This window comes from Myxocyprinus asiaticus, chromosome 32 (genome assembly GCF_019703515.2).
Source record: "Myxocyprinus asiaticus isolate MX2 ecotype Aquarium Trade chromosome 32, UBuf_Myxa_2, whole genome shotgun sequence".
Taxonomy (NCBI): domain Eukaryota; kingdom Metazoa; phylum Chordata; class Actinopteri; order Cypriniformes; family Catostomidae; genus Myxocyprinus; species Myxocyprinus asiaticus.
In genome coordinates, this window is record NC_059375.1 from 14,051,106 (window position 1) to 14,166,106 (window position 115,001).

The following is a 115,001-nucleotide window of genomic DNA, read 5'->3' on the forward strand; positions in this document are numbered from 1 at the left end:
AGGCTGTTTTGATCACGCAGACTGGGAGATGTTCCGGACCGCCTCTGATAACAACATTGAGCTTTACGCTGATAGCGTAACGTGTTTCATCAGAAAGTGCGTAGAGGATGTTGTTCCGACCAAAACAATACAGATCTACCCCAACCAGAAACCTTGGATTAATAGCAATGTTCGCGTGCCACTTGATGCGCGGACCTCCGCTTTTAATTCCAGGAACGCAGAGGAGCATAAACAAGCCAGTTATGCCCTCCGCAAAACTATCAGAGCAGCAAAACACCAGTACAGGAACAAGATTGAAGGACAGTTTAACACCACCAACTCTAGAAGCATGTGGCAGGGAATTAATATCATCACGGACTTTAAAGGGAATAAAAACTCCGCCGTGAACACCGCTGCCTCTCTCCCGGATGAGCTAAATACTTTTTATGCTCGTTTCGAGGGAAATAACACCGCCATCGCGGAGAGAGCTCTTACAGCCGAAGCTACAGAGGTTAGTTCAATCTACGTCTCTGTAGCAGATGTAACCCGATCCTTCCATCGGATGAATATCCGTAAAGCCGCGGGTCCAGACAGCATTCCAGGCCGCGTTATCAGAGCTTGCGCGAACCAACTGGCTGGTGTTTTTATGGACATTTTCAAACTTTCCCTCTCCTTGTCTGTAGTCCCCACATGCTTCAAAACATCCAACACTGTGCCTGTACCAAAGCAATCCAAAATCACTTGCTTAAATGACTGGCGTCCTGTTGCTCTGACCCCCATCATCAGCAAATGCTTTGAGAGACTAATCAGAGATTACATCTGCTCTGTGCTGCCTCCCTCACTGGACCCATTGCAGTTTGCTTACCGCAACAACCACTCCACTGATGATGCCATTGCATCTACAATACACACTGCTCTCTCCCACCTGGAAAAAAAGAACTCTTATGTGAGAATGCTGTTTGTAGACTACAGCTCAGCATTCAACACCATAGTGCCCTCCAAGCTTTATGTGAAACTCCGGTCTCTGGGCTTAAACAGCTCGCTGTGCAGCTAGATCCTGGACCTTCTGTCAAGCAGATGCCAGGTGGTTAGAATGGGCAGCAACATCTCATCAGTGACTCTCAACACTGGAGCCCCGCAGGGCTGTGTTCTCAGCCCACTCCTGTATTCCCTGTACACACATGACTGTTTGGCAACACATAGCTCCAATGCCATCATTAAGTTTGCTGATGATATGAAGGTGATAGGTCTGATCACTGACAATGATGAAACAGCCTACAGAGAGGAGGTGCACGCTCTGACACGCTGGTGTCAGGAGCACAACCTCTCCCTCAACGTCAGCAAGACAAAGAGCTTGTGGTGGACTTCAGGAGAAGAGAAAGAGAACACAGCCCCATCACCATCAATGGAGCACCAGATGGAGAGAGTCAGCAGCTTCAAGTTCCTCGATGTCCACATCACAGAGGAACTCACATGGTCTGTCCACACTGAGGCCATTGTGAAGAAGGCTCATCAGCGCCTCTTCTTCCTGAGACGGCTGAGGAAGTTTGGAATGAACCGCCACATCCTCACATGGTTCTACACCTGCACTGTAGAGAGCATCCTGACTGGCTGCATCTCCGCCTGGTACGGCAATAGCACCGCCCACAACTGCTCTCACTGCTACCATTAGGCAGGCAGTATCGCAGCATCAGGACCCGCACCAGCCGACTTCATGACAGCTTCTTCCCCCAAGCAATCAGACTTTTGAACTCTTGATCTCTCACGATCAATATACATCAGCACTGCACTTTATTAATCTTATTATCTCACACTGGACTGTCATAAATTATATTCTCTCTTAACAACACACTGGCAACTGACTATCAACCGACAGCCTGAATGTCTGTACAGTACATACAACCTACTGTACATTTATATATACTATATATACTATTTTTATTGTAAATTGGTATATGTCTCATCACTGTCATGACTGCTATGTTGCTCGGAACTGCACCCAAGACTTTCACACACTACTGCACTTGTGTATATGGTTGTGTGACAATAAAAGTGATGTGATTTGATAGTATTTTACACACACACATACACACAAATTTCTCAATACACACATACAAAACACACTGACACCCATACCAACACACCCACACAATTTTAGCTGCATCATTTATTCAATTGGCCTGCAGTGCTCTATAAAACAGCAAACAGAAAATAGGAAAAAAGCATGTACTTGCTCCATAGGCTACACATAAGAAAAATGGTGCCATCTGGTGGAAAATGTAATAAATATTAAATTTTGAAGCCAGGGCTCCGGAATGAAAGCATAATATCATAGAATTCATAATTTTATGCTTTAATGGCACTGGGATCAAATATTGTAGTTTTAATGGGTTTCAATGGGGACATTTTTGTCCTTAAAGGTGCTATACGTAAGATTTGCAACAAGCGTTTGAAATGGGTATTGCAGTCCAAATTCAAAATATTGGAGAGTTGTCTTCCCCGCCCCAGACTAGAAGCTCTTGCAGGTTGCCAGAATGAGGACATGCAACACGAGCACTCAAATGTTGATTTTACTCAAAATGTCCATCCCTACTTGTAGCCAAGATAAATTGTATAGCTAATTTTAGGTGACGCTCAATGCTTACCTGTTAAGGAGAAAATTTGCCAACTCAGCATCTGTTTTAAAGGTTTTCTGGGCTTTAAGCTGTCTCCATCTTCTAAAGGCATCTCCAATATTTATCCTTGATTTACTATGCCTCTGATCATGGTGGTTTTTAGATGGATGGCGAGGCTTTTTAGGTCGGGTGGAATCTGTTACCTCTAATCCAGTTAGTTTGCTGGCTTCCATGGCTGCAGCACGCAGTGTTGTTTGCCTGCAAACTTGTTCAAATCTGGCAACCCTGCGGTGTCGAAATACTATTGGTGAGTGGGCAGTGGGCGGGATCACACAGGCCAAAACATAAACAGAAATTGGAATGGAAACTTCAAAGTAGAATATACTGGCTGTAGCATTGTTATCAGAGAAGCCAGTATTTCAACTTAGCACGTTTCCTAATTCTCTAATGACATATTATGGTCATTTTACGATTTAGTACAGTAACAAATATTGCATATAGCACCTTTAAGGTCCTGAGTGTATCTATATTGTGTACACAGTGTATTATAGATTCTCCCCAAAATACACACCTTTGGCAAAATGTATGCCATTGGCATTAACACAAGCAAAAACAAAAATGTCCTGAAGGTCGCACAAGGGTTAAGAAATGAGCTACACACTGTATCAGTTAGGGTTAAAAGAATTGTTGCCCGCTGAAACATATTAATCACTGCAATAATGATCCAATCATAGGCTCTTAATTATCTGCTAATTTAAATCCACTTGCCAGGCAGTGTAGATATGGACTAAAAGCAGCAAAACTTTCATTTTGATTTAACGGGGTCTTTAAATCAACTGTGCGTAGTGTTACATCACATCAGCCAGAGGGCGCTGATGTTCAATGCACGCGTCTTTGGCCTCGGCTGGAAAGGACAATGTAGTTGAAAATATGTGTTGGCACGGCGCGGTCCGAGGGGTCATTAAAAACAACACAACACTCCAGCAACGATTCATAGCTGAGTAACAGAGTATTGACTGAGATGATATAGACGGCTCCATGGGAGTAACTTTACAATGAATGAGCCACAGTGATAAGTTTGTGCTTCGGGAAGCTTAAAGCGAGAAAATAATGAGATGGATACGAATGACTCATGCTGACGAAGAGGAAATAGAACTTTAACAGGATCGCTGTATAAGTATTATTTATTTTACTTTAGCCTGGCATGATCGACAGTGTGTTTATTCGTTTAAATGCCCCGAGGATGACGAGCTCCCTCACACGAAGCACCTCCGATCTGATCACTCTCGGTAAGAAACTGTTCGTATTTGGTGTTACCAAATACGAACTGTTCGCAATCACAAGCGATTACCTCTGCATTTCACATTTTGCTAATCGTACGAACTTTTGCGTTCATTTGGGGAAGTTTACCGCTGGCTGCATTTTTGGTCATCGCAGGCGCGTGTTATTTGCGCATTATTCTGAAATCTTTTGTCCAGGTCACTTTAGTCCGGCAGTTTCCACTGGCGTCAAATCAAAGAAAACTACGTGTTACACTAAACAAAAGAACCATGATATTACCACTAACATGGTTATATAATCATTGTGTAGACATGTGAAGTACCTTATAGTAAATACCATGATGCATGAATATGGTAATCATTCTAATATCATGGTGCGTATGAAAGTTTATATTGTAATGATCAAACATGATGTTTCAGAGCAGGGATTGATATACATGTGAACATATCAAGCTTTAGATGTATTCCAGTGGTGGACATGACTGCGTGTTGGCTTTGTTTAGTGTCGGTTTGCATTGATGAAGCAGTACTGTGCCTCATTTAGGAGAGTTTTCAGCTGGGGATGAATATGAATATGATTTCATGCTGACACGGCAGCCTTCAGCCTCCACATCAGGTATCATTTTAACTCTGAAAATAGAAGACAGGAAATGGCTAACTTTGATGGCTAAGGCTGTTATTAGGGTTGCCAAGGCCTGCTGACATATGACTGTGCCAAAATGAAACTGAACGCATATGCATTCATTGGATTGCACAAGGAGGGATTTCAAGAAAAAGTCTTTGAAAATTTTAGTTATGTTGATGAATAGTTGTTGATTATGTGGCTGTGATGTAAACCTGCTACACAAAAGAAAAAAATAGGCAGAATGTTAGTCTCAGTCACCATTGACTTTCATTGCATCTTTTTTCCAGACAATAAAAGTGAATGGTGACTGAGTTTCTACAACATGAGGGTAAGCAAATGGTGGCAGAGTTTTATTTTTGGGTGAACAGTACTTTTAAAGTTAAAATGAAAATTCTCTCATCACTTACTCACTCTCATGCCATCCTATTTGTGTATGACTTTCTTCTGCTGAACACAAATGAAATTTTTTAGAAGAATGTCTCAGATCTGTAGGTCCTTACAATGCAAGTGAATGATGGCCAGAACTTTGAAGGTTCAAAAAAACATCTTAAGTTGTTATAAAAGTAATCCACACATCGAGTCCAGTGGTTAAATATATATATATATCTACAGAAACAATATGATATGTGTGGGGATCAATATTTAATTAGGTGGCAATATGCCCAAAGAATTCAAATCACCAAAAAACAAAAGAAGAAAGTGAAAGTGGAGATTTATAGTATTAAAAAAAGGGGGGGGGGGGCTAAATATTGATGTGTTTCTCACCCCACACCTATCATATTGCTTCTGAAGACATGGATTAAACCACTGTAGTCTTATTGATTACTTTTATGCTGCCTTTATGTGCTTTTTGGTGCTTCAAAATTCTGGCCATCATTCACTTTCATTGTATGGACCTACAGAGCTGAGACATTCTTCTAAAAATCTTCATTTTTGTTCAGCAGAAGAAAGAAAGTCATACACATCTAGGATAGGATTTTCATTTTTGGGTGAACTATCCCTTTAAGTGAACTTTTCATTAATGTATTTTAAGTCTCTAATTTTTATTGTCTTAAATTGTAATTTTCCCCTCCCCCTCATTTCTTCTTTTTTAATTAATTTTACGCTTTTGTCATTCTTGTGTTTTTTAATCTTTTTATTTGTTTGTTTATTGTTTTTATGCTTTTCCTCAATGCTTTTGTACTCTTCAATTGTATACAGTTACAGAATCTTATATGCTGTAGTGTGCATGTTATGTATGCAAATATTATGAATATTTATTGGTATGCATGTGTGGTTTTGTTTACGCAGGGTTCTCTGTGATGCAGTAAAGATGGGCGCTATAGTGGAAAGTCAGGCAGGTGCGACCGGTTGAGCTGGCATTGAGTAGAGGAAGAATGCACTTATCCAATGTTGGCAGCAACAAAATCTGCTTCCTGCTCTCCTTAGCATTCTGCGCCCTGCTGGTGCTGCTTATTCCCTCCTTACAACCTCCGCAGCGGCAGGGGGATCTGCCCCAACCCCGGCCACATGCCAAAACCTCCAGAGTCGGATGGACACATGGCCTCCACAGGAACTCTGTATCAGCTGTACGCCAAGGAAATGATGATGCCAAGGATGATAGTTTCACCCACCTGCTTCCTCTCGGGGGACGACCCCGAGACCTGCAGAGGGTGTTAGAGGGGGCCCCTGCACATGCCAACTCCCCCGGGTCACGTTCCAAAAACTCTTTGGACTTGAGAGACATTTTTATTGCCATAAAGACAACTAGGAAATACCACAAGTCCAGACTGCAGCTCCTGTCCCAGACATGGGTTTCCAAAGCAAAGGAACAGGTATTGTGTACAAGTAATTAAATAGTTCACCCAAAAATGAAAATACTCTCATCATTTACTCACCCTCATGCTATCCCAGATGTGTATGATTTTCTTTCTTCTGCAGAACACAAAGATTTTTAGAAGAATATCTCTGTAGGTCCATACAATGCAAGTAAATGGTGGCCAGAACTTTGAAGCGCCAAAAAGCAAATAAAGGCAGCATAAAAGTCATCCATAAGACTCCAGTGATTTAATCTATATCTTCAGAAGCATTATGATAGGTGTGGGTGAGAAACAGATCAATATTTATTTTATTTTTGCTACATTTGTTTTTAGCAATTCACTTTATTCGTGCATATCGCCACCCAGTGTGCAGGGAGGAGAATTTAAAGTAAAATTTTATCTTGTAAATATTAATCTGTTTCTCACAAAAAAAAAAAAAAAAAGAAAACAAAAAGCTTTAAAGTATCCATTAAAGTATCAGAAAGGATCATAATATCGAAAATGTAAGGCGTTCATTGTTGAAAATCTACCCCATGGCCCTAGCTCCAAATCACATTCATGTTTACTCACATTTAAACCTAGCTTGTCACAATGGGTCACGAGACATACAAGAACCAATGGCATTTGAAGTCATTATGTCATCCTTGGGCCATCAAATTCAATATGTTCCTCACACAAAGCTATCATAAGGTTATTATAAGACTTGAAATATAGCACACAAGTCATGTAGACTACTTTTATGGTGCTTTTTTCGTATATTTTATCCCTTTTTAAAGCTTTCGGTAAAAAGAAAATTGTACAGACTTCAAACGAAATGAAGGTGAATAAATGTTAACATCATTTTCATTTTAAGTGAATTATCCCTTTAATACACTTTATGCACCTTTAGTGCTATTATTTTACAGTGGAAGTCTAGAGGTAGTGATATGTTTTAGAGGTGTTAATATATGCAGTTGTCAGCGTAAAGTGTGGCAGCTGCTCTGTGGCGCTGTGCCTGGTGCTTTTAACAGTGTGGGTGGTTGGGGGGGGGGGTGGGTGGTCTTGTCTTGGAGGCCCTTGGGGCCCCTGGAAGAGGAAGTTCCTCAGCAACCTGAGACCCACAGACACAAGACGCCGTGTGTTTGCTCTCAACCAAGTACATTCACTTGACTGCCAAAGGTACCAGGAAAATAGGCATTGCAATACCATTGTTTTGCTGTTGCACACAACAGGGCCAAGATGTCCAGGAGGAATTTTTAAGTGCTCTGTCTGTTTCCATTCGTCGCTCAAAAAACTAGATTTTGAAACCAAGCGTTTATAAAACAACTATGGAAGTCCATTTGTGCCACAAAGAAAAAAATTGTGCTTTGGTAAATCAAAATTATGAGATAAAAAAAAAAAAAAAAAATCATAATTTTGAGATACTAAATCATAATTATGTGATTAATTTTTATCCCAAAATTTTGACTTTTTAATCTAATAATTGATTTAGCATCTCATAATTATGATTTAGTATTTTAAAATGTTACATTTTTAATCTCAAAATTTTGACCATCTCCAAATTTGACTTTTTATCTCATAATTGTTACTTTTTCTCAAAGTTTTGACTTAGTATCTCATAATTTTGATTTACGAAAGCATATTTTTATTTTATTTTATTTTTATGTGGCAGAAATGTGCTTCCATAAACAACAGCTCAGTATTAATGACCAGTCCATGCCTGCGGAAATATTCTTTCCCAATTGGCAATGTTTAAACTTTGGCTCAAAGTCCAACTCTGGACATTTTTAATGAGTAAAAAAGGAACCATCCTTCAATTGCCCCGATTGAATTTCGAAAAAAGAAATGTACAGGTGGAAATATCTATACAGAGGTCACGGAAGAGTTCTTTTTTTTTTTTTTTTTAGAAAAGTTGTGTTCAGTGGAAAGCTTTTACTAGAAGTCTAATCCTCTTAAGATTAGCAAAAACAGACTTTCTCAAAGAGGCTTTGTTTGGTTAAGATTTCCGAAAAGCATCTTAAAATGTATCAAGTCTGCATGCAAGCCAATTACCTTAAGTTTAGAAAAATGTCAAGGATCCCTTAATTTTGAATGTTCTAACGTGACAACAGTAGTGGGAATTATACAAAGGACATTTAAGGGGTAGTGGGAATTATACAAAGGACCTTAAAGGGATAGTTAAGAGGGCTGGGTAATAGGACGATATAATCAGACATCGATGATATATGACAACTATCCTGATGCCGATTGCGACAGTCATTGACGGACAATAATCAACAATATCGGGAAATGACAACACCATGGAGCTGGGAAGTCACCAAATATATTAAATAGTAGCCCAATAGTTATCATGCACTTAAGTTTTTAGATACTAATAATTTTTTTAAAACATTATAAGCATTACGGATTAAAGAGGCTAGTTGTGTCCATGTTCACTGCTGACATGTTCACTGAATGGCATGAAACATTTTCCAGTTATAACCTCTCTTGATTCAGACATGACTTTGTTGGCTTGTAACAAATAATATGTTATGGCTTAGCATCTGTAAAGTTGGCTGGTGCTGGCAATGACAAAGATGATGATGTGTGATGAACCCAAGTGCAGTTTTATTCCAAAACATGAAATTCAAAAAACCCTAACTACAAATGTGAACAAAAAAACATGAACTTGACTTTAACTTGACTTGACATAAAGACAAGGCGTGGAGCATGGGATCAGGGTAACGTCTGTGGAAGGTGAAGCCATGAGAGTCTCGAGGGGCGGAGCCATGGAAGGCGGAGCCGTGAGAGACTTGAAGGGCGACACCAGGGAACTTGGTACCCGGAGAGTAGCCGACGGCTCGAAGGACCAAGGCGGTGCCGGAGGTTTGGATGAGCAAGGTGGAGCTGGGGGATCAGAAGTCTGAGGCGGAGACGGTGGGGCTGAGGACCAAGGCGGAGCCGTAGGGTTGGAGGTCCCCGGTGGAGCTGATGGATCGGAGAGATGAGGCGTAGCCAGAGGATCGGAGAGCCAAGGCAGAGCCAGGTGACCGACAGACCAAGGAGGAGCTGGAGGGACAAGGGACCCCGGTAAAGTCGACAGGCTGAAGGACCGCAGTGGAGCCGAGGGAACGTAGAGCCGAGGTGATGTCAGGGATCGACAGGCCAAGGCGGAGTCCAGGGCTCGGAGGGTCTAGGCGGGGTCGGAGGGTCGAAAGTTCCCCTTGCCCGATTAGGAGAACTAAGGGTGGGCAAAAGGGCGGCAACCAGTTCCAGCTCAAATAGCCCAGTGAAAGATGGCTCTGGAACGAACAAGGCCTGCAATGCTGGTTCGTTGGCCAGAGATGAGCCTGAGACCTTGCATGGAGCAGACTGAAGCTTGGCTGTGATGTGGCATGGAGCAGACTCTGGCATGGCTGTGACGTGGCATGGGGCAGGCTCAGGCATGGCTGTGACGTGGCATGGGGCAGGCTCAGGCATGGCTGTGACGTGGCATGGGGCAGGCTCAGGCGTGGCTGTGACATGGCATGGGGCAGGCACAGGATCTGGAGCAAAATATGGCATTAGCTCAGCGACCATGACGAGGAACTCTGGCTCGGCGGCCATGACGAGGAACTCTGGCTCGGCGGCCATGACGAGGAACTCTGGCTCGGCGGCCATGACGAGGAACTCCGGCTCGGCATCCGCCTCCCCCACAGTGAACGCAGAACCAATAATCTGCAGGGCAAGGTCGATATACTGAGCCAGGCTGTGGGTACTCTGACCGCCTGGCATCAGAGAAGAGATTGGCTCATTAAGTCCAAAACAGAAAATGTCTTTGAGGCCGACCTCATTAAAGTCCACTCGGCAGGCCAGAGCGCAGAAGTCCTCCACATAATCCTCCAGGGGACGATCCCCCTGACATAGGTGTAGGAGTTGGATTGCTGGGTTCATTTGGTAGGTCAGGTATTCTGTAACATTGGCTGGCACTGGCAAAGACGATGAAGACGATGATGTGTGATGAACCCAAGTGCAGTTTTATTCCAAAACGTGAAATCCAAAAACTGTAACTACAAACGTTAACAAAAAAACATGAACTTGACTTGAACTTGACATAAAATTGACTTGACTAATCCAACAAGGTTACATACACACACAACGGCAAACATGAGGGTTAAATACTTGGACATGGGAGAACACAAGACAAAGATAACCAATGACATAACAGAACTGATAACAAGATAACTAGACAATAAACCAATGAAACCAAGACACATGAACATGGAGGGAAACATGAAATCACGTGACCAGATCACATGACAAGGAACAAATGAACAAACACATTAAACATTACAGTAACTTGATTAATGTATTCAAAATTTCATTATTAAAGAAATGCAGCCTTTCGGCATAAGAAATTATTATGAAATGTCATATAAGCAAGCAAAAATAATGAGAGTGACGAAACATTGCGGTCTTTATGAAAAGTTTTTTTAAATGTATAAAAGTTATTTAAAACGCATTGCTTTGTGACATCAACTTGTATTCATCATCCACTGCATAAAGAAAAGTTTCTTAATTTGCAGGCCATGAAATTAAACTAAGGTTTTCTTTTTAAATAAAATTACGGCATGCGAAGGCCCTTTTAAACTACCTTACGATTTGCTTAGGTGAAAGTGCAGTTTAAGAAACAAAAATGAAAATGATTAAATCATAAAATTATACAAAAACCTTGAACCTCAAATTGAGTTCGATTTAATTTTCTTTAGGCAGTAACTGCATTAACAAAACACAATACAAACACAAATTGGATGAGAACACAGTGGAGAACTGGTGTTTTCTATTAGTTAACACAGATTAAGTGAAGAAAACAAACTGTTGTAGCCGTTTTATGAAAGTAGAAATTATGTGGGTTGTGTTGAACTTTCCAGAGGTAATGGTTTATTTACAGTTGAAGTTAGAAGTTTACATACACTTAGGTTGAAGTCATTAAAACTCATTTTTTAACCACTCCACAGATTTCATATGGCAAACTATAATTTTCGTTTAGGACATCTACTTTGTGCATGACATGAGTCATTTTTCCAACAATTGTTTACAGACAGATTGTTTCACTTTTAATTGACTATATCACAATTCTAGTGGGTCAGAAGTTTATGTTCACCAAGTTAACTGTGCCTTTAAGCAGCTTGGAAAATTCCAGAAAATGATGTCAAGCCTTTAGGCAATCAGCTTCTGATTGGCTAATTGGAGTCAATTGGAGGTGTACCTGTGGATGTATTTTAAGGCCTACCTTCAAACTCAGTGCCTCTTTGCTTGACATTATGGGAAAATCAAAGAAATCAGCCAAGACCTCAGAAAAAAATTGTGGACTTCCACAAGTCTGGTTCATCCTTACGAGCAATTTCCAAACGCCTTAAGGTACCACGTTCATCATTTCAAACAATAGTACGCAAGTATAAACATCATGGGACAACGCAGCCATACCACTCAGGAATTCTGTCTCCTAGAGATGAACGTAGTTTGGTGCAAAAAGTGCAAATCAATCCCAGAACAACAGCAAAGGACCTTGTGAAGATGCTGGAGGAAAAAGGTAGACAAGTATCTAAATCCACAGTAAAACGAGTACTATATCAACATAACCTGAAAGGCTGCTCAGCAAGGAAGAAGCTACTGCTCCAAAACTGCTATAAAAAAGCCAGACTACAGTTTGTAAGTGCACATGGGGACAAATATCTTACATTTAAACAAATTTCCTCTGGTCTGATGAAACAAAAATTGAACTTTTTGGCCATAATGACCATCGTTATGTTTGGAGGAATAAGGGTGAGGCTTACAAACCGAAGAACACCATCCCAACCGTGAAGCATGGGGGTGGCAGCATCATGTTGTGGGGGTGCTTTGCTGCAGGAGGGACTGGTGCACTTCACAAAATAGATGACATCCTGAAGAAGGAAAATGATGTGGCTATATTGAAGCAAGACATCAAGACATCGGCCAGGAAGTTAAAGCTCGTCGCAGATGGGTCTTCAAATGGACAATGACCCCAAGCATACCTCCAACATTGTGGCAAAATGGCTTAAGGACAACAAAGTCAAGGTATTGGAGTGGCCATCACAAAGCCCTGAACTAAATCTGATAGAAAATTTGTGGGTAGAACTGAAAAAGCGTGTGCGAGCAAGGAGGCCTACAAACCTGACTCAGTTACTCCAGTTCTGTTTGGAGGAATGGGCCAAAATTCCAGCAACTTATTGTGAGAAGCTTGTGGAAGGCTACCCAAAATGTTTGACCCAGGTTAAACAATTTAAAGGCAATGCTACCAAATACTAACAAAGTGTATGTAAACTTGTGAACCTCTGGGAATGTGATGAAAGAAATAAAAGCTGCAATAAATCATTCCCTCTACTATTATTCTGACATTTCACATTCTTAAAGTAGTGAACCTAACTGACCTAATACAGGGAATGTTTTGTACGATTAAATGTCAGGAATTGTGAAAAACTGAGTTTAAATGTATTTGGCTAAGATGTAAACTTCTGACTTCAACTGTATATTTATATTGTTATTGTTGTTTTCATTATTATGTTTATATATATAATTGTCTTTAGATCTTAATTTGTGTTGGTAATGTTTAACCTCTTGTCGTAGACGGATACTTGCGTGTAGGGATGCACCGATCCGATACCTGGATTGGTATCGGCTCCGATACTGAAGTTTTTAAACGGATCGGGTATCGGTCCGACGAGCCCGATCCAAATCTGATACTGTGTGTTAGTCTTGTTCGTTACTGTCAATCTAAAAAAAATGACATAAAAGAACCATTAAAACACAATTAAAGTAGTTCATATGACTCGTGCATTTTATTCAAAGCCACTTCAAGACGTGCGATAGCTCTGTGAATCACAAAAGGCTGTGTTTTATAAGTAAATATATAAAATGCACACGCAGCTCTAGCGTATTATTGAATGGCGCTGCTCTGTTTACACACACTCGGCTATTTTTAGCCTTCACAGCGGTGCGCAATATTTGAGCGCTACTCGCGAACAACATCTCAGATGTAGATGCTCAATAGTTTGGTTCACTTATAATATGCATTTAGAAAAGCACCGGAGGAGCATTTTCACCAGAATTGGAATAAGGAGCTAATTAAACTACTGTGAACTTTCCTACAGACAGACACATACAGGACTTCCTGGAGAGTTTAGAATGTCAAAATAAAAGCTTGAGGGTTTAAAAGTTAAAGGTGTCACGGAGAGACTCACGGAGGCAGAGATATGAACTCAGTAGCAGGGTTTATTGAACAGATGATTGAAACAGTGATGTAAACATTGTAAGTAAATCCAGTTGAGCAGAGTGGCAAACAGCAGGTGAGTAATATCTAGACAGGGTAAAGACACGATGAACAGATAACTCACAACAGTCTTATGATACTTGCAGGCAATAATGAAGACACAGGTATGTTTGACATAGTAGAAAGGTCTGGAGTCTCAGAGATACTATCGATGAGAACAGACAAAGAGTGTGTGTGAAAGCGGGGTTTACATGCTGTCCTTGATTAGCCACTAATGATATGCAGGTGCGTGTAATCAGAACTCAGGGGAGAGTGAGGAAGAAAGAGAGAGAGGTGCACGATTGAGATATATTACTATTATAATATATTATTATTATTATTATCATTTGTTTACAAATTATAATAATATTTAAGTTGAATGGGTTCCAAAAAATAACTATGTGAATGAAAAGTGAGCTGATATCTTACAACTAAATTGAACAAAAAAGAGATCTGATAGAAGATATTCTAAACTGATTATGCAAAAAAACAACACTGGTATCGGATCGGGATTGGTATCAGCCGATACTGAGATTTCCGATATCGGAATCGGAACGGAAGAGAAAAAGTGGCAAAGTGGAAAAGTGGCTGGTGATATGTATTGCAAGACAGTAAATGTTTGGATTTGGGCAGGTGGTTATGAGATTTTTTTAAAACTTCATTATGTTAATTGCTTTTTTGTTTTCGTTTGAAATGCAATATGAATTTAGAAATATCTTTGGTTTAAGTTTTTCATGTTTCAAAAAATGATTAAAATTTTTAAAACAAAATCGATTGGTGGAAGTGAAATGCGTGCAAAATATTTACCTATGCCTCGGAAGTGGGGGCATGGGTGGTGACAATGTAATCGGAGAACGCGATTATTTAAATATTTATATATATATATATATATATATAGTGATTTGTACAAAATATTGTGAAAATATTTCTTGCACATCGCCCAGCCCTAGTAACAAATGTAAAATTCTCTTATCATTTATTCTCCCTCATTCTGTCCCAAACTCGTATTACTTTCTTCTCACCCAAAGCTATTGTATTGCTTCAGAAGACCACTCAAGTCTTATGGATTATTTTTCTGCTGTCTTTATGCCCTTTTTGGAGCTTGAAAGTTTTAGACCCCATTGACTTACATTGTATGGACAAAAACACCTCATACATTCTTTAAAAAATCTTTGTTTTTGTTCCTCACAACAACAGAAGTTATACAAGTTTGAGATGGCATGAGGGTGGGTAATGATAAGAGAATTATAATTTTTGGGTGAACGTTTCCTTTAAAACAAGAAAATTCTGCTAGAAAATGGCTGTGACTAATGCAATGTTCTAGATCAGGGGTTCTCACCCCCCCCCACCAGGGGAAGTTCAAAGGATGCCAGAGGGTGCTGAGAGCAGATTAGTTGGGGGGGGGGGGCGTTTATCAGTCATAATAATCAAATCTATCATTAAGTTCCTCTTTGAATTAAAACGTTTATCTAGACTTGAGTATATCAGTTTGTTCTCAATTATACGGGTTGGTATGCATTTGTACCATGGTTCATCTGATTTTGAAGACTAGCAATGCATCTGAAGTATCTGGTTTATCAGCGGCAAATACACCGGCAAGGCACAACCTCGGCTAATGCACCTGTATGGCTCTGTAGATGGACATGGCTCAATGGACAGAGCAGCATTAGCGCAAAGAAGGTGCATTTTTACTTGCAGACTGGTCTTGAGCTCTTAAACTCACAGCTTTGCGAGAATCAGTGAGAAACACGGCTCGAGAAGCGGAAACCATTTGATTTCAGGGCAGAATTCTACATCACCCTTGAATTTACTATAGTGACACTAACTGTACTTTAGGGAGAAGTAGATTGATAATAAATATTATCTTATCACTACTTCAGCTCTATTAAATTTGTCATAGGCTACATTAGGGGAGTAAGGGAATATAATTCATTTTTATTACAACTTATAAATATTAATATTGTGTATTTATTGTGTTTAGAGTAGGTCTGCTAGGGAATGAAATAGGGGGGCATTCATCAAAAAAGGTTGAGAACCACTGGTCCATAAAGATAAAAAATTCTGTTACCAAAAAGCAAATTACTTTTATTGGCCCTTTCTTCTTTTAAGGTGTTTTGTGCTACCCTTACTGTAGTTTAAAACAGGAATGCAAACTCCTTACCAGAGGTGGGTAGTAATGCGCTACATTTACTCTGTAAATTAATAAAAAAATCTGAGATGCTATTCTACTGACTACAGTTGTACAGAGTGGTTATTTGAGTTACCGTAGACTTTCTGTCAGCTTGAACCGGTCTGGCCATTCTCTGTTGACCTCTCTCATCAATAAGGCGTTTCCGTTTGCAGAACTGCCGCTCACTGGATGTTTTTTGTTTTTGGCACCATTCTGAGTAAACTCTAGAGACTGTTGTGTGTGAAAATCCCAGGAGATCAGCAGTTACAGAAATATTCAAACCAGCCCATCTGGCACCAACAATTATGCCATGGTCTAAATCACTGAGATAAAATTTTTCCCCATTCTGATGGTCGATGTGAACATTAACTGAAGCTCCTGACCCATATCTGCATGATTTTATGCATTGCACTGCTGCCACATGATTGGCTGATTAGATAGTCGCATGAAAATTCCCAACGGCACTTTTGCACATGAAGGGCACTGCTGAAAGGGGACGCCAACCGAAGGGTTGTTTGTTCCAAACAAAAGTGAGAAAATAAATCCTTTCTCGAAGGGCCCTTCCACAATACTGATAGTGAAGGGTACACTCATACAGTAATGCAATGTTCCCTTTAGGGTACCCACTTCAAAGGCTCTGCCCTTTGGAGTAAGTAGGGCATTGGGATAATCATTTTCGATTGGAATTTGCATCGATCTGCTGTTGCTCGCACTGTTAAGGGCACCTCCACTTAATTTTCTTTAATGCTTCTGCGATTTACAAGAAAATCTTACATTGACACATTATTACTGTTATTGTGAGAAGTTAAAAATTAATAATTTATTTGATCATTTTGTTTATCATCAAAATTTCTCCCCTTTTTCTGCCCGACCAGAAAGGCACCTTTATATTTGTGAACGAAAGGGGCTGGCGCCCTGCTTTCCCCCTTCTGTGCACACCACTGGCAATGAGAACATGAAGATTTATCATCGTATTGATATTTTGATTGCTGCCCTTATGAGTGATACTTCAAATTGGTGATCAGATTTATGATTTTCACTCAGTGGGCGATTAAAACAGGCAAATAAATTGGTAACACTTTACAATAAGGTTCCATTTGTTAACATTAGTTAACATATATTATTGTTCATTGTAATATATTGTTATATATATATAAAATATATTTATTGGCCCTTAAAAATATATTGTTCATTGTTAGTTCAAGATACCTAATGCATTAACTCATGTTAACGAATGGAACCTTATTGTAAAGCGTTACTAATAAATCCATAGATTTTAACTGAAGGAAAAACCCAAGCCATTTCTATAGACCAAAATTTCACTTGGGCTAGTACCTACCAGAACACCTTAGCAACAACATAGCAACACCCTGGTAACCACTAATGACACCCTAGCATCATTGCAGTACTGCACAGGCAATTGCCATTCAAGTTTCAATGTTGTTTTTTTCCCCATGTTGTTCTGCAATTTTTTGTGTTTATTGATTTTTATTTTTTCTTTCTCTCTGACCCTTTGTTTTTTGCCTGAAATAGTCAACCTTACAAGACTTTACAGCTTTACTTCTTTGCAGTGCTTGGTCACTGTATCTCTGGCTTTCACACTGAGCAGATTGTTTTGTGAAAGCAACTTGATCACCGACTGCATTCTCTCTTTCAGACGTTTATCTTCACTGATGGGGAGGATAAGGAGCTCAGGCAGAGAGCAGGTAACACATGGTACTTTCATATGGATGGTAGAACTTATAGAGTTAAAGGGATAGTTCACCCAAAAATGAAAATTCATCATTTACTCACCCTTATGCCATCCTAGATGTGTATGACACTTTCTTCTGCTGAACAAAAAAGATTTTTAGAAGAAAATTTCAGCTCTGTAGGTCCATACAATGGAAGTGAATGGTGATCAGAACTTTGAAGGTCCAAAAAAAAGCTCATAAAGGAAGCATAAAAGTAATCCACAAGACTCCAGTGGTTTAATCCATGTCTTCAGAAGCAATATGATAGGTGTGGGTGAGAAACAGATCAGTATTTAAGTCTGTTGTTTACTATAAATCTTTACTCTTACTTCCACATTCTTCTTTTTTGGCGATTTGTATTCTTTGGGCATATCGCCACCTACTGGGCAGTTAGGAGAATATATATATAAAAAAGGAGTTAAATATTGATCTGTTTCTCACCCACAACTATCATATCACTCTTGAAGACATTGATTTAACCACTGGAGTCGTATCGATTACTTTTATGCTGCCTTTATGTGCTTTTTGAAACTTCAAAGTTCTGGCCACCATTCACTTGCATTGTATGGACCTACATAGCTGAGATATTCTTCTAAAAATCTTCATTTTTGGTCAGCAGAAGAAGGTCAAACACGTCTGGGATGGCATGAAGTTGAGTAAATGATGAGAGAATTTCAACTTTTGGGTGAACTATCCCTTAAATATTAGAACATTTGAAAAATATGAACAACATTCTCCTATTCATGCTTCACTGCATTACGGCATGGACTGTGTTTTCTGAAACTAGCCTTGCCTGTAATTAAGTCAAACTGTCCATCTAGTCATCGTGATTTCATATTAATCAGAAATTGATTAGTGATCTGTCATTGTCATGTTTTCTCAAGGGCTCAACATCATCAACACCAACTGCTCCGCGGCTCACACTCGCCAAGCCCTGTGCTGTAAGATGTCTGTAGAATATGACAAGTTCATCGAGTCACAGAAAAAGTTGAGTTCGTCTTCAGGCCACGTTTGCCACTTTGCCGACATCTTTTTCACATCACAGAGATCACAACCTGTCATTTAAGTCTTCTTATCAGCAGATGTTTCATTGTGTTTCAGTCATTCTAATCTGGCTGAAGTTTTTAAACTGGCTCTACATTCTGATTGGAATCCGCTATTAATGACTATAAATGCTCAAATGTGATCGCACATTCTATATTAAAGCGCTAAGTCAGCTACAAACGACCTACGGTTGGGATAAAGTTTTATTACTTGGTGGAAGAATTGTTTATTCTAATAATTATTAATAAGAAATGTAACTGTGTATTGAACAGTAGTGTCATTTATAATATTGTGCATAAGAACACACCTTACCCAGGGTAAAATCGCTGTAAGGCACAGCCTCTTATGGATCATTATTTTACTAGGCCTTTTTAAGGGTGCCTTGAAAACATCAGATCTTAAGTCAATGATCATTTAAAGTAACGTGTCTAAAGATAGTCCGTTTCAAGCTTTTGTGATGCGCCGTTGTAGCTTTACTTTCTATTTAAAAGTGGAGGAGATGCAGTGGTTTCATTGCTTTCTCTCTTTGCCATGTGTTATGCAGGTGGTTCTGTCATGTAGATGATGATAACTACGTGATACTTCCCAGTTTGCTGGAGTTGCTCTCCTTGTATTCTCATACACAGGATGTGTATCTTGGCAGACCCAGTCTGGACCACCCCATAGAGGCAGCCGAGAGAGTCAAGAGTGATGGATCGGTGAGCTTATCATGTCCTTGGACAGGAAAGAAAGTGTTATTGAGTACTAAACTCCAAGTGATAGGAGTTTGATTATTTCAGATTATGTTTAGCCACAGTTTTGTTGTCTTTTTAATCAGATCAAATCAATTTATTGTCATGACACCATTGGAACAGTGGGTGAAAATCTTAGGAGCATCGTCCACCAACATTGCAGTCATATAGTGATAGTATAACAATATGCAAGATGTACCAAAGATGCATTATGCACACAATAATACACAATTATTGTTGACTATACACATACAGTATACACATACTGCACAGTGTACAAAATGTACTTTGAACTATTTCTGTTGGAGTGGCAATTGCAGAATGCTGATTGTAATATTACTTCTTTAGAGTAGACCAAACCATTGAATCTTGTATATCTTCTGCAGGTGTCGGTGAAGTTCTGGTTTGCCACTGGAGGAGCTGGCTTCTGCATCAGCCGCGGTTTAGCACTCAAAATGAGTCCTTGGGCAAGGTAAAATTGGTCTTTTACACTTAAAGGAATATTTTGGGTTCAGTACAAGTGAAGCTCAATTGACAGCAATCGTGGCATAATGTTGATTACCACAAAAAGAAAATTTGACTTTCTTTAAAAAAAGAAGCGGAAATTAAGGTTATAGTGAGGCGAATTTTTTGAAGGTTTAAAGACAAAAATGTAAAATCACTTACATTAATTCTTCTGTTAAAACTTGTTTATTGGGGGCCTGGGTAGCTCAGTGGTAAAAGACGCTGGCTACCACCCCTGGAGTTGGCTAGTTCGAATCCCAGGGCGTGCTGAGTGACTCCAGTCAGGTCTCCTGAGCAACCAAATTGGCCCGGTTGCTTGGAAGGGTGGAGTCACATGGGGAAACCTCCTCGTGGTCGCTATAATGTGGTTCATTCTTGGTGGGGCGCGTGGTGAGTTGAGCGTGGATGCCGCGGTGGATGGCGTGAAGCCTCCACACGCGCTACGTCTCCGTGGCAACGCGCTCAACAAGCCACGTTATAAGATGCGTGGGTTGGCGGTCTCAGACACGGAGGCAGCTGGGATTCGTCCTCCGCCACCCGGATTGAGGCGAATCACTACGCGACCACAAGGACTTAAAAAGTGCATTGGGAATTGGGCATTCCAAATTGGGTGAAAAGGGGGAAAAAGCAAAAAAAAAAAGAACTTGTGTATTATTTGAGCTGTAAATTTGTTAAAATCGTCATCATCATACAGTCATTTTAGGGTTTACAAAAATGTAAATTGCATATAATTTTACATAGAAAAGATGTATGTTAATACACATATAGTTTGCTTTTTTAATTTTTATGAAAAGGTGGGACAAGCTGAAATTTATTTTTGTGGTAATGCTGTTGATTGAGCTTAACTTGTATTGAACCCGAAATGTTCCTTTAACACTTTTTTACTCATTTACACAGATTATGCTTAAAGGTATAGTTCACCCAAAAAAAGAAAATTCCCTCATCATTTACTCACTCTCATGCCATTCCAGATGTGATTTTTTTTTTTTTTTTTTTTTTCACACAAACTAATATTTTTAGAAGAATATTTGGTTACATTTTCTATGAAGCATTGAAGCATTGTAACGGCATTGCAAATGCATTATACTGCATTCATAATGTCTCATAATGCACCTTTATAATAAGTTATAACTTCACATAAATAATTATAACTACAGTTATAATACATTATAAGACTTCCCCTATACATAGTTATACTTAAGAGTATAATGCATTATAACACAAGCAACATCCAGTTTTAACGCAGTAGAAGTTAATGAAGTTAATCGTAGAAGTGCTCTCATGCAAAAGCAGCATAGAGTAAACAGTCAAAAGGCTTTATGACATGATCATATTATAAGATGTCTTTGCCTGCTTTAAGTAAATTTCGAAAGGAATATCTTATAAACGCAATAACATAAACTTGTGACATACATTACAAGTCAAACTTGTCTAATGGAAGTTATTTATAAAATAAGTCTCCAAATAAGATGCATAAACATTAAAGTCCAGTAACAGACATTGCTTTTGTCACTTTACTTAAGTCATTTTATGTACAGTATATTACAGTTATACAGTATATAATACATTATAACTTCTGCAGATAAAATTAAATGTTGTTTGTGTTATAATGCATTATACTCTAAGGAATAACTATGAATAGGTAATTTTGGTTACAAGTTATAACATATTATTAGGTGTATTATGAGACATTACTAATGCATTATAATGCCTTTACAATGCATTATAAATATGGCTTCTTAGAAAGTGTTATCGAATATTTCAGCTCTGCAGGTCCATACAATGCAAGTGAATGGCGACCAGAACTTTGAAGGTCCAAAAATCACAAAGGCAGCATAAAAGTAATCCATACGACTCTAGTGGTTAAATCAATATCTTCAGAAGCTATACGATAGGTGTGGGCGAGAAACAGATCAATATTTAAGTCCCTTTTTACTATAAATTCTCATCCCTGCCCAGTAGGTGGCGATATGCACAAAGTGAATTGCTAGAAACAAAAGAAGGTAAAAGTGGAGATATAAAGTAAAAAAGGACTTAAATATTGATCTGTTTCTCACCCACACCTATCATATCGCTTCTGATGACATGGATTTAACCACTGGAGTTACAAGGATTACTTTTATGCTGCCTTTTTATGCTTTTTGGACCTTAAAATTTCTGTTCGCCATTCACTTGCATTGTATGGACCTGCAGAGCTGAGATATTCTTCTAAAAATCTTAGTTTGTGTCCAGAAGAAGAAAGAAGTCATACACATCTGGGATGGCATGAGGGTGAGTAAATCGTGAGAAATCTTTCATTTTATGTGTAAGGTTAATGTAAATGCCATAACCAGTATTCTTTTATTGGTGAAAGGTCACACATAGTTTAAGCAAAAGCTGTTTCAAACTTTGCATGTAAACACGTTTGTCGCCATACTGAAACTTCAGAGTGCATGCAGTATCGAACTATGTAACAGTTTATACGTTAAGATTAGAGCAAACCCAAAATCTTACGTAAAGAGTTGTTTACTGATTTGCGTATAAAACTCTTAAACAGATTTACATGCAAATCAGTGAGTTGATATTTGATAGTTATCTGCATTTTGATGTACATGTAGTTTTCAGTTTTGCATTATTTAAAGTCCTCATGTCTGATTTGTTTTTTAGCATGCATGAATTGCCATTTGAAACATAAATTCTTTTTTCTTTCTATCTCTCACAGTCTTGGAAACTTCATAACAACTGCAGAGAAGATCCGTCTCCCTGACGACTGCACAATCGGTTACATCATCGAGGCTCTTTTGGAGGTTCCTCTGACACACACGGGCCTGTTCCACTCACACCTAGAAAATCTGCAGAGACTTCCCACAGACAGCATACTCAAACAGGTCAGGGTCCCTAATGAGTGCGCTTACATGCATGATCCTTCAGTGATTCTTCTCGGGTCATGTTAACAGCATAATGTTCCTTTATCGAAGAAACAGCTTACAGAGAACCTGATTGACACACCTAGATTGTTTGCTTCGCATAAAACACCTCTATTGGCATTCTGTTAGCTTATTCAGTGTCTTGTGTGCATACCTGTTTATTTTGATGTTAAGAGTGGAGAAAAATATTCTTATGTTGTTTAGTTTAGTTTATTGATTTGCATGTAAACCATTAAAATAGTGTTCAGCATTTTGTTGTGCATTATGTAAATTCACAAACTTCTCAAATACGTGATTTTACTAAAATGTGATGTAGAATAGAACTGCTCCAGGTTTGTATTGAACAGTTTAAACCAGCCTAAGATGGTTTGCTGGTCTTAGCTGGTCTCTCAACCTGGTCAGGCTGGTCTTTTGACTGGGTTTTGGGAACCTTTCAGCTGGTCAGTCTGGAAGACCATTGTAAACCAGCTAGGACCAGAAAGCCAGTTTAAGCTGGTTAAAGTTGTTTGTTTCCTGCTGGGTACAATTAACTTCATTGTCTGAGCAGTGTTCTTCTGCAGGAAAAGTTAACATTGATCCCAGACTTTTCCCACCCACCTGTTTTGTCCCATCTATATAGCCCTCTTACGTAATACCTGCCTACTCCAACCGCATGATTCCTGTAATGTTTGAGATCTGTCAAAGCAGCTAAGTCTCAGCTAACACTTGCTATTCCCAATCATCTGCCCTCCTTATACCTAACCTAGTTTTTGTCTCCATAGGTGACCCTCAGTTATGGTGGATTCGAGAACAGGAGGAATGTTGTCAGTGTTGGGGGAGCTTTCTCATTGGCTGAAGACCCTTCACGGTACACACACACACATACAGACAAATACTGTATATACAGTGGGGTCCAGAAGTCTGAAATAAAAAAATTGTGCTTTGGTAAATCATAATTATGAGATAATAAATCATAATAATGAGTTACTAAGTCATAATTTTGAGGTACTAAATTATAATTATGAGATTACTTTTTATCTAAAAATTTTGACTTTTGAATCCCATAATTCTTATTTAGTATCTCATAATGATGACTTTTTATCTCATAATTTTGATTTAACAAAGCACGATTTTTATTATTATTATTATTATTATTTGGCAGAAACGGGCTACCATAGTTACAAGTATATGTATACATGCTATAAAGTCTTAAATGCTGTAATTACAAGTTGGGCAAAATCTTCTGCCGTTTTCCAGTGGACTTTTTTAATAATAGGATCAAATTGCCAGATTCAAGCTTTATTGCAAGAAACTTTAGTGTACATTTTCAATGCATTATTAGACACTATTCTGTACATACAGATATAAAATAAACAGAAATTTTAATTTAACAGCAGCTTGCCCATATCTCTCCTACACCTGGCTCACCGCTTACAGGTGAAGTGTACATTCTCTGCACAGTAAATCCGCTCCTGTGTAAACTGTCTGGGACATGCGTCGCGTGTAATGAATAAGCGTGCACTGGTCCACACAACTGGTTTATGTGCTAGGATGTGCAGTCAGGTCGAGCGTGTACCTCCTGGAAATTTATATACGCTGATGAGCCAAAACATTATGACCACCTACCTAATATGCTGTTGGTCCTACGCATGCCGCCAAAACTGCACCAACCCGCTGAGGCATGAACTCTACAAGACCCCTGAAGATGTTCTATGGTATCTGGCACCAAGATATTAGCAGCAGATCCTTCAAGTCCTGTAAGTTGCGAGATGGAGCCGCCGTGGATCGGACTTGTTGGTCCAGCACATCCCACAGATGCACAATCGGATTGAGATCTGGGGAATTTGGAGGCCAGGACAACACCATAAACTTTACATTATGGTTCCTCAAACTATTCCCGGACAAAGTGTGCAGTGTGGCAGGGCGCATTATCCTGCTGAAAGAGACCACTGCCATCAGGGAATACCATTGCCATGAAGGGGTGTACTTGGTCTGCAACAATGTTTAGGTAGGTGGCACATGTCAAATTGACATCCACATGAATGGCCAGACCCAGGGTTTCCCAGCAGAACATTGCGCAGAGAATCACATTGCCTCCGCCGGCTTGTCGTCTTCCCACAGTGCATCCTGGTGCCATCACTTCCTCGGGTAAACGGCGCACACGTACATGGTCGTCCACGTGATGTAAAAAGAAAACGGGACTCATCAGACCTTCTACTGCTCCAAGGTCCAGTTCCGACGCTCGCATGCCCATTGTGGGCGCTTGCAACGGTGGACAGGGGTCATCATGGGCACTCTGACCGGTCTGCGGCTATGCAGCACCATACGTAGCAGGGTGTGATGCACTGTGTGTTGTGACGCATCCCTCCCGTAACCATCATTAACATTTTCTGTGATTTGTGCCACAGTAGACCATCTGTCGGTTTAGACCAAATGGGATAGCCTTGGGATAGCCAGATGGGTTTGTTACTGGACCCAACACCCTGTCGCCGGTTAGTGGTTTGTCCCTCCTCAGACCACTCTCAGTAGGTACTCACCGCTGCTGACCGGGAGCACCCCACACGCCTTGCCATTTCAGAGATACTCTGACCCAGTCATCTGACCATAACAATTTGGTCCTTGTCAAAGTCGCTCTGGTCTTTTTACTCCTGCCCATTTCTCCTGCATTCAACACATTGACTATGAGAACTGATTGTTTGATCTATCCAGACCTTGACATGGGGCCTTGTTAGGAGATGATCAACGTTATTCACTTCGCCTGTGAGTGGTCATGATATTTTGGCTCATCTGTGTAATACCAGTTCTAGCCACAGGAAGTGAGGAAAAACATTAGCGAATTTCAGGAAGTGAAAAAAATGGATACTGCATTTATCACGTAATTTTAAAAAAAGATTAGTAAATTATTAATTGCAGAAATTAACACATTACATTTCCCAGCTGTAATATATACACAATTTTAGTGCCACCTTAGGCATAACCTGCTTTTTCTACTGTTAGTTGCTGGTTTTCATCTAGTAACCACTGTCTCTTTAGGTTTAAAACGGTCCACTGCCTTCTCTACCCAAATACTGAGTGGTGTCCACGCAAGACTCATCACTGACTGGGATACAAATGCCTCTCATCTTGCCATAAAACTCTTATCTGAAGATGATGCTCTGAATAACTGAAGTGGCTGTCTGTGTGGAAGGGCAATTAACCACATGTTTTCTCACATGAACGGACTCAAGCTGTGGTTCAGCTGGTTAATAATATCTTTGTTTGGTACTTTGTACGTTTATATGGTAAAACAGGGTGACTAATTTATTTTAAAGTTGTTGTTTTTTTTGTCCTGAAAAAGTGAGCATTGCCAAGAGTTCCTGTTGTAAGAGGATTTTGAAAGGAGTAAGTTATCTCAGATTTATTGGGGGATTTTTCATTTAAATGATGCAAACTGCATTTTTGTGGTTTTGACATCATCTTTATAGATTCATCTTTTTTCTAGGGTCGTAAATATGCCCACTTCTTGCGTGCAAGATGATCTCATCAATGTCTCTAAGGAAGAGCAACAGTATTGATATAGTTTTATAGTATTTTGTTTTCAAGATTTATGCAACCCTGTTCAGCCATTGCCAATGCTTTTTCAGCTTGTGTTCGGGTTGTCTGTATTGGTCCATCTCTGTTGTTTGTGAAAAAGACAATATGTACTCCGTACAGTTTTTGGCATGCAGACAGACATGTTTGCCTGGAGTCGAGGAGAATACCCTGAAAAAATACAGACCAAAAAACAATATTTGTTTTTATTCAGTGCTAATTTATCTATCATTGCCATTGACGTTATGTATACGTTCATTTTTTGAGTTACAGTATTTCTCAAATGTTTTCATTAAAACATCAGTGAGTGTGCTGATAAGAAAACATGACCTTTTAAAGTCTTATGATCAGCGTTCAACATATTTCTGTTTCAAGTGCTGTCCAAATGTTTCCTCTGATTTTTGCACAAACATGTTCCTCACTGCAAGCCATTGGTTTGCGTAAACCTACCAAAACTACACGTTGGTTTTACTTTCCTTAAAGTGTCAAATGTTTTGTTCACCTGAAAGATTTCCTTTGTGACATCTCTTAACACTACCACATGTTTTTTAACTGTTAACTGTTTATCGATGTGTTTGCACTTGTTTTGTGTGCGCGTGTTTTTTTTTATCTGATAAAATTGATACTGTTGCCAAGTATGGATTCCATTTGAATAAACATATTTATTATGCATGTACAGCGATTGCATGATTCATGATTTAAAACTACCCAGTGTCTGTCGCTGCAATTAAACTGTCCAGTGTTCATTGGCAATTCAGTGACATAATTTTGCAGATGTTCTTCCATCTTCATGGAAAAGTAGGTGATGTATTGTTCTATGAAATATTTTACACTTTAAGAGACCACAGGGTTGATGATGTTTTCATTAATTGTCTTAATCTTAAGTGCATACACTGTAACAGCCCAAAATGAAAATGAAGTCATCCAGATGTTACATGTGACATTGTTTACCCAACTTATGTGTACATAAAGTCATGTAGGCATATGAATAGGCTTGGCATTTCATGCACATTCTTCTATAGCTAACATTGCCAGTCACAAGTTATTTGGTCTTATTTCCAAATTTGTACAAATTTAATATTTGAAAGTAGGGTTGCACCGATATGAGAATTTTTGGCAAATACCGATACCAATTTTAACAAAAAAAACTACAGGTTGATAACAATAATGGTACATCAGATAACTGTTTTACTAAGGAATGCTTAAAAATGTAGTGGTACAAAGGCTTTTTTTTTTATTGTTCTTACAATAAATAATTTCCAAAATATCAAATTTCCAATCTAAAAAAATTCTGATATCTCAAGTCAAGGTCTGCTGGTTTCAAAGCCTTTTGAAAGTTTTCCCTCATCATGTAGCCTGTAAGTAAGTGCTTTCACAACTGTCACGTCCGTTTATGGCCTGATTATTATTTTTTTTCTGCAGTAATGTGAGAATGAGAAAAAACTATTAAATATTACATGTTCTCAGGAGTGCCAACCCTCCTACATATTGTGGCAATTACAATTTTTATAAAAAAAAAAGTGTGTTACAAATTAATTATAAATAAGCCTTCATGTTTTCATGCTTATTACCGATATGCAGATGGTTTTAATTTGGTCAGTAATTGGCTGGTAAATATCAGCAGCAGATAGATACATCGGTGCATCCCTATTTAAAAAGAAACCACCAAACCCCCCTGAGAGTTCACTTCGTGTTGAGCTCAATCAGTAGCATTAGAGGAATAATGTTGAATACCAGAAAATATAATTTCCATTCATCATTCATTTTCTTTTAAAAAAGCAAAACTCAAGGTTACAGTGAGGCACTTACAATGGAAGTGAATGGGGACAATTTTTGGAGGGTTAAACGGCAGAAATGTGAAACTTATAATTTTATAAAAGCACTCACATTAATTCTTCTGTTGAAACTTGTGTATTATTTGAGCTGTAATTTTTACAGCCACTTTTTTGGGTTTATGGTGTTACGTCGTCATGACAACGAAATTGTAAAATTGGATTCAACTTTACACAGAAAAGCTTAATAAGCCATTTATCACAATAAAATCATGTTAACACGCATATTGTTTATGTCTTGTGGCTATATTTTGAAACAGTGGGTATTTATTTATATTTTTTTCCCCCCTTTTCTCCCCAATTTGGAATGCTCAATTCCCAATGTGCTCTAAGTCCTCGTGGTGGCGTAGTGACTCGCCTCAAGATGAATCTCAGTTGCCTCCACGCCTGAGATGCACACTTTTTATTATCACGTGGCTTGTTGAGTGTGTTACCACGGAGAGGCAGGAGGCTTCACGCATCCATGCACAACGCACCATGCGCCGAGAACGAGAAACACATTATAGTGACCACAAGGAGGTTACCCCATGTGACTCTACCCTCCCTAGCAACTGGGCCAACTTGGTTGCTTAGGAGACTTGGCTGGAGTCACTCAGCACACCCTGGATTCGAACTCACGACTCCAGGGGTGGTAGTCAGCATCAATACTCGCTGAGCTACCCAGGCCCCATGAAACAGTGGGTATTTTAACGTTTATGAATTGGCCCCTCCAGCCCTTGGTTTTTAGGTATGGTTTGATGGAGAAAAATGGTGTGTTCATATCATGTCGGAACGATTGTATTTATGATTTGAACACACATGAACGCCACCACAAAATCATAATTATGAGTTGGAAACTCTGAATTTCCTTTGAGCCCCAATTTTCTGACTGGGGCCATGCCGATTCAAGAATCGTGACAGAAACAAATTGTTATTGAAAATAATTCTGTTTTATTTGTAGATTGTTGACTGTGCAGTTTAGTTTATGTGCATTTTTTGTCATATGTCATATGTGGACGCACTAGAATGATAAAATCGATAGATAAATCAACTACACACCTAATGCAATGCTTTTCATTTTCTTGCTTTGGTGCTAAAAAAAAAAAAAGCTAAAGAGAGAAAGAAATATGAAATTGCAAAACGGGTACATTCTTTCAAACTACAATCACTTGAATACGAATCATATAATATTTACAAACTTCAGTACGGACTTCAAAACGCATCAAAAGACAGTGAAAACGGAAATAAAAATAGTATCCATACTAAGTATGGTTAGTATGTGAACTGAGATGCCACCCCGATATGTCTCACACACATTTTAGACCTTATATCATTTAAAACACCCCCAGTCTTTAAAAAACAAACTTACACTTACAGTATTTGAGCTGATCATGTGATAGGTGATGCCATCTTATAAAACACAGCATTTCATTCACGATATCACTTTTACAGTTTGTTGACATGTGGTGTTGTCAACTTCGCGACACTTCGGTGAACTTCCTTCAGTTCACTGACTTGTCATGTAAACATCAGACTGAGACTGAGGAACTGAAGAACAATAAATGTGTCTTTCATGAGAGATTTGTGCGCTCTTTTAGCACATTCGTTTCGCCTTTTACAAGCAACGTGACATGACACTACAAACTAAAACGCTCTTATTATAAAAACGCGATCTACAACGCAATGCAAGCAAAGTCGTTCGCTTGCAGTGTAGAAGCAACGAAGCATTGCGTTGAGCGTGTTCTAGTGTCGCGTTGTGTCACATGCTTGGGCCATACAGCATGGCGTATTCAATAACTGCACATAAATGATTGAAAACAGATTTCTTTTCCTTTTCATTTGCAGTAGAGTAGTTTAAAGCTGATTGTGTTGCCGACCTTTGCGTAAAATACAATATGGAGATAACATTTACTGTAAAGTGAGCTTTAGTTACTGGAGCTGGCAAAGCTAAACTTTAACACTTAAAACAACAACAGCCTTAAGACATGCATTCCTTTTAACTATAGTGTCTCAGCATGCTTCCCTGATATTCAGTGGAATGATGCTGAATACTGCAGATTAAATGTGCATAATAAGTGTGCATATACTTTCCAAATTAGACACCCTTGTTGAATATGATGATTTGCCAGATCTTTTGACTTTTCCTCAATGGCTTCTCGGGATTGGACGGTCCACCGCACTGGCTCTGGCACGTTGTGAGGCAGAGGTCACGGCTGTCACATGCACTAAAGCTGACCTGGATAGCCTAGTGCAGGAGGTAATGACCCCTTGGTCATGCTCCAACTCATCCCCAAGACAACACCCCCTGTGGATCTATTGTCTCCAAGTGGGCATCCATTCCAAGCATCTGCATTCCTCCATATCTCAAGAGAGCCTGCTGCTCCTTTATAGTTCTCATTCAGCCAGACTGTGACAATTGAAATCTCTTTGTAATATCTGATGCTGTTGATCCCCAGTTGCCCTCCATTAAACCGATATGCGTGGACCTGTCGGACTAGGATGCCACAGAGCGGGCGCTGAGAGATGTTGGTCCAGTGGATCTGCTGGTGAACAATGCAGCCTGTGCTAAACTCAGCCCTTTTTGGAGGTCACGCCAGATCAATTTGACATGTGGGGCATTGAAATATCACTCATACTCTTATAATTTAATTGTTTTCTTTTATTATTTGTTGAACTGCTTGTCTGATTTAAGCTAAAAACGTGATGCTTTTGCAAGTCTTTCAATGTCAACGTGAAAGCTGCACTTCATGTTGATCAAGTAAGAAAAAAATAAGACATTATGATTTCAGAATGAGTTTTAATAATGCAACACACAATCATAATGATGGTGTGAATTCGTTGTAGATTGTAGCTCGAGGTATGAAGGCCAGAGGAAGTGGAGGCTCCGTTGTGAACATCTCTAGCCAGGCTTCCAAGTCTGCTCTTAAAGACCATGCCGTATGGGCCTGGGTAGCTCAGCGAGTATTGATGCTGACTACCACCCCTGAAGTCGCGAGTTCGAATCCAGGGTGTGCTGAGTGACTCCAGCCAGGTCTCCTAAGCAACCAATTGGCCCGGTTGCTAGGGAGGGTAGAGTCACATGGGGTAACCTCCTCGTGGTCACTATAATGTGGTTCTCGCCCTCGGTGGGGCGCATAGTGAGTTGTGCGTGGATGCCACGGAGAATAGCATGAAGCCTCCACATGCGCTATGTCTCCGCGGTAACGCGCTCAACAAGCCACGTGATAAAATACTGAATTGACGGTCTCAGACGTGGAGGCAACAGAGATTCGTCCTCCGCCACCTGGATTGAGGCGAGTCACTATGCCACCATGAGGACTTTGGGAATTGGACATTCCAAACTGGGGAGAAAGGGGGAGAAAATAAAAATAAATAAATAAAAAAGACCATGCCGTATACTGTGAGTGAAATGTTTCAATGTTTTATTTATCAAATGTAAATTGTTTTGTTTAAAATCTTTAAAGGAATAGTTCAGCCAAAAATCATTTACTCACCCTCATCCTTTTATACTATAAATCTCCACTTTCAAACAGACCTCTTATTTGCTCCTAAGAGTTCTTCTTCTTTTGTTCTTCGCAATATGAAATTTTTTTTTGTGCATATCGCCACCTACTGGGCAGGGATGAGAATTTATAGTAAAAAAGGTCTTAAATATTGATCTGTTTCTCACCCACACCTATCATTTCGCTTCTGAAGACATGGATTTAACCACTGGAGTCGTATGAATTACTTTTTTGCTGCCTTTGTGCTTTTTTGAGCTTCAAAGTTTTGGTACCCATTCACTTGCATTGTATGGACCTGCAGAGATGAAGTATTCTTCTAGAAATCTTTGTGTTCAGCAGAAGAAAGAAAGTCCTACACATCTGCGATGACATGAGGATGATGCCATCAGATCATGAGAGAATTTTCATTTTTGAGTGAACTATCCCTTCAAGGTGAAGTGTGCAACGTCTGCGCCACTAGTAACACCAAACAGAATTGTGACAAGTTTCCCTAAACACTACACCCTTCTGCCATTGGTTGCACAAACAGATAGTCCTAACCCAATCTCACACCATTGATTTAGCTATGGATGCTCAAAAAGAACAATGTTTCCACATTTTGTGCCAGAAAGTCACAGTGTTGGGAAAGGATAAGTATTTTGACAAAAAAATAAAAAATAAAAAAAATACACGCAAGTTTTTGTGACATTTGATCGGTCAACATCAGATTTCAAGCACTTTCAGTAATGAAGGGTGAACTTAATGTTTGTATGTCTGCTTATATTTTAAAGAGAACCAATTATTGTGATTTAGAACAGTATAAAATCTGACTTTCATGTTGGAGAATCATCTTAAAATAAAAGGAAGAACATCTTAAAACATCTTAAAAGAATGACCAAGTGTGAATGCTAGGCATTCTGTGATGATTTGGATGAATAACAACCTTATAAGTACAGTGGCAAGAAAACATATGTGAACCCTTTGGAATTAGCTGGTTTTCTGCATTAATTGGTCATACAATATAATCTCATCTTCATCAAAGTCACAAGTATAGACAAACACAATGTGCTTAAGCTAACAACACACAAAATTTATTTATAATCTTTCATGTCTTTATTGAACACATCTCGATTAAAAATTCACAGTGCTGTGGAAAAAGTAAGTGAACCCTTGGATTTAATAACTGGTTGCTCCTATTTGGCAACAATAATCTCAACCAAATGTTTCCGGTAGTTGCGGATTAGACCTGCACATCGTTCAGAAGAAAACTTTTTTTCCTCACAGAACTGCTTCAGCTCACCCCTATTCTTAGGATGTCTGGTGTGAACGGCTCTCTTGATGTCATTTAACAGCATTTCTACTGGGTTAAGGTCTGACTGGGCCACTCCAAAATGTGGATTTTCTTTATTTTAAGCCATTCTGTAGTGGATTTACTTCGATGTTTAAGGTCATTGTCTTGTTGCATCATCCAACTTCTACTGAGCTTCAGCTGGTGCACAGCCACCTTGACATTATCCTGTAGGATATCTTGATAAACTTTCGAATTCATTTTTACCTCGATGATGGCAACCGGTCCAGGCTCCGAAGATGTAAAACAGACCCAAATCATAATGCTACCTCCACTGTACTTCACTGTTGGGATGATGTTTTTATGTTGGTATGTGGTGCCCTTTTAAAGCCACACGTAGTGCTGCGTGTTCTTTCCAAACAATTCAACCTTAGTTTCATCAGTCCAAAATACTTTCTCCCAGCAGTCTTGTCAAGGTGGCGTTTGGCAAAATTTAGGCATGCAGCAATGTTTCTGTTGGAAAGCAGTGGCTTCCTTCATGGTTCCTGCCATGGACACCATGCCTTTCCGTATAGTAGACTCATGAACAGAGATGTTAACCAGTTCCAATGAATCCTTCAATTCTTTAGCTGTCGCTCTAGGGTCCTTTTTTTTTTTTTTTTTTTTTTTTTTAACCTCACTGAGCATTCTGCTGTGTACCATCTGAGTCATCTTGGCTGGATGGCCACTTCTAGGGAGAGTAGCCACAGTACTAAATCGTCTCCATTTATAGACAGTTTGTCTAACTGTGGACAGATGAATATCTAAGCTCTTTGAGACAACTCTGTAAACCTTTCCAGCTTTATGCAAAGCAACAATTCTTGATTGTAGGTCTTCTGAGATAAATTTTTGGCGAGGCATATTCCACATCAGCAGACGCTTCTTGTGAATAGCAAACTCAAAATGTTTGAGTGCTTTTATATGTCAAAGTAGCTCTAACCCACACCTCCAATCTTGTTTCATTAATCAGATGTCAGGTTTGCCAAATCCTGACTCTAATTAGCTTTTATTGACGTCATTAGTCAAGTCAAGTCAACCTTTATTTATAGAGCACAACAGAAGTTGACCCAAAGTGCCTTACAGATCAAACAAACAAAATGACAGAGTGATATAAAAACAGATTGATTTACAGTTAAATATAAAATATAATAAAATAACCATAGAGGTTCACATACTGTTTCCAACCTACACTGTGAATGTTTGAATGATGTATTCAGTATGTACAAGAACAATACAGTAGTTTGTGTGTTGTTAGTTAAAACAGATTGTGTTTGTTCATTACTGTTACAGATGAAGATCAAACCAAATTTTAAGACAAATTTATACATAAATACAGGTATTCACATACTTTTTCTTGCCACTGTATATCTAATTTCCAGAAATGCTCATTTGATTCTGTAATGTATGTTCTTTGTTTTTACTCATGAAGGTGCCACATAAGGAGCTTTGGACATGCTGACCAAAGTGATGGCGCTGGAGTTGGGGCCATATCAGGCTAATCACTGACACTTCCTCATTAAATTGTAACTTAAAGTCGAGATTTTTGTCAGAACAAGTTCATGGCATGCCTATCATGTTTATGAAATTCATCAATCACTAAGCTCATTGTATAATCTTAAATTGTGGTGGATGGTCTTGCCAGGAGGCTCCCAGCCAATTAACAACCACACTCTTAAAATGATTCATTGGCTGTACTGTTGTGCTAAATCCAAATTGTCCCACACTATCTATTCAAATTGTGGGTGTGTTTCACTAACTGCACTGTAATTACTTGAAGAAGTGGATATAATTACTAACGGATGGTAATGCATATTTACAGATATACACTATATTGCCAAAAGTATTCGCTCATCTGCCTTTAGACACATATGAACTTAAGTGACATCCCATTCTTAATCCATAGGGTTTAATATGACGTCGGCCCACCCTTTGCAGCTATTACAGCTTCAACTCTTCTGGGAAGGCTTTCCACAAGGTTTAGGAGTGTGTTTATGGGAATTTTTGACCATTCTTCCAGAAGCGCATTTGTGAGGTCAGACACTGATGTTGGACGAGAAGGCCTGGCTCGCAGTCTCCGCTCTAATTCATCCCAAAGGTGCTCTATCGGGTTGAGGTCAGGACTCTGTGCAGGCCAGTCAAGTTCTTCCACACCAAACTCACTCATCCATGTCTTTATGGACCTTGCTTTGTGCACTGGTGCGCAGTCATGTTGGAACAGGAAGGGGCCATCCCCAAACTGTTCCCACAAAGTTGGGAGCATGGAATTGTCCAAAATCTCTTGGTATGCTGAAGCATTCAGAGTTCCTTTCACTGGAACTAAGGGGCCAAGCCCAGTTCCTGAAAAACAACCCCACACAAAAATCCCCCCTCCACCAAACTTCACAGTTGGCACAATGCAGTCAGACAAGTACCGTTCTCCTGGCAACCGCCAAACCCAGACTCGTCCATCAGATTGCCAGATGGAGAAGTGTGATTCGTCACTCCAGAGAACGCATCTCCACTGCTCTAGAGTCCAGTGGCGGCGTGCTTTACACCACTGCATCCGACGCTTTGCATTGCACTTGGTGATGTATGGCTTGGCTGCAGCTGCTCGGCCATGGAAACCCATTCCATGAAGCTCTCTACGCACTGTTCTTGAGCTAATCTGAAGGCCACATGAACTTTGGAGGTCTGTAGCGATTGACTCTGCAGAAAGTTGGCGACCTCTGCGCACTATGCACCTCAGCATCCGCTGACCCCGCTCTGTCATTTTACGTGGCCTACCACTTCGTGCCTGAATTGCTGTCATTCCCAATCGCTTCCACTTTGTTATAATACCACTGACAGTTGACAGTGGAATATTTAGTAGCGAGGAAATTTCACGACTGGACTTGTTGCACAGGTGGCATCCTATCACAGTACCACGCTGGAATTCACTGAGCTCCTGAGAGCGGCCCATTCTTTCACAAATGTTTGTAGAAGCAGTCTGCATGCCTAGGTGCTTCATTTTATACACCTGTGGCCATGGAAGTGATTGGAACACCTGAATTCAATTATTTGGATGGGTGAGCGAATACTTTTGGCAATATAGTGTATTTGTTTGTGCATTGTTCTTGCTGACTGAATAGAAAACAGAGTTCAGATTTTGTATGTAGACATTCTTGGAAAGCTACTAACACTTTAACATATCTGTGATCAAGACAAACTGGTTTGTTCAAGGAACAGCAAATTTATGGAAATCCACAACCACAAGTCATGATGCTTGCCATCTAATTCATGATGGAATTATATAATCAATCCATTTTTCCTCTTAAAGGAATAGTTCAACCAAAAATTAAAAGTCTGTTATTATTTACTCACCCTCATGTTGTTTCAAGCCTGAATTTAAAATTAATTTAAAAAATAATAATAATATTAACATAGCTTTTTCCATGCAACAACAGTACAAAGTGACCAATGTTTTCAAGCTCACAAAGGACCAAAAAAAAAAAAAAAAAAAAAAAAGTGCCTGCATGCATACAGTACGTGTGAGTTTAACATGTCTTACTGACTATAGTCTGACCTGGACAGATAAGAGTAAACGCAGTGAATCCAACCGTGGTGATGACAGATTTGGGTAAGATTGGATGGAGTGACCCAGTAAAGGCCAAAAGCATGACATCACGTATCCCACTGGGAAAATTTGCAAGTAAGCATGTTTCTTTTCAAATAAATGTGCTCACTAATGTAGTTCACCCAAAAATGAAAATTCTTCATTTCCTCACCCTCATGCCATCCCAGATGTGTATGACTTTCTTTCTTCTGCAGAACACAAATGAAGATTTTTAGACGAATATTCCAGCTCTGTAAATCCATACAATACTAGTGAATGGTGACCAAAACTTTGAAGCTCCAAAAAGCACATAAAGGCAGCATAAAAGTAATCCATACAACTCCAGTGGTTTAATCCATATTTTCTGAAACGATCAAATCGGTTTTAGAATGGACCAAAATGTAACTCCTTTTTCACTATAAATCTTGACATCAGCAATCTCCTTAATTCCAAGCTTGATTGCATTTCCTAGCGCCATCTAGCGATCTGCGCATGCGTCAAGCACTAGGAAGTGTAATCTAGCTTGATATAATGATCATGCCTAGAGACTGCAATGGCAAGATGTACAGTGAAATGTTTTCACATTTTGGTCTGTTCTCACCCAAATCTGATTGGATTGCTTCTGAAGACAAGGATTAAACTACTGGAGCCTTATGGATTTTGTTTGTGCTGCTTTTATGTGTTTTTTGGAGCTTCAAAGTTTTGGACCTCCTTCAGTTGCATTTATGGACCTACAGAGCTGAAATATACTTCTAAAATCTTCATTTGTATTCAGCAGAAGAAAGAAAGTCATACACATCTGTGATGGCATGAGGATGAGTAAATGAAGAGAGAATTTTAATAGACAATGTAATGTTCTTGTTAAGATGACAACCAGTTAAATATAGCATAATCTCATTGCTTCTTTTCACTCCACTTTATACTCACAAATGTAAACAAGGCTGTGAGGGATAGATATGATCTGTTCAATGGGTTGTACTATTTAATACTTTGGTGACCAGCGTTCAGCTGATGAAATGTGAAAAATATGTCATGCCAAAACATTCCAGTGAAGAAAAACTCTGGAAAATGTAGGTTTTGATAATTAGACATGAACTCACTGAACAGACTAGAAGTCAATCCCTCACAGCCAACTATTCTGACTAAAGACTATTGTTTTTATATTTAATGCTGTGCTCTCCACATTTGGGAGAGGAAGTGTTTGGGATTGTGATTTGAAGATTGTGCAAGCCAATTTTAATGGCATTAACTTTGTAGATTGTGAAAGATCAGAAGAATGTCAAAGTCTATCCACAACCAAATTATTTAATAATGATGATCTAGGCTTGTTTACTGAGTGGTTCATTTTGACAAACCCAGTAATGCTCAAATGCATTTTATTACTTATGTTCTTTAGAAGTGGAGGATGTGGTAAATTCCATCCTCTTCCTCCTCAGCGATAAGAGTGCCATGACCAATGGGGTGATGCTGCTAGTAGATGGGGGTTTTCTGGCCTGCTAAAACTGATCATGGTGTTTCATCATGTTGTTTGGAGATCATCCCTCTAAAGGCAGAATTAAAGTATGTTCTGAATTGTTTAAGTTGTGCACAGTTTAATCAACTGCATTGTACTTGTACCTGTTACATAACAATTCATATGCAGAACTTGTCTCTATGGAATGTGTCATCTTATAGGGATAGTTCACCCAAAAATAAAAAAGTCTGTCATTTGCTCACCAAGTCATTCCAAGCCTGAATGTTCACACTTTTTTCCAGACAGGGAAAGAATACAGTTACCAGGGACCATCATAGTTTCTTTGTATTGAAACCCCAGCATAATGAAATAAACATTTAAGCTGAAATTAAAGGGATAGTTCACACTCTTATTAGTAATTCTTACTAATTTTAATAAATTATCCTCCCTGCCCAGTAGATGGCGATATACACAAAGAATGCAAATCGCTAAAAACAAAAGAAGAACGTGGAAGTGAAAGTAGAGGTTATAGTAAAAAAGGATTGAAATATTGATCTGTTTCTCACCCACACCTATCATATCACTTCTGAAGATATAGATTTAACCACTGGAGTCTTATGGGTTACTTTTATGCTGCCTTTATGTGCTTTTTGGAGCTTGAAAAAATTCTGACCACCATTCACTTGCATTGTAGGGACCTACAGAGCTGAAATATTCTTCTAAAAATCTTTGTTTGTGTTTTGAAGAAAGAAAGCCATACACATCTGGGATGGCACGAAAGTAAGTAAATGGTGAGAGAATTTAAATTTTGGGGTGAACTATCCCTTTAACCATTCAACAGCAATTACTCTAATTACCTCATATCACTCTCACGAGACGTTTGATTTGCAGTGTTAAGGACTAACCTTCTAGTAAGTTCCAGTTGCCATGACAATACAGTACATTCCGCTATCTAGTCTCTCAGGTCCTGTAATTTAATGTACAACCAGGAGAGGTCACCTTTCACGCTCATGTCTGGATTGTTTATTCCAAAAAGTAGTGATTAAATACAGATTTTCCTAATCAAATGTTAAAATTAAGGACTTCTAATTACAAAACAGCTCAACCACTAATGAATAACATATTTATTGTGGACTATACACTATTTAGACAAAGCACTTGATTTTATGTGGCTACATAGACGTTACAATTTAAAAGTAATGCAAATTTCTGTATTAACATCATTAATATTTTTGGCAGAGAAGCCAAAATGTAAAATAAAATAGGCAGAGGGTCAAAATATGAGTAAAACATTAATAGATTTATTAATTAATGCATTCCTCAATCAAAACATTGTAAATATTCTATCTTACATCATGGAAATGTCTTTTGGCAGCAGTGAAGATTATCTTTCTTTTTTCCCCCCTCCATTTTGAGGGTTTATTTACAAAGAGAGGAAGTGCTGTAGCACCAATGCAGGATACTGTTTGTGACCATATAAATTTCAAAGCTCACTCAACAGCCAAACCACTGCACATCACATGCAGACACACAATAACAAGGTTTCCAAAGTGGGAAAAACAAAAAACAAATGCCCATGCACCTCCTTCAATTAAAGAGACATTCGGATTAGCAAAGCTTCTCGTTGTGGCATGCAAGACACTCGTACACACCCATTAATGGGCATTTGTTCAAATAAAGCTCAGATAGTTTTGGATAGTGAAGCTGTACCATAACACCCTTCATCACAAATTAGGGTAAATTTAGCTTTATTTGAGGTGAAAAAGGGAAACACTTTAAAATACATTTAAAAACTAGAAAAGAAAGAAAATTCAAAATTCATAAAATTGCTGATTCTTGTATCAACATGAAAGTAGAGACACAATGTTGCGGTTTCACAGTTACCTTCCCTAGTGTTTGTAATGACAGTTGTTTAAGAGTTTAAGAGTTGACAAGAAGAAAACATTTAATGTTCATAACTGCATGTGGGTTAAAGTAAACATGAAATCAAAAGTGTCCCTATTCACTTACTTTTTACGTGTTCCTGGTCTTATTTTGAACGGTTCATTGATGTGTTAATCCAAAAAAATTACATAAAATCTTTGTAATCTCTCAACAACATTTCTCCACCTCTGAAACTTCGATTCTTTTCAGCTGATGTCATCAAGGCCTTAATTTTTTAAACCCCTCCCCTCCAGTCGCCTGGCTTCATTCTGATATATAACACCCACTTTTCACAAACCAAACAATTTGCAATTGATAAAATCAAATCCCGGCCTATGTTTTTTTTTATTTTTTATTATTGAATATCCTGTTTCACTCGGAAATATGCCACAATATGGAAGTAAAATGGGTTGAGAATGTTGTTTCATGTGGACTTTAACACCACCAGGAATGCAAATACTGTAAATGGTTAGCTTAGTACAAGACTCTCTAAATCAACAGAAATTTCCCATTTCTTTGACACACTTCCTTTACAACACCAAGAAACACTTCCTTACAGTATGTCAACAATCACATTTTACCACTAAAACTTCTCATATAAACAATATGAAATGGAATATTACATCTTTGGACAGAGGTGTGAGGCTGCGAAAACAAAAGCCATCTACCACGAGGTTTCCCTCCAAATGGACAACACCTCTAAGTCTTGCCAATGGTTCATATACATGTAATTTGCATTCAGTGTATTAGAACTGCATGGACGGCTATCACCGAACCTGTGAGAGTAGTACAATATATTTCCAAAAGGCTGATTAAAAATATTGTATTTTTGTGTGGGCGTGCCAGGAGTTGTCATCGCTTTTGCTCAGAAGAGAGTGCACCTCTTGCCGCGTTTTTTGACGGGTGGAGGGCACAGGACAGCACGGATGGCCTCGTCAAATACAGTCTTTAGACCACGCTGAGTCAGAGCCGAGCATTCCAGGTACTTCACGGCACCTGCAGAATGAAACAGGAAAGTATACTTTTTAATTTTCAAAGAATACTTTTAATAAACTACATTCTTGGTGCTTGCAAGTGGCAGGGAGTTGTGGGTGGTCACCAGGGCATTGCTATACAATTGCTAGGGTGTTCTGCATGGTTACTAGGTGGTTACTACAAGTCAAAAGAGCCCACCCCTAAATCTCCCTGATATTCTTGTCCTTTTTGTTTTTTTAACAAAATTTTCTCCCCAATTTGGCATGCCCGATTCCCACTACTTACTAGGTCCTCGTGGTGGCGCAGTTACTCACCTCAATCCAGGTGGCGGAGGACAAGTCTCAGTTGCCTCTGCTTCAGTAGGCTGCTGTTTATGCATAATAGATTTGCGTATCATCACGGGAACACTTACTGAACCAATAATTAAAATATAAACAAAATCTGTCATCTATACAGGCAGATAAGTCTGAACTTTAAACCAAGCAGGGTCACAGAATTAACAACTTAATGGCGAATAACATGTTAAGGACAAATAATGATCGTGAGTAAATGCGCAGTACAGTATCGCCAACCTTTCCAAGTGTATTCTCCAAATATTCCACAATATGCATACTATATTGTAATTTGGGAAGAAAACAACCACAAATAACTTATTTTACTTATATGGACGTGCACAAATATGAATAATGAGGCGGGAATCCGACCTCGGTAGCATAAACTTTCAAATTTAAAAAGAGCGATTGTATCCTCAGTCACACCCTACGCGTCTGTTGCGAGAGTGCGCATGTAATCAGAGACTGCTTCTGTAACACATTGGGTATTATTAAATTCCGAAGTTGGTGGATCTAAGTTTCAGCATTATATTGATACATTTTAACCCCTATATACTATAATTAAGCATCAGAAAACCCGGCATTTCATTTGGGTGTGCAAGCTTAAATTTTGGGTGGCTTTTGCCAGCTTGATCTCATGAAATTTACGTGAAATAGTAACATTTTTGCAAACCAAAATTACGTGCTTCATTTCACGTTTGGTTTCAGTCTCCAAGTGAAATGTCCAGCGGGGGGCGCCAAAAGTGAGTGGAGTGATGTAATAAGACAAGGTGAATATTAGATTAATGTTTTAATGAGTAAAACGTACCTCTCTAACCTAAAACTTTAACCTAAACCTAACCAATAGTGTTTTAAAAGAAAATTCAACATGAAAAGCAAAGTTACTAAATCAACCAAAACAATTCGTGATGCTTCTATGGCACTTTCACTTCACTTTCACTTTCGTTTCAAGCGTGCTTGGCCAGGCTCGAGGCTCAAATTCCGAGTCCAATGTACAACACTCTATCAGGTGAGCTACCACGGAAGTTAATCACCTTGGAATAAGTGTGTAAATGTTGTTGGGTCTGTAATACAAGCGTTCAAATTGAAAGTTTTTAAATGATGCGTTAGAGTAAAATTGTTTCGATATCATAACATAGCAGTGTGTGATTAATAGTGTGAAACATAAGTGTTAATAAAGTCGTAAACAGCTACAGTACCCCTGATTTATGTGAAAGTGTTTAAAACGCACAGTTGTTGTAGCTAGTGTTAATTTCACCAGAAAACTGCAGCAAAACGTAGAAAGCAGCACGTAAAAGTCAGTTTGCAAAAAATGTGAGACTAGGTTGGCTTTTGCACACCCATGGCTATGCCACTGTTCTCCTCGTTTCATGATGTCTGCACAACATATATGCACAATGGCCTAACAACTTGCTCTAAAACTCATTAAAATATAAAATGACTTATTTGACGGAATTATTCATTCCAATCTGGTGTTTTTGCAGTTGGGCCCCATGTAAGATCCTAGTTACGCCACTGGTTCCTGTTAACCTTCAGAGACAATTATTTGGGGCACTGGTCTTGCATAAGTCAGCCATTTATGGTTCCTGGCAGGCTTTGAAAAAACATTCACAGTTGGGTTACTTGCAGCATACAGACCAAAATGACAAAGAGCCCTTCTATTGCAGCTGACGGGTGGCTCTCTTAGGAGAAGCCATTTTGTGTTCTCTGGCCATCTTTCTCTGGCTGCCACTCCTCCCCCACGCTCCCAGCTCATGCTGGACCTCCACCAGTCAGACAATGAGCCTCTGTGAGTGCGGCCCACTCCACTAAGCAACTTCATATGACAACACAACCAGCATCCCACTCCCTTAGAGAACCCATCTCAATAACTCTATTGTAGTTAGCTGAAACATGCCTCCAGTAATGGAAGATAAGTACGGTTTTTCAGCTGTCCTGCTGTCTGTATTCATAATTCAAGGTTTATGATGACAGTGTTACGATAGTACTTTGGTTTCATAATTTAGGCTTCTAGTTCTCTTGGGGTCTATGATGTTGTCAAGCTAATTTCTGACTATAAACACCCCTTTTCCCTGTCCTCACCGATCTCACGGGCCATGGCCAGGCCCTGGGGGTAGGTGATGGGCGAAAGCTTTTTGTCCCGCAGCCTCTCTATGGTGTCCTTATCATCTCGCAGGTCCAGTTTGGTACCCACCAGAATGATCGGTGTGTTGGGACAGTGATGTCGCACCTCGGGGTACCACTGGTGCAAGAGGACACGTTACAAAAGTTAGTCTTGCATTAAAAAATAAAAGTAACAATAATAATAATTACAATAATATTTTATTTGTATAGCACCTTTAAATGCATAAAATGCTGTTCAAAGTTCTGATACTCTTTTTTTGATAAACTTAAGCTAGAAATAGGCTGTTTTGTCTGCTTTACATGCTGTTTCTCCCCCAAAACAACTACAAGTTAGTTGTTTTAACACTCACCTTCGCACGGACGTTCTCAAAGGATGCTGGACTCACTAAAGAGAAGCATATTAAGAACACATCCTGTAGAGGAAAGAGAAGAAAAATGAGAGGCTGTCATTGATGATCCTTCATGTGTAACCCAAAATCAACTTCCTATTGTTGTGCAGGAGACAACTAAAAAATTATACACTGTTATTAACAGACCCACCTGCAGAACTCCACATAAAGTTCAGCTGATCTCCGCAGAATTGGAAGACCTGTCAATCAAATCCCCTGCCACTTTGCGTGTTCTTTTCTTACATTTTTTTTCTTTTTAAAATGTTTTTATCCCCCTTTTTCTCCCAATTTGGAATGCCCAATTTCCACTACTTAGTAGGTCCTCATGGTGGCACGGTTACTCAAGTCAATCCGGGTGGCGGAGGACAAGTCTCAGTTGCCTCCGCTTCTGAGACCGTCAATCCGCGCATCTTATCACGTGGCTCACCGCGCATGACACCGCGGAGACTCCCAGCACGTGGAGGCTCATGCTACTTTCCGCGATCCACGCACAATTTACCACACGCCCCACTGAGAGTGAGAACCCCTAATCACGACCACAAGGAGGTTACCCCATGTGACTCTACCCTCCCTAGTAATCAGGCCAATTTGGTTGCTTAGGAGACCTGGCTGGAGTCACTCAGCACGCCCTGGATTCGAACTCGTGACTCCAGGGGTTCTTTTCTTACATTCTGAGAAAATGTAATTAGCTTAGATTGAGGACTAGTACAGGTAAAGAATGTTCTATACTGCTTTACTCATTGAGCAATTGGTTTGCTAATGAAAGCATAGTGTTACAAATCAGCATGCAATCAGCATGCTAGCATCCACTGTACTAGGTTATTCTAGTCAGTACTAGCTAGGTTTCTTCTAATTGAAGCATTTAAGTTGAGACTATTGTTAAATTTAAGTTCAGCCAAAGAGATAAAATTAAAGTTAAGTGCCATCAAAATATATAAGTTATCTTCCTCAATATTTCAAGTTAAGACCAATTAGCATGCATGTGTAGCACAAAATTAAAATCTGAAAGTTCTGTTTACTTAAACTTGTGACTTTATTAACTTAAAAAGATTGAGTTCTGCACACTTATTAGGGTTTACAGTGCAGTTTGGGCCTAGTTATTAGTCAAGAAGATGAAGATACACACCGTCTGTGGATATGAGAGGGGTCGAAGGCGGTCATAGTCTTCCTGTCCTGCTGTATCCCATAAACCAAGGTTGACTGGTTTTCCATCGACCATCACATTGGCAGAGTAGTTGTCAAATCTGAAAAAGGCCCCAGTTGAGAACACATCGACATAATACTCAATACATCCTTGCTAAACTTTTGGAATGACACAAATGACATTGGAATGTCGTTTCCACCATAGTTCAGCAAATGACTTTCATTCCGAACCATTAACCATTCCTGGATGCTCATTCATCTCTATAATAAATAAAGCAATTACTCAAAAATGCATTTCAAAATGTCACATTCCTGAATTACATCAACTCTCACATTTTTGGAATATCTCCATGCAAAGCATCAGGGCAAAGTTCAATTAATCTTTAGAATAGTCTACTAATTGTCTCATTGAAATGCAAATCAGTGTTCTCACATGCACTTCATGTGAGGTGAAACAGCAAAACAGGCCCCAGATCACCAGTGAAACGAATTAATCATGTGACTAAAATGGAAGAGTAATCGGGTGTAAGCCTTTATGTAAACAAAGTGTATTTAAAGTCAACTTGAAATCAAAATTGAACCTATTCTTACTTAATGCACATCCCTGGTCTTATTGTGCACAATTCATCAGTGAACATTACAGGTTTCCCACACATTTTGACCACTGAATTTCTGGAATTCCAGTAGCTTGTGATTTAAAAAAAATTAAAATAAAAAAATCATATTAAAGAGTTGAAGTACTGTCAAGGAGCGGTTTCTTGTCATCTACATATTTTAGAGCTGAAAAAAAATAATAATAATAAAAAAAAAAAATTATATTCACTATAGAAACTTCCATGATTTTATATTTTATTAATTTCAAGGACCATTTACAAATTCCCTGATATTTCCAGGTTTTCCATGACTCTGGGAACCCTGACATTATTCCAAAGGGAAAAAAAATTGTCTTAATATACTTTTATAAAAAAATATAAAGAGTTGTTTCACTTCTAAAACAACTTTTTGACTGATCTTATTAATCTTTCTTGCTTTTCAACCCTTAAATGCATGGGAATTTAACCAATAACTCTTAAATATTCGGGTCTTTAGAGACCCGGCACGTATAACACATAAGCTACACATGTGTAATGTATGTGTAACTTGTGTGTAGCTTATGCGTATTTTCTCAGGCACTTATTGAGTGTAAATAAATGAACAACTTACATAATTTCAGTAGTACATCCAAATGACAATAGTCATATCATACTATTCATGTGTTAAACTTGATATAGTTTACTTCAATGTTGTTTCTTCACCAAATAACAATGTCAAATGTAAATCAAGTCAATCACTGAAACAACAGCGTCACCTTGAGTAAGAAATAGCATGTACAGTAATAATTTCTCTTGTAAAAACAAAGAAATAGATATCCAGCGATAGTAAACTTGTATAGATATGAAATAATCATAAAAATATGATTTATGGAAGTGCAAAAAAAACTGACACTATACACATTTGAGTACTTAAAGGTGCTGTAAACAATTTTCTTTTATTTTGGGATTTTTCTCTCCTTTTCTCCTCAATTTGGAATGCCCAATTCCCAATGCGCTCTAAGTCCTCGTGGTGGCGTAGTGACTCGCCTTGATCCGGGTGGCGGAGGACGAATCTCAGTTGCCTCCGCATCTGAAACAATCAATCCGCGCATCTTATCACGTGGCTTGTTGAGCGCGTTACTGCGGAGACATAGCGCGTGTGGAGGCTTCACGCTATTCTCCACGGCATCCACGCACAACTCACCACGCGCCCCACCGAGAGCGAGAACCACATTATAGTGACCACGAGGAGGTTACCCCATGTGACTCTACCCTCCCTAGCAACTGTGCCAATTGGTTGCTTAGGAAGCCTGACTGCAGTCACTCAGCATGCTCTGGATTCGAACTTGTGACTCCAAGTGTGGTAGTCAGTGTCTTTACTTGCTGAGCTACCCAGGTCCCCGCTGTAAACAATTTTAGCCGTTCTAGGATTTCGACAAGCTGAGCCGTTGGATTAGCCACACCCCCTCTTTCCAAAACCCCACACTCCAAAGATACCAAATGAGCTTTACTGAGACTGACACGAGCAGAAGCGGTTGTGAAAAACAACAGCAGCAAAGTAGCGCCCTGAACTGTTATGAGCAACATGGCACAAAAATGGCATTATGCCTCAATATTTCGCTGCAACTACAATACTATGAGAACGCACAAAATGATTGACAGGCAGAAAGCGTCAAAGACCGTGACCCGCAGACACATATTTGTTTGCTGTTTACAGAGTCTAGAGCTGTCACAGAGACCAGTGAGATATCTTAGTACACTTATTTCATTAATATCTTTCAGGTAGTAAAAATGTTTGCATACCTTTCCATGAAAAAAATTGCTTACATTATTAATTTTATTAATTTAATCCATGAGTGAAAGTGTCAGTTAACAGGATGGTTACTGAGATTAAGCGAGTAGCATTTGACTGGTGTGGACCCTCTCCATGTAGAATAAAACAGCTTTTATAAGGTCACTGATGTGACTGGAGTCTTCATCTCATGTGAGTGATTAGGATTTTATACATATGTTTCAAAATTACTATTCATTTCTTAAGGAGTACAGCTTTTTTAATGAGGAAAACATTACTGAGTGCACCTTTAAACGAAATGTTTTATTGTTGCAATTTTGGCTTTTTTTTTTTTTGTGTTCACCATTTATAATAGAAAAACTGAGGAATACTAAAGAGGTGTGGGGACAACTCCAAAGAATGGATGAGGTACAGGGGGTGGAATGAGGTCCCAGGTCACTAAAGACCTGAGGTATGCATTTAAGGGTTAAACCCTTCCCCTCAAACAACTGTGGGCTCAATTCTGGTATAAAAATGGCCGGTTTTCACAATCCAATCAATTCCTGATGGATAAAACTAGTCCGCCCTAATTGTTTTGACAAAACTGTAAGAGGTGCATACAATCAGATACTTACACTGTGGGGATGTACTCGCCAGGAAAGGCATTTGTGGTGTAGCTGATCAGCAGGCAGGTCTTACCAACCGCCCTGGGGGAAAAACATAAGAGGGATGAACTAGATTTCTCTGAATCCATTTCTGTCAATTCAAAGCAAAGTAATAGAAGAATTAAAGGTACAAAAAAAAAAGACAGTGTGTGTGTGTGTGTGTGTAATTTTCACAGGATACATTTTGGAATGGTTTATGTTTATATACGCGCGCGCCTGTAGTGGTCCATTACATGTGGAATGAAACGCATGTGACAGCAGAGGAAACACTCTCTCGCGCACATGCACGCGCCCCACACACTTCTCGTGCACTGCACACTCGCGCGCGTAAGTGGGAGTGGTAACCATAGAGGTGCGTTTGTGCTTCGGTTTTTACCATTCAACGTGGGTCATTACTTCAACACAATGATAAATACACTATCTGGTTGCAGCGAAAAATACGCGTTTCTGTTGAAGGCTTATTCATTTAATCTCCAATAATCAATGCATACTGACAAACCGCACGTGCATCAACGAATCAAAATAATATTGATATGAAGCAATTATCAATTTCTCATGATGTGCCTCCTGCGCCCATTACAATAGCAATTCAGATTCCTGTAATAACTGTTATTTTGCATGCAATCTGCATGCATACAAATGCGGATTTTCAAATATAAGGTCTTCCGTTAAGCAAATGATAAAATCCAAAGGCCAATATTAGGCATACCCCACACGGGTTTTCCAAAGAGGATACTCTCCATCACTTCCCAAAAAACACTACTTACCCGTCGCCGACCACCACGCATTTAATAGCTTGCATTTGCGGAGAGGCAGGCTGCTTCACTGCACAGGCGTAAATATATCTGATTTTGATACAGCTCTTAGTTATCCCGAGAAATGATAGATATCTGCAAAAATATGGTCACTGCCCTCTTTGCAGTAGCGGTTTTGACGTCGAATATCACCGAGACCTTCCGGAAAAAGCCGAATGAATTTAAAGGGACAGGGGCCCACACAGCGTTCATAGAGCGCAACAGTGCCCGCCCACTTTTTCAGCCGTTTGGGTTCCGGAAGGATTTTTCTCATTCATTTCTTCCATAGACTTTATATAAAATCCTTCATAAAAGAGTTGTAAGCAATGAACCAAACCAACCAGCTCCAAGGTGAATTACATCACAAACTTTGTTTTGAGGCAAAACATTATTTGAAAATCAGACATAAAGACAAAGGTACAAGGCTGTGTACTTTAAGTCTTTCATGAGGGCGCAAACTACAATCCTATGAAGGATTGTGAATGATGTCATTGAATAAAAAAGGATGAGAATATATAAAAAAAATTTGATTTTAGGTTGTTGATTATACGTATAGAAACAATTCGTTTTAAGTTTTATTGCAAAATATTCAGATATGTACAAATATATCAGTAGTTTAAGGGTAAAGGGAGACCGACTCGGTTATGTAATTCGCAGTGCATCATGGGAGTGTGCGGTTGCTCTTAGGCATGTTTCGCGGGTTTCCTTGGCCGCGGTTCTCTGATTGGTGGATCTTTCTCTGCTGTACCATGGGTAATGTAGTTGTTTACCATGAATTCCGCTATCAAACATGATTTTTAAACAATGACGGTGAAATAATGCAGACAGATGGCTTCAACGGAAGCATATACCATCGATGAACAACCTTGTAGCTCACGGTAGGTCTGTCTTTACAGGTTTATAAGTTATCATTGAAAATCAATTAGTCTATAGGATAAATGAATGGGATTTTTTCTTCCGGAATCAGACTGCTGCGCTCTATTGGCTATGTTTGGATTGGCATACTAGCTTGCTGTCTACTGAATACTGCGCAGTATACACTGTATACTGCTTTTAACAATACGGAAACAAGAGGCATTATTCCACAATAAACTGTTCAAACAGTAGTTACTACATTGTAGTTGTTTACATTATATTGTTGTCATGACCTCATCGTGTTGAAAGTGGCTTTCCAGTTATAGAGCACGACAGTCTGGATCTGGAAGTAAAAATCTTTATAAACCTTTAAAGGCAAACCTACCATGAGCTCCGAGGTTGTACATCGATGGTGTATGCTTTTGTTGAAGCCATCCGTCTGCGTTATTTCATCTTCACTGTTTAAAAATCGTCATGGTCATTAACCATGGTCCAGCAGAGAAAGCTTCACCAATCAGAGAACCACGGCCAACAAAGCCTGTGAAATAAGCCCGGAAGCGACCGCCCACTGCCATGACACACTCTGAATGATGCAAATGAGTCGGTCTCCCTGCACTCTCAAACTGCTTCTATATTTGTGTATATCAGAATATTTTGCAATATCCGTAAACTACATTGTTTCTATACTAACAATAAACAACCAAAAATCAATAGTTTGTATATAACAATTGTTTTAAATTCAATGAAATCATTCACAATGCTTCATGGGATAGGCCGTGCCATCATGAAAGACGAAGTACACAGACTTGTACCTTTGTCTTTTTGTCTGATTTTCAAAAACATTTTTGCCTCAAAACAAAGTTTGTAATGTTGCGATTGAACTCGGAGCTGGTTGGTTTGGTTCATGCTTTACAACTCTTTAATGGAAGCTTATTTTAAAAGTCTATGGAAGAAATGAATGGGAAAAATACTTTCGGAACCCAAACAGCTGAAAAAGTGGGTGGGCACTATTTTGCTCTATCACCCTGGAAATAACCAAGTAGGAATACAACTGCAGGCTGGCGATCTCCAAATGGGGGCGGAATCTCAAAAAGAGGGCGTGGTTTGACACAGCATCTTAAAAGGGGGTTGCACCAACTCCAAAAGGGGGCATCACTTCTAGTCACGGTTTGGGTTAGGTTAGGGGCTCCCTGTATCTTTGCTGGTGGTATGGAGCTCCAGCCCCTTTTTGGAGCTTTGCCTGCAGCTATATCCTTCTTGAAATAAAGTTATTTAAAAAAAATTATTCAGTTTTTCCTAAACCTTTTGGCAGTTTGATCAAATAAAGAGTCGCAAAAGAGATCAAAGAGAGTTTATAAGTGTGCCTGTAATTACTCCCTGTTAAGTCAAGCTCATTGTAAAATGGGATGCAGTATTCTGTGCAATATTTATTTATTTTTTTCAGGTTTTGCTGGTTTTTTTACTGCATATTTTGGTAAATCTAGTAGGTCATCATGGTATTCTATGAATACAGTGCACACATTTGAACTGTACACAGTATATACTTTAATAACTGCAAAAAAAGTTGCAGTGGTATTAGTATGCCATTTAATTCCATAGCAATTCCATACAGACTGCCCAGAGCTTCTTCAGAACCACACATTTTATTCAACACGAACAGCAAACATACATTACAAGTGTGTAAAAACTCCAAAAGTAGAAAAAAATTAGAAAACATTTTACAATATACAATCTGTAAGTGCCGCAACATAAGAGCTTTGGCAATATGGCACATTCAGGATTTTTCACAAGATAGATATGTGAAAGAGCTCCAATATTTCAAGAAATCAAAATAAATCTTAATAGAAACAGAAAATTTCTTAACTAAGAAGTTCAAAAAAATATTCTCTGATACCTGATCATTCAATTATGCAAACTTATTTCCAAACCAAAATCTATACATTTAAAAGATACAGGAATGCATATCAATATCTATTTGGTCAATAGTTTTTTGAGTATTTTTTTCCCAATCCATGAAACTTTCCACTCAAGCATCTCTATTTAGTGTAAAAACATTTCTGCACTTGATTTACTGTGCATAGTCTAAAAGTGCCTTGGTGAAATTGATGGAAAGTGGGGAACATATTCCACACTAGACTGTGGCATAATCACAGAGGTTTTGGAAAAGTTGTTCACTTTTTGGGGCTGAAGTGTGCAAGAGGGGAGCCCTGGACGTAAGTGAGTATGGCATTCTGGAGGAAGCTGGCTCTCTGGGCCTCATCCTCACGCATACGCTGGATCTCTCCCTCTCTAATACGCAGTCGCTCAAGTAGAGAGGAGATCTCGCTCTCTTTGTCCAGAAGGGCCTCTCTATGGGTGGCGCTGAGAACTGATCAAACACACGCACGCACGCACACACACACACACATACATACACTGAGTCAACTGAGCTTGCAACAAGGGCATCAAGTTATATCACAAACGATCATGAACAGATCAAAACAAATATGTTTTGCATTTAGTCGTCACTATGTAAAATTATTTATCTGAATAATTCCTGATATTGCAAGAAATGAGCATAACTAATTTACCCTTCATCTCTCTCTCCAGAGCAGCAATCTTCTCTTTTAGGCCACTCTGAGCTGCCCGCTCAGCCTCAAGGTGGCCAATTTGCTCTTGCAGTTCCACCCGCACACGCGTCACTTCAGCCACTTTCTCTTGCTCTTTCCCTGCAAGCTCCTGTGTTTCAGACACATGGGAAGAGGTCAGCAGATTCACAGACTAATATCAGCTAAAGCAGACAGAAATATTCTATGATCATTAATAAAACATTATTCAATAAACAAAAAACAGTTTGAACATTTCTTTAAATGTGAGTACCTTTTTTTTTATTTTTATTTTTTTTTATAAATGTAAGTACGAGATGATATATATTAAATCAGTCTTTTGATGCTATTTGATATACATCTCAATATTTATGTATTTGTTTCAAAATGGCTAAAAAGGGAACCATAACTTCAACCAAATAGCCATTTTGGCCAAGTATCCTCAAAATATTTCATTCAAAAAGTAAAATACGGTAAATATCTAGATAAATCAAGGTTTTCACTAAATGAACAAAAGAAAGAACAAATACTAATATGTATTAATAAATAGCAATATTTACCTACATATAATTGTACTAAAACATTTTTATTAGGGCTGTCAATTTAACAAGTTAATTCAGTGCGATTGATTATATAAAAATAAAGTGTTAAAAATTTACGCAATTGTTCATGCTCCCGGTAGCCAGTATCACATGTTTTCAGCAGGGGGCAGTAAGCGAAACCAGCTTTTTTAGGCAACGCGCAGATGTACAGACATCAAACCACACTCAGGCTTGCTTGACACTAGCGTCAGCACAAGATGCATTCAAACAAAGCTGGACGGACCACAATTCCAAATGCAGGGATCTCAAGACGTTTTAAAACTGTGTTTAACTTGACCTAAAAACGCTATATTTATGACATAATGCAACCAAAGTGAGACGCTCCAAATGCGTCCGTCTGATGCATATGTACATTGAAGTGTCCTTAGAAAAGCCCTCATTTTTATAGATTTCATATATATTTCTAATTTCTTCGCTCTCATATTCGCAAGTCACTAAGAGGTATCGCAAAACTAGTTTGAATAACAGTCTTCTTGTTGCTTAAGTTTATATTCTCAGCAAAATGATCACAAATACTGTATATAATGTGAATATTTGATACAGTGAGTAGATCTCTCGATTTAAACCAGTACCTGCTGTAACTCATCTATCCTGCGGCGGAGAGTGTCCATCTCAATGCTTTGCTGCCCTACTCTAGCCTGGAGCTCAGCAATGGTTTGTTTCTGCTGTGTGCAGTGGTTCTGAGACTCATCCCGAGACTGGCGAACCCCTCGCAGCTTCTCCTCAAGACTGCTCAGATGCTGCTGCTGTAGAGGGAGGAGAAAAGGAACATTAGAGGTCATGACCCTGAAATGGAGGATGATGAGATGCACGAATTTCAGTTAGCTAACATTTCTAATAATGTTATAACCATTCAGAAAAAATTTGCGTACTTCCTCCATTCGCACTTGGGAGCGCACTTTTCCAAGCTCCTCCTCAGCGTGAGCTCTCTCAGTCACCAGAGACGCTTTCGCTCTGCTGAGCTCCTACATGCAAAAGTCAAAGCAGATCAAACCATGTCTCAAGTGCAAATGTGGTAAGTCAGGTATCTGTGTTTCAGATAAAAGATGGGAAGTTTAATTTAGCTTTGGGATTAATATTGGGATTAGTTTGGGATTTATCTTGTCTACCTCCTCTAATTGAATCCGCTGTCCTTCAAGTTTGAGAATGCGGTCTTGTAGAGCTCTTTCACTCTCTTCCTGGTGTCTGGTCAGGTGATCCACCTGGAGCAAAAGGAAAAATATAAGCAGCAGGCAACTTCATAAAAACACCTTGGTTTGGTTTAATGTCTTCACCTCCTTCTGTCGTAAACTGTCCATGTCTTCAAGTGCCTGCTTGGATCTTCTTTTCTCCATGTCCAACCGTTCTGGAGAGAGCCAAATTTTAATGTGACTAGCAAAAATAAAACTTTAACTGAAATGTTTCCCTTGAGGAAGGCTTTTCTAGATAGCTGGTGTTGTGAGTTGGCACCTTCAGTCTGGGCGAGCCGCAGCTTTAGTTCAGCAGTGGTGTTGGTGAGTTCCTGTTTAAGCTGAAAGATTTGTTCCTGCTGCGTCTTACATCTGCGTTCAGTTTCCTCCAGCTGAGTGGTACACATACAGTATTAGTCAAAACTCTCTCACACACACATATTACCCTTCCATAGGATATGCTCTCTTCTGTACCTTGTTTTCAAGCTGGAGGTTTTTCTCTGACAAACTGTTCACCTCCTTTAAAAGCTTTGCTTCCCTCAAAGCATTCTCCTACAAAACAAAAAACAAATAAAATTAAAGCTGCAAGCAGCAATGAACGGGCCCTCGCACCCTGGTGCATGTTGGGGCTGCTGTGCCAGGGGAATGTTACTCCAATTTTTTATTTTTTTTTAAGAACTTAAATGTTGTTAAGAGTGTATCACAGTGTAAAACATGTCATTTGCTGTTGCCAGTAGGTGGCACTATGACTATAACTGAATATAGGCCCTATTGTAAACATGTAAAGTTTGGAGCAGATTGGACATTTTATGTTTGAGTTATAACAACTTCCCATTTCATGGCGAAACACTGAAATTTGTCAGGAAGCCACGGACACGCCGTTCAAAGAAAACTCAAAAGCTTCACAATTTAGCATCGCCAAGGCCTTTAGATTAGACTGACCGAATATGATGTTGATCTGATTTAATCTCTAGGAGGAGTTTGTTAAAGTACGAGGCCTGGAAATGGCAAAAACTGAGCAAAAATTGAAGTGAAAAATCATAATGGCTGACTTCCTGTTGGGTTTAGGATATGGTTCTAACATACTTTTTTGTATGTGTTGACATGTAACATATGCCTACCGATTTTATGGGCTGCTTCGTTGAAATTTTGTAGGTGGCACTATCGAGCCATTTTGCATTCTAAAACCAGTATCAGATGTAAATTTCCCCCACTTTTGAGATGTGTGCAAAGTTTCATGAGTTTTTGAGCATGTTTAGGCCTCAAAAATGTGACTTGTTTCATATCGAACTTTGTCAGGCCGCCACAAACACGACCTTAAACGAAAACGCAAAAGCTTCGCAATTTAACATCACCAAGGCCTTTAGATTAAGACTGACTAAATATAATGTTGATCTGATTAAATCTCTGCGAGGAGTTTGTTAAAGTACAAGACCTGGAATTGGCTGTTGCCAGTAGGTGGCGCTATGACTATAACTGAATACTGGCACGTAGATGTATTCAGGCAGGGACTATTATCAAACATGTGAAGTTTGGGGCAGATTGGTCATTGTACGTATGAGTTATAACAACTTCCTGTTTCATGGTGAAACATCGAATTTTGTCAGACCGTCACGGCCACGCCGTGCAGTGAAAACTCAAAAGCTTCGCAATTTAGCAACGCCAAGGCCGTTAGATTAGAATAACCAAATATGAAGTAGATCTGATGAAATCTCTAGGAGGAGTTCGTTAAAGTACGAGGCCTGGAAAGGGCAAAAACTGAGCAAAAATTGGAGAGAAAAATCAAAACGGCTGACTTCCTGTTGAGTTTAGGGCATGGGTCCAAGAGACTGTTTTGTAGGTATTGACATGTTACACATGTGTACCGATATTTGTACGTGTAGGTGAAACGTAGCGTAAAGCGCACATCGTTGAAAGTTTGTAGGTGGTGCTATCGAGCCATTTAATTCTGAAACCCACATCAGATGTACATTTTCGCCACTTTTGATGCGTGTGCAAAGTTCCATGAGTTTGCGAGCATGTTTAGGCCCTCAAAAATGCGATTAATTTGGGAAAATAATAAACGCCTAGAAGAACAATAGGGTCCTCGCACCATCGGTGCTCGGGCCCTAATTACGTTTAAATAATTTACTTTAATGCAAAGTTAACAGATTTTATAATATGTTATGGTTCTGATTTTATTACAATTATATAAGTTGAAAGCTGATATTAAGTTTTAAAAGGCTAAAGTGATGCTGAATACCTCATGCTCTTTCTTGATCTCCCTGGACTGTCTGTCTCTCAGATCTGTCTTTTCCATTTTAACTCGTGTCAGTAACTCTCCCAGGTCATGAGACTTCTGCTCTGATAGAGCTAGAGCAGCCTCTGTCATCTGCAATCTGAACAACAAAACAATTAACTCTACAAAAGTCCTGTTGTACTTCCTGTGTAAAACAACAGCAACCTGTCAGTCCAAAGTAGTAGAATATTACTGTCAATCGATACAAATGTTTAATTAAATAAATGACATGATGTGCCTATTAATTAATCTAATTAATTGCATATATCAAAATTTCCAGAGAAAGGCCCCCGAATAAAAATAATTCAATAAAAATATATAAAATAATTATGGATTATTATTTTTTAATAATTACAAATATTAAATAAAATAATTCATTTAATTAAACTACATTATATTATTGTGGCAGATGAGGAAAGCAATAATTATACAATACAAATAGTGCCTTTAGAAGGCAATATATTGTTTATTTCCATCTCAATGAACATGAGCAAGCATTTTGCAGCTGAATACGTCAATCTGTCAGAGGAAGACTTATTATAAGGGCTTTTCCAAGGACACGTCAATGTACACATGCGTTAAACGGATGCTTTTGGTGTGTCTCACTTACAAAATATTGACATTTTCAGTTTAGTTTAGTTTTCACTCATAACATCTTGACATTATTTTTATTCATTAAGGACAACTTGACTGTAAATCATACCATTAAATCATTTTTTTTACAAAAAAAATCTTTCACATGAACATTAAACAATGTAACACCAATGACATATTTCAATAATCCATGTAAAAAAAAAAAAAAATAAAGTACAATTTAAAATGAAAATGAATAACTTTTCTTCCTCTGAACTTTGACCTTGGAAGTTCTTTTCCAAAGAAATTGAAAGCCCTACTAAAAAAATTCACAAGTTAAAGGTGAATTTTGTAGCTTTTGTCCCACTATTAGCACCAAATAAAATAGCACAAAAAAAAAAAAAAGAGAGAAAAAAAGTTTCCCACACACTGTCTACAGATAGCCCAGTCCAAAACTCACGCACTGGTTGAGTCGGACTGCCCAAAGAACACACTATGTCTCTGCATATTAAACTAGAATAGAATAAAGGATTTAAACTTTGAAAATATAAATCATCGCTAATTGCATGTTTAAAGGTTGCTTACTTGGCTGTGAGAGAATTCACAGCTGATTTCTGCTCATTCAGGGCTTCCTGTAACTGTCCCAGTCGTAGTGATGAATTCCTAAAGGAAAACTAAATTCAGTTAGCATATCAAAAATACTTCAACATTATAAACAGTACAAGTATTGCAATCCCAATTCATATAATCTCTCAAATTCTAACTGGATGAGTCATGTTAGAAGCCGTTGAAAAATAGCAGATATAGGCACACCTAACCACACATCAACTAAATATTAATCCTAATATCTATATTAATGCACCAAGTTGCTTGAACACTTTTAACAGCCTACAGTTAGGCTCATTAACTATAATACTTGGTGGACAAATTGTTTTTCTTATTTGGTGTTGCTGCTGTTTTATAAAAGCCTTTAGCCATGATAGGCTACAGTTCAGGGGATTTCAGGAACTCTGCTTCACATAACATATAAGAACATCCCTGAACCATGGAAAAATCACTGTCATGCATGGCCTCTCATGGCTTATTGATTTATTTTAAAGCCAGGTTTTAAGTTAAATTAACACTTACCTGCTACTTCTTCCCATCTCATCTTTCTGTCTATCAATGGTCTCCATCAGACTAAGAAACTTCAGGTCATACAGAGAGAAGAACAGTTCGTTTTCAACCCATTCATATTTGAAACTTTTAAAGCAAAAGCACTGAATAGCCCAGTTACCCTGACCTGTCGGCCCTTTTCCTCCTTTAGGAGCTGGATCTCTTTGCTGAGGACATGGGTCCTGCTCCTGCTCTCTCTCAGTGTGGACTGTCTATCTACATTGTGATTCATGGACTGTTCTGCGAAGAAACCATTACAATAAGATTTCGAACCCAGAGCCTGAACACAATCGTGAGTTTCACCCGATCACATTCTCGCACATTCATTGTGGACATGAATATGAACCACAACATTCTAGAACTCTAAACAGCCGACAGCCGATGTTGACAGATCCAGTCTCACCGACAGCTCGGAGTGTGTCACTGGGAATGTTGTTTCCAGCCATCTCAAGTTTGAGAATTGTGTGGTTCTGATTCATTGCTTCCAGTAATGATCGGCCACCCAGCAGCCCAATGTTATTCCACCTGAGATCTGCACACACAAACAGAACAGACTCTACTTATTTAACTAAAAGACACCCCATATTGTGTACATATGTGTGTGTATGTATGTATATATTTTGGAGATTAGGGCTGGGTATTGATACAGATTTCCCGATTCACAAGCTCTTGATTCGATTAAATTCCGATTCGATACAATATTGATTCATGTGGGTATATTTCAGTTACAATATCCATTTAGCTGACATTAAAAAAAATCTCTCTCAGCAAATGATGTGAATTATATAGGGGTTTTTCTAACTTTTACCAATGGATTTTGGCAAATTATGGATTTATTAATTTTAAAATGTAATTTCATCATAGGTTTATCATCATTTGTCACATTTTAGCTTTTTAAAAACTCACAAATTCCATGTAATTACATCAATAAATATGATGTCTTAATATAATATATGATAAATTGCAGATATTATACTGCATATATATATATATATATATATATATATATATATATATATATATATATATATACATATATATACATATATATACACAGTATATACAGGTGCATCTCAATAAATTAGAATGTCGTAGAAAAGTTCATTTATTTCAGTAATTCAACTCAAATTGTGAAACTCGTGTATTACATAAATTCAATGCACACAGACTGAAGTAGTTTAAGTCTTTGGTTCTTTTAATTGTGATGATTTTGGCTCACATTTAACAAAAACCCACCAATTCACTATCTCAAAAAATTAGAATACATCATAAGACCAATAAAAAAAACATTTTTAGTGAATTGTTGGCCTTCTGGAAAGTATGTTCATTTACTGTATATGTACTCAATACTTGGTAGGGGCTCCTTTTGCTTTAATTACTGCCTCAATTCGGCGTGGCATGGAGGTGATCAGTTTGTGGCACTGCTGAGGTGGTATGGAAGCCCAGGTTTCTTTGACAGTGGCCTTCAGCTCATCTGCATTTTGTGGTCTCTTGTTTCTCATTTTCCTCTTGACAATACCCCATAGATTCTCTATGGGGTTACAGGTCTGGTGAGTTTGCTGGCCAGTCAAGCACACCAACACCATGGTCATTTAACCAACTTTTGGTGCTTTTGGCAGTGTGGGCAGGTGCCAAATCCTGCTGGAAAATGAAATCAGCATCTTTAAAAAGCTGGTCAGCAGAAGGAAGCATGAAGTGCTCCAAAATTTCTTGGTAAACGGGTGCAGTGACTTTGGTTTTCAAAAAACACAATGGACCAACACCAGCAGATGACATTGCACCCCAAATCATCACAGACTGTGGAAACTTAACACTGGACTTCAAGCAACTTGGGCTATGAGCTTCTCCACCCTTCCTCCAGACTCTAGGACCTTGGTTTCCAAATGAAATACAAAACTTGCTCTCATCTGAAAAGAGGACTTTGGACCACTGGGCAACAGTCCAGTTCTTCTCCTTAGCCCAGGTAAGACGCCTCTGACGTTGTCTGTGGTTCAGGAGTGGCTTAACAAGAGGAATACGACAACTGTAGCCAAATTCCTTGACATGTCTGTGTGTGGTGGCTCTTGATGCCTTGACCCCAGCCTCAGTCCATTCCTTGTGAAGTTCACCCAAATTCTTGAATCGATTTTGCTTGACAATCATAAGGCTGCGGTTCTCTCGGTTGGTTGTGCATCTTTTTCTTCCACACTTTTTGCTTCCACTCAACTTTCTGTTAACATGCTTGGATACAGCACTCTGTTAACAGCCAGCTTCTTTGGCAATTAATGTTTGTGGCTTACCCTCCTTGTGAAGGGTGTCAATGATTGTCTTCTGGACAACTGTCAGATCAGCAGTCTTCCCCATGATTGTGTAGCCTAGTGAATCAAACTGAGAGACCATTTTGAAGGCTCAGGAAACCTTTGCAGGTGTTTTGAGTTGATTAGCTGATTGGCATGTCACCATATTCTAATTTTTTGAGATAGTGAATTGGTGGGTTTTTGTTAAATGTGAGCCAAAATCATCACAATTAAAAGAACCAAAGACTTAAACTACTTCAGTCTGTGTGCGTTGAATTTATTTAATACACGAGTTTCACAGTTTGAGTTGAATTACTGAAATAAATGAACTTTTCCACGACATTCTAATTTCTTGAGATCCACCTGTATATACACACACATACACATACACACACACACACACACACTGGCGGTTTGGAATAATGTACAGATTTTGTTGTTTCGGAAGGAAATTGGTACTTTCACTAAAGTGGCATTCAACTGATCACAAAGTATAGTCAGGACATTACTGATGTAAAAACAGCACCATCACTATTTGAAAAAAAGTTATTTTTGATCAAATCTAGACAGGCCCCTTTTCCAGCAGCCATCACTCCAACACCTTATACTTGAGTAATCATGCTAAATTGCTAATTTGGTACTAGTAAATCACTTACCATTATATCAAACACAGTTGAAAGATATTTGGTTCATTAAATGAAGCATAACATTGTCGTTGTGTTTGTTTTTGAGTTGCCACAGTATGCAATAGACTGGCATGTCTTAAGGTCAATATTAGGACAAAAATGGCAAAAAAGAAACAGCTTTCTCTAGAAACTCGTCAGTCAATCATTGTTTTGAGGAATGAAGGCTATACAATGCTTGAAACTGCCAAAAAACTGAAGATTTCATACAAAGGTGTACACTACAGTCTTCAATGACAAAGGACAACTGGCTCTGACAAGGACAGAAAGAGATGTGGAAGGCCAGATGTACAACTAAACAAGAGGATAAGTACATCAGAGTCTCTAGTCTGAGAAATAGATGCCTCACATGTCCTCAGCTGACAGCTTCATTGAATTCTACCCGCTCAACACCAGTTTCACGTACAACAGTAAAGAGAAAACTCAGGGCTGCAGGCCTTATGGGAAGAATTGAACAGAAAAAGCCACTTTTGAAAAAAAAAGAAAAGGTTAGAGTGGGTAAAGAAACACAGACATTGGACAACAGATAATTGGAAAAGAGTGTTATGGATCTTAACCCCATTGAGCTTTTTTGGGATCAGCTAGAGACTGTAAGGTGTGTGAGAAGTGTATGACAAGACAGCCACATCTATGGCAAGTGCTACAGGAAGCGTGGGGTGAAATGTCACCTGAGTATCTGGACAAACTGACATCTAGAATGCCAAGGATCTGCAAAGCTGTCATTGCTGCACATGGAGGATTTTTTGATGAGAACTCTTTGAAGTAGTTTAAGAAGTTCTGAAAATTTTTTTTCAAATTGTAATAGTCATTTTTCACGTTATTAATGTCCTGACTATACTTTGTGATCAGTTGAATGCCACTTTGGTGAATAAAAGTACCAATTTCTTTCCATAACAGCAAAATCTGTACATTATTCCAAACTTTTGGCCGCCAGTGTGTGTGTGTGTGTATATATATATATATATATATATATATATATATATATATATATATATATATATATATATATATATATACACATACATGGTTATTGTTTACATGCATAATTTGTACTATTTGCATAATCTTTGCCTTTTAAATTTGACACAGGTTTTTTACTTTGAGATACTATGTGAATTCAAACTAAATTTAAATAATTCATTATTTCTATAGAACTAGTTAATATATTCTGACAGTACAGTACAGCACTTTATGGAGTTTGGACATAGCTAGTAAAAAATTTTGTTTTCCACTCCATAACAGATATAATATTTCTTTCATTATGCTCCAAATGGTTAGTCTTTTTTAACACCTGCCACAGTTGTAGTAAAACATTATAATAATAAATTATTTAAAACTATAACATTTCTGTCAAAATACCATACTTACTGTCACTACTGTAGAATCGTGATAAATGTAAGCAAGGCTGATGATGTGTAATTTAAAAAAACTTTATGCAGTGTTTTTTTCACTTGTCAGTGCTGAACAGAATGTTGGGGCTGTCCAGCTGTTTGAGAGGTTTGACTTCCTCGAAAGTGTTTAAACTAGACATTTTCAGATTTCAAATGGGTCTTAAGTTTAGAAGTCTGTACCACGATATCAAGATAAGCCTTGTGATCATCAAGGGAAGCCGCCACAATATCAAGTGATCAGCTCTGCACTATCCCATCTCTGGAGCGCTGATAGCTGGTAGAAGCGTGCGCACCACAATTGCACAAGAACAGAGCAGAGCGCATCACTTGCGCGAGCTTCTATGATGTCTCGCGCCACACTTACGTGAAAACATGGCTTCAACTGCACAGCACAAATGCGTTTAAAGCATATCACGTGTCGGACGCAATCTTGGGCAGCCTGATAATGCAAAATTTAATCGCATGTGCTTCACTTGAATCAGTGTTAGGATTTAAGAATTGATAACGAGATTGTTCAAATGAAGATCGCGATGCATCGGAAAATCTATATTTTTACCCACCCCTATTGGAGACACAATGTATGTTCTGATAAGGCACATTTCCATATAGTGGCATTTTTCTTTTTAGGCCCTCACTTCAATTTAGAACACTTGATTACCAAATTTGCATTGAAGTGGTGATAAAAATATGAATGAATATTGTCAGTCAGTGACTGCTTTTACTTCACCTCTAGAGGCCAATGTTATACTGAGGAACCAAGTTGTTCTAACTGTGGACTCCTCCAGCACCAGCCAGAGAGGAACACAGAGGAATAATAATAATAAAAATTGGTCTTGCCCATAACCGATAGTTCCAAAAACCAACTATTGGCACCAATTAATTGGTAAAACTGATATATCAGTCTGAAAAAGTTAGTAATTTCTTCAAACATTAAACATTTACAGCAGACACTGAGGTTCAAAGGACACCCCGACTGGTGTTTTGCAAGCATTTATATGACATCAGCCTCAAATAACTGGGACAACAGGTCTTTGCACAACAACAACAGCCTTGTACACGGGCAACAGTGAGGCTGGAATTTCTTACCTAGTGCTGAGCTGTTGTTGCAAAACTCACCAAGCTCTTGAAGACTTGTGTTCCTCTTCAGTGCTATACAGAGCTCTGCTGCCCCCTGGTGGTTAATTTGGTTATTGCGCAGGTCAAGCTGGGTGAGAGAGATGTTGGAGGCCAGACCTTCACAAAATATGGCAAATCCTTCCTCCCACATTCCCAGGGCATTCCACTCCAGCACAAGCCTCCAAGCAAAACAGAAAGAACAACTGATAACACTTCCATTTGCTTACATTAATTAACATGAACTAACAATAAACAACACTTTTACAGCATTTATTAATCTTGGTTTTGCAACTGATGAACAACATGAACTAACAATGAAATTTAGTATTTTTATAACTAACATTAACAAAAGCTGCTTTTCCATCATCGGGCTGAACGGTTCTCAGTACGGTACAGAACGGTTACAGTAGCATTTCCACTTGAGCATGGTTCGGCATGGCACGATTATAAACCGTTCTTGGCTCAGCATTGTCGGCATGGTCAGCTAACCGTACTCAACCGTGCTGGTGGAATGGCTTTAGTACATGGCGACTCGTTTAGTGTATCGTAATGGTTTTAACTAGTATTGTAGCCTACATTTATTTTTCTACACACCTTTTCCATCAGGGAAGTAGATTACTAGCTCATTTAAACTCAAAATACATCAATATATTCTCACTAACTATTTTCATATAAATAAATATCAATAACTATCATTTTTAGCTAGTCTGGGAACTTTTACCTTTCAGCATGTTCGGGTCTGGTGACATGCACAATCCCTCAGCAAATGATGGTAAACCTCTTGCCTTTTTCTCTTTACTTTTCTTTTTGCGACATGGTTTGTGTCTTTGTTGTTTGTTAGCAGAATAAAACCAGGGGAAAAAAAGCAGTCCACAAACTGGAATATGCGATCATCCTCCATAGTGCACCTGCTCAAATGTTTACTTCTCGCGCCATCGCCAACAGACGGATCTGTTGCGTACATTCTCCTAATTTCACCTCACAACAATGGAAAAAGAAACCGTAACCACGCCAGCTGGCCCGGTTCGGCACAGAACGGTACGGTTTTGCTATGATGGTGGAAAAGCGGCTAAAGATGAATAAATGCTGCAAAAAAATATGTAATTCATTGTTAGTTCATGATACTTAATGCATTAACTAATGTTAACGAATGGAACATTATTGTAAAGTGTAATTGTTCAGTGCACATTCCTGGTCTTATTGTGCACAATTCATCGGTGCACCTTATTCCAAAAAAATGTAAATAAATGTTTGCCATACACATACAAATAGGGTGGTCCAATTATTAAGACAGTGACCATATTTACAACAAATTAAACAATTATAGGCTGGAAAGTCATGCTAAATCACTCACCTACGCAGCACCTTGTTCCTCACTAATAATTGCCCCAAAGCCTCAGCTCCTGTCCCTCTCATGTTATTTCCCTTAAGAGAAATGTATTTTTTTTACACATTTGCTAAGATTTGTATCACATAATATAATATATTATAATATATATTTTATTCTATAAAGTTATACTGTATATCATCTAAATAACAGATAAAACTATATATTTTAAATATAATATTAAGTTAAATATATAACATACATAATGTTAATATTTACCTTCAGGTCCAACATTTTCACTGTGGTGTTAGAGCGAAGCCCATTTAGAAGCTGCTTGACACCTGTAGATGACAGGAATTGTCTATAGAACAGTGTTAACTGCACAGCAATATAAACATTAAAACAGGAATACATGTAGGAAAAAGTCACCGAAACAGCCATTTTATATGCAAAGTCTTTTATATGCCATGTCTTTTAGATATATAAAGCACTGTTTAAAGAGGTATACATTAGAACATTTCTTAAGCAATCCATATAATTAGCAATAAAAAGTATGCAGCTTATTCAAAGATAAGTGTAATAATTAGGCTACGCCCTCATCTACAAGCATCCACGTGTAACGAAACTTTACCCCAAAAACCAACAGAAAGAAATAAAAAGTTATATTTTACATAATGAAAATGAAGCCTATTTTTAGGACAATTAAGATTTTTTTATTAATTGTGACATTTTTTTTGGCAATTTAAAAAATGTCATTGCTGTAATGTAAAAAAAAATAATAAAAAATAAAAATAATATAATATTTAAATTATAAAGTATTTATAAATCTCAGTACTATTAGTATTTAGTAGTATTTGTGGTACTGGCTTTAATTTATGAGTTCGAATCCAGGGTGTGCTGAGTGACTCCAGCCAGGTCTCCTAAGCAACCAAATTGGTCTGGTTGCTAGGGAGGGTACAGTCATTAGTGGTTCTCACTCTCAATGGGGCATGTGGTAATTTGTGCATGGATCGCGGAGAGTAGCATGAGTCTCCACATGCTGTGAGTCTCGGCGGTGTCATGCACAGTGAGCCACGTGATAAGACTGACGGTCTCAGAAGCGGGTAACTGAGACTTGTCCTCCACCACCCGGATTGAGGCGAGTAACTGCGCCACCACAAGGACCTAGTAAGTAGTGGGAATTGGGCATTCCAAAATTGGGAGAAAAGGGGATAAAAAAATACGAAAAAAATAAAATAAAAAAATTTAACAACTCCCTTCAACAGCTTGCTTTTTATGAAGAATATACAGTTCTAGATATTTCTGGAATCACAAAATGTATGATTAATTGTCTTTATCTCTTGAGGCTAGTAGTTTTTTTAATTAAAAAACTTTGAAAAACAAACTTTGCCATCATAACAGTAGAAGTATTAGAGGAAAGATCTTATAATAGATATATCTTATAATATAAATATAGAATAGCCTATAAAGGGGGACTTTGAATATTTTCTCCCGCAATGGGGGGCCTTGGAGTCAAAAAGGTTGAGAACCACTGCCTTAGAGGACAGGGTGGGAATTTTTTTTCCCCCTCGCAATAGTTTGCGTTCCCTCGCAATACATTTACCACGGTTTTACTATAGTAACCATATTTTAACCATGATATTCTTTGTAAAACCATAGTGATAATGCAGGAAAACAAAAACTATGGTAATAAAAATCATAATTTTGTGCTTATTATGGTTTCACTATGCAAATACTGTAGTTTAACTATGGTTAACTATAGTTAAACTGACTGTAGTAACCATAGTTTTAGACGGAAATAATTTTTCTATAGTAATATTGTAGTAACCATGACTGTTGTAGGCTATTCATATTTTTTATTTTTTTTACTATAGTAATTTTGTAATAACTATGAAAAGTTAAGTAACAATGTTTTTTTTTTTTTTTTTAGGAAACCATGGTTTTACTTTCGATTAACCATGGTAAATCTGGTTACTATGGTTGTACTACAAATACCATGGTTTTTGTAGTAAAACCATAATAAGCACAAAACTATGATTTTTATTACCATAGTTTTCCTTTTTATTTTATTTTTTTTTCCTTTTCCTTTTATTACTGTTTAACTACGAATATCAAGGTTAAAATATGGTTACTACAGTAAAACATGGTAAATTTATTGCGAGAAAAAAAAAAAAAAACCTGAATTAATTTCTTATTTCATTCCTTGGTTTTGGGGTGTAATGTTTTCTTGAGATTTACCCATACACAGACACACCCACCTTCCTCACTGAGCATGCAGTCACTGAGAATGATCTCTGTGAATACTGTGTCATTGTGCAGTACTCTGCCCAGCACGCTGCAGGTGTCCACAGTGATGCTCTGCCCACTCAGGTCCAGTCTACTGCTGCCTGTCGCTGTTCTCGTGTCATGAAGCTGAGCCAGCACTGACTCCTGCGTATCTACTCCTCCTTCTTTACACAGCCTCAGGTACGTCCTCCTGAACTCCTCCATGACCCCACGCCCTCAGCTGCTCCGTCAACCCCCTCACTGGGCTGTTGGAGAACAGAAAGATAGACAGGGAGACAATGTGATTTGGAATGCCAAGTGTAATCACAATAGGAGGAGTGGGAGGAATTTGCATTTAAAAACCTCCCATCTCCATCTGGTAATGATATGTCTTATGCACAGTAATAATATATTGTTTATTGCATATTAAAATGCTTAAGCGGCACTGCAATGGTACATGTCCAAAAACCATGGTTTTACCATGGTACTACATGGTAATGTTTTGTTGGTGTATCTTTTGATTAAATATTTCAAAAATCTAATTTAAATAGAAACTAAATAGTTTATTTGAGCTCTATTTGGCGGTTTGCATATAAACAGTAATCATACAAACTCTAAAGGAAGCATATCAATGCAACTAAAATTATAATGCAGCCAAAAATAGCACAAGCTACGACTTGCACGAGACGCTTTAAGTGCAAAACTGAATCAGCAATCAAAAGACTGCTTGCAGGAGAAGAAGAGTGATAAAACTACAACATACTTTTATTTCTGGCGTTAAAAGGCATAACTTTATCCTGTGTTGTTGTGACGGCAGCTGTTGTTCAGTCGCTTGTCTGCACTAGCTGATTGTTTCTTTTGACAGTTGAAAGCATCCAGGAAGTGAAATGACTTCCGGTTTAAAAACAGCAGAATTATGGGGCGTGTAGTCTTGAAAGTGCGATGCTTTTGGAGAGTTGCCACTGGTACAGAGACAAATATTCCGTTACATTTGACAAGAAACAAGCACGTTTTCACAAGTGATAATATGTTGCCATTGTTTGACACAGAGTTCGACCAGGTACAACTTTTGTTTGTTTTTCAAATGTATCTACAGTAAATCATTGTTGACAGTTACACAGTCTGTTTCTTTATTTCTTAAATTTTCTGCAAATTATAGATTTCTCAATATAGCCTTTTCAACATAATGCCAACATTAGCAAGACTTGTACATAGTGCTACATACTGAACTTCCCTTTTTTCTTTACATTTGAGAGCTTAATTAGCTGAATAAATAAATAAATAAAAAACAAGTAAACAAAGGCAGGAAAGATTTGAACAATTAAAATACAATAATTGATGGTGTTACATTGAATACATGATTTTCCAACAGACTAAATATAAAAATAAACAGTGTTTGTTCAATAAATGTGTTCAGGATGGAAATGTTTTTGCCCCTCCTTAATTGTGTGTTGTAGGAGATTGCCTTAGTGACTGATGGATGATTAATTTAGAAACTTGAGCATTCCTGTCTCCATAATGAAGCTCTGGATGCCTGGAGGAAGGAGAGATAGCAAAAGTAAACACACTAAACATAAAGTGCAGAAGGAGAATATTTGGAATGAATTGTTAATTATTTTACTTCTGGAGGGTCTACAGTGTGTCTGTTAATATTTAAGGTATGGAAACCTTGAAGCAAAGGAAGGAACCATGGAAGGTCTATAAGGAGGAAATTCCCTGCACTACTAAGTAGTAAGTGAACTATATTTGTTTATTTATAGCATTTTAGTTTTAAATATTGCACATCATTATCACACAGTGGAGGCAATTCGTTCATTTCTCAGACCTTAATATTTCCAGCTGTCACACTTTTCCAAAACATAAGGTGTTTCATACATTCCTTTCACTTGAATAATCAAATGTATATTTACATGCAAAATCGTAAAAGTGAATTGCCTAAGGTTTTACTCACACCAAAAACCTAAAAGATCATGCAAAATTTAACATTACATACAGTATTTACTTGCTGAATGGAGTCAGACAAAGCAAGCACGTAATTGCAGAGTGTTTTCATAATAAAAAAGGTGCTTGTGAGTATTTGCTCAGTACGCGGGTCTCACTGAGGATGTGTTCTTGAACAGGTGCTGCCATGTGTAAATTTAAAAGCTACCCATCAGTAACTTCTCCGGCTCACTTAGGTTTGTTGTAAAGTCACTAATGGCAACAAGAACACGCTTTCATGATAAATTACAGAAGCCAAGAATCTTACTGATTGGGCTGCATATGGAATGGGTGACACTCTGTGCTCCCATCTATCTATCTGTCTGTCTGTCCGTCCGTCCGTCCGTCCATCTGTCCATCTATCCATCTATCTATCTATCGTTCGTCTGTCTGTCTGTTCATCCATTGGTCTGTCTGTCTGCCTGGTTATCTGTCTGTTTTTAATTAGATTATAAAAATGAGCAAAAATGCTCTGAACCAGTGGTTCTCAAACTATGGTAACTACTCCATCAGCATCATAAGCATCAAAAGACCTGTGAAGACACCGATCTTCATTTTGAATGTATATCTAAATTAGTAGTCTCTTATGCATAGCCCATTTTAAGTCAGCAGCATTTCAAAAACAGTATGAGTGCACCTTAAAATACTTCAATTCAATTATATAATTTAAACCAGTTCTCAGTATGGCTGCTCTATATAAGCAAATCAACTTCACAAACAAAAGTTGATGTAAAAAATGCACAAAAACACAATAAAGTTTCTGCTATAATACATTTTAAATTATTGGGTGGCCACTTTAGTTAAATTATACAGCTCTCTATCTACCTTCAATGTACGTTTTGGAGGTGTTGATAGTGTTTTCTTCACATTTAGTATTTTTTTTTTTCATCAAACACCACTTCATATGAGCTCCACGTTCAACAACGCTCTCTTGCCTCTGAGAGAGAGAATACAGATATAGCTGACAGGTATATGTTAATACAGTGTCTGCAGAGGTACTAAACCCACACTAAATCCATACTTAAGAGTAAAATATTATGAAATATATCAAATGTTAGATAACAGATAAAAAAGACTGTATTTTCCTCACATTTTAAATATCAGGGGCATATTTGCCCTGAGCCCTGGTTACTTTCTGAAGGTGTAATTCCTGTTTGCTCCACAGAGAGTCTCTGTCTCTCTCTCACACATGGACAAGCACAACACTGTCAATCTCTCCTACCACCCCCTCTCTATTCTGCCCTCTCTAACTATCTGTACTCTGTAGTCTACGTAGTTTGAAAATTCTGTTTCCAATGCTGAATGATACATCATATCCATATTTTCCCTCTTCACCATTAAATCTACAGTTTTGCTGGCCGGCGTGTCTGTCTCCTGGAGTCACTGCGGTCCAGTCATCTGAAGTTACTGATGGAACACATCTTCAAGCAGTGTTCTGTGAGCTCCAAACCCAACAGAAGAGTCAGAGCACGTGACTGTGTCTCCATTAACTCTATGAGGGTTGACGATGTCCTCTCTGCTCTGAAAGAAGTGACAGGCATAGACTACCAGAGAAATGACGTGGAGGAGTTATTCAGTGAGGCCAGTGGTCTTGCATTTGTGGTTTACTTGTTTAACTTACCAGGCCTTTTCACTCTCAGTATGCTTCTGACAAGGTTAGGCCAGCATGAATTGCCATGCTATTTCAGACTGATATGTGCTGGTGTAGTACTGGTCTAACTGGTGGACCAGCATAACCACCCTTTTCAGCAGCAAAACTTTGCTGATTAGATCAAACATGGTCTTTCTGGTAAAGCTAGTTTACCTAATTAGTCTTGTTGGTTAAGCAAGTTAAGAAACCTGGTGTGGACACCAGCACAGCAGCATCCCATGCTGAAGACCAGCATCTTAAAAACAACATAGATCACAGGCAGTTCCATGTAGTTGACTAGAACCTGTTTTATGACAAGCTATCAGAGCAGAACTGTCTTTTTTTGTACAGATGGACATCTCTTGTGATGGCCGTGTAGGATGGGAGACGTTCTACACCTACATGATGCAGAATTACAAGCAGAGCAGACACTCACTGCAGATTGGACAAAATTTGTCCATCTCAGAGCCATTGATATGCCACTGTGTCTATAACAAGGTGACATTTGTATCTTCATATTATTTAGATCTGTCTATCTACAGTATTTATCTATCTATCTATCTATCTATCTATCTATCTATCTGTCTGTCTCTAGAACTAAATAGAATATAGTTCTAGAATGGTTTCGGTAAGGCTTCTGGCTGATTTGAACCTTTCCCTTTTCTGATAATATACATTTTTAGTTCAACCTTAAACATCTTTTTTTTTTCTTTTTCTTTTTTTTTCTCGCATTTTCTCCCCAATTTGGAATACCCAATTCCCTTGTGGTGGCGTAGTGACTCGCCTCAATCTGGGTGGCAGAGGATGAATCCCAGTTGCCTCCATGTCTGAGACTTTCAATCCGCGCATCTTATCACGTGGCTTGTTGAGAGCGTTACTGGGGAGACATAGCGCGTGTGGAGGCTTCACGCTATTCTCCGCGGCATCCACGCACAACTCACCATGCGCCCCACCGAGGGTGAGAACCACATTATAGTGACCACAAGGAGGTTACCCCATGTGACTCTACCCTCCATAGCAACCAGGCCAATTTGGTTGCTTAGGAGGCCTGGCTGGAGTCACTCAGCACGCCCTGGATTCGAACTTGTGACTCCAGGGGTGGTAGTCAGTGTCTTTACTCGCTGAGCTATCCAGGCCCCCTCAATCCTATACATCTTTAATAGTCCCTTGTCATAAGAATAATGTTTAAGGACTTTTATTTTGAAAAGGATCTATCTATCTATCTATTTGTCCGTACGTTCGTCCCTCTGTCTGTCCATCCGTCCATCTATCTATCTATCTATCTATCTGCCAACATCAAAGTTTGTCATGACAGACTTAGTTTCTTATTGTTTCTCTAGGTTCTTTGAATGTGTGAAAACTTTCACTTTCTTTTTACTATTCTAATTGTAAAATCTCTTACCATATTAGCAAGAGCCAATCATTCGTTTCCTGGCTTTGAGCCAGTCGCCTCCCATGCGTTACATCAGCATCAGCAAAGGAGGAACTCTCTGTGTTTGGAACAGTCGTCTTAACATCCTAAAGCAACTGGAGGTGACATAATAACACAGGAGTTTATTTACTGTAAAATTCTATTTACCATTTTATATCTTTACACTTACAATAATGAAAGACGTTTGTGACTTATTTGAGGGTTCATTTATGGGTTCATCCAAAACCTCTCCTTTATCCCTGCAGGTGTGTTCTGACCTATTTGATGAGAGCGATAAGAAAGAATATTTCAGGAAGTTCCGAGGATGGACCACAGATGCTGTCTACATGGCAAACGTCCACAAGATCGCTGTGGCAACCATGAACAGGGACATCCACTTTTTTGATGTTATCACCACATCCTGTATTAAGCAGGTTTATTTGTTTGGTATGAGCCAAAAAAAAAAAAAAAAAAACTTCCAGATGTAAACGGTTCCTTTTCTGCTTACTTTATGACCTTGTTTTCCCCTGTCTGTATTTTTTTAGGACTAAGTTATGCTGCAACTGCTCTGTGTTATTGGTATAACACAAAGGTAGGCCAGTGACATTTCATGCCCCAGTGTTAAACTGGAATTATGTTTGTTAAAGGGACCCAAAATGAAAATTCTGTCACCATTTACTCATGTCGTGTCAACTCCATATTCCTTTTTTTTTCATGGACTGTATGGAAAAGAGCAGCTTGGGCTACTATAAATAGCTAAAGAAAAAAATATCCACTGAAGAAATGAAGTCGTACCGGTTTAAGTAATTTATGACAGAATTGTCATTTTTGGGTGAACTGTTCCTTTAATTCTCCATGCTGGTTTGTTTTAGTTGACTGTGAGTCATGTTTAATTAGGCTCCAGGAGAGAAGTGTGTGCTGATGTGGGGAGATGAGAGAGGCTCTGTGAATTTGCTGTGGATTCTTCAGCCTTTAAATGGGCTCTTTGATATGCCATTCACCAACCAAACTGGCCCCGCTCAAATATATATGCCAGTGAGTGTGTTAATTTTCAGGACTTTTTATACTTAGTCACTTCGTGCATATTAATTTATTAGATTGGAGGAGAATTGCGTTTCGTATTAAAGCCACATGGGACACAGTCTCTTCCATATTTTAGCGTCTCACACCCAAACAGATGAGAAAGTGGCCTGTGAGAAACGTAACATTTTGCTCCATTATACTGACGCTTCACTTGACTGCGAGGGAAGGATCACGGAAGATCCAGGGAGAACAGATACTTAGCCAAAGAGATGAATGTGTTTCAAGTCTCACAATCTCAATTAACCTGTTAATCTCTGGAATCTTCATTCCCCTCAGTTCAGAATGCTAACAATATTCTTTGTCACAAAATAAAATAATACTTAAAGTAAATACAGATGTGACACAGCACGACAGCATGACACATAGGGAAATAATAAGCTCTCAAAACTTTAAACTTCACAGAACAAATTGTGCAGTGTCTTCAATATTGTACTATGCGCTTGAAGCCCATTTTCATAAATAAAAATAGCATTTACATACCAAGCAATAGAAAAGAACAGATGTCTTATTTTTTGCCTTTTTTCTGGATTTGTTGCTTGTTAATTAAAATATTAAAAATACAAAGCACTGAAAAGTTAAATTGTGAATGTGTCCATTTTGAAATATTTATGTACAGTTACAATTATCCAAGTCTCTTGTTTTTATGTGCCAAGGTAAAATCCAAAATGATATAAGAGTAATGGTGTTATTTTTATTTTATTTACTTTTTTACAACAGATGCAATGAAGCCTTACAGGATGTCGGAAAGCCTAAATCTAAGTCGTGACTTAAACTTAAATCTTAAAAGGATAGTTCACCCAAAAATGAAAATTCTCTCATAATTTTTTCACCCTCATGCCATCCCAGATGTATATGACTTCCTTTCATCAGCAGAACACACTTGAAGATAAATCGTCATGGTTACTTGCGTAACCTCCGTTCCCTGATGGAGGGAACGAGACGTTGTGTCGATGTAGTGACACTAGGGGTCACACTTGGGAGCCCGAGATACCTCTGGTCTTTGATAAAAGGCCAATGAATATTGGCGAGTGGTATTTGCATGCCACTCCCCCGGACATACGGGTATAAAAGGATCTATCACTCACTCGACGCCGCAACTGGCTGAACTGTGTTACGTTAACTGGTGGTGTGTGACGGGCAGACAACTGTGTGCCTCGTAGCCAGCGCACCAGGCCGACATGTAACCTCCCCCAACATAGTTATGGGTGTTGAATGGCCCTTTGGGGACAAGTCAACTACCCAAAAGATAGAGACAGTCTAGCCCACTTGTGGCCTCTTTTCCCCTTCTTTTTTTTCACTCCCTAAAAAAAAGGGGGATTATCCAACTGGGCCGACCAGGTCCTTACAGGGAACTGCCTCATGCAGAGCACCTACCCCAGAACAGGGCTCTTAGTTAGCACGTGTACTGGGCCGGCAGTGAGTCTCTCCAAAAACTCGACTGCCACAGGGCTCGGAGGAAGTCAACCAGGGAACATAGTTTGTGAACACTACTGGGAATTAATGGTGCACGTCTTCAGCTCAGAGGAGGTGAAAGGCGCTATGTGCAAGTGATACACCCGGACGGCTATCCCAGGCTTATCCGCTTGTATTGCGTGCCACTACCCGGGACGAAACCGGTTCCACCCAGAGGTTGTAGAACCTTGCAAAGGTGTTGGGTGTTGCCCAGCCCGCTGCTCTGCAAATGTCTGTTAGAGAGGCACCCCTGGCCAGGGCCCTGGAGGCCGCTACACCCCTGGTAGAATGGGCTCGTAGCCCTACCGGGGGTGGCACATCCTGGCATCAATGAGCCAGTGGGCGATCCTCTGCTTGGAGACAGCGCTTCCTTTCCGCTGTGCACCAAAGCAGACAAAGAGCTGCTCAGAGATCCTAAAGCTCTGCGTGCGATCCAAATAGATGTGTAAAGCGCGCACCGGACACAGCAACGACAGGGCTGGGTCTGCCTCCTCCTGGGGAAGCGCTCGCAGGTTCACCACCTGGTCCCTAAAAGGGGTCGTGGGAACCTTGTGCACATAGCCCGGTCGGGGTCTCAAGATCACGTGAGAGTAGCCCGGACCAAACTCCAGGCATGTTTCGCTGACAGAGAACGCTTGCAGGTCTCCTACCCTCTTGATGGAAGTGAGCGCAGACAGGAGAGCAGTCTTCAAGGAGAGTGCCTTAAGCTCAGCTGACTGCAAAGGCTCAAAGGGGGCTCTTTGTAGACCCTGAAGAACTACAGAGAGGTCCCATGAGGGAACGAGGCGCAGTCTGGAGGGGTTCAGCCTCCTGGCGCCTCTCAGGATCCTGATGATCAGGTCGTGTTTCCCTAAGGACTTACCGTCCACTGCTTCGTGGTGTGCTGCTATAGCAGCAACGTACACCTTCAAGGTGGAAGGTGACAGCCACCCTTCCAACCTTTCTTGCAGGAAAGAAAGCACCGATCTGACTGTGCATCTCTGGGAGTCTTCCCGTCGGGAAGAACACCACTTAGCGAACAGACGCCACTTAAAGGCATACAGGCGCCTCGTAGAGGGGGCCCCAGCCTGAGTGATCGTGTCTACCACCGTGGGTGGTAGACCGCTTAGGTCTACCACCCACGGCCTTAGGTCTTATGCTACCGTTGCCATGTTGTCTGTCCAAACTAACACGTGCTTGCCCTGGATCAACGGCCGGAACCTCCGTATGGCGAGCAGAATTGTCAGCAACTCGAGGCAGTTGATGTGCCAACGCAGCCGCGGGCCCGTCCATAAGCCAGCGGCTGCGTGCCCATTGCAAACAGCACCCCAGCCCGTTTTGGAGGCATCTGTCGTGACCACGACGCACCTGGAGACCTGCTCTAGGGGAACGCCTGCCCGAAGAAACATTAGGTCGGTCCAAGGGCTGAAGAGGCGGTGACAGACCGGCGTGATGACCACGCGATGTGTTCCGTGGTGCCATGCCCATTTTGGGACTCGAGTCTGAAGCCAGTGCTGAAGCGGTCTGATATGCATCAACCTGAGCGGGGTGGCCACCGCTGAGGATGCCATATGCCCCAGGAGACTCTGAAAGAGTTTCAGTGGAACCGCTGTTTTCTGTTTGAACGCCTGGTTCGTGAGGCGTGCCGTCAACGAGACTGAGTCCAACTCCAAACCGAGAAAATAGATGCTCTGAACCGGGAGGAGCTTGCTCTTTTCCCAGTTGACCCGAAGCCCTAGTCGGCTGAGGTGCGAGAGCACTAAGTCCCTGTGTGCACACCACACATCCCGAGAGCGAGCTAGGATTAGCCAACCATCGGGATTGTTGAGGATGCGAATGCCCACTTCCCTTAGAGGGGCAAGGGCTGCCTCTGCGACCTTGTGAAGGCGCAAGGGAACAAGGACAGACCGGAAGGGAGGACCTTGTACTGATACGCCCGACCCTCGAATGCAAACCGCAGGAAGGGTGTGTGTCGAGGTAGAATTGAGACGTGGAAGTACGCGTCCTTCAGGTCTACTGCCGCGAACCAATCTTAATGCCGGACGCTCGCTAGAGTGCGTCTTTGCGTCAGCATCTAGGATGGGAGTCTGTGTAAAGCCCGGTTCAGTACTCACAGGTCCAAGATTGGCCGCAACCCTCTGCCTTTTTTCGGTACAATGAAGTAGGGGCTGTAAAACCCCTTCTTTATCTCGGCCGGAGGGACAATCTCGTCAGATGTACCGGCGGGTGGGGCCTCGTGGCGGGGCGTAGCCTGAGGTGCCACACCATGTCGTGGCCTTGCTGAGTTCAGGAACATCGAAGTACTTAAATGGCTCCTTGTGACCACCCCCAGAACAGCCTGGGACGGGGGAGAAAGAGGCCTTTCCTCGTGACCCATGGAGACTGTCACATTGGGGGCGGATTTGTGCCACAGCTGGGCGCTCAGGGGCGGGGAGACCGCCGCTGGAGCGCCAAACCTGCCAAATAGAGTGGTGGACAGTGGTCATGATGACGGCCGTGCACACAGGATACCCAGGGAACAAGGAAACCGCTCTTGCTGAACTCTTGGGTACTGCAGCCACTTGGGCATGCAGCGCAATTAAATGCAAAGGTAACAAAAGATTCTCCTCCTGACCCTCAACCGGGGGATGGAGTGGTCTGCTTACCAGCTCCAGAGCAGCGGGTTTCGTCTTCCCTGGGTCACCCGTCTCAGGGGTGCTACGAAGCCTTTCGCGGGTTCTTGGCGGCCGCAAGATGGGTGGCGTCTGCTTCCTGCGGTGGGATCCACGCCGGGCCGCAGGGGTGGGCTGCGGCGGAGCCGGTGCAGTCACCGCAGGGGGACGCCCTTGGCGACGAGCAGACGGGGTGCGGGATCTTGAGCCGCGCCGGGGCAGGATGTGCCAGATAACCTCCGTCTACTGCTTCACCACTGAGAACTGCTGGGCAAAGTCCTCAGTGTCGCCGGACTGGCCAACTTGGGAAATGGGGGCAGCAAGAAACCATGCCTTATCGGCCTCTCCCATCTCGACCAGACTGAGCCAAATGTGGCGCTCCTGGACCACCAAGGTGGACATCGCCCACCCGAGAGACCGAGCCTTGACCTTCGTCACCCGGAGAGCGAGGTCGGTCGCCGAGCTCAGCTCCTGCATCAATCCTGGGGTGGAACTACACTTGTGCAGTTCCTTTAGCATCTTGGCGGACTTACAGGAGAGCCATGGCATGCAGGGCGGAGGCGGCTTGTCCAGCGGCACCGTAGGCCTTGGCCGTCAGAGATGATGTAAACCTACAGGCCTTGGACGGGAGCTTTGAGTGCCCGCGCCAGGTGGCGGTGCTCTGTGGGCATAGGTGCACCTCGAGCGCCTTTATCCACCGGGGGATTGCCGAATAGCCCTTGGCCTCCCCACCATCGAGGGTAGTGAGGGCGGGGAAGCAGAAAGATCGGGACCGGGCAGTAAAAAGTGCCTCCCACGAACTTGTCAGCTCTTCATGCACTTCCGGGAAGAAAGGAACGGGGGGCGGGGTGTGGCTTTGAGCAGCGCCGCGAGCCCAGGAACCAATCATCGAGCCGCAAGGGTTCAGGTGAGAGCGGAGGGTTACACTCTAGCTCGACACTCGCGGCTGCCCGGGAAAGCATGTCATCATCTCCGCGTCAGCCTGTGACTGGGCGACCGAACCCTAAGGGAGGAGCCCAGATGAGGCTTCCGCGTCCGACTTGACGAGCCCGCTCTCCGATGCTGCGCTCGAGAGCTCATCACTTTCGCAGGCTCCGAATAAGAGGTTGAACTCGCTGTGAGACGAGCAGGCGGACACATCCGGAAGCCCGATCGGGGCAGATGAGCGTGCTGGGGAATGGGAGGTCCGCAGGGGGATACCTGGCGGAGGCGGTCCCATTGGGGTCCCCAAATCGCCCCCAGTGCTAGCCGCGCTGACCTCATACCCGTGGGTAGAAGGACCGAGGCGGGGAGCCTCTGGGGTGGCTTGCTTTCTTACGAAGGTAAGCCAAGACCACGTCATTGCCATGAACATGTTCTCGCAATGAGTACATGACCCATCCACGAACGCTGTCTCCGCGTGAGCAGTGCCCAGACACAAAAGACAGTGATCGTGACCGTCAAAAGGCGAGAGATAACGAGCGCAACCAGGAATAACACACAAAGGAAAGGCATCTTTAAAAAGACGTGTCTTTAAAAAGACGTTCCGTGTGTGCCGCTCTTTTAGAGAAATATACTCTTTTTATTTCTGCCGAAGCGCCCAGGGGCATTCTCTGCAGTGCACCAGTGCAGAGGAGGGAGAAGCCGCTGAAATGTGCCATCAGATCCAGCAGAGGTGAATGAAGTGTCGTGGGAATTCAGCTCAGTGAGCATGACCGTTCGGCTCTGAAGAGAAAATCTGAATGAGTGGTTGCATACCAGCTCCTTTTATACCCATATGTCCGGGGGAGTGGCATACAAATACCACGCGCCAATTTTTATTGGCCTTTTATCAAAGACCAGAGGTGTCTCGGGCTCCCAAGAGTGACCCCTAGTGTCACTACATCGACACGACGTCGAGTGAGTGACAAATAGGGAAAGGAAAATGTCTCAGCTCAGTAGGTCCTTTTAATGCAAGTGGATGGTAACATGATTTTTGATGCTCCAAAAAGCTCAGACAATCAGCATTAACGTCATCCATATGACTCCAGTGGTTAAATAAATGTCTTATAAAATGTTACGATCGCTTTTGGTGCGAAAAAGATCAATATTTAAGTACTTTTTAACTATAAATAATTACTTTCCTTAAACAGCAGTATGCACGTTCATGAGAAAGCTGAGGTCACGCGGTCTCTCGTGTGACGTATTGGCGTTGGCATGTTCACGCGAGAAGTGACGCATGCGTGACACATCCGGATGAGCAGCACTGTTTACAACTGTGTAGGAGGAACGCTGTACAGTCCGAGCGCCGTAAACAAATCGAAGCAAATTTAAATAAAAATGTCATAAGATTATGATTTAAGAGGAGAAGAAGAGATTTTTGCACAGCCATATTTATTTGAACCTGAGTACTCTGACCAGGAGCACAGGGAGATGGAGGAGGCTTGACCAACAGCAGAACAACAACAAGCCTCAGAGAGACAGAGAGCTCAGGAGACGTGGTGGTGCACATGTTGGCAATGCCAGGCAATGCCATCAGAGGTAGAGAGCGTCTGCTGCAATGAATGGAACTTTGCCATGCCATTGCTAGAAAGACCGCGTGACCTCAGCCCTCTCATGAACGCGCATACTGCTGCTTACCGAACGCGATGATTTATAGTTGAAAAGTACTTAAATATTTATCTTTTTCTCACCAAAAGCGATCATATCGCTTCATAAGACATTTATTTAACCACATGAGTGCTTTTTGGAGCATCAAAAATCATGTTATAATCCACTTGCATTATAAGGACCTACTGAGCTGAGATATTTTTCAATTTTTCTTTCAATGTGTTCTGCTGAAGAAAGGAAGTCATATACATCTTGGATGGCATGAGGGTGAATAAATGATGAGAGAATTTTCATTTTTGGGTGAACTATCCCTTTAAATGCCATATAAGAAACAGAGTACCAATAACTTTCTAGTAAGCGCATACACTGTATATTTTTGCAAACCAATAGCCTCCACTGCAAAAAGGGTCTGGACTTGGACATGAAACTCCCAGGCTGATTATGAATCTCACTTCAGCCCTAGCCTCCAGAAAACACAAACCGTGATAATGCTAATGCTGGGCAAAACATTTTTGCAATGATTTCATAGATCATTTTGTTTCTATAAGTTTGAGAGAGTTTCTGTTAAAAACTCTAAAACTCTTCACTCCATATTGCAATTAGTATTTGAGTTTTTGCAGTTCCTTAATCAATATGCCTCAGCCATGATTACTTGCTCACAAGTGGATTGCGGGGCTCCCAAACGTCTGTATGCTGACTTAGTTCTGTTTGGGAGGAGTAAAGTTTATGTATGTTTATGTAAGTGTATGGCCAGAACAATCAAATGCATTTACACTTGGCTGAACTGCGTCTTGGATGCATCTTATACCACCTCCAAATGCATCTTTTCATGACTGGATAGCTATCTTCTCAGTAAAAACGCATGAAATAACCAAGTGTAAATACTGCCTTCATTGTTATTTTAGTGCAAAGTCAGTTTGGAATGAAAATTAAATGTCACATTGTTACTGTAAAAACACTTAAATAAGACAAAAGGAACTGTTAAAATGAACCTAAAGGTACAGTATTTATTTCTCATATCTTCTGAACATATAAAGTTGAGTGTCACTGATGTTGTAAGACTGATGTCATAAATAATGTTTCCTACCTGCACAGGACATAAATGCTCACAGTGCACTGATCTCGTATCAGCACATCCCAAAAATCCACAGCGAGCCAATCAACAGAATCCAGTATGAGCCCCACGGTGAGCTCATTATTACATCATCAGAAAGTGCAGCCAGCTCTGTTGTCATCATTGATATCAATCAGAAGAGACAGAAATACATTTGGAGAATCGAAAAGGTGAAAATATGTAATCTTTGTTACAACTGTGCATCTCATTCCCTGTATTCCATGTTCATTATCTATGGCATTTTATGAGTTTTGTTGTGCCATTATGAGCCATGCTTACAGAAAATTCTGTAAGAGAACACCGAAAATCTCTATTGGTCTCAAAAGACCTCTTGCACATGTCTAAAACATTTTAAAAACACGCCACCCCATAAATCCCACGTCTGCCTTAAGAAAGACCAGTAACGCTCAGTAGCACTGATATGTGCAAATGTAGATGAAAAATACTTTTAATGAACTAGAAAAGGAGAGACAAACTTTGAATGTTGGCTTGACAAAGCCTTGTCTGAAAATTTAAAAACAAGAAGTCTGAAGGGTATTTAAGCCTTAAATGAAAATATTGGGTTCAGTACAAGTTAGTTCAATTGACAGCATTTGTGGCATAATGTTGATTACCACAAAAACTTAATTCAACTTGTCTTTATAAAAAGCAAAATTAGGGGGTACAGTGAGGCACTTAAAATGGAAGTGAATGGGGACAATCTGTAAACGTTAAAATATCACAGTTCCAAAAGTATAGCCATAAGACGTAACAATATGCATGTTATTGCATTTTTTTTGTTTTACAATTTCGTTGCCATGATGATGTAACTCCACAAACCATAAAACGACCGTAAAAACAATGATATAAACAACTTCACTGATCCAATAATATACAAGATTTAAAAGAAGAATTAATGTAAGTGCTTTTATAAAATTATAAGCTTCACATTTCTCACTGTAACCTTGATTTTTGATGCTTTTTTTTTTTTTTTAAAGAAAAGGAGGGATTAGTCGAAGTTATTTTTTGTGGTAATCAGCAATATGCAACACATGCTGTCAATTGAGCTTAACTTGTATTGAATCCGGAATATTTCTTTATGCAATTTGATTATTAGTCTGCTAAATTATTAGATGTTTGCTAGGGCGTTGAGAAACAGACAGAAGGACAGATAATTGGTGACAGTACTGTGCAAAAGTTTTAGGCACTTGTGAAATATTTTGCATAGTGAAGATGTCTTCAAAAATTATGCCATAAATATTTTTCATCTGTCAATTAACGTCATACAAAGTCCAGTAAACATAAAAAAAGCTAAATCAATATTTGGTGTGACCACCTTTGCCTTCAAAACAGCACCAATTCTCCTAGGTACACCTGGACATAGTTTTTTGGTTGTTGGCAGATACAAAGTCTAAAATGTATATTTCCTATTGACACACTAAGGATGAATATATAAATAACCATCTTTACACAAATGTTTTTGTGAAACATATTATGTGCCTAAAACTTTTGCACAGTACTGTTGCTCAAAAGCTCTAGAAGGAGTGAAAAAGTCAGAAAGTTTGGAATTCTTTAATTAGGGTTAAGTATTTTGAAAAAACAGCAACTAATGTTTCAGTTACTGATGTAACCTTGGTTAACTGAAAAGAAGGAAATGAGATGATGTGTCAGTAGCTGATGCTATGGGAGCTCCTCTCAGGTATACCGATCCCTAAAATCCTATTCAATCACAGCAGTTACATATTTGCAGGTGGCGCTTGTTTCTCTGCCCTTATGCTGGGGCACATCATCAGAATTTTTCGACAGAAGGGAGGAGAGCACATCTCTCTGTGCCCTAACAGCGAGAAATCAGTAGTGCGGCAAAGCAACTGAGAGTCTTGTTCCCTCTTTTCAGGGAACCTAGGCTACATCAGTTACCGAGACGTTCCATTTTTAAGTCAGTCACTTCGACGCTGTATCAGTATCTGATGCTATGGAAGCCATAAACCATTACGCTGTGCTGCTGATTCACACACATATGACAATGCCTACTAGCAAATTGGGTAGAAAATATGCGTTGAAATTACCTACCCTTTGTATTGAAAAATAGGAAGGAAGAGGGACAAGAAATAAACCATTTATGTTAAAAGCACAACAATGACACTAGCCATTCCAGGTAGAATGAATAGCTCAATAGGACAAAACGGTGCTAGACCGAAATGTGATACAATGGCACTAGCCAACAGCGTAGTGGATCAATGAAAATAACACTCTTCGCAGCGTAGTGCAGAAGAAAGAGGATGGCATGGTTAAAACCAGTCTGTCAACGTATGCAATGACACTACCCATCCAGTGTAGTGAAACATTACAAAAAGATATTCTTCGCATATAGTGCGAAAGGAAGAGAAAAAAAAGCTCATAGACCGTGAATGTAATGCTATAAAACTAGCCAACAGGGTAGTGAACATGGATATAAATCAATCCTCTTTCGCAGTTAAAACCAGGGAAGGGAGGGTGGAAACATCCAAGTTTTAAAACCTGGCAAAGTTATTAGGGGAAGCCCAGCCTGCAGCCAGACAGATGTCCTCTAAGCAGACGCCCTTTGCCCATGCCCAGGAGGAGGCCACGCTACTGGTAGAATGAGCCAATGAGACACCAATGAGACACTGTATGCCTTGCGACTCATAAGCGAGTGCAATGGCCTCCACAATCCAGTGGGAAATTCTTTGCTTGGAGATGGCCAAACCGTTTGAACAGCCTCCAAAGCATACATAGAGCTGTTTAGACAGCTTGAATTGACTAGTTTAGCCAATGGATATACATAATGCCCTCACAGGGCAAAGCATATGCAGTTTCTTAGCCTCATTTGACCCAAAAGGAGGAGGATAGAACGCTTGAAGGGTAACAAGCACTTTGGCCCAACACTTTGAGCACATAACACTCTCTGGGCATAAGGACAGATTTTGATACTCTAAACAAGATCCCCATCACGTTTGACTGATTCCAAATCAATTAACAGCACAGTTTTTAAAGGGAGTATGTGTAAGTTACCGCCTCAAATGCCTCAAACGGGGAACCCGTAAGCGCATTTAATACCAGCGCTAAGTCCTAGGGCGAGAGGGTCTTAGGGTCTTAGTCGTCTCGCACCATGCAAAATTTACTGACCATCACAGACAAACCACCCATGGGTTCATAGCCGGTCGCTATGGCAGCAACGTATGCTTTACGTGTGGATGGAGTAAGTCCTGCATCCAAGCGCTCTTGCAAGAAGCAGAGTATTGTCTGTACAGGGTTACGCACTGGGTCCTCACTATTGAAGAAACACCAGCCAGCGAAAAGTTGCTATTTAAAGACATACAGCCACCTTGTTGAGGGTGCCCTGGCCTGTAGTATGGTGTCGAGCACCGGCTGCGACAACCCTATTGTGCCAGATGAGCCACGTTCAGGGTCCAGACATGAAGTCTCCACAGCTCTGGCTGGGGATGCTAGATCGTGTCTTGGGCTTGCGAGAGCAGATCCTTCCTCACAGGAATTTCCCATGGTAGAGAATCCAACAGCTCTACCAGCTCCGAGAACCAAATGCTATTGGACCACTGCGGTGCAACCAGCAACACCTTGTACAGCACTTGGTGTAGCAAGTGGATGGGAGTGAAAGCGTATTTGTGTTTTGCTCGCCATTTGTGAACTAGGCTTCCAAGCCCAGCAGAGCCTGGGTCATGGAGTACCAGAGGTGACAGTTCATGGTCTCAAGGCCACAACTGCAGTGTTGTCTTTGCGGATCAGAACTTGAACCTGCATGTCTGTCTGAAAAGTTCTCTGAGCTATGAGGACAGCAAGCAGTTCTATGCGATTTATGTGCCAAGTAGTTTGCTCACCTGTCAGGTGTCAAAGACCGGACCACCGTCACATAGGGCTTCTTGGCCTGTGTTGGATGTGTCTGCCATGACAACTCAGCCTCTCCTCTCCTCGGGGAGCTGTCTTCTGTATGCTTGTGTGCACACACTAGCATCCTCGCTTGTCTAGGAGCAGAACGGGGAGGGTACTGGCCAAATTAGATGCGTGCCGGACCCGCTCCCCTGGAACCGAGTTAAATGTGTCACCAGGGAAGACAGCATGCATCCCTGGGACAGGCTGCCACACTACTTCTCGTGCCCCGGACCAAGGAGGGGAGCATGTGCGATCACCGGACCCCACCCACATCCTCGACCATCCCATGGTCACTCCCCTACCTTTACTAAGCTGTGAGGACACCAGATTCCCCCTTTCATTTGGACACTATTTGCCCATGGACACTTTATTTACCCTTTTCTGTTGTTATTATTATTTAAAATAAACGCTTCTCTGAGGCCTGATGCCACACCCACCGTGACTGTCTCTTGCTCACCCCGCCATAACACATACATGATTCAGAAGGGTGGTGATGTTTTAAATTTGTTATTGTGGTTTCAAAGGCAGTGTTCAGACCCCAATAAAAAGTCCTCATTTAGTTGTTTTGACGGATTTATTAAAAAAGACTATTCAGCATTTTCCGTTGTGTCATACACTGAGGAAGTAATAAGTCATCCCCACAGTAGTAACAAATTTAATTGGTAAAGCAGACAACCGTTGTCTGAATATTGTGTAAAACAAGAGCACTTTGAATTACAACACCGCTACCCATACATAATAACACACAGCATTTAAAATCCATTCACTACATGTTAATCTTCTTTTGCAGGGAGTCAAGTGTTTTGACTTTAGCTTTTCTCTCAGTATCCTGGTAACTGCTGGTGTGGATCCTGCTGTCAGACTGTGGAATCGCTATGTGACCTCTCGTCCAATTGCGGTTCTGCACAGTCACCAGACCACTGTGGTGGATGTGGTCATTCACCAAGCACTGGGCAAGATCTTCAGCTACGCTAAAGACGCTGTTAGTATTACACCCACTAAATGTCCTCTTGGAAAATAGAGAGAGCTATATAAAAGATCCTGATACATTGTTTTGATTAGCATGAAGGTGAGTAGGTAATTACTTCTGAATCATAGGAGAACTCACATGAAAGGAATATTTCACCCAAAATTAAAAAATTCTGTCATTATTTATTCATGTCATTTCAAAACTACACTCACTTAGCACTTCATTAGGAACACTAAGGTCCTAATAAAGTGTCCAACGTGGTCTTCTGCTGTTGTAGCCCATCAGCCTCAAGGTTCAACATGTTGTGCATTCAGAGATGCTATTCTGCTCCCTACAATTGTACAGAGTGGTTATAAGAATTACTGTAGCCTTTCTGTCAGCTCAAACCCGTCTGGCCAATCTTCGTTGACCTCTCTCATCAACAAGGCATTTCTGTCCGCAGAACTGCTGCTCACTGGATGTTTTTTTTTACTTTTTTGGCACCATTCTGAGTAAAATCTAGAGACTGTTGTGTGTGAAAATCCCAGGAGATCAGCAGTTACAGAAATACTCAAACCAGCCCGTCTGCCACCAAAAATCATGCCATGGTCGAAATCACTGAGATCACATTTTTTCATGATTTTATACATTGCATTGCTGCCACACGATTGGCTGATTTGATAATTCCATGAATAAGTAGGTGTACAGGTGTTCCTAATAAAGTGCTAAATAAGTGTATATGCAATTATTATTATTATTATTATTATTATTATTCAGTGGAACTGAAAAGTAGAACATTTTTCACATAGCTCTTTCTACATTATGAATCTACATATTCTCACATAGTGAGAATGTTTGTCAAGCTCCACAAAGGACAATATAAACATCATAAAAGTAGTCCATATAACGTGTGCTATATTCCTATTCTTCCGAAGCCATGTGACAGCTTTTTGTCAGGACCAAAATGAAATTTTAGTTCCTTTAAACTTTTAACTATTCATTTATAAGGCATCAAAATAATAGTTCTTGAAGTGCAAGTCACAAGTCCCGGTCTATATGTTTGTGTCTACTTTCAGGTGCTGAAAATATGGGATATCCCTTCTCAACAATGTGTAAAGACTGTTCGATTGAAATTCCCCAATATCCAGTCAGGCTTTACACCAGAGCAGGGTAGCTTTCCTCTGCTTCTCAACCTGACAGTAGATCATGCACTCTTGGTGACCTGTAGGGAGTATCTGGCCATGCTACGACTGCACAAAGCAGTGCCCAGAAACAGGCCTGGGTTGTACACCTGTGCCCTTTATAATCCTCATCTTGAACAGGTTGGAGTTTCAGCTTGTTAGATTGTTGATTTGAGAACTGAACATTATAGGTTATTATCTTTAGAGGGTGTATTGTGTTAAGTACCATCTCTGTACATTTGTTTGGGTACATTTGTGTATTGTCTAGGTAATCATTGCCTGTGCTGACTCTTCACTGGCCATGTGGGATGTGAAGACAGGCATGAAGAAGATGGAGATAAGGAATGCTCATGGCAAGGAGGAGATTTCATGTATGGCTTTAGATAAAAGCCAACGCAAGCTAATCTCTGCAGCCACCAATGGCACTATCAAGGCGAGTGTCTGGGATTTTCATGTTAATATTGACTGTCCAGATTCAGACAGCATGTCCACAGATTGACCATCTGATGCATATTGCACACTATAATAACAAGACATTTCCTTTAATTGCAAACTTCAGTCAGACTGGCTGAACGTAATTTCTGGGAGTCGTATGCACAGGTTTTTATCAGTCTGCCGAGAATTTGTTTTTGAACATAACTAGATTTGCAAAAGTTTGTGAGGTTCATGTATCAGGATTTTTTTTTTTGTTTTTTTTTTTGAGACACTTAGTCGCAAGTAAACGAGATATCCTTGCGCAAATCAGTAGGGACTTATTTACTTGCTGTTAAAGTCTTGTAAAAAATAAATTGTGGTTGGTTACTTTACACATTAATCACATGTCCTATCCTTTCAAAGTGGGCTGTTTTGGGCCAGAAAAAGCTCCAATTTGAACCAGACATTATGCAGGTAGTCAAAAGTCTCGCTACATGCTACTATTGACTCGAGCACCAAGTGTTTTAGTAACAGCATGAGTCCTACCTCAAAATGAATGCATCTTAATGACTTTTAATGCTTTCAATGTAAATAATGCCTTTCTAATGTCTCAGTAACAGAAATACCACATTGTGTTTGGAATTTGAAGTGAACCTGTGTTTGAAACGTCCAGTTTATTTGTCAGTACACTAATTCACTGGATTTTTTTGTAATGAAAGATTTTGATTGTATTTTAAACTTTGTTTTCATGTACATTTCAACAGTAGCTCTTTTGATAGAAATTTGAGTGAAATGGACAGATACTGAAAGAAATGCTGGAACAATGCTGTTTATTTGGGGAAAAATAAATGTCTGTTGATTATTTATTTGTATTTATTTAGTAGCAATTGGCTATTGTTGTAATCACAACCTTCTATTATTAACTGGTAAATTTTCCTGTTAGGTGTGGAACTTACTGAATGGCCACAATCTTCATAAGCTAGAGGCCATTTCCAACACAGAGGTCATCGGGATCATCTGTCACCATGACAACCAGCTTATAGCCACAGGCTGGAGTCGAATGATTGCTCAGTACAGCATTGCATTTTCAAACGTAAGGGCCAGACACACACACACACACACAATTTAATGGCCACTTAAAAGCAAAAAGGGCTTTCAGCCAGTATACACACATAATATCCATTTTCAGGTTGCAGCTTTTATTCTCTTAAATTGGGAATGTACTTTTGTGGTTATACCTTGAGACGTCTATGACAACAAAGTGGGTTTTAATGGGGGTCTGACACTGCACAGAAGCTGACACAGCAGAACTGTAGATCTAAAAGACATTTACTGAGGTGTATCTGTGAGTACAGGACATCTATGTCAAAGCAGACCTGTCCTGGAAGTCTGGTCGTCAGCACAGTGATGATATCCTGGCAGTGGATCATTGTCCAGGTCTGGGGCTTCTGGCTACTGGCAGTTACGATGGAGAGATCATTATATGGACCCTGGCTCTTCAGAAACCCATCACACGACTACAGAGATCCCAGCAGGGGAAGTTAGTACAAAATGAGACTTTGGCAAAGAAGGTTTTAAAGTGGACATGACATGGAAAACAGGATTTCCTTTGTCTTTTGAAAGTTTAATGTAGGGTGGATTCAGGTAAATTGTGCCATTTTTATTTTTTTTGCCATAGAGATGAATGGCAAAAATTGGCCCAATTTAACTGAATTCACCCTACTATGTTGACGAAATCTAATATTCAAAGCTCCATCAAAAGTCCACCCACTCCTTTTATGGAAAATAAGTACTGTAGCATTCAATAAATATCAACCAACAATTGGACTTAAATAACTGTAGAATGTCATTTTGCACAGTGTTTATGTATATATTGTTGAATTCAAAAAGTTGCATTATCAATTTACAAGTTAGATTCTCGTGTGCATTAATGCATTAAATGATGCATTAAATTGCATATTAGGTCATACAAAGTAAAACATTTATAAAATATTTGTTTATGATTAAAATCAGTTTGCATGTTATATGTTTTATTATCTAGCAAAGGGAAATAATGCATAAATATTTATGCTACTGTGTGTGCGTAGAGTATATCCACCTGTTCGAAGGCTGCTGTTCCTGCAAAGACGAGCCCAGCAAAATCATTTGAGAAGCAGCGCAGTGCTGCTCAGCTCACAGGCTGGATCTGTCTGCTGGTGGAGCATCTGTGGACCCCAACACAACCATGGTAAATATATAATGGAGAGCAACTCATGACGACTTAACACACCACAAACACCATAATATGGACCCTTTCAAATTGAGGAGTCTTAAATTGCACCCTACCTCAAAGACTGCAGTTCCACTTGGTGCATCATCTTTTTTTAAATGGTGACCAGTCAAAAAGAGCTTATATACCTGTTTAAAATAGAGCTTATCTTAATCCCAAAATGTATTTGTACACAGTCCACTGCAAGGTGAGCATTTATGTAGTCTCAGCCTCAGATGGCACACCCACAGACTGTTGACTAACCGTCTGATGCACACAGAAATGGCAAGAGCTCATCTGAAATTGTCTGTTTCAGTCCAATTGGCAGAATTTCTGGGAGTCGGGGTCCATAGGTGTTTTGTTTGAGACACTTTGCATGTCAGTCAGATGGCCTTTCCTGGGTCAGTGGGCTGTTCTTGGCTAGAATACGCTGCAATGTGGTCCAGACTTTATGCTGATGGCCATGTAATACTAACATTCATGATGCTGCATTCCCCCTATCTGAATTCATGTCCATACAAGACCATTCAATACAATGCTGTTAATGTATGTAGATGAACAAATAAATTATTGCTACAATATAAATGCCAATTTGTGTTCCATACACTCACTGAGCACTTTATTAGGAACACCTGTACACCTACCTGTTCATGCGATTATCTAATCAGCCAATCGTGTGGCAGCAGTGCAGTGCTTAAAAACTTGCAGATATGGGTCAGGAGCTTCATTTAATGTTCACATTAATCATCAGAATGGGAAAAAATATGATAGCAGTGATTTAGACTGTGGCATGATTGTTGGTGTCAGACGGGCTGATTTGAATATTTCTGTAACTGCTGATCTCTTGGAATTTTCACACACAACAGTCTCTAGAGTTTACTCAGAATGGTGCCAAAAACAAAGAACATCCAGCGAGTGGCAGTTCTGGAGACAGAAAGGCCTTGTTGATGAGAGAGGTCAACGGAGAATGGCCAGACTGGTTTGAGCTGACAGAAAGGCTGCGGTAACTCAGATAACCACTCTGTACAATTGTAATGAGCAGAATAGCATCTCAGAATGCACAACACATCAAACCTTGAGGTGGATGAGCTACAACAGCAGGAGACCACGTTGAGTTCCACTTCTGTAAGCCAAGAACAAAAAGCTGAGGCTTCAGTGGGCACAGGCTCACCAAAACTGGACAGTTGAAGACTGGGAAAACGAATCTCGATTTGTGCTGAGGCACACAGATAATAGGGCAAAAATTTGGTGACAGTAGCATGAATCCATAGATCCAACCTACCTTGTGTCAAAAGTCCAGGCTGGTGGCGGTGGATTATGGTGTGGGCAATGTTTTCTTGGCACACTTTGGGCCCATTAATACCAATCAATCATCGCTTGAATACCACAGCCTATTTGACTATTGTTGCTGACTATGTGCATCCCTTCATGGCCACAATTTACCCATCTTCTAATGGCTACTTCCAGCATGATAGTGCAGCATGTCACAAAGCAAAAGTCATCTCAAACTGGTTTCAAGAACATGACAATGAGTTCAGTGTTCTTCAGTTGCTTTTCCAGTCACTGGATCTGAATCCAATTGTAAACCTTTGGGATGTGGTAGAACAGGAGATTCACAGCATGAATGTGCAGCTGAAAAATCTACAGATATAACGTGATGCAATCATGTCAACATGGACCAGAATCTCAAAGGAATGTTTCCAACATCTTGTGGAATCCATGCCACGAAGAATCAAGGCTGTTTTGAGAGCAAAGGGAGGCCCTACCCAGTATTAGTATAGTGTTCCTAATAAAGTGTTCAGTGAGTGTATATCCATTTTATGAGAAGAATGCACAGAGTAGTAGATAAATTACTTGTTTTGTCAATCATGTCTGATGCAGGACAGTTCTATGCGCCTGATAAATCTGATGAGAGTGTAATGGGTTTAAGCACAGACCAGGAAAATAATCTACTCATAACTGGAGACACCACAGGATCCATCAAGGTCTGGGACATCTCACTGTATGCCTTATCAAATGGAGATGAGGTATGAAAATTAATCTCTGCTGTTTATATAAGTTGAATTCAGGTAAACTGGGCCACTTTTTGTCACTGAGATGAATGGTAGGCCAAAGTGGATCATTTTACTTAAATTCACCCTATTTGAAGGGTCACTCGACGTTGCGTCAATGTAGTGACACTAGGGGTCACTCTTGGGAGCCCCAAACGCCTCTGCTTTTTTGAAAAAAGGCCAATGAGAATTGGCAAGTGGAATTTGCATGCCACTCCCCCAGACATACGGGTATAAAAGGAGCTGGTATGCAACCACTCATTCAGATTTTCTCTTTGGAGCCAAGCGGTTGTATTCAGTGCACTGAATTCAATTCCCTCCAAAGACGCACTTCAAAACTGCTGGATTTACGACACATTTCAGCGGCTTCTCCCCCTCTGCACCCGTGGAGTACAGAGAACGCCCCTGGGCGCTTCGGCAGAGTGAAAATAAGAGAGTATATTCTAAAAGAGTATATTTTCATTCACAAAAAGAGCGGCACACACACAGAACGTCTTTTTAAAGATGCCTTTCCGTTTGTGTGTTATTCCTGGTTGTGGTCGTTATCTCTCCGCTTCTGATGGCCACAATCACTGTCTTACGTGTCTGGGCACTGCCCACGCGGAGATATTGTTCTTGGATGAGTCATGTCCTCATTGCGAGAACATGACCATGGCAACGTTGCGGTCGCGGCTTGCTTTCGTAAGGCACCTCGAGCTCCGCCCTGCCACGAGGCCCCACCCGCCGGTACGTCTGACATGATCATTCCCTTGGTCCCCCTCGCCCGGGGTTTGGGCGCATGGCTCGCGCTTTCCAACCCGTTGCGATGGCTGACCCAGACCGTCCGACTCGGCAACACGATTCAGTTCACCAGCACCCGCCCAGGTTCAGCGGCATCCTCTTCACCTTGGTGAAGGGCGAGAACGCCGCTACCTTGCATGCGGAAATCGCTACCCTTTTGCACAAGAGCGTGATAGAGCCTGTCCCTCCAGCCAAGATGAAAGGGTTCTACAGCCCTTACTTCATCGTACTGAAGAAAGGCGGTGGGTTGTGACCAATCGTGGACCTGCGAGTACTGAAACGGGCTTTGCATAGACTCCCGTCCAAGATGCTGATGCAAAAACGCACTCTAACGAGCGTCCGGCATCAAGATTGGTTCGCGGTGGTAGACCTGAAGGACGCGTACTGCCACATCTTGGTCTTACCTCGACACAGACCCTTCCTGCGGATTGCCTTCGAAGGCCAGGCGTACCAGTACAAGGTCCTCCCCTTCGGCCTGTCCTTGTCCCCTCGCGTCTTCACGAAGGTCACAGAGGCAGCCCTTGCCCCGCTAAGGGAAGTGGGCATCCGCATCCTCAACTATCTTGACGACTGGCTAATCCTAGCTCACTCTCGAGAGTTCCTGTGCGCACACAGGGACCTCGTGCTCCAGCACCTCAGCCGACTGGGGCTTCGGGTCAACTGGGAAAAGAGCAAGCTCTCCCCGGTTCAGAGCATCTATTTTCTCGGTTTGGAGTCTTGATGACAGCGCTCCTCACGAACGAGAGCACGCAGTCAGTGCTGAACTGTCTGAAGGCGTTCAGACAGAGGACAGCGGTTCCACTGAAACTTTTTCAGAGGCTCCTGGGGCATATGGCATCCTCAGTGGTGGCCACACTCGGGTTGATGCATATGAGACCGCTTCAGCACTGGCTTCAGACTCGAGTCCCAAGAGGGGCAAGGCGCTGTGGGACACATCGTGTGACCATCACATCAATCAGTCGCCGCCTCTTCAGCCCTTGGACCGACCTTCTACGGGCAGGGGTTCCCCTAGAGCAGGTCTCCAGGCGCATCGTGGTTACAACAGATGCCTCCAAGATGGGCTGGGGCACCGGATGCAATGGGCACACAGCCGCTGGCTCCTGGACTGGCCCGCGGCAGCGTTGGCACATCAATTGCCTAGAGTTGTTGGCAGTACTGCTCGCCCTGCGGAGGTTCCGGCCGTTGATCCAGGACAAGCACGTGTTGGTCTGGACGGACAACACAGCGACGGTAGCGTACATCAACTGTCAAGGTGGTCTATGCTCCCGTTGCATGTCACAACTCACCCACCGTCTCCTACTCTGGAGTCAGTAGCGCCTCAAGTCACTATGAGCCACTCACATCCCGGGCGACCTCAACACCGCAGTGGACGCGCTGTCACATCAGGTTACCCTCAGGGGAGAGTGGAGGCTCCACCCTCAGGTGGTCCAGCTGATTTGGAGTCGATTCAGTCGAGCACAGGTAGACCTGTTTGCTTCCCGGTAATCCTCCCATTGCCCGCTTTGGTACGCCCTGACCAAGGTACCCCTTGGTATAGATGCGCTGGCACACAGCTGGCCCCCTGGACTACACAAATATGCATTTCCCCAGTGAGCCTACTTGCACAGACCCAAGGAGGACGAGGAGCAGGTCATCCTAGTAGCAACCTACTGGCCCACCCAGACGTGGTTCTCGGATCACACTCTCCTCGCGACAACCCCGCCCCCCTGAATTCCCCTGAGGAAGGACCTTCTTTCTCCTGCGGTGGTAGACACGATCACTCGGGGTAGGGCTCCCTCTACGAAGCTCTGAGCAGCTCTTTGTCTGCTTTGGTGGACAGCGGAAAGGAATCGCTGTCTCCAAACAGAGGATCGCCCACTTGGTCATTGATGCCATCCGCAAAATCGTTTCCCTGTCGGCAAACTGCGTCTTCCTTGGGCAGAGGCCCCTCTGCCACCAGTCGCCATGCTCTGTAGAAGCTTCTCCCCCTTCGGGTAGGACCTACCATGGGATCTCTCCACATGACATACTTCTGACAAGACTTGGTAAGACCATGTGACATATTCCACTCAAAATACCCCCCCCTCCTTTTTGGGTGGGGTGTGGTCTCCGCAGTGTCTTCCCCTTGGGAGGGACACCCCCCGATGCAGACACTTATGGCTCCCAGTCAGTTAACAAATTCCACTCTTTTTGTGGAGAGCCTGTCCCTATAGTTGGGCAGTCGACTTGTTCCTGATGGACCGTTCGATGCTCATAAGAGCGTTGGGGGAGGTTACGTGACGGCCTGGTGTGCTGGCTACGAGGCACACAGCGGTCTGCCCGTCACACACCACCAGTTCACGTAACACAGTTCAGATAGTTGTGGCGTTTTGTATAGGGACCCCCTAGTGTCACTACATCGACACAACGTCGAGTGAGTGACAGATATGGAACGTCCTGGTTACTTTCGTAACCTCCTTTTCCCTGATGGAGGGAACGAGACGTTGTGTCCCTCTTGCCACAATGCTGAACCACCCGCTGAAATGGCCGGGACCTGGTCTTGGCTCCTCAGCACAAACCTGAATGAGTGGCTCCTTTTATACCCATATGTCCGGGGGAGTGGCATGCAAATTCCACTCGCCAATTCTCATTGGCCTTTTTTCAAAAAGCAGAGGTGTTTGGGGCTCCCAAGAGTGACCCCTAGTGTCACTACATCAACACAACGTCTCATTCCCTCCATCAGGGAACAGAGGTTACGAAAGTAACCAGGACATTATTTCTGTCAAGGTTTGATGATCTTTAAGTTTATTGCTATGAACTTAGTAAACACTGTGCAGAAAATACTGGATACCGCCTACTATTTTTTAAACATAGTATTGTAGGTGTAAGAATGGAACGCATCAGTCTGCTATCTGGAAGTAAAACTCCCATTAATTTTCTCTATAGGCAAATTCATTTTTTAAATATAACTTACATTTTAAAAGACAGACCTATCATGACCTCCAAAGTTGTTAATCCATGGTACAGTACATTATATTCAACTGTTAAACCATCAGTCCATGTTATTCCAACTATTAAATATCGAAAGAAAATCGACACTACCCATGATCCTGAGGAAAATCCATCAATCAAAGAATTGCGACCAACAAAGCGTGCCAAATGAGCTCTTTAGTGACACCCATTCCCATGACGCATGAGTCAGTCTTATATATTTGCATATATCAGAACATTTTGCAATAAAATTAAAATATATTGTTTCTATACTTAAAATCAGCAACTTTATTTCAACAGTTTTACATTTTCCCAATGTTTTTCATTAGATTTTTTGCAGTCTTTCATGGGATTGTTCATTTCCTCATGAAAGACGGTAAGTGCACAGTCTCGTACCTTTGTCTTTTTGTCCAATTTACAAATACTTTTTTTGCTGCAAATCAAAATGTTGTGATTCACCTCTAAGCTGGTTTGTTTGGTTCATGGCTTAAACTCTTTTATGAGGGATTTTATGAAATCTCTGTGGAAAAAAAATTAATGGTATTAATACTTCTGGAACCAAGATGGGTGGGCACTGTTGCGCTCGCTTGAAAATGGAAGGTTAACTCTAACGCATTGCATTGTGAGATACAGTACTCTGTGCAGTGTACTTTATAAAATATATACAGTATGTTAGATTGTATAGTTAGTATTTTAATATGCTATTCCTAACATAGCCTATGTCTGTGTCTTAAAGTCTGCAAAAGGATTTCCCCCACTGTTACACTTTTGGAGGGCACATGAGAGTGCGATTGTGAGCAGTGAGCTTCTTGTGTATGGCTCGCAGCTCTTCTTACTGAGTCTGTCAGCAGACCGCAAGGCCTGTCTCTGGACCACTGATGGAGGTAGTGTGGGCTGGTTTGGACAGCAACAGCAGTGGGAATTGAGCAACCCAGACACTTATCAGATCAACAGGTATAATTCCATATCTATTATTAGCCTAAATGATTGTTAACTCAGTCAGTCTGTGCTGGTAAACTTACAAAAAACCCAACTTTAAAACCAGCTTAGGGTATATGACCTGACCATTCTCATAATGCTCTTGTGAAGAAGACACTAAGCCAGCATGCATTCAAAGGAAATACCACTAAGGCTGGCTGCTGTTGTCTGTGTTGGAAAATAAAGAATTCCATTGTCAAATTGAGAAATAAATGCAGCCTTAATGGAATAGTTCAGCCAAAAATGAAAATTCTCTCATAATTTACTCACCCTCATGCCATCCCAGATGTGTATGACTTTCTTTCTTCTGCAGAACACAAAGATTTTTAGATGAATATTCCACCTCTGTAGGTCCATACAATGCAAGTGAATGGGAAACAAGATTTTGAAGCTCCAAAAACATATGCAGGCAGCATAAAAGTTATCCATACAACTCTAGTGGTTAAATCCATGTCTTCAGAAGCAATATGATAAGTGACGTTGAGAAACAGATCAGTATTTATGTCCTTTTTTACTATCAATCTCCACTTTCACATCTTCTTTTGTTTTTGGCGAATCACATTCGTGCGTAGACTTAAATATTAATCTGTTTCTCACCCATACCTATTATATTGCCTCTGAAGATATGCCCTGCATCCGAAACCACGTACTGTCACAGTATGTCCTGTGTTTGATGAAGAACGCATTTCTCAGCCAGTAAAACAGTAACGTTCTTTAGGTATGCATGCGAGTAGTATGAAAAGATTTCAGACATACTTCATCCAGGGACATAGGTATTGACCCGTAACCCGATTATATATATAACATAAGAACAACATTTTTGGAAATAATCTTCTCTGGTTTTGTTAAACACCACCATTTAAGCACAATGAACAACTTTCTTGGTATATATAGCACAAACAGTTAAAAAGAGCCGCCTGACTTGCGGTTCTCCACGATTCTTTCAAACCCAGTGTTTTGAACGTGACGTCGCCTCAGCACCCAAAGGATTATGGGATCCTTAAGTGTTCAGTCAAAATCTCACCGGAAATAGTAGGTCATCTGGGTATTTCTCACTTACTGCTTCATGAATACTGAGGATTCGGACATACTACTCTATTGGCGTACTGTTTTTGGCATACTATATAGTATAGACACAATTATAGATTTAACCCATGAAGTCAAAAGGATGACTTTTGTGCTGCCTTTATGTGGTTTTTGCAGCTTCAAAGTTTTGGCAATCATTCACTAAAAATCTTAGATTCTGTTCAGCAGAATGATGAGAAAATTTTTATTTTTGGGTAAACTATCCCTTTAAAATAATCTTTTCAACAGTAAAATGCTTGAATGTTTGTAATACCCACATGTTCTTCCAACAATAACTTTATGGTGGCCCCCAAAAGTTTTTGGACGTGTTTGGACACGTGTTTGAAAGTCACATTTATCAATCCCAAAATATACACTGGCGGCCAGAAATTTGGAATAATGTACAGATTTTGCTCTTATGGAAGTAAATTGGTACTTTTATTCACCAAAGTGGTATTCAACTGATCACAATGTATAGTCAGGACATTAATAATGTGAAAAATTACTATTAAAATCTGAACAAAAATATTCAGATCTTCTTAAACTACTTCAAAGAGTTCTCATCAAAAAATCCTCCACGTGCAGCAATGACAGCTTTGCAGATCGTTGGCATTCTAGCTGTCAATTTGTTCAGATACTCAGCTGACATTTCACCCCACACTTCCTGTAGCACTTGCCATAGGCATAGGCATAAGGCACTTCTCACGCACCTTACAGTCTAGCTGATCCCACAAATGTTCAATGGGGTTAAGATCCATAACACTCTTTTCCAATTATCTGTTGTCCAATGTCTGTGTTTCTTTGCCCACTCTAACCTCTAACCAGGTCGCCTGATTCACATTATTAATGTCCTGACTATACTTTGTGATCAGTTGAATGCCACTTTGGTGAATTAAAGTACCAATTTCCTTCCGAAACAGCAAAATCTGTACATTATTCCAAACCTTTGGCCGGCAGTGTATATCAATTTGTCAATATGTCAAACCAAGTGGCATCAACTAACAAATGTTGCTAGATCTTTTCTCAGAACTAACTTTTCTCAGCCATTTGTACTACACGATAAATCTCTATTTAAGCAAAATTGTAAGTAGTCAACCCAATCTAGAAGCTCATATTCTGGGCCAGATGTAATCCTAGTGGCTGGAGTGACTGTGGAATATTTAATCAATCTCCACATTTGGCAGGGCTGACTTGGAGATGAACCCACTGGGAGCTTTAACAAATAAACCAACAGAGCGAATGTTTCGATGGTCAGATTTAACTGCTGTTAAACCCAAGCATATGGCTGAAGCAGCTGCTGTGTGTTGAAGGGTAGACAGTTCCAGAGAAACCATATATTTTCTCTTTTGTTTGGTTGTTGTTTCTGGAATTGTCTGAAAGTTTCTAATAGTTACTGAAAGGCAGGGGAAACAAAACATCCGTCAAAGTGTCTAGTCATGGTGAGGAATCTCTCCACAGTGTTCCTTCCCTACATCAGCTGACTGGCTCAATCTGTGGAGACCTGCATTGTGCAGAATCTATCACACATATACAGACTAAAATCAGAATTATACGCAAAGATTGAAAGTTTACTTCAAAATTGTATTCCAGTAAAAATTGCCAATTAATTACTATAAAACCAGTTAGTTATATAACCAGTTAGCTAATCCAAATATCACAACATGAAAGTACCACAGTTGGATTACTTTTATTTATTTAAAGGTGCACTCAGTAACTTTTGTCTTTGTGTCATCTTGGACTTACACTGACACCTAGCGGCTTAGATGCAGCATCATTTAAAATCAATCGTTTTTATTTTCAGATGCCATTGTAGAAATTTAGTATTCACAGTCAGCCATGATTATTTTAATCAATGAGTGAAAGTGTCGAATAACAGGATGGTTACTGAGATTAAGCGAGTAGTATTCAGCTGGTCATGTGATTGTAAAATGGCAGCCCTCCATGTAGAATAAATCAGCTTTTATAAAGTTACTGATATGACTGTAGTCTTAATTTTAATGTGAGTGGTCATGATTTCCTACATATATTGCAAAAGTACAATTCATGTCTTTAGGAGTTAAACTTTTTCAATGAGGACAAAATTACTGAGTGCACCTTTAAGGATGACCTTAGAGCCACATAGGCAAATAAAGACAAGAGAAAAGCAATATGAAATGATTTAGACTTTAATTTCTTTTGTACATAAAAATAATGTTAGCAGTAAAATTGCACTGTTTTATTTTAGAGAGAGAATTTAATGTGTGGAAGCGAAGCTTAGATTGATTGCTTCTGCTTTTATTATTCTCATTTGTAAATCGCTTTTGATAAAAGCATCTGCTAAATGAGATGACAATGTCTACTTAAACATATACATTATGAGTTTTGCTGAGAGCAATAAATCCAATAAGTATCAAATATTTCTTCCTCAAAAGTTCTAAAAGAATCATTAGTGGAACCATTAAGGATCTGAAATCGTTAAGAGGAATCAGAACCGGAATCATTAAATTCATAACGATTCCCATTCCTAGTAACTACTTTACACATTTTGTCAAAATTATGTTATGAACGTACATTGTGATCTGTCCTGTGACAGATGGGTTTGGCTCAACTAAGCTTAGATTCAGAGAAAACAAATTGCAAATTGCAGTAACTACAAAAACCACACTGAAACCAAGTAACTGTGAAGCCATTTTGCTCAGTTTCAGTGTTGGCATAGTTACTGCGTTTTGCATTTGTTTTGCAGAATGACACATTAATTTATCCACTGAACCACTTACTGCTGGTTAATGATTAATACCATGATGCTTCACAATGATGAGACCACATGTCATGACATGGATATGGCACATCCTCAGTGACCACATCGATTCAGTAAACATCAGGAATTTGTGTGCTTTTGTTAACCATTTATGGATGCCTAATGATGATACATAAACATCCCCCACAGAGAATGTGCCACTTTAATCAAAGAAGGAGAGGAGGAGAGGACAGAGAGCAGCCAATTATGTACAGGCCCTGAGAGTTTTATCTGCTGGGGTGAAGGCTCAGGGGAGGTCACTGGGACAAGCATTAGTGATGTTGATCATCAGCAAACAGGTGGGCGGAAAAACTCTTTGACAAACACACACAGAGACCAGGACATCATGTTTCAATGAACAGTCTCTCCTCTAATATCTGCAATGACCACTTAAAGGAATAGTTCACCCAAAAATGAAAATTTGGTCATTACTCACTCACCCTCATTTTGTTCCAATTTTCAGCTTACTTGTCTCTGTGAAGCACAAAAGGAGAATTTTGAAGAATTTAACTGTTCACTCTTTTCCATGCAATTTCAATGAATGTGGACTGAGGCTTTCAAGCTGAAAAAAAGATGCAAAAACATAATAACAGTATGATGATAAAAGTAATCTAACCAACATGCACTATATTATATAACCCCAAAATGAATCATTTACTCACCATCATACTAGTATCACTTTCTTTCTTCTGTGAAACACAAAAAGAGATGTTAGAAAGATCAAAAAATCAATGAAAGTTAATGGGGACTGAGGCTGTCAGTCCCTAACATTCTGTCTATCTTCTTTGTGTTCCATGGAAGAAAGTCATATGGTTTTAGAACAACATGAGGGTGAGTAAATCATAATAGAATTTTTGGTTACATTTTATTTTAATGTGTCCTTTTTACAGTGTAATTACACAAGTAATTACTGATTATTACTAATTAACAACATGTACTTACTATAGGTTTAGGGTAAGGGTTTGGTTTATGGTTAGTTGCTTTTAATTACGCATAATTGACTGTTATTACTATAGTAAATACATATAATATGTGTAACAAGGACACATTAAAATAAAGTTTTACCAAATTTTCATGTTGGGGTCAACTATCCCTTTAAGCCATACAATAGCTTTGTGTAAGGAACATACTTTTATTGACTTATATAAGTCATTATTCACTGAAAATCTTGAGATCTAGTTCTTTTAAGTTGGATCTTTTCAGTGAATCCACTGATTCAGGTCTCCTGATTCGTTCACTAATCAAAGACTTATATCACGCACTAGTCCTATGTACGCCCTTTATGTTACTTTTATGGTGTTTTTGCATCCTTTTTAAGATTCAGCCTCAGTCCCTATTCATTAATAATTGCTTGCAAAAAAGCAATTAATATAATTCTTCAAAATTTCTCATTTGTGTTCCACGGAAGAAAGGACGAAGAAAAAATATGGGTTTGGAATTGCATGAGGGTGAGTAAATAATGTCAGAATGACCAGCTATATATTTACACTGCACTATTAAAGTTGTAACCAGTCTTTACCACAAACAACATACATGTGCACTCTAGTTAAAAACAACTTTGAACTTTGTTCTTGTTCACTTCTCATTTAACTAAACCCTCCAACGTTCTTTGAGGTTTTCCTGCTATTTAGCAGTCATAGTGCCATTACTTGAAAAGTCATGATTCTGTTGATCCACCGACTGCTCCAAAGTGACTGTGAAGTTGAGTGTTAAGTGCAGGCAGACATGATCTGGCAGTTTGTTGTACTCACGTCCCTCAGTTCCAGCTCCCAGGCTGCCCTAAGTCACCGTCATGCCAAAACAAGCGATTAACTGAGCCTCCCGACTGAGCTGGGTGTGTTATTTGGTTCCTGCGGCTGTCTAGACACTCGTTTGAGTGAGAGTTACTGTACATGTCTGCTGATTCTTAGACTTCCTTCAATATCTCCTTATGGCGTGTTTTTTTCTACTGATTTTCCTTTGCCTCAGAATTATCAGAAATGCATAAACCTTCATAATCAACATGAAATCAAAACAGTAAACCCTGTTTACTTTGCCTATAAAGTAACTGTTTCTGGTCTTATTGTGCATGATTCACATTATTCTTAAAAGGGTCATGACATACTCTTTTTTAAAATAATTTTATTATCTCCCCTGAGATCCACTAATAATGTTAGAAAAGTTTTTTTTTTTTCTGCACCAAAACAGACATAATTTAGTAACATATATTAGGCCCTCTGTCTGTCCTTAAAACTTCAACATAAATGTCCACTGTTTTGATTGTCTAACATGGTGCAGCCCCTCAAATACAGCCTTATTTGAAACTCAATAGGAAGTGAATAAACAAGCTCCACAATGTTATAAAGTTAAATTTCAGGGTTTACACATAACGCACATCCAACAAATTGCATCTGAATATATTAAACTGTTCACTAAAGAACAGCAGCACCATAAACTATCAAACAGTCATGACATTTGAAATATTCATGAATGAAACTGTTTACTTACGGTTTTGCAGTCGGTTCCAATAGTGTTTTTAACTGCCCCATCCTTCAATAACAGTATCTTTGCAAAGCTTGAATCACATTATGACTGGTTCACAAGCAATCCACACTGATATGCGCCGAAAAAACGCACATACATAGTCCAAAGCACAGTGAAACAAGACACACACACACATACAGTATCATTTTTCACTGAAGCGCACATTGCTGGAAACGCATAAAAATGGTCAAAGATGTCCATCTAGTGCATGTTTACATATACTAACAATTAAAAATATCACAGATGGGTGCAAGAACTCGTCCAGGATGTGTTTGTGCTCAAAACAGCAAGAGGCAGAGCAGCTGAATGAAACAGAATGGGGTCTCCTTTTCAGAGTTGTAACTTGACACAGCATCTTTTAAAAGCAGCGCGAGATACATGACAATGGTCAAAGATGTCTGTCAAGTGTATGTAAGTTTATATACAAAAATAATCCAAAATAGTCCAGATGGGTCCTCTTTGGTGTTCAGGAATATTTATCTGTCCATCCTGCTCTCTCAGTTTGGAATCAGAATCAGAATAAGTATGAGCTTTATTGCCAGGTATGTTTACACATACAAGGAATTTGTCTTGGTGACAGAAGCTTCCAGTGCACAAACAATACAACAACAAGACAGAGATAATAATAAAAAAATAGAATAAAAATAAAAAGTGAATAGAAAATATAAGTATATCTAGAAATACACAATAAGAAAAAAAATATATATTTATATACGTTTGTACAAATACAAATCTGGTATATACAGATAGTGCAAGGGAATGTAATGGCAGAAGAGGTAGGAAATGTTGGATAAATATACATAGACTAAGCTGTGTATTGCACATAATTATTGCTCAATGAGGCAGTTTTAACTGTTCATGAGATGGATAGCCTGAGGGAAAAAACTGCTCCTGTGCTTGACAGTTCTGGTGCTCAGAGCTCTGTAGCACCGTCCAGAAGGCAATAGTTCAAAAAGGTAGTGGGCTGGGTGAGTGGGGTCCAGAGTGATTTTTCCAGCCCTTTTCCTCACTCTGGAATTGTACAGTTCTTGAAGGGAGGGCAGGGGGCAACCAATAATCCTCTCAGCATTCCGAACTGTCCTGAACCAAACCAAACCAGACAGTAAAGTTAACAGTTTAACTACAAATGTAATTAAATGCAAGTACTTTAAATGTAATTACAATGCAACAACATGTATGTACATAATAAGTACATTCTATCAAATGGTTAAGTACATAGTAGTTAAGGCCACCTAATATAAAGTGGGTCCTATCATTTCATATTTTCTTTATGCTATAAAATCCAGATATACAGTTCTGTACATACTGTAAATGATAAGTGTTTATTAGAGTTCTGTTTTTCATTTCAGAATTAGCTCTAGACCAACAGATGAGTCATTTGACTCTACAAACTCCACACCAGGAGAGCACATCTGGACACTATAGCTCCTCTGAAAAGTTCCCACTGCCCAAATACAGTAAGGTTGGTCAAGAAATTACATGAACCGGTCTTGAAATGTAAATTCATTTTAATTGAAACATCATGGTCTGTTTAATGTTGTGATGTCTTACTGTATTCTTTCAATGCATTTCTCAGTTTGGACTAGGACATGAAGCCACTGTGCAATGCAGGCGACGAGATATTGACCGCAAGAAGATCTTTTGCTTTGGGGAGGTCACACCATTTCGGGCCCTTGAGTTGCCGGTTAGTCAGTCTTTTCTCAGATGTATAGCAGGGATGGGAATCAGCAGGGACCTGGTGAAATGATATTTTATTGAGAACTGGTTTGCGATACGATATTATTGCAATTCTTGTGATTCAAAAATGTGATATATTCCGATCTTTTTCTTGCTTATATCTCGTTTCTCTTCATTGGAGCTGAACTTCCTGCTTTACTTCATCATAGACCCAAAATATAGCGATACTTTGAAATATCTCTAATGTTTTAGTGTGCTAAAGTCATAAGAATCACATGAACACTGCGGCTAAATGACACTGTGCATAGCACTGATTATTGAAGGGTCCACAAAACCAGCAGAGGACGAAAACAAAGACAACACCCTTTTATTTTTAACTCATCTTTTTTGTTATGAGAACAGCACCAGGGTTTTGTATCCAGCATTTGTTGTATGTTTGTTGCCACGCACTAGAGTTTTGCTTGGCCACTGAAGCTCTTGGTGAGGTGGAATAAGCAGGCTCAAATGTTTTTTTTCTCTGTAAAACTCTCAAACGAACGGCTGGGCCAGAAATGAAATGAAAAATGAAAAGTAAATCACTGTGGGATTGATGGTGGTAGCGGGAGAGAGAGTGCAGATGCGTTGGTGTGTGCCAGGATCAGCTACTGACTGTCATGGCACGTTTAGAGGAGAGAGGCATTGTTATGACAACCACATCACAAAAGTTGGACACATTTTGTGTGTCTTAACCACAGCGGATAAAGAGCTTTAAAAAGGACAAGATGCAAAACATTCCAAATCTTCACCTAGTTTAAATGCTGCGGATGTTTTATACTGTAAGAAGAAACATATAAAGGCTTACCACAAGCATTTAACAACCTTTACTGTAATTAAAAATAAAATTCTTTTATTTTCAATTCATTCTAGGAGATCAGTGAGCCTGTGGATTTACCTTTGAAGCCCTGGATACTGAAAAAATGTCAGCTCTCCTCCAGACGAACAGAATTAAGCTCTCACATATTTTCATCTGAAGGTCCTGTGCATTTTGATACACTGGAGTAGACAGTTGGTATAATGGAGGTGATGTTTTTTTCTTCTTCACAGATTCACTAATTTTCATTGTCTTGTCCAGAAATATATGTCCTCTCCCTTTAACTGTAGAGTAGTCATTGCTTTTGTGCCATGTGGCTTCAGTGACATGACCACATTAACTATGTTTTGCACCATCAATGTGTACATACACAATATATTTTTACAGTAAAATATAGATCGAAAATTATTTTGCTTTGAAAACCTGTGTATGCTGTCATTGATTTTACATTTGAATTTTTTTGGTTCAAATAACTAATTTTATCAGTGGTGCTTTCTAAGGCCAGCATCACTATTACTATTGTGCGCATCACTCGTCCCACGCTGTTTGTGCTATGTTAATGAATGATATACCACAGATCGTGCAGCTTATTAAGGAGATGACTGTTACTTTCTTAGCAATCAGACTTAGGATGTTTGCTTGACTGACGAAAAATAAAGGTAAAAAAGCAGTCAAAAAAAATTACTGTAGACTAACACTGTAGGACCAGGATATCATAGAGACTTGGGGGTGGGCTTCCTGTATCTATGGCCAGTAGGTTAAAAACAAGCAACCACCATTAAAACCCTAGAAACCACATAACAATGCTTTAAAAGCCAATCAGAAGACCTTAGGAACAATATCCTTATAATATTCATTATTCATTAGAAACCATCTGCAAAACCATAGCATAATGGCGGCGTGTTTTGCATGAGAAATCATACTTTTTACAAAACATATAAAATTCATCTTATTAATATTTATTATACATTTATAAATCTACACCCTTATAATATTCATTATTCATTAGAACACCTTAGCAACAGTATATAAACTATCTGCAACACCCTAGCATTGTGAGGCAAGTTTTGCATGAGAAAATACAATTTTCTTCAAAAAATGCAATGATTCATGTTATTAATATTCATTATACAATACATTCATAATAATTCTGCATCAAATTCAACATTAAAAAATACAACATATGGAGGTCATGAACTGTTTAAGGTAAAACTGATCATCACACATCAATTTTTGTCCAATACTGTAACGTTGCGCTGGCACTGGCAATGACAATGACGATGAAGTAAAGAGAACCCAAGTGCAGTTTATTAACAAACGTGAAATCCAATAACCATTACTCCAAACGTGAATAAAAACAAAACATGAACTAGACTAAACTTGACTTGAACAAAACATAAACATGAACTTGACTTGACTAAACTTAACATGGCATGACCATACATTACATCAACAATACTTGACAAAGGACAATGGAAAACATTAGGGTTTAAATGCATGGACATGGGAGAACACATGACAAAGATAACCAATAAACAGACATAACTGATAACAAGATAATAATCCAATAAACCAATGACACAAAACACATGAACATGGAGGTAAAACGTCCTGGCTACTTTCGTAACCTCCATTCCCTGATGGAGGGAATGAGACGTTTTGTCGATGTAGTGACACTAGGGGTCAATCTTGGGAGCCCCAAACACCTCTGCTTTTTGAAAAAAGTCCAGTGGAAATTGGCGAGTGGAATTTGCATGCCACTCCCCCGGACATACGTGTATAAAAGGAGCTGATATGCAACCACTCATTCAGGTTTTGTGCTGAGGAGCCGAGACAAGGTCCCGGCCATTTCAGCGGGTAGTTCAGTGTTGTGGCAAGATGGACACAACGTCTCGTTCCCTCCATCAGGGAACGGAGGTTACAAAAGTAACCAGGACCATATGCCCCAGGAGCCTCTGAAAAAGTCTTCTGTCTGAACGTCTTCAGACAGTTCAGCATCGACTGTGCACGCTCGTTCGTGAGGCGCGCCGTCATCGAGACTAAGTCCAAAAGAGCTTGTTCTTTTCCCAGTTGACCCGTACCCCTAGACGGCTGAGGTGCCTGAGCACCAGGTCCCTGTGTGTGCACAGTATCTCTCGAGAGTGAACTAGGATCAGCCAGTCATCGAGGTAGTTGAGTATGCGGATGCCCACTTCCCTTAGCGGGGCAAGGGCTGCCTCTGCGACCTTCGTGAAGACGCGAGGGGACAAGGACAGGCCGAAGGGGAGGGCCTTGTACTGGTACGCCCGGCCCTCAAAAGCAAACCGCAGAAAGGGTCTGTGTCGAGGTAAAACCGAGACGTGGAAGTACGCGTCCTTGAGGTCTACCGCCGCGAACGAATCTTGATGCCGGACGTTCGCTAAAATGCATTTTTGCCTCAGCATCTTGAATGGGAGTCTGTGCAAGGCCCGGTTCAGTACTCGCAGGTCCAAGATTGGCCGCAACCCACCGCCTTTCTTTGGTACAATGAAGTAGCAGCTGTAAAACCGTTTCTTCATCTCGGCTGGAGGGACAGGCTCTATCGCACCCTTCCATAGAAGGATAGGTAGCGGCGTTCTCGCCCCTTCACCGAGGTGAAGTGGACGCCGCTGAACCTGAGCGGGCGCCTGGCAAACTGAATCGCGTAGCCGAGTCGGCCAACGCAACGGGTTGGAAAGTGTGAACCATGCATCCAAACTTTAGGCAAGGGGGACCAAAGGGATAATCATGTCGGACGTACCGGCAGGTGGGGCCTCGCGGTGGGGCGGAGCCTGAGGTGCCACGTCAAGGGGGCTCGAGCCCTGTGGCCGTGCTGAGTCCAGGGACATTGAAGCACTTACCTGGCTCCTTATACCCACCATAAGATTGGCCGGGGAGGGGGAAGGAGGAATATCATTCCCGCAGTCGATCGGAACCAACCCGGTGTGGGCATGTTTGTGCCACAGCTGGGCACGCAGGGGCGGGGAGTCCGCCGCTGGAGCGCCGAACCTGCCAAAATGGGACAGTGGACGGTGGTCGTGACGACGTCCGTGCACACCTGACATGCGACCCAGAGAACAAGGAAACGACTCTTTTGTTGAAGTTTTGGGTACGCATCCTCATGGGCATGTGGCGAAAAATGAAACAAAAGATTCTCCTCCCAGCCCTCCACCGGGGTATGGAGTGGTCTGTCTACCAGCTCCGTGGAAGCGGGTCTCCTCGCCCGTGGGTCGCCCGTCTCAGGGGCGCTTCGAAGCCTTCCTAGGGTTCTTGGTGGCTGGCCATGAGACGGGTGGCATCTGCTTCCTGCGGTGGGCTCCACGCCGGGGTCGGTGCTATTGTTGAGCTGCGCCGGGGCAGGATGTGTTGAATGGCCTCTGTCTGCTGCTTCACCGCTGAGAACTGCTGGGCAAAGTTCTCAACGGTGACACCGAACAGGCCAACCTGGGAAATGGGGGCATCAAGGAACCGTGCCTTTTTAGCCTCATGTCGACCAGGTTGAGCCAAAGGTGGCGTTCCTGGACCACCATGCGGACATTGCCTGCCCGAGAGACCACGCCGTGACCGTCGCCCGGAGAGCGAGGTCAGTCGCTGAGCACAGTTCCTGCATCAATCCCTGGTCAGAACTACCCTCGTGCAGCTCTTTTAGCGCCTTGGCTTGGTGTACCTGCAGGAGAGCCATGGCGTGCAGGGCAGAGGCGGCTTGTCCAGCGGCACCGTAGGCCTTAGCCATCAGACCTTGAGCGCCTTATCCACCTGGGGGATCACCGAATACCCCTTGGCCACCCCACCATCGAGGGTAGTGAGAGGGGGGGAGCTGAAAGATCAGGACCGGGTGGTAAAAGGTGCCCCACACGATCTTGTCAGTTCCTCATGCACTTCCGGGAAGAAAGGAACCGGGGCGGGTGCGGCCATGAGTGGCACTCTGGGCCCAGGAACCAATCATCGAGCCGCGAGGGTTCAGGGGAGAGTGGAGGCCACTGAAGCTTCCACTCTAGCCTGACGCTCCCGGCTGCCCGAGAAAGCATGTCCGTCATCTCTGCGTCGGCTTGAGACTGGGCGACCACGCCCAAAGGGGGAAGCCCAGCCGAAGCCTCCGCATCAGAATGGACGAGCCCGCTCTCCGATGCTGCGCTCGATAACTCATCGTCTTCCCGGGCCCCAAATAAGAGATCGAACTCACCATGCGACGAGCCGGCATTCTCATCCGAGAGCCCGACCGGGGCAAGCGAGCGTGCTGAGGAATGGGAGGTCCGTGGGGGGTTACCCGGTGGAGGTGGTCCCACTGGAGTCCCCAAATCACCCCTAGTGCTAACCGACACGGCCTCATACCCATAGGTAGAAGGACCGAGGTGGGGAGCCGCTGGGGTGGCTTACTTCCTTACGAAGGTAAGCTGCGACTGCAACGTTGCCATGGTCATGTTCTCACAGTGAGGACAAGACCCATCCACGAACGGAGTCTCTGCGTGGGCAGCGCCCAGACACGTAAGACAGCGATCGTGGCCGTCAGAAGCGGAGAGATAACGACTACAACCAGGAATAACACACAAACGGAAAGGCATCTTTAAAAAGACGTTCCGTGTGTGCCGCTCTTTTAGAGTTTAAAATATACTCTTTTACAGTCCACAGGTGCAGAGGGGGAGAAGCCGCTGAAATACGCCATAAATCCAGCAGACGAGGTGAATGAACTCGGTGAATTCAGCTCAATGAATAGAACCGATCGGCTCCGAAGAGAAAATCTGAATGAGTGGTTGCATACCAGCTCTTTTTATACCCATATGTCCAGGGGAGTGGCACGCAAATTCCACTCGCCAATTTCCATTGGCCTTTTTTCAAAAAGCAGAGGTGTTTGGGGCTCCCAAGAGTGACCCCTAGTGTCACTACATCGACACAATGTTGAGTGATTGACAGATAGGGAACATGAAATCATATGACTAGGGACACATGACATGAAACAGGAAATAACTTTCAAAATAATAGACATGAAAAACATGAATCAACAAAATACCCATGACAATTACCCTGATTTCACTCTGTATTTACCGCCGTTCATGCAGCTTATTCAGTGTGCGCATGTATTGCACTCATGCCTGTTAATGTTTCACGTCAAAACCAGAGATAACATCTGATGATTTCAAATATCACGTAAATGCAGTTTTATTGCTTTATCAGATCCGCAATAAGCTGATTTATGCCTTATTGCCTTTGGTGTAAACTGTGTCACCTTGAATTGAACTGAAAGTTACTGTAACGAGTGGCTGCTGGTACTGACAATGACAAAGACGATGATGTAGGAACCCAAGTGTAGTTTATTTCCAAATGTGATAACCAGGAACCCTAACTATAAATGTGAACAAAACAAAACATAAACATGAACGACTTAACTAAACTTAACATGACATGACATGACATGACTTGACTATAGACTTGACATAAACATAACATGACATGGCATGGCATGGCATGGCACGGCACGGCACGGCACGGCATGGCATGAACTATCCAACAATGTTACAATAACAATACCTGACAAGGGACAATGGAAAACATGAGGGCTTAAATACTAGACATGGGGGAACATAACCAATGAATAAACAGAACTCTAAACAAGATAATCAAACAATGAACCAATGAAAACAAGACACATGAACATGGAAGGAAAACAGGACATCACATGACTAGGGACACATGACATGAAAACAGGAACTAAACTTTTCAAAATAAAAGACATGAAATACATGAACACACACATTAAACATTACAGTTACTGTACAGAAGCATATTGATCACACACACAGTGGTAAGGGACTCCATGTGAGAACTGTAAGCAGCTCAATGTGTCTCCAGCACTGTGGCCTCAGGATGTCCATACATACCAATTACCAGCCTATGATTGTACTTGCTGAAAGCACATTTAGCAGCCAGAGGAATGTCCACTGCAACACCACAGAGTCAGAAACCATGTGCAAAGAAACTTGTGACCACTCCTACCAAAACTCGACCAAAATACAGTATATACTTCTCTGGAAATTTTTTAACCATGCAAAATTCAAAAAATGAACAGAAGCACAGGCAGCCAGGTCCTCAAACGATTTGTAGATTTTAGAATAATTTTTTGGTCCATATTAGTACTCATTCCTCATTAAAATGCCCATAATTCTTCTCTAGGTGAACTTGAGAAGTCATAATATATGCTATATTGGTGTTCAAATCAAATAAGTTGAAAAATGATGGTCCATAAGACAGCATTTTAACACAATGTTTCCGCTAGTACCATATAAATTCATACATAATGGGTCATGAAATACCTTCTACAATTAACACTACTTTGCGATTCTCAACACACCTGCACCTCTTGTCCTTTGGCGCTCAGTGAGTGGAACATTCATCATCCAAACATGAGCTGAACTCTGTGCTGTGATTTATTAGTTGTTCCATCTATCCGGTGACAAAGAGCTGGACAACTGTACATACAAATTTCTCATCATAAAAAGCATGATGTTAAAACATGAAGGCTCACTAAAGCTCTCGTCTGGGAATGCAAAAACTCCCTCTCAGTAAGGAATGTATTTGTCTGATATGCAGAAAAGTAAACTTTGAGTATGAAGGATGCAAAATGTGTTTAACTGTATACATTCCTTTTGTAATCCCGCCAGGTTCCTTTGGTCATGGATTTGCACACCTACTATTCTTTATTATTACATTTTTCATATTTTAAAATAATAGTAAAGTCATCAAAGTGATGAAATAACACAAATGAAAGACTTTTTCAAAGTAGCAACTGTTGGTCAAGAACAGTTATTACAAATTAATTAGTAAAATACTTGGTTTAGATAAGTGATCAGCCCCCTAAGAGTAACCATTACAAACTTGCTCAGGTGCAACCAATCACCATTCAGATCACATACCTGGATAATTGGCCCACAGCTAACATCAGTTGTAGTGGATTTGATTACTTTAGAATAAAACGTGTTAGATGACCATTCCAGGTGGATATTGATCATGGAAGCTATCAAGAGGCCAAAGACAACTTTGAAGGATTAACAAGCTCTTATGGCTAAGATTGATCAGTCTGTGCATATGACAACAATCTCCCAAGCTTTACACAAAGCTGGCCTGTATGGCAAGGTGGCAAGAAAGAAGACTTTTCTGAAATAGGGGCACAAGTCTCGCTTGCATTTTGCGAAAAAACACTTGGACGATTCTAATTCCATGTGGCAAAGGGTTTAATGTTCAGATGAGACAAAAATTAAACTTTTTTGACTGAATTCTAAGTGCTATTTGGAGAAAACCAAACACCACCTAGAACATACCTGTTCTACACCTACTGTGAAGCATGGTGGTGGCAACATTATGTGATGGGGGTGTTTCTCTTCAGTGAGGACTGGGCAATTGGTCAGGATTGAAGGGAAAATGGATGCTGCCATGTACACCCAAATTCTTGAGAAAAATCTGTGGACATCTGCTCGACACCTGAATATGGGCAGGTGGTTCACCTTTCAACAAGAAAATGGCCCTTAACACACCACCAAAAAAAAACAACGCAGTGGCTTAAGGATAGGAAGGTCAAAGCACTTGAGTGGCCAAAGTCAGACCCCTGACCTAAATCCATATGAAAACCTGTGAATGGACTTTGAAGAGATTCATACATAGCCACAATTTATATTTGTGTACAAAACTAATTTGTTGTCTTTTTTTAGATCAAAAGGCTAAGATCATGAGAAAAATTAATTCAGTCAAGTGTGTCCTAACTTTTCAGTGCTAGTGTATGAATGTTTCTTTTTTTGATGAGTAGGACATTTACTTTGCAACTTCACACTAAGATTTCCCAAAAGACAACTCTTGACGTGCTGTAATGCAATTTTGTTGAATGAATTCCTGGAAGCTTTGGAGCTGATCTGCATGAATAATCCAAGACAGATAACAAAGAGTACACAAAGCACAAATCTTAGGCAGAGAAATATTTCAATCTTTTGACATCAGTAAAGCTGCCAATCGGGCATAAAAATGAAGTGCAATGAGAGTGTTTCCAAGCTGGAACACCATGAAGTAAACAGCAAAATACAGAGTTGGCTGTCAGAATTCCACAAGCAACCCAGTCATGACCAAAAAACACCTTCCTGTGGAAGTTCCATACTGCCACACTCTTAATTGCTGGCATTCAGTCATATTGAGGTCATCTCATGGTAGAAATGGATGGAGTGTTACCCAAATACATCTTCAGAGTCTTGAGACACCAACAACAGCTGCAATGGCCATGTGATTTCATTCAAAAAGATATATTTGTTTTTGACCAGTGAACTGACACCGACAGTGAGATTTCAAAATACTGTAGCAATTTTGGACTCCTTCACCCCTTGACAGTTGGGAAAGACCTATATTTTTGTTATTTTGTAGGCCCAAAAATTAGATTTTGAACTGGTTAAGCCTGTTTATTCTGTATATGGCCATTTAATTTTTTTCAACCTGGTCTCATAGAATCACGTTACTATATCTGTTATTTTTGCAAAATGATTTGTATGTGGCTTGTTGTACGTACTGTATCACAGTGGTTTCCTGGTGAAATGAACACTAGAGGCGCTACAACAAAAACTGTAAAAATAAATAAATAAATAAAAAAATCTAGTTGTATCAAGATTACTTTTTGAGTTGACACAACTAAATTGTCCAGTCAACTTAACATATTAAGTTGTGATTCTATACTTACGCTGAATTAACAAGTGTATTTGTAATCTCAACATGCTTAACAAAATTGTCTGAACAAACAGCAAGCTCCCAGCATGCATTGCAGCATGAATAAATAATGAGGTTAGTGTTGTATGCTTATTTTTTGCTATTTGCAGACTTTAGTGGTGCTGCTGTTGTTTTTGTCTTAACTGTTGATTAATAGTTGTGTGGTGATGTTTAGAGCTTATCTTTTAGTTGATGTTTGTTGAGTATCACCATTTCTTAGGTTTGTGTGTCAAGTGTTGACCAAATCAAACTATTAAATATGTAGCTTGTAGGGGCCTGGGTAAAAGTGGTAAAATATGCTAGCTACCACCCCTGGAGTTCGCTAGTTTGAATCCCAGGGTGTGCTGAGTGACTCCAGCCAGGTCTCCTAAGCAACCAAATTGGCCTGGTTGCTAGGGAGGGTAGAGTCACATGGGGTAACCTCCTTGTGGTTGCTATAATGTGGTTTGTTCTCGGCGGGGTGCATGGTGAATTGAGCGTGGTTGCCACAGTGGATGGCGTGAAGCCTCCACACGCGCTATGTCTCCGTGGCAACGTGCTCAACAAGCCACGTGATAAGATGCGTGGGTTGACTGTCTCAGACGCAGAGGCAACTGGGATTCGTCCTCCGCCACCCGGACTGAGGCAAATCACTACGCCACCATGAGGACTTAGAGCGCATTGGGAATTGGGCATTCCAAATTGGGAGAAAAAGGGGAAAAATCCCCCCCCCCCCCCCCCAAAAAAAATATGTAGCTTGTTTTTCTCAAGAAGCTAGTGAAGGTAGGGATCATTTTACTGACTTGAATCTTTGAGTCTCATTCAGCAAAATGAACAAATCTTTATTCGAGTCATTTCATTCATTTGAGCAGAATTCAATTAAAATGCTACATTTTCCATAGCCAAATCCCCCCAACACGTCTACTTACGCAAACTTTGATTATAGTCCCAATAAGGAAAAATTTATAATGCAGCCAAGGACAAATTATGAGAAACAGGAATGATTAGTTCACCTTTGAAATCTTCTTGTCCAAGTCGTTCGTTCTTTTGTCACGTGACAGCCGTATGTGCATAGCGTATACGGCTGTCACATGACAAAAGAATGAATGACTCGGACCAAAAGAGTTGAAAGGTGAACTAATCATTTCTGTTTCCTGTGTGAGCAACACATAGCATATACGGCTGTCACGTAACCAAAGAACGAATGATTCGGACCAAAAGAGTTGAAAGGTGAACTAATAATTTCTGTTTCCTGTACAGCGCCTATGCGGTTTTCACGTAACAAACGA

General features: G+C 40.4%; 5 protein-coding genes across 8 annotated transcripts; 3 read left to right on the forward strand and 2 right to left on the reverse strand.

Moving 5' to 3' along the window:
* Positions 1 to 3,499: 3,499 nt before the first annotated feature.
* rfng (RFNG O-fucosylpeptide 3-beta-N-acetylglucosaminyltransferase) lies at positions 3,500 to 28,253 on the forward strand. 2 transcript variants are annotated; one of them, XM_051666578.1, is made up of 9 exons: positions 3,500 to 3,883; positions 5,790 to 6,313; positions 17,393 to 17,441; positions 18,353 to 18,455; positions 19,057 to 19,210; positions 19,630 to 19,715; positions 22,449 to 22,614; positions 23,415 to 23,500; positions 25,666 to 28,253. In XM_051666578.1, exons 2-9 carry the CDS (start codon positions 5,876 to 5,878, stop codon positions 25,730 to 25,732), a joined length of 1,149 nt encoding a protein of 382 aa, XP_051522538.1. In that variant the 5' UTR covers positions 3,500 to 3,883; positions 5,790 to 5,875; the 3' UTR covers positions 25,733 to 28,253. The 2 variants fall into 2 exon arrangements, with proteins under 2 accessions (XP_051522538.1, XP_051522539.1); XM_051666579.1 differs by lacking the exon at positions 3,500 to 3,883 and adding an exon at positions 3,909 to 4,490.
* Positions 28,254 to 29,908: 1,655 nt separating this feature from the next.
* On the forward strand, positions 29,909 to 37,893 carry dcxr (dicarbonyl/L-xylulose reductase). The gene is given in 9 exon segments (XM_051666680.1): positions 29,909 to 29,959; positions 30,172 to 30,270; positions 30,470 to 30,578; positions 30,581 to 30,620; positions 30,726 to 30,771; positions 30,858 to 30,945; positions 34,252 to 34,316; positions 36,372 to 36,489; positions 37,790 to 37,893. Coding segments are annotated over 9 exon segments (720 nt in total).
* A 1,232-nt stretch (positions 37,894 to 39,125) lies between these two features.
* On the reverse strand, positions 39,126 to 48,681 carry rac3b (Rac family small GTPase 3b). The gene is made up of 6 exons (XM_051666594.1): positions 48,508 to 48,681; positions 47,711 to 47,782; positions 44,716 to 44,833; positions 43,551 to 43,613; positions 43,159 to 43,318; positions 39,126 to 40,765 (listed from the first exon to the last, which is right to left on the reverse strand). The coding sequence occupies exons 1-6, from the start codon at positions 48,540 to 48,542 to the stop codon at positions 40,635 to 40,637; spliced, it is 579 nt and encodes a 192-aa protein (XP_051522554.1). The 5' UTR covers positions 48,543 to 48,681; the 3' UTR covers positions 39,126 to 40,634.
* Positions 48,682 to 51,013: 2,332 nt separating this feature from the next.
* Positions 51,014 to 67,687, reverse strand: lrrc45 (leucine rich repeat containing 45). Of its 3 annotated transcripts, none has more exons than XM_051666568.1 (18): positions 67,573 to 67,687; positions 66,803 to 67,075; positions 64,824 to 64,885; positions 64,572 to 64,642; positions 63,218 to 63,396; positions 58,155 to 58,283; positions 57,879 to 57,991; positions 57,725 to 57,783; positions 57,182 to 57,259; positions 55,988 to 56,123; positions 54,220 to 54,297; positions 54,026 to 54,137; positions 53,851 to 53,921; positions 53,686 to 53,778; positions 53,449 to 53,541; positions 53,149 to 53,322; positions 51,960 to 52,107; positions 51,014 to 51,757 (listed from the first exon to the last, which is right to left on the reverse strand). In XM_051666568.1, exons 2-18 carry the CDS (start codon positions 67,032 to 67,034, stop codon positions 51,561 to 51,563), a joined length of 2,025 nt encoding a protein of 674 aa, XP_051522528.1. In that variant the 5' UTR covers positions 67,035 to 67,075; positions 67,573 to 67,687; the 3' UTR covers positions 51,014 to 51,560. The 3 variants fall into 3 exon arrangements, with proteins under 3 accessions (XP_051522528.1, XP_051522527.1, XP_051522529.1); XM_051666567.1 differs by having other exon boundaries at positions 57,873 to 57,991; XM_051666569.1 differs by lacking the exon at positions 67,573 to 67,687 and having other exon boundaries at positions 57,873 to 57,991; positions 64,824 to 64,905; positions 66,803 to 66,931.
* Positions 67,688 to 70,199: 2,512 nt separating this feature from the next.
* Positions 70,200 to 105,294, forward strand: LOC127422875 (WD repeat-containing protein on Y chromosome). The gene is made up of 19 exons (XM_051666681.1): positions 70,200 to 70,428; positions 70,799 to 70,917; positions 71,830 to 71,952; positions 72,097 to 72,277; positions 72,376 to 72,422; positions 72,728 to 72,865; positions 80,659 to 80,847; positions 85,353 to 85,544; positions 86,588 to 86,833; positions 86,961 to 87,125; positions 88,050 to 88,199; positions 88,462 to 88,646; positions 89,194 to 89,333; positions 91,236 to 91,381; positions 95,871 to 96,088; positions 100,104 to 100,252; positions 103,826 to 103,938; positions 104,053 to 104,160; positions 105,060 to 105,294. The coding sequence occupies exons 1-19, from the start codon at positions 70,200 to 70,202 to the stop codon at positions 105,192 to 105,194; spliced, it is 2,973 nt and encodes a 990-aa protein (XP_051522641.1). The 3' UTR covers positions 105,195 to 105,294.
* Positions 105,295 to 115,001: the final 9,707 nt, after the last annotated feature.

Coding starts and splice junctions, on each gene's coding strand:
- rfng (XM_051666578.1), top strand. CDS start 5,876: ATGCACTTATCCAATGTTGGCAGCAACAAAATCTGCTTCCTGCTCTCC. Junction 18,456..19,056: donor TTCATCGAGTCACAGAAAAA/GTTGAGTTCGTC, acceptor TGTGTTATGCAG/GTGGTTCTGTCATGTAGATG. Junction 22,615..23,414: donor CAGACAGCATACTCAAACAG/GTCAGGGTCCCT, acceptor TTGTCTCCATAG/GTGACCCTCAGTTATGGTGG.
- lrrc45 (XM_051666567.1), bottom strand. CDS start 67,034: ATGGAGGAGTTCAGGAGGACGTACCTGAGGCTGTGTAAAGAAGGAGGA. Junction 64,886..66,802: donor CTGCATGCTCAGTGAGGAAG/GTGGGTGTGTCT, acceptor TGTCATCTACAG/GTGTCAAGCAGCTTCTAAAT. Junction 57,784..57,872: donor AAAAGGGCCGACAGGTCAGG/GTAACTGGGCTA, acceptor TATGACCTGAAG/TTTCTTAGTCTGATGGAGAC.
- LOC127422875 (XM_051666681.1), top strand. CDS start 70,200: ATGGAACACATCTTCAAGCAGTGTTCTGTGAGCTCCAAACCCAACAGA. Junction 70,429..70,798: donor ACCAGGCCTTTTCACTCTCA/GTATGCTTCTGA, acceptor ATGGCCGTGTAG/GATGGGAGACGTTCTACACC. Junction 72,423..72,727: donor GTTATTGGTATAACACAAAG/GTAGGCCAGTGA, acceptor ATGTTTAATTAG/GCTCCAGGAGAGAAGTGTGT.
- rac3b (XM_051666594.1), bottom strand. CDS start 48,542: ATGCAAGCTATTAAATGCGTGGTGGTCGGCGACGG. Junction 43,614..44,715: donor CCCTCTCATATCCACAGACG/GTGTGTATCTTC, acceptor TTTCCTCTACAG/GATGTGTTCTTAATATGCTT. Junction 43,319..43,550: donor TTGAGAACGTCCGTGCGAAG/GTGAGTGTTAAA, acceptor CTCTTGCACCAG/TGGTACCCCGAGGTGCGACA.